Source organism: Leguminivora glycinivorella, chromosome 24 (genome assembly GCF_023078275.1).
Source record: "Leguminivora glycinivorella isolate SPB_JAAS2020 chromosome 24, LegGlyc_1.1, whole genome shotgun sequence".
NCBI lineage: Eukaryota > Metazoa > Arthropoda > Insecta > Lepidoptera > Tortricidae > Leguminivora > Leguminivora glycinivorella.
In genome coordinates this window covers 7,429,100-7,571,525 of record NC_062994.1, presented here as the reverse complement: position 1 = coordinate 7,571,525, position 142,426 = coordinate 7,429,100, and the positions used below count along the sequence as shown (strand labels likewise).

Here is a 142,426-nt window from a genome sequence, read left to right as displayed (position 1 = left end):
GATCACATCGATAATATAATAAATAAAGCATACAAAAATTTGGGTTTCATTAGAAGTCTGTAAGGCATTCAACGATCCTGATTGTATCAAATTAGTTTATTTTACCTACGTACGTAGTGTCCTTGAATACGCATCCAATATATGGTCTCCTAATTACATTACCTACAAGTCACGAATAGAAAGGCTACAACAGAGGTTCGTACGATATCTGAACTACCGTACTAAACAAACAACCATAAGCTATGATAATAGTTGTAAACGATTTAACATGATGAGTCTGGAGGACGGGAGAGTGTTACTAGATATGGAGTTTTATTGTTCGATATAGTCAAAAGGTGACCTAGATTGCCCCAATCTTATAGCTCCAAATCAAATACTTCACACCTAGGAAGTAAGCCACTAGAGCATCAACGCCTACTTAGTTTACCTAATTATCATACTAATTACGGCAGGAATTCTGTGTTATATAGAATTTCCAAAACTTACCTTCGATCAGTTCAGTGATATCGACCCATTCGTACATAATAACAAAAATCGTTTAAAACCGCCCAATAGCGAATAAAATTGTTTAGTGATTAATTGAAGGAGTAAACACACACACACACACACACACACACACACACACACACACACACACACGCACGCACACACACACACACACACACACACACACACACACACACACACACACACACACACACACACACACACACACACACACACACACACACACACGCACACACACACGCACATAAGTTTGTAATGCACATACTATATATAATATGTAGTTTTTAATTATCAAGCATCTAAGCCATCCGTATTCTTTCATTTGTAATATATTAGGAGACCTGTTATTGGCTTCATTTTTGTATCCTAGTCTTAAGCCTCATGTTCTTTTGTTAAAGCTGTTGGTCTTCTAATAAAATAAAATAAAATAAAATAAAATAAAATATTTTGCATTTTAATTTTTAAGTCCTTTAAAAAATAAATGATCATGATCATGAAATGAATATATTACTGATTCATATTCTATTGATATTTTATCTTGATAATGGCATCTAAATGTATATTTGCCAAACTTTCCTTCTTGCCTTTCTGAGTCAATGTCCAATTGACGTTGTGGAAGGAGGAAAGTAGATAAAAGTGGCAAGTTCGGTATAGAAATATTCTCACACGTGATACACAGCCTAAAACAAAAGGAGGTAAATTTTAAAGTGCTTATAGACGTACTAGATCATCATATTTTGACATTACTTAGGAGAATCATTAGATTAATTAGGTTTAACTCACTTTTGGGAACGGGCATTTTCTGAAAGCTTCATCTAGTCTTTCTCTTATGTATACGCCGAAGACCTCTCATTGTTATTATATAATTTGATATGTACGTCAGTTTTGTTCACTTGTGGTTGCGATAGTGCGCAACTTTAGTACCTATTTTATACAAATTGTCACTACCAGTGAGTTCCTGTAATTGGCTTCCTGTGTCTACTGTGTTTTATATACTTATGTCATAGCTGTTGGATCTCCAAATAAATAAATATAAATATAAATAATATAAATAACATATCACTTAAAGGTGATTCTGCGCCTGTACAAAACTGCGGCGATACTCGTTGCTAAGAAACTCATATATATACCAGTTTACCTGTAAAATACAAATATAATAATAGTAGACATTTAATTAAGATACGGTTCACTTCAATAGAATTCGCAGGAGATAGAATTTAGAAAATGACTGCCACAGAACGCAACTGCCAAATTTTCTATAGGTAAGTGATATTGAGGCCTTCTCTGTTTTGCTTCAGCGACATCATTTCTTGGCGTTAAAATCGCTAGGTGCAGTTCAGTTGGGTACCTGTTGCAGGTTGTGAACCTGCACAGTACCATTTCGAATTAAAAAAAACATTACAGGTGATTCAGAAGATACTTACGGTGACATTATTCCCAAAAGGGTATAAAGTTTCAAAATGTGCATTGATATAGTGGATAGGGTCGCGCCGTGCTGTATCGGCGCGAAACGAACTGACACGTTGGCGATGTACTTTGGAGTTCCAGTAAATTATCTCGACGTGTTCAAAATCGGAATAGTAAATCTGGAATAGTATTCTTAAATATATTGGAAGTCATAAACAGTGTCGAACTAATATTATTTTACCTTTTTTCAATGTATCCTAGTGTTGTGTTCCTGTCGGTCAGATAAGGTTGCCAGAGCTCAACAACGGAGCATTACGTTAGAAGTGACAACGATCATGTAGCACCTCTAGTATCACAGTCGTCCGTAAGCTACGGTGACTCACCATCAGGCGGGCTGTAGTAAAAATAAAAACATAATATTTAATAGGTGTAGGTATCAGGTGCGTAGCCGAATGGCACAAACGCTCACGAAACGAAACGCTCGTAGATATCTATCTCTATTGCTCTTGCGTATTGGCGCGACAGAGCCAGACTACCTTTCGCGGCGTTTCGTTTTCGTTTCGCGTCGGAGAAATATATGCCATTCGGCTACGGCACCAGGATACACTAATTAACGTCTAAAGCGCATATGCGCAAAAAAATCAAAGTTGACTGCCGGAAATGAGGAGTATTTCCGCTGAGATCAAATCTATACTGACTCACTGGTATAACACTTTTTTTCTAACATGAGAAATCCAAAAGATTTTACGCATTTTTGAGGCTCAATAAAGGAAAAATATTATGACTTTAGTGAAAACTGAAAACAAAAAAAAACTTGGTACCTACCTTGCTGTTGTGCGATGTAATTGTTGTTGCATTTAATCGTTGTTATAATAACATGGTAGAGTTAGCCAACGATACAATACAATACAATTCTTTATTGCACACCTCACATAGTTTACAAGAAATACACAAGAAACAAAACAAATTAAACAGAGGTAACAACAGGCGGTCTTATCGCTTAAGAGCGATCTCTTCCAGACAACCTTTGGGCACTGGAGTTAATATAATCAGAATATATGGTAGGTGGCTCTAAGAAATATGAGAAGTAGAATTTAAATACAACATACATGCTGAAATAAAAAGGACCGATCAAACTTTGAAAAGTGAATTTGAGGTCATAATAAACAACTTTTGTTATGGGACCAATGCTGAATACACAAAAAAAAAAATTTACTGTTTCATACAATTTCGACTGTCGGCATCATGACATTTCTATTTAGCAGCTAAATTTCTTTTCGCGATTTCAGCATGGGTTCCGTAATAAAAGTGTTCATTATGACCTCAAAAGTCACTATGCAAAGTTTTAACGGTCCTTTTTATTTTACCGTGTATTATCACCTCCCAATAGCATATTTGCTTTTTTAAAAACTAAAACAAAGTATCTGCATGCGATGCCAGACTTTCTGTTTCAAAATTATAACGTACTAGCTTTTGCCCGCGGCTTCGCTCGCGCTAGAAAGAGCCAAAAAGTAGCCTATGTTACTCTCCATCCTTTCAACTATCTCCACTTAAAAAATCACATCAATTCGTCGCTCCGTTTTGTCGTGAAAGACGGATAAACAAACAGACACACACACTTTCCTATTTATAATATTAGTATGGATAATTGTAACACTACATTTTTGAGTTGAAATTAAACAAAAAGCTTATTTTTTTTTCTTTTATTTAATTGAACTTAGTGTGACGTTAGTAAATTACTGGCATCCACATCCGCACTGTCCGCAGATGGACACGGATCCGCAGGCGGGCACGCATCCGCCGAAGTCGACGGCGCCGAGCACGGGCACGGATCCCTGCACGCAGGTGTTGCCGCACGCGTCGATGTTACCGGACACGCCCACCTGTCCGGTGCCGGTGCCGCCGTACGAACCGCAGCTCTGGGAGCTTATGCCGGACGGGTAGTACTGGTTACAGCCGCATTGCTGGCTCAGAACCATCTGTGAAAGAAATAAACGGAATGTTTATAAAACAAATGATACTTTCATCTTTTGAATGACAACAACGCGTTACTGTGCTAGTAGATGTCTACGAGCGTTTCGTTTCGTGAGCGTTTGTGCCATTCGGCTACTCACCCTGGGTACATATCTATCTCTATCGCTCTTGCGTATTTGCGCGACAGAGCCAGGCTTACCTTTCGCGGCATTGTGTTTTCGTTTCGCGCCGCAGAAATTCCATTCGGCTACGGCACCTGGCCTTAACATATTCAAAATAAAATGTAGTTACCTACTTAAATATTGACAGCGCAGATTAAAAATTAATGAAACAAACAAAATTGATTCATTTAAGTAACAACCACTAAAAGAAATACAACGTAGTGATATTTAAAACGATGATAATTGAAATAGATATTTATGTAGGTTATTATGTCATCATAATATAAATAAAAGAAGAAACTGACTGACTGACTGAACGACTGACTGACATCGCTCCTTGAAAAACATAGTGTCATTAAATGAAAAACGTCTTTTTTGGGTACAATGGTTTAAAGTTTTGAAATTTTGCAATTGTCAAAAATTGCCATTTTTACAACAAACTTGTAATTTTTGGCAGATCTTGTTAGTTTTGTGACTAAACCTGATAGATATAATAGTAAATTGTATTTTTTATTTTGTTTCTAAGATAATTAAGCTTAAACAAAATGGTAGTGACACTTTTCCATTTATTTTTGTTTAGGGACACATGACAATTTTATATTTTCGTTTTACTTTGTGGAAAAATGACACTATAGCCATTTTTTTATGAAATTTACCTTTTATTTCAATGAATAATTAGCAATCAAACCACCTTTTATGTATATACATTAAAATTTATTGAATTAAATGACATTCGGTCTCAAACCCTGTATCTATTTAGCATTACTGCCCTTAAAAACTAGTGTAAACACTCCTGGCTTGCCCTCTTAAACAATAATATATAACTAAAAATATATTAGAAACAAAAATCACAGTCTTGACATTTTCGTTAGTAATACAACATTTATTTTAATATCCATAAAATTCATGACATTTTATACAAAAAATTAAAATTGTCAGGAAAAAGTAACCAAAGTGCATTCAGGTTAAAATTAAAAAAAAATCAAACGCAATAAAATCAACAAATATCGAAAAAAATGACTTAAAATTAACCTTAAAACCCAGTGTTCCTCCCTCTGGCCCTTCCTGTAGCTTCCATGCGATCAGTTATGGACCTGGGTGGCTAGCCGAATGGCACAATCGCTCACGAAACGCTCACGAAACGAAGCGCTAGTAGATATCTATTTATCGCGCTTGCGTATTGGCGCGACAGAGCCAGCGGCGTATCGCTTTCGTTTGGCGTCGGAGAAATGCCATTCGGCTACGGGGCCTGATCAGTGTTACGATCAGTTTTTGAGGAATATTTTCCCATTCCTCAATAACTACGGCTTCCAACTCGTTGAGGGTGGCTAGAGCAGGATCCCGTGACCAAACAAGCCGTTTTAACTCATCCCAGAGATGTTCGATGGGGTTCAAGTCGGGGCTCGTTGCTGCCACTCCATTACGGTGCATTCCGACCTCATGCATCAGGGAGTCCCACACTATCAAGGCAGTATGGCAACGGGCGTAGACGTGCATGAATTGGAAATCAGGTCCAAAAACTCAGCGTACGAGACCATACGTTCTTCTAAGATCTCCATAATGTAACTGCCTGCAGTTAAGGATCCGTTTTGCCGTCGATGGAAATGCCGCTCCCGTAACTGACTGTTTCTTCGGTGAAGACTGGTGTAAACTGCTCTCCTTGACTCCTGTACACCCTTTTGCGTCTATAGTTGGTGTAAATGATCTCCTTCGTCTCGTTGGGGAACAAAACATTCCTCTATTGCTGCCACGTCCAATCCTTAAGCCTTATAGCAATTCGATTGGAGTATTGGCTCTGGCTTCAATTGGTAGCCTCTGTCAGCTCTTCGGGGTAACATTTTCTTCTCCCTCAATCTTCTTCTGATCATGGAGACACTCACTACAGTTCTTCGAGCTGTTCTAAGCAGTATCTGCAGTTCAGGAGCGATAAGAAAGCGGTTCCGCAAAGAGGCCGATACAATGTACCGGTCGTCTCTAGCGGTGGTGCAGCGTCTTCTCTCAGATCCTGGCCTCCTGATGTAGCTACTGGTCTCCAGAAACCGCAACAAGACTCGTCGCACCCGGAAACGGATTATGCTTAGGCGTTCAGCAACTTGCTACTGCCGTAGTCCGTTTAGGAGCAGTACCACCACTTGAGCTGCTTTTTCTGGTGTTTTACCCCTATTGCCTTCAAGGTTTTTTTTTCTGCAGGCGTTTATCCTCGGTGACTTTTGGAGTGCAAAAGATCCACATGACACCTTTACAGCTCCTTCTAAAACCGTCTGGGGTAGCACACCTAGAGTCCCATTAAAATCGCATCAATACCTTTTTTTTTAAACCACGGCAGATTGGTGATTATTGTTTTTAAGAAAGTTGTACACCTTTTTTTTTCTTAAAGGGCTTTAATTGTACTTTGAAATGATACAAATATTGATAGATTACAGTCAATAAGATTAGAGATATTTTTGCTTGAAACGATTTTGCGCGAGGTGCGATTTTTTTTTGACGACGTGGTATACCCTAACTTATGCGTAATAATTACTCAATGCTTATGCGAAGTTTAGTCGGCCGCTTGAAATGTGCATGCTCGTGGCGATGTAGCAAATAGGTGATCTGTAGATGCTGATGTGTTTATACTATTGATGATTGCTTTGAATTTTTGAGCCTTGAATATCGTTGAGCTATTTTTTACTGTAACAAATATACTTATTTATGGTTAATAATTTAGTTATATTAATGCACAAGAAATTTATCCACTAGCAATCATAGTTTTTATACTGTATCTTAAATTAGTAATTGTATCTTGTAGATCACAAAAATAGCAATTACTTCGTAAAAAATAATTATACAAAAAATAACCTTCATTTTTATTAGCGCTGTTTATAGGTATTTTACAAAAAAATAGAGTAAAAAGTCTTTTTCATAGAATTTCATCAAAATTGTGTAGGTTTATGTGCTAAACTTAAATGGAACAATGGTATTAAACGTAATATGTCTAGAAGGTAATTCATCATTAACTGTTTTGTAATTTTAATTACCGCAAAGCATGACATAAACTTAAAGTGACAATAATCAGTCAACTCGCTTAAAGCTACCATTACCAGTTAAAGTGGCTTTAAACTCATAACAGCGGTATTCCATTTCTTTGCAAGCGTAATTATGGTAATTCATACAATCAAAAATGACACTAAACAGATAATGACGATTCATTCATGCAAATTCTTTTTAGCGAGTTAAGACCATAACGTCATTTTAAGTAAAAGTACAGTACAACTTTATTTTTAACCTGCATTAAGCCTAATAGTTTAAAGCCAAACCGTCATTACGTGCACAGTGTCACTATACCTATCTCAAAATGTTTAGAATTGTTAAAGTACTAGTGTCATTATAGCAAAAATGACACTGTTACTTTAAAATGAAACTCAATATTGAATAGTTTTTACAAGTTCCAAGTGACACTTTAAGGATTGATACAATGTTCCATAAGAAAATTGTCATACTTACCATTCAATCTCGCGGAACACCGTCACTAAACACAAAATGACAACTTTGGTCTTAGAGTTCACTACATTTTGATCGGCGTCCAGGTCATTAATGCAAACATGACATTGTTCCCGTCCGCCACGCGTCTATTCCCACTATTCGCCATAGTGACATTAGCGCCCCCTGTCGCTTCTAAGCGAGCTAAATCGATAGGTGTCTTTGCATTGCGTTCGTTATGAACGCGCGACCTAGATGGCGTTGTTAACTAAAAACCTATGTTTTTTGGATAGTGTCACTATGTTTTTCAAGGAGCGACATATCAACGCACAGCCGAAACTACTGGTCTTAGAGATTACAAAGTCACGTAGATTCCTTATAAGGTGTAGAGGAGCACTTACAAAGCATTTTTCAAAATTCACCTCCTAGGGGTTGAAATAGCTAGGGGTTCAAAGTTTGAATTTTTTTTAGTACGCGGGCGAAGCCGGGGTAAAAAAGCTAGTTATGTCATTTGTTTATATGCCAGTTGGCAGTATGAGGCCAATAGTCCACTATAACGACCGGTCGATCGGTCTGGCCTAGCGCGTAGTGACCCTGCCTGCAACGCCGCGGTCCCGGGTTCGAATCCCGGTAAGGGCATTTATTTGTATGATGAGCACAGATATTTGTTCCTGAGTCATGGATGTTTTCTAGGTATATAAGTATTTGTATATTATATATATCGTTGTCTGAGTACCCACAACACAAGCCTTCTTGGGCTTACCGTGGGACTCAGTCAATCTGTGTAAGAATGTCCTATAATATTTATTTATTTATTTATTATTATTTATCATAGAAATAATCATGATCATAGGCAACATGCCATCCTTTTTCTTCACGTTGGAGAAAAAGGGAGGCATACAGACCTATGATCATATTTCTATGATAAACAGTGGACTATCTGGCTTGAAAGAAAATATTATACAAAGGTGCAAAAAATGATAGTAGCTATTTAAAATTCAAAATATTTGTTTACCTGGAGCAGGCAAGCCTGAATGAAGATGGCGAGGACTACGAAGCGAGACATGTTATAATACTAATATTCTTTAACCAAAGAACTTAGAATGATATACCTGTATTAAGAAGCCCCTATTTATACTGACATTCAATTAAGAATTAAGAAATTAGGTCCCAGATAACACCGGACTTGGTCTTACTAAATATACTTAATAGTTTTCAATGTCAAAATATTGTTACACAAATATTTGTGATAAAATCGAATTCAATCATGTTTAATTGTTTTCTGAGGCAAGAAGGATATAATTTAAGTATAAAATATGGAAGCTTTACCCTATATATTCATTCTTAGTTTGTTAACAGACTTAGAAAGAAGCTAAAATGGCCTTCAAAGTTGCCGTCATCTGCGCGTTTGCCTTATTGGTACAGGTATGTATATTTCGATTTCATTCTAATAAACAATAAAAATTATATTTAATAATATAAACTCCAGATTGTAAGGAAAGAACTTTGTTAAGTTTTCTTTTGAATAGCAATTTTTGTTGACCCCAGGGCTGGCGCGTACCTCTGCCAACGTATTTCTCTTACAAAGAGGTAACGCCGCCAGTGTCGTGGGGTCCATTCCGCAGGCCGAAGGACGGGGTTTTTTTTTCTTGTAACAGTTTTATTTTTATTTTATTTTATTTTTGTAGTATTGTATTTTTAGATACAATTTTAGTTTTAATGTTATAGTTTTAATTGTTTAGCAATATTATTAATGTAAATTTTTGTCAAGTTTGTGCCATAAGGATGAACAGGCATCTTCTGGTCGAGTTCACTCCATCGTAGGCCACATCTTTGCCTTGGCTAGTCTGTGGCCAAGAATAAGCTTATATTTAAAAAAATGTTCGTATCTGCCATAAAGGGTAAGACACTAGAAAAAAACTGGCTGACCTGAGCATCTCTTTAGCTTAGTAATATTTATTGTTTATGTTTGTTTCAGGGTATTGCGGGACAGTACTGTGGTTGCAGCTGTCAATCGATTAGCATCCCTAGCAGCGGCGGTGACCTGCTCATCACCGCGCTTGGCCCCGTCACCCCGTCCGGCATCGCCGTGGCCACGGACCTGAGTCTGTCCGGCGACCTGGATCTGTCCGGCGCGCTGCCGTACCTGAGCGCCGTGGCGTTCGAGGGCCAGTTCCCCACCAGCGGCTCCGCGCCGGTATGCTACGGCTGTGGGGACAATGTGGCCATCACTCAGCAAATCGGTGGCAGCTCCGGCTGCGGATGTGGATGCGGCAGACGCTAAGATCCATTTTTATACAGTATAAATTTGAAATACATTTCTCTTTGCTTAGAATTTGTTGTCTTTATTTAATTTTTTATTATAAATGGGCTTACTCTTCACAGACTAGCCAAAGGCAAAGACGTGGCCTACGATGGAGTGAGCTCGCCCAGGAGATGCCTGTTCACCCTTGATTTGAAGGTTGCCGGGTTATATATTATGAGCTCGGAAATATAGCCGCCGGCAAGGAATTCCACTCCTTGGCAGTGCGCATAAGTAAAGAAGAAGCAAAGCGCTTCGTGGTACTTAGTAGTTCGTAGTAAGGTCCGACCGAGATCTCGGTCTCGGTCTCGGTCTCGGCATTCTCGGCCGAAAATCGGGCCGAGAACTCGGTCTCGGCTCTCGGCCAAAATGGGCCGAGATTCTCGGTGAAACCGAGACTCAGATTTTGAATTTATTGCGCACTCGCGTCCAATCGGTTTTTAGCTACCCTTTGTTACATCGCCCGTTTGGTATCCCGATTTTAGTGATTTTGGTAGGTTGTTTATCGATATTTCTCTTTAAGCTATGGCGCCTGCTTACCATCAGGCGAGCCGTATACTTGTTTATCACTGATGTAGTCTATTTTGCTACGGTAGATGGGTAAGGGGTGCGGTAGGTTTGGGTAGTTACGGAACCAAACACTAAACACGGCCCGACATGCTCCTGGATTCCTGATTAATAGGCGAATTTCGGTTATGAAAACATTTTTTGCAAAAATTGTATGTTTTTCGCTGTTTTATAAATTCTCGGTCTCGGTCTCGGTCTCGGCCGAGAATCAAATTTAATCTCGGTCTCGGTCTCGTTCTCGGCCGAGACAAAAATATCGTTCTCGGTCGGACCTTAGTTCAGTAGTTTCCTTTTTTCTGTGTATCGAAATGATCACAAGAGCATGATTTTGCTAATAAAAGTTGAATTACCTGTCGTCAGACTGCAGTGATAAGCATTTCGTCACTACTTTTAAAAAAACTTGTATCTTCGTCTGTCAATGAAAAGAAAATTGTAGTAAGTATGTATGGAATGCATATAGACTTACTGCGTTTTAACTTTGTGGAACAGCGTGAGATACGAGGTTTTTTTAAAAGTAGTGACGATTTGTCAGACGGATAGCCAGACAGACACTCAAGAGTCACGTACTTATAGTAAATTTTGTCACGTACTACATACAATAAGATAAGTCCTTACGTATGTTCATTTCTAACACTCTGAAAGTTGTTCGCTGTCTATCAGTGAAGCAGGTGGAACGTGATAAAACATACAACAAACCAACCTTATAAATTGAAGCAATATCCGTTTAGGATTTTTCGAACTTATTTCATGTTAAAAACATTACATACTCCGAGGTATACTACGGAACTGCGAGGTACTAAAAAGTAATAGACAACGACACAAAATTGCAGTGTAGTATTTTGTTTTATTTTATTAAATAGCGTCTACTTATCATTACAATCATATTCATCATCAAAGTTTGCATCCACATCCGCACTGTCCCTGAATGGACACGGATCCGCACGCGGGCACGGAGCCACAGAACGTCACGGATCCGAGCACCGGCACGGATCCGGCGACGGCCGTCGTGCCGGACGCGCCGATGATGCCCTCAGCGTTCACCACTCCCGTACCCGCGCCGCCGTACGACGAACCGTAGGCACTGCTGATGCTAGATGAACCCACGCTGATGGGCGCGCTCACAGAGATGCTAGGGGCACTGTAGCTGACACTAGGGGCACTGTAGCTGATGCTAGGGGCATTGTAACTGACGCTAGGGGCACTGTATTCGTATGAATTGATGCTGCAGCTGGGAGCACTGACACTGTACTCCTCAACGATCTTCTCGACGCCAACGACTTCAGCGCAACCACAGGGCTCGTAAGAGATCTGATTGTACCCACATGGTAGTACACACAGAACAGTCTGTGAAAAAAATAACTTGATAATTATCAACAGGTTTACTCTTGTACAAGTCATATTTTTAGTAATGTGCCGTCCTCGGTAACTTACGGCAATTTACCCGAACTGTATGGGGAATATTTCCCGGGAAGTAACTTTTCCTAAACAAATCGGGTAAATTACCGAGAACGGCACATCGCTATATTTTACTCTGAGCTAAGCTTAAGGACAGATAGACAGACAGACGGTACTGACAAAACAAAACGGTCGTCTTAGTTATGGTTAAAGTAGTTATGGCTTTAGAACTGAAAGTTCTTTTTACACCACGTCGGTGACAAACAGGCATACGGTCCGCCTGATGGAAAGCGGTCACCGTAACCTATGGACGCCTGCAACTCAAAGGGCGTTGCCGACCCATTAAAAATTTGTTCACTCCTTTTTTGAAGAATCCCATACCGTAGTTATTGTATGCTGAAACTACGAAAAAGCAACGCTAAATCTAAGAAGTAAGTAACACTAAAAACGAAATTGTTACCTGGATCAGGCAAGCCTGGACACACGGCAAGGAAAGCAAAGTGAGACATGTTGGAATACCTTTCTTGCTGAAGAAATGATGACTTTACCAAATTTGATACTGCTTTTATACGAGCATTATCAAACTAAATTTGGAAATTAGGTCAAATGTAACACCTTTCGTAACTTTCTTTACCGAAGAAAGGTGATAAAACATGCGTGGCAAAAACGAATAAGTAATATCTGTCTATTTTTTTGAAATATTTATTTGACCTACATTCAGGGGCCTAAATTCATAACAGTGTTTAGGAAAATCAAGTGTTAGTTATTCAATAAATCATAATATGATTAATATTAATATTATTGACTTACTAATATTATTAATCCAGTAACTTTATACATCTGTAGTAGGTATGCGTCAAATCCGGTAGTTCTGATTTTTGCAGACTTGTTTATGATGTTGGCCTAACGAATAATACAAGTTTGTGACCTCGAGCGCCGAACGCAACTTTGTCAAAAATCGAAAAAACTGCGAAAAAATCGTTTCTTATTCAAATTTTGGCGATTATAACCCTTAGGACCAGTTTTTGAAAAACTTTTTTAGGACGTTTTTAAAGTATACTAAATTTTCTACAATACGATACTAAAATTGTCTCTGTACTAGACCTAACAGTTTACGAGATAAAGCCTTTCAAAGATTATAATTTTTTTCAAACTTCACAATTTTATTAAAAAGATAATGAGGAGTGTGAACGAGTTCAGTGTGTATTCACGAGATTTCAAGAAGGCCAAACGCTCCCCAGAAGATCCGAAACAGGCAGAATTCGCTGTACTTCAGAGAGAGATGACCGATTTAGCGTTTTTACCTTTCTAAGAAATCGTCGACAGAACGCTGTCCAGGTCCAGCAAAACCTTTGAGAGATCCGCGATGTTTGTGTCAGCCGATAGACTGTAAGAAGACGACTAAAAAAAAAGAAATGTACAGCCCACAGACCTCCAAATGGCCCAAAACTCACCACAGATCACCGAATTACACGACGTGTCTTCGCTAAGGAACGAATATTGGACCCTCGAGCAATGGACGCCGTACTTTGTGTTATAATGTCTGTTGTCGGTGATATATGTATATTATCCTTTGATATTCGTATCGTATATCACGCATTTACGAATTGATGTATTAAGTAGAATTAATATTGAAGTTGGAGAGGATACTTGCCTTGGAAAAACTTTAGGATCATACATTTCTGATTAGCTTGCCTTGTTTAGCTGTTCACTTACGGGTATCAGCGGTTCTCTTATTATCTGATCATTCCGTAATCCTAACTTATTTTGAGTTTATCTGTTACATTTATTTATCTATTCATTGAATTGGATCAAAATTTCTAATTTAGAGAAACGTGTCATAAGTTTTTGAATGAGATAAGGGATTTTCATTGAAAGCGGTAATTTTGACAGGAATACTCTTCTTATAAGCTCGGACCGGAACCGCTTACCATAACCGGGGTTTTTCATAGACTTATTTTAGAAGTTGTTTTAAAAACCCCAACCATAATGGTAACCTTTTGTAAGGGTGACTGTTTGATAGGGTAAGCCTATCTGATACAGTTAACTTAAATAACCTCTAACGAAAACCAAAATCAGTCTTAAAGGTTACCCTATCATTTTAGTTATTAAACCGTTTAAGCAACTTTAATCTCTGCGCACATTGAAATTCAACTTATTATTGAATAACCATAGCGAGTACAAGCTCATACGTATCGTCTCTAAACAAGTTTATGTCGATTCAAATAACGTAGTTTTATGTCGATTCAAACAATATTGGACTTTAAAACCTTACACTAAAATTTAAAACATAACTGACCTGAATTATCATAGTGTGTTTTGGCATTGAATGCATTCGTAGCGCGCGCCGGGTCGTTCTATTGTTTATCTATCTTACCTGTGCGTTTCCGAACAATTCTAGTTTTAGCTTTTTAAAGATCAACCTTTTGTTTGGCCGTCGGACCATCTCAGCAAAGACGCTCATACTCGAGAGCAAATTTTAGTAAAGAACTAACTAAAAAAAATATTGTGAAAGAACAAAGCAAATAATTATATCGATATCTTACGATTAGATAATTGAAAACATCTTCTCAATTGGGCTTTGTTAAAAATGTCAAAATAGCTATTTATGCAACAAGTGCGGAAAGTAGGTGATTTCTGATGAGTGTCATATAAGCCATACGAGTCGGAATTTCGGAAATCATCTTTGCGCACATGTTTCAAAGTTTTCAAACAATGCTTTACTTTGCATTGTGCGAGTAAATAAAAAAACATAATAAAACAAAATACTTTAGTAATTATTAAAATTAAAAGTTATGTTAGTACAATTTTCGAATTTGAAAGACATTGGTTTTATGGGACTTATAATAGTAAAGTTCAAAATAAAATAAAAAAATTGAAAATTAAAAAGCACTAGTGCGGAAAAGTATTACTTTCCACACGATTTTTATGGGACTGATAGTGAAGTTAAAGTTAAGTTTAACTTCACTATCAGTCCCAGTCATCAGTTAAGTTAAAGTTAAAAGCAAAATAAAAAAAAATGTTAAAAGCACCAGTGAATATTGTGGAAAAATACCTACTTCTTTCCGCACAATTTTGCTTCATAGAAAACGCACTTTTCGAGCACATACATTCTAATAGCTATTTTTATGGGACTAATAGTGAAGTTCAAAATTTAAAGAAAAATGAAAAGTAAAAAGCACTAGTGCGGAAAAGTACTTTCCGCACGATTTTGGTTCATAGAAAACGCACTTTTCGAGCACATACAGTGCTATTTTTATGGGACTGATAGAGAAGTAAAAAATTAAAAAAAAAGTAAAAAGCACTAGTACGGAAAAGTACTACTTTCCGCACGATTTTTCTGGGATAGACAGTGAAGTTCAAAATTTAAAAAAAAATTAAAAGTAAAAAGCACTAGTAACTAGTGCGGAAAAGTAGGTACTACTATCCACACAATTTTGCTTCATAGAATACGCACTTTTCGAGCACATATACATTGTAATAGCTATTTTTATGGGACTGATAGTGAAGTCCTAAATAAAATAAAAAAATAAAAGTAAAAAGTACCAGTGCCGGAAAATACTCTACTTTCCGCACGATCTTACTTTATAGAAAACGCACTTTTGTAATAGCTATTTTTATGGGACTGATAGTGAAGTTCAAAATTAAAAGTAAAAAACACTAGTGCGGAAAAGTACTACTTTCCGCACGATTTTCCGGGAACGGATAGTGAAGTTCAAAATGTAAAAAAAAAGAAAAGTAAAAAGCACTAGTGTGGAAAAGTATTACTTTCCGCACGATTTTGTTTCATAGGAAACGCACTTCTCGAGCACACATACATTATAATAGCTATTTTTATGAGACTCATAGCGAAGTTCATAAAAAAAAAAAAAGTAAAAAGCACTAGTTTGAAAAAGTACTACTTTCCACACGATTTTTCTGGGACGTATAGTGAAGTTCAAAATTTAAAAACATTTGAAAAGTAAAAAGCGCTAGTGCGGAAAAGTACTACTTTCCGCACAATGTTGCTACATAGAAATCGCATTTTCCGAGCACATACATTATAATAGCTATTTTTACGGGACTGATAGCGAAGTTCATAATTAAAAAAAAAAAGTAAAAAACCCTAGTGCGAAAATGTACAACTTTCCGAACGATTTTTCTGGGACGGATGGTGGCCTTCAAAATTTAAATAAAATTGGAATGTAAAAAACACTAGTGCGGAAAAATACTACTTTCCGCATGATTTTGTTTCATAGAAAACGCACTTTTCGAGCACATACATTGTTATAGCTATTTTTATGGGAGTGATAGTGAAGTTCAAAATTTAAAGTAAAAAGAACTAGTGTGGAAAAGTACTACTTTAAAAGTACCTACTACTTGCTGCACGATTTTGCTTCGTAAAAAACGTACTTTTCGAGCACATGCATTGTAAACGCACTTTTTGAGCACATGCATTGTTATAGTTATTTTTATGAGACTGATAGTGAAGTTCAAAATAAATAAAATTTAAAAGTAAAAAACCGGCCAAGAGCGAAGAACTACTGAACCTATCAAGTTCAAAACAATTTTCCTAGAAAGTCTTTATAAAGTTCTACATTTGTGATTTTTTTCATATTTTTTAAACATATGGTTCAAAAGTTAGAGGGGGGGACGCATTTTTTTTTCCTTTAGGAGCGATTATTTCCAAAAATATTAATATTATCAAAAAACGATCTTAGTAAACCCTTATTCATTTTTAAATACCTATCCAAAAATATATCATACGTTGGGGTTGGAATAAAAAAAAATTCAGCCCCCACTTTACATGTAGGGGGTACCCCCCCCAATAAAACATTTTTTTCCATTTTTTATTTTTGAACTTTGTTGGCGTGATTAATATACATATTGGTACCAAATTTCAGCTGTCTAGTGCTAACGGTTACTGAGATTATCCGTGGACGGACGGACGGACGGACGGACGGACGGACGGACGGACGGACGGACAGACAGACAGACATGGCGAAACTATAAGGGTTCCTAGTTGACTACGGAACCCTAAAAGTAGGTACAAAACCTTGCTTGTTGTAAAAACCTACTTCATTTTATTCCCTTATAATATACTGATGAGTACGAGTAGGTCAATAATTGTACTATCAAATACAGAAACTAAATGACGTACATGTCAAATGGTAATAACTACGCAAATTCGAGTGCATGCGTCTGAGACAAGCTCTATCTATAGCAAACCAGTTTAAATGTAGAAAGACAACAAGGAACGGATAAAGCTTACCATAACTCAATGAAAACAGGTTTTAAAAACCCTATCGCGATAGGGTTTCGGAGTTAACTTAGTTAGTAGTTATGGTAACCTCATAGTAACAGATTCAATAAGCTTACCGTTTTAAAAGGTTACCTTTAAAAAAGCTTACCGTTTTATTTAGTAAGAAAATTGATTGGGTAAGCAAATTGATGAAGTTAAGCCTAAAAAGGGGTTTTCCGGTCCCTGCTTATAAGCAATCTAGTTTATCAATAAATCAATGTGGTTATTTTTTATTCTTAGAAAAGATTAGAAAGGGTCCCGTTCCTCTGAATTCTATAGGTACCTAATTCATTTTTTCTTTTAATATAATTTAGAAAACGTGTGGCATTAAGTAGGTAACAAAAGGAATCATGGGTTTAAGTAAATCTAATAAAATGATTGTAAAAGATCTATTATTGTATTAAACGGTATTGAAATTTTTAACTCCGCAAACATCCACATGAAAACGTCGTGGTTTTACTAATAACTCTAGGCGAATTTTAATTTTGATCAGTAATTTACTAATTTTGTGAAAATGCATTGACCTTATAAAATAAGATTGTCTTCGGTTACCGCGATAGGTACTCATGAAATAAACATGGAAACGGGATTATATCACGTATAATGCTGTAAAGTGTTCGAAACGTCGGGATGAACTGTAAATTCATTATACGCGATTAACGCGATATAATCCGTTTCCATAGTTTTATTTCTTATAAAATAAGGTTTAGGCACAAAATATACAAAGTTTAGGTAGCAGTTGCAATAAATTTCGCCAAAGTTACGTAACAGTTACGTAATTAAACATGATTCACTCTATATATGCCTAAACAGATATAATAATCGATCAAATAACACGATATCATTAATGCTTATTCAACATTTATTTAAACACATTCAGTTTAGCTTTCAGTATTCACATCCTCCACATGGGTTCAGTTTTAACATCCACAACCACAACCAATGTAAGAAGAGCCATAAGAGCTGCCGCCGATATTTCTGGCGTAAGAACGACCTCCTCCGATGGAAGAAATGCCTCCGATCGAAGAAATACCTCCGCTTGAAGAAATGCCTCTGCTCGAAGAAATGCCTCCGATCTGTTCCGTGATGCCAACGGAGTCACCACAGCCGTAAGACACAGCCACAGAATCGCTGGTATCGAAGCTGCCCTGGAACTCTACGGCGCTCAGGTACGGCAGCTCGCCAGAGAGCTCCAGGTCTCCAGCCAGGTCCAGCTCGGTGGCCACGGTGATGCCGGACGGCGAGATGGGGCCGATGCTGGTGACAGCCAGAGACCCACCATAGCTAGGCACGTCGATGGACACGCAGTTGCTTGAGCTTATCGGACGAACACCAATGGATGGTCTGTAACTGATCTTCTCGATTTCTTCTTTCACGATCAGCTTGCCAGCGCTTTTCGGACGAATGTTAATGGATTTTCCACAGCCGCAGCATGCAGTCAATGACTGTAATAAAATAAAGTCAGATATGAGTCACGTGAGCCATAAGGAGTGGAAAAGGAACAGGTGTTCCGGACCTCGGAAAGAAGGACGTGAAGCTAAAGACAGAACTTAGTCTTCGCCCTATTTTTAACCCCCGACGCAAAAACGACGGGGTGTTATGAGTTTGACGTGTCTGTCTGTCTGTCTCTGTGTGTGTCTGTCTGTGGCATCGTAGCTCCCGAACGGGTGAACAGATTAAGATTTAGTTTCTTGGTCTGAAAGCAGTCGGGAGTGTTCTAAGCCATGTTTCATGAAAATCGGTCTACTACTCGTATGTCGCGGTCGGGGTTTTTTTCAAAAGTTTCATTTTGTGGTTAGGTTATGACGTTTAAATTAAGTATAATGCCATGCGCAATTGACAACGTTTCAAAATTTTCAATGTCCCTAAATCGAAAACCATTTCGAGATATACGCTTGTAGATCACATAAATCATTTTTTTAATTTTTTTTCCGCATTTTTAGTATAAAAAAATCTTAAAAATAGTTTAAAGGGGAAGTGACGTCAAATAGCTGATTTAGAGCTGCCACTATATCAAAAAATCTTCCAGTTGGGATGTCACTTGAGTTTGACAGTGAAACTTATCACAGTTCGTAGCAAAGATATTAAAAAAATCATGGCTTAGTCTATGATTCGTAGTCATTCACTAGTGGTTGACAGTGACACTTGACAGTCAGACTGTTTAAGCTGACTGTTAAAATTTTTTTTTTAGGAATGATTTTGTCGTTTTCTTAGGTGTATGAAACAACACATGTGACGTCACGAAGCTGTGTCTTGAAGTTTGTAACATACGCTCTTTCTGCTCGAAGCAGTAATAAAAAGGGAATTGCTCATTAAAATAGCAGTTTTATGGAAAAATAAAAAAATACGTGTATCTTTTAGTATTGAGTTCTTTCAAACCAAACAATAAAAAGTAGTACTCAAAAATATGAAATGTTGTCAATTGCGCATCTATGTCATGAGATGCCCACTTCAGCACTTGCTAGTGTGTAAGAGCTATTTAAGAGTTCATGAAATCAATATTCGTGTAAGTGATGGACGGAATGTTAAGTTGAAAACCTTTCTTTTCAGTACAAATAGTGATATATGCACTAGTGCGTAAAGTTGTACATTTCTTGTCATGTCGATACTTCAAAGGGCCATAATATCAAAACGTCATACAATATTTAAAAATATTTTAAGCGGGTTACTGACGTATTAAGTCGATATAGCGTTCGACATGTAAAGGCGGGGTCGCTACTCTTGAGAAAGGTCCTTGAAATTGGATCGAAACATGTCGAACGCTATATCGACTTAATACGCGAGTAACCCGCTTAAAATATTTTTAAATATGTATGAGTCTCACGGGAGTTTTATAGTTAATACGTCATACAATACACGTGCAAAGAGAAAATTTGTAACTCGTGTCGATTTAATTTATCACCACTCGTTTCGAACTTCTTATTTCATGTTTATAGTATCTAGTTACATTAAAGGGACCCCTTTAAAGGGAATGATAGTTTTTCAAGGAAAAGGGTTGGCCGGTTCCTTTATGGCACCCATGAGAAGACTCGCAAACAAGTACCATAAGGCAGAATTAATATTTGACTCTTATAAGCAAAGAATAAAGTAAAATATGGACTTAAGTTACCTGTACAGCTAAACACACAACCGCGATGAACAAGGCTGACTTAAGTGCCATTTTTATGCTTTCTAATACGACTGTACCTTTCGTTATGATTATTCTTCAGCAGACACCAGCTTTTATTAGAACTCTTATCAACACTCAAAATAAAGAACAAAGGATAGAGAAAAAACATTTTGTCACGCATATCCTATCACCTTTCTTCAACAAAGAAAGAAAATGGTACGTGGTGGCACAGGTGCCTTATCGCTTGCCTAATTTCCAAATTAGGATGATAAATTTAGTATAAAAGAAGTAGAAAGTTTGGTGAGGTCATCATTTTTTAAAGGAAGAAACAATCATACAAACATGTCTCGACTTGCTATCCTCGTGTTGTGCGCCCAGGCTTGCCTGATCCAGGTACGTTAGTTTTTTGTATATTAAAAATATATATATTTTTAAACTATTGTGTTTTCCTGTGGGTGTCGTAGAAGTGGACTATAGGATACAAGTTCAATTTTGGCGTGGGCGAGGGACTAGCAACTTGTCACTGCAACATCACCTAATTACTTTTTTAAAAATACTAAATGGCCTTGCTCTTGGCCACAGACTAGCCAAAGGCAAAGACGTGGCCTACGATGGAGTGAGCTCGCCCAGAAGATGCCTGATCACCCTAGATTTGAAGGTTTCCGGGTTATATAAGGGCCATTTGCATGTTCCAGGGTTAGCCAACTAACCCTGGGTTAAACGGTTAACCCTGTGTTGACAGTAGGTACGAATTAACTAACTCCAGGTTTATTGTTTAAGCCCGGGCTACCTCTGAAACGTGAAAGTGGCCCGAAGATGGGCATTGAAACTTTTTTCCAAAAAACCCTAAACAGTTTTCCAAAAAACCCTTTTCCAAAAAGCACAGGTTGTACCTACTGAAACTCACGCCTGAAAGTAGATTTTTTTAAATAAAAGTATTTTTTAATGGAAAATATCTTTTGTTTATGATCTGATTGTGTAAACTAATCTTGAAAATCTATAGGTTAGTTTTTGTTTTTGCGCATTGTAATTTTCCTCAGAACGCGAACGCTGTAAATAGTTCGAAACGTCGGGATTATAAATTCATTATACACTACATAATCTGTTCTCACAGTTTTATTTATGAGTAACTATCGAAACCAAAAAAATAGAAATAATAAATGATTCATTCACTATATTACAATAACTTTCTTTTACAGACTGTTCTGTGCAACCCGTGCGGTTGCGGTACCTCTTACGCGCCCGCGCAGCGCGTGGAAGTCATCGAGCAATACAGCGTCAGTGCTCCAAGCTGCGGATGTAAATCATACAACGCGCCCAGTGTGAGCTACAGTGCCCCTAGTGTGAGCTACAGTGCCCCTAGTATCAGCTACAGTGCCCCTAGCATCACCGTGGGTTCGTCTCGCAACAGCCTTTCATCTAGATCCGGTTTGTCTAGTGCCAGCGGTGTCGGTTCGTCGTACGGCGGCGCGGGTACGGGAGTAGTGAGCGCTGAGGGCATCATCGGCGCGTCCGGCACGACGGCCGTCGCCGGATCCGTGCCGGTGCTCGGATCCGTGACGTTCTGTGGCTCTGTGCCCGCGTGCGGATCCGTGTCCATCCAGGGACAGTGTGGATGCGGATGCAACTGATACAAGTCTTTACGGGTGGTGGAATCAACTGATTTTATTTTAAAAACGCGAGTCAGTGTCATTTGATTGATGAATTAATAAATTTAATTGCAAGCAGTATTTAATGTTTTGGATTTCTTTCAACCCCTTTTTGCCAAGAGCGGCACTGAAACTTAGTAGTTCATGTGCTCTGCCTACCCCTTTATGGGATACAGGCGTGATTATATGTAAGTATTTTATGTCCTTTTAGTTATTAGCCTGCAGACAAGATTAAATTGAGAAATATTTGCAAAAAGTTATGTATTTTTATTTCTCCAGTTATACTCGTATGATAAGCGTTACCTATCTTTACTTAGAAATTACTTGTTTAATTTTCAAATTTCATTTCTCTGATTCTTATTTCACTGAATTTGTCTTTTTCTCCTAAAAGCCCTAAAACCATTTAATCTTCAAAATTGGCACAATTAACCCAATCTAACCGAATAGTTTGTACAGGAACGCCTTTTAAAAAGGGTTCCAAATTTTGACGATTCGGCAAAATATTGGTCAAACATATCTCGGAATGCTGAGTTAAGATAGGTAAATTAAAATTCAGTTTTATTAAATTTTGCTGTTTTATTATAAAACATGTCAACACGAGTATAAATCCTTAGCGTCTGACGCATCCGCAACCGCCGGATCCGCCAATCTCCTGCGTGATGGCAACGTTGTCCCCACAGCCGTAGCACACCGGCGCGGAGCCGCTGGTGGGGAACTGGCCCTCGAACGCCACGGCGCTCAGGTACGGCAGCGCGCCGGACAGATCCAGTTCGCCGGACAGACCGAGCTCCGTGGCCACGGCGATGCCGGACGGCGCGATTGGCCCGGCGCTGGTCACTAACAGGGCGCCGCCATTGTTGGATATTTCGATGGACTGGCAGCTGCAGCCGCAGTTTCTTTGAGCGGCGATGCTCTGAAAAAATAAAGAAAATATATAGCTTATTATGTGACAATGGTGTCAGGTATCACGTTTAGTCGTACTACTATACTCTACAACTGTACAATAAAACATGTTCATAATTACCTGAACCAAGAAAGCTGCAGCACAGAAGATGACAGCTTTGAAAGACATTTTGTATGTTTCCTCTAAGTTTCTTGCAAACTAAGAATGAATATTTCGATGAAACACTCCAATTTTTATATTGTTCCAATATCTCTTGCTTAACATCGAAGGAAAACAATTAACATGTACATTATCGCGAATACTTTAGTAATAGTCTTGACACTAAAACCTATTAATTAAGTAAGTGTTTCAGTGTTATCTTCGGCATATTTCTCCATTGACAAATACAATGTCCGTATATATGTGGCTTCGAATTCTGGTTAAATCATTCATTCATTCAGTGAAGCACACAAGTCAAAAACATGTCTCGTCTGTCGATCCTCGTTCTGTGCGTCATGGCTTGTCTTGTACAGGTAAGATCGCTTAAAGTCAATTAACTAATTAAAAGCAAATATTATTTTTCAAGTAGGCATATAACAACTTATACACTGACTATCATATCGGGGTACGTAGCCGAATGGCACAAACGCTCACGAAACGAAACGCTCGTAGATATCTATCTCTATCGCTCTTGCGTATTGGCGCGACAAAGCCAGACTACCTTTCGCAGCGTTTCGTTTTCGTTTCGGGTCGCAGAAATGCCATTCGGCTACGGCATCGGGTGGGCATTCGCCGCAACTCATGGGAGCCTGGGGTCCGCTGTGACAACTAATCCCAAGATTTGACGTAGGTTGTTTTACGAAAGCGACTGCCATCTGACCTTCCAACCCAAAGGGTAACAAGGCCTTACTGGAATTAGTCAGGTTTCCTCACGATGTTTTCCTTCACCGAAAAGCTACTGGCAAATATCAAATGACATTTGGCATATACACATTCGAACTCGCGACCTCCGGATTGTAAGTCGCACACTCAATCTTACCGCCAGGCCAGCCGGCGTTTTAATGTATCGATATTCGATAATATCGATTTAATATTACTGCTATTTTGTATTAGCAAGCGACAATAATAGCGCTGTAATAGCGCTATATTAGCAAGCGACAATAGGCACCTCTTTGATCGAAAATTGCACAAATAAAGTTATACTTAATCTAATAGTGCCATCTAGTTCTTAAAGGTCTGATATTCGGCTCATTCACAAGCTTTTTGATGCAACGCTAAGGGTCACTTGCACCACCGAAAATGGTTGGTTAACCTCGGGGTCGGGTTAACCATTTTATGTGAAATTGACAGTTGACAGCCCGCTAACCTAATTGCAAGCAAGTGGCTCTAATTGTATTAAAGTTGTTTTTACAAAAAACTTATTTTACGTGTAATATTTACAGATGGCTTTAAGCCAGAACTGTGGCTGCAACCAAATCTACAGCAACCAATACGGCGGGTCCGGCACCGGACAGGTCGGCGTGTCCGGTAACATCGGCGCGTCCGGCAACACGTGCGTCGTCGGATCCGTGCCCGTGCTCGGCGCCGTCGACTTCGGCGGCAAGGTCGCCGCGGCCGGATCCGTGTCCATCTCCGGACAGTGCGGATGCGGATGCGGATGCAACTAGATTTTTATTTTATTCCATTCATAATAATTAACACAGCATGACAGCACTGTTAAAATATTTTGATAAGTATAACTTTTTTACGAATTATACAAGTATGTTTTTTATATTAAAACTGATGTTGTTTCATTTGGAAATTTAACACCCATACTAATATTATAAATGGGAAAGTGTGTGTGTCTGTTTGTTTGTCCGTCTTTCACGGCAAAACGGAGAGACAAATTGACGTGATTTTTTAGGTGGAGATAGCTGAAGGGATGGAGAGTGACATAGGCCACTTTTTGTATCTTTATAACGCGAGCGAAACCGCGGGCAAAAGCTAGTTAACGTGAAAAAACCTAAGTAAATACCTGTTTGAAATGAGACCCTATGATAAACGTTTCCGTCATCTAATCGTTCATCCTTTTAGATCCAACCCAATGTTAACTGAGTAGTTGCGGATCCGGAGCAACACAATATCTAACTAATCTTCTCCTTAGGTTAAGTACTAACAAAATGCTCAATCAACATGTTTGCTGAACGGAATGTGCATCTATTAGTTATACCTAACGTTCACATCTGTTGTACAGGACTGTAATAGGTAGACTGTTTTCTCAGTTTTCAGTAAGAAAAATTTCCTGAGTCCATGGCTAGGGAAAAAGGCCAGCAGAAGTCAGGCTAGCATAGGATCCGTTACATCCCTTAGCCTTGTAATCCCTTGGAATTTTTCATTGATTGTGGTCGTGTCGCCGTGGGTAGTACTTACGAGGGTATATGAAGATTTGCTTTATTTATCAGACTTCGGGGAAATGAGCTGTAAATTGTATGTTTTATAAATCAAATGGCGGTGGTTAAATGGCGCACTGACTGTCAATTCGCCGGATCGCCTGTCACTTTAAAATTACGTCTACAATAATTCGTACTGAGAGACCGTTGTCATTGTCTCATTTTATTGTTTTGTCGCAAAGCTGTAAGTTTGTGGTTGAAAAAAGAATTTATCAATTAATCATCTGGTGACTGGTAGTCAGTGGGCCCTTTTAGAGTTGGTGATAAGTCCTAATAGCCTTTCAAAGATAACCGGATGCTATAGCATCCTAGACGGGAACCGCAAATCCCAGTCGCCAGGTGGTCTAATGGTAAGAATGTCAGCCGGTTATGTAAGCTGAAGGGAGTTTGATTCCCGCCTTACCAACGATAGACTTGGACATTTTTTTTTAAATTATAATATGTCTATGAAATATATTAATTAATATAACTTCATCCTAAGTTCGAGAATTAATCAACCCGTCGGGTTAGAAGGTCAGATGGCAGTCGCTTTCGTAAAAACTAGTGCCTACGCCAAATCTTGGGATTAGTTGTCAAAGCGGACCCCAGGCTCCCATGAGCCGTGGCAAATGCCGGGATAACGCAAGGAGGATGATGATGATTCTAAGTTCGAGAATTTCGGTGTCATTTCATTTTTTTAGTCCGCCTAATTTTGACGACCCGTTTGGCCTCGTCAGTAGTGACCCTGCCTGGTACGCCGCGGTCCCGGGCTCGAATCCCGGTGAGGGCATGTTTGTGTGATGAGCACAGATATTTGTTCCTGAGTCATGGATGTTTACTAAGTAATTGTATATTATACATATCGTTGTCTGAGTACCCACAACACAAGCCTTCTTGAGCTTACCGTGGGACTCAGTCAATCTAAGAATGTCCTGTAATATTTATTTATTTATTTAATGGAAAGCGGTATTATAATTTCGCTTATGGAAATCTTCGCACATTTGTACCTAGTTATGTTTACCTACGTGTTTCTCAAGTTTAAAGACGATGACCTATAAACATGTAATACGTGACTTACTGTTAAATGCACAATATGCATATATAAGTACAATATATCGAAAACACTATGGCGTCATCATTACGCTAGACATGCAAGAGTTGATAAGAAATATTGTATAGAACTAACTGGTCAGGCTTAGTGGGTAGTGATACTGCCTGCAACGCAGTCGGTCCTAGGTTCGAATCCGAGTAAGGGCATTTATTTGAGTAATATCTGCTTCGAGGAGTAGCCGAGGTCAACAACCATGTAAATCCTAAGCTTTATTTACTGCCTCAGGTGGTTGGTATACTATATTTCTGTTTAACTATGGTTTAACGGAGCCGGGAAACGGTAACTTCGTTTAGCGCAATAGCCTGAAAGTTTACGGTTTCCGGCCGGAGGACAGAAAGTAAATTTATCGCAATAGGGAACTTGAATAATAGTACATTACGATACAAGTGCGTAAAAAAGGAAGTTCGAAACGAGTGGCGATAAATCGACACGAGTTACGAATTTCCTTTTCGCACGTGTATCGTACGACGTTTTTCAGTACAGATGAGCCTCCGAAGTTTCGACCTGGCATATAATGAACCACTTCTCGCACTAGTGCGTAAAAAAAACACCATCTGTACTGAAAAATATTAATGCCAGGTCGAAACTTCGGAGAGCCATCTGTACTGAAAAACGTCGTACGATACACGTGCGAAAAGGAAATTCGTAACTCGTGTCGATTTAAAACACTCCCTTCGGTCGTGTTTTAATTTATCGCCACTCGTTTCGAACTTCCTCTTTTACGCACTTGTATCGTAATGTACTATTATACCATGATGCGTGCATGCATGCATGAAATAAACCATCAGATAATTATTATAAAAACATAGACAAAGTTGTTTTAAATCGAATTTCTATTTAATAAGTCAGGTAGAAATATATAAAAGGTCTACTTATTTAGTTTTTTTTAATTAGTTTAATTAGTTAATTTATTTTAAGATAGTTCATAATAATCAATGTATTTTTTCCTGTGGTAATAAATTGATGATTATTTAAAAGGTCTACTGAATTGACCGTGATGTCACTCAATTCGATTTCATATTAATTCCATATTCAAATTTCAAATTCGTTTTGACAGTTCTTAAAAAGAAACTGATTTGACTAGGAGGAAAGTTGCCTTATTATTCCTCAGATAAGCAAATAACTTGTTTGGGTGTACAATATGAACAGTTTGTCGAAGAAATAAAACGTGTTGTTTAATTATAATAATTTACTTTTTCTTTTAATTAACTTAAAATTTAAGCCATCCACATTTTACATATTTGTTCTTGGGCTCTATAAGAGCTATACCAAATCCAGTGTTTACCACTACCAAAAGTGATAAAACCAGAATAAAGATGGTTAGTATTTACCACCACCGAACTTGTTCAAACCAGGGTTCCCTCTAATTTCCTCCGTGACAGCAACACAGTCGCCACAGCCGTACTCCACAGCCGCGGCGCCGTTGGCGTCAAACTGCCCCTCGAACGTCACGGCGCTCAGATACGGAACGACGCCGGAAACCTCCAACTCTCCGGCCAGGTTCACGTCCGTGGCGACACCGAGCCCGTACGGAGCGATGTTACTTACACTGTTCACTATAAACGCCCCCCCATTGTTAGGCACATCAACAGCTCGATTATAGATATCTTCGTCGTAAGAAATGATTGGAACAGGGGACTGATAGTCTCTCTCGGAAACACTGACGTAAGACGGCTTGGAATTTGATTTGCGACTTTCTTTTTCTGTGCTGCCATAAACAGATTTATAACTGGGTTGATATTCTTTTTCAACCCTGATGGAAGTAGGTTGATATTCTTTTTCAACTCTGATTGAACTAGGTTGATATTCTTTTTCAACTCTGATTGAACTAGGTTGATATTCTTTTTCAACCCTGACGGAAAGAGGTTTATATGTTTTTTGAATGTCTGTTTCAGTATTTTTTACTGATATTGGTTTGTAGCTCGATTGGAAGTCGATTTTGGAAACAGCGACGCCATCTTTATTGTACACTGGACGGCTGGAGCTGCAGCTGCTTTTTGATGCACCGGCAATTGACTGAAAACAAAAAAAAATGTTTTATTTATAGAAGATACGACAGATGTTACTAATAATTCATCATCATTCTCTTGCCCTTATCCCAGTCACTTGGGGTCGGCGCAGCATGTCTTTCTCTTCCATACATCTCTATCACTCGTCATCTCATCATTAACTTGTTTTAGTTCCATATTCCCACACAGTCCATCCACCACCACCATCCATCCACCTCTTCTTCGGTTTTCCTCTCCCGTTACTTCCACTACCTGTTACTAATAATTATTAGCACAAAATATTAAGAGATGAAAAGCCAATGCGGATGCCCATTTGATCAATCCACAGCAATCCATCAATTGTATGAACATGCCGATTCTCATTACAGGATATTAAATATCCTATAAAAGCTACAAATTTTATGCCTACAATACACGCAAAGCCCCTATTTATGATCAATTGATAATCAATTACAACGCACCTAAAAATTATGAGATAAATAACTCAGCTGCCGTGAACGACGTAATTGCCTACCGTACCATTAGGCCACAAGTCATCGAAGTTAGTCAAGAAAATAGTTAAGTACTCATACATTTATAAAGTGTAGGAAAAATTATGACACATATTTTTTATTTACCTGACTCAAAACAGCAAAAACACAAAGAACAATTTTAAACGCCATTTTTATCACTTTCCTGTCTAACAATTTTCTAAATAATGAGTAATATTTACTAAAAACATTGGTTTATATGATCCATATCTATCTATTGCAAAATTCAAGATATTTATCAAATTTTTAACAAAATTGTGAAAAGCTATTTTGCAATTTACTTTCGGTTACCCTTATCACCTTTCATCGAAAGAAATACATAAGGTTATCAATAACCTACCTACCCATTACTCCACATTACGTGAAATAATCAGTATAAAAAGGTGTTAAAATATAAAGTGAACATTACATTTCTTTTGACGAAGAAAATAATCATTATCATGTCTCGCTTTTAACTATAAAACTCCCGTGAGACTCATACATATTTAAAAATATTTTAAGCGGGTTACAGTTCTAGGCACTACGTCGGTCCCCAGTGTAAACGCACCCTTAACAAGTGACGTAATAAGTGTTGTGTGCAATCCTGCTTTTGACAAAAGTAACATAGTGGGTAGCTCCGATCTCGCCACGGTGACGTCGCCCGCGCCGCCGACCCCCCCTGCGCCTGTCCTCAGCAGCCGCGCGCACCGAGCAAGCGCCCGCAGTATGCGTCGCGCTCTCGACATGTAAAGGCGGGGTGTCGCTACTCTTGAGAAAGGCTCTCGAAATTGAGCCGAAACATGTCGAACGCTATATCGACTTAATACGTGAGTAACCCGCTTAAAATATTTTTAAATATGTCTCGCTTTGCTGTTCTGGTACTGTGCATTCAGGCTTGCCTGATTCAGGTAAACATAAAGATTTTTTTTTTTTTTTTTTTTATAACGGAGTGTTCATCCACCTAAGGTTTCGTCAAAATAAAACATTACCATAAGTAACATACGCTATCCGCAACACGATTTCTTTTTATTTTTATTTTAATGTAATACAAAAAGTAGCTCTAGATACTATACACGGTGTAACATTAGGAAACCGAATAACTTTAACAGCGTATTCCTCATCATATTAGAAGAGTCAAATGTCATATAAACCTTTCTGGATTTCGCCTACTATCAGAGTAAAAAATAACAATTACTTATTATTATTACTTATTATCGGACATAATCTAACATAATTTAGATTGTAAGCTAGCTAATAATGTATATATACATTTTAGTATATATACAGTGTACTGTAGTTGTAATTGCCATACGAAAAATAAATCTAACTATCCTCGTTGATAGATGTCAAAAAATAACTAGCACCTAACTCTAAGTGCCAGTTTTACGAATAACATTTACTTTTTATGTGAAAGTACATCGAAAAAAACTAAAAAAATACACAAAAAAATTTTTTTGGCGAAATTAGCTTGACGTGATTTATTTTGCCCTCAGAGTTCTCCCTCCTAATACCTAGGTGCCTAAATAAATTCACTTAATGAAATGTATCCTACATGTCTACATTATACACCGTAGTAAATTAATTTAAAAACACCAATCATGCAATAAAACAATTTTCTTTCCTCACAGAATGCACTTAGCAACCAACAATGCGGTTGCGATCAAATCTACGAATCCTCCGATATCAATGCCATAGAAAAATACAGCTCAGTCGCACCCAGTCTTAGCTTAAACGCGCCTTCGTTTAACCTTGGCGCGCCTTCATTTAACCTTGGCGCGCCTTCGCTTAATCTTGGCGCGACTTCGTTTAACCTAGGCGCGCCTGGCGTCGGTCTGAGCGCGCCCGGCTACGGTTACGGCGGGTCGGGCACCGGCGCGGTCGGCGTGACCGGCGAGATCGGCGCGAGCGGCCAGACCGTCGTCGTCGGATCCGTGCCCGTGCTCGGCACGGTCGAGTTCAAGGGCGTCGTGCCGGCCTCCGGATCTGTTTCTATTTCCGGACAATGTGGATGCGGATGCCAGTGATATTTTTAAATAAATAAGATTTTACGTACACTTAGTTGTTTTACTAAGACGCTGACAACACCCAATGAGCTAGCGTACACTGTATATTCGTATGGGAGTAAGTGAGAGCGCAATGTCACTAAAAGAGGGCGGCTAGGTACGAAAAGTACGAAAAAATATTAAAATAAAAAGAAAGGTGCAATATCTGTGCAATATGTTTCATAAGTGTTTTAGGGCCAGTTGCACCAAACCACCTGTAAATGTAGGCTCTGTTCGTAAAATTTTTCCGATTACGTGGGGGACTTAACGATTTGTTAATGAATTGCGTTGCACCAACCCAAAAATTACTGAACGTAACCGCTAACTGTGATGCCAGGTCGTGAATGAAATCCTACCAACATTTTATGGTAGAATAGATTTTTCATATAGCAACCCAATCATATAAATGTCAAAATCTTTATTTAAAAAAAAACTTAGGCGCAAACTAAACTTTCTTTGCAGCTCTTATCGAAATATTTAACAATTTACACCACTTATGTACACTTGTGTTCGTGGTTATCTTTAATGTATATTCATGACGCATGAAAAGGACGCATCTCTACGACTTTCAAGTGGCTATTTCCAACCTAAAAGCCTTTGTAACAAGGAATGAAGGAACCAATTACCAGGCAAGTTTTCTCATGAGTATTATAATAATTATAGGTAGCTTATTACAGACCTCTTACCCAAATGCATAGCCTTTATTCCGTGAACTAGCTATGAAACAAATTAGCATACTTTTGGTGCAGTACTAGGTAAGTTCAATGTCATACACAGCACACAGCCTATGGCAAAATTTCCAATAAGATTAATGACAAAACTGTTTGTAGTAGCAGACATTTAAGTTTATTTATGTACTTTTACTTAAATTTTGTTGTGTTTGATAAGGATTATTAAGTACTAAATATAATAATAAGTTACATGTTGCTTTCTTTTCAGAGTTGATTTACACCATTTGATGTGGACTACAAGATGACAGTTCTACAAGTGAATCTGTTCTAGAAATCAACAAATTATACTATGAAATTAACTGGAAGTCTGGAAGAAACTTGTAGAAAATAAAGTTTTACAAATTATTATCATCAGAATTTCAATTTTGTCAATAAAATATATTTTTGTTACTTTATGTGCCAAATGACTATACAGTCTCCACTAATAGACCCCAACCCATTAAAAATTGTGGTTATAAAATTGGAAATTGAATGCTTATTCTAAAGACCACATTTTCACTGCAATATGTTTGAGGCTGGCATCTATTGGGATCAATCCATTTATTCACATGTTAGAGAACAGCACCGATAGTTTAAATGTGGCCGGCAGACACATTTTTTCCAGAGTATGTAAGTTTTCTATGTAATCAAGTGTTTACATAATTATATTACTGTCTGAGTAACCCACAACACAAGCATTATTAAGCTATCATGGAACTCAGTCAATCTGTGTAAAAATAAAGTCCTACCTATAATATTTCTTTTTTTCTAACTTATATCTAGTGTCACAGTTTATGATAATTAGTACTTTATTCATGAACAATACAGGATTTTATCTACCTTCCTGTATAGTCATTGTTTCCCACTATACTCTTATTATAACTATCTGCTTATTCAAGTTATAATATCCTTTTTTTGAGGTGTAGATAAATTACCCATGGAATTATTTACTGTTGTTTTAATTTCACAGAGGTATATTTCTTCTTTCCAGAATAGTAAGTAAAGTTTCCAAATTAGCATGACACAACTAGAAATTATTTTGCCTATATAATTATACTGCTATTGAAAAGTCTGATAACGCTCTGACATGCCACAATATTCACAAGCCCACCCTCAACAGTATGCTGAAAAATAAGTACAGAACTATAAGTGCCTATGAAATCTTAGACTCTGATTTATTTTAGAAATGTACAGCTGCATCATTTATATCAAAGCAACACAAATTATGAAATACAATTTGAGGACTTTTAGTAGTAGGTAATAATACTTTAAAATGGTTAGAACATTTTGGTGTCAAGAATTTATCCCTGACCAACATGAAAAATTTAGGTATAAGTAAAGTGAATTTCAAGCAGATACTTACTATGTTTGCATTACTATTTAGGATATAAAATCTGTATTGCTTTCATGTTGGTTAGCTTTATGTATTTAATTAGCTGAAATACATGCTTGATTGTCAACTTTGCCTTTGCACTAGTCAAACTCAAGATTGCATCTCTCTGTCCGGAGTGTTTACGAATAGTATGAATTCACGTTCATCCCACTGTTTTACTAAAAGCCTACACTATTTATGCTGGTAGAAACAAATAAATTCTCATTCCTATGCCACTGGCATAAGTCAACTTCGCTGTGTCACCGACATAGGAGGAGGATTATTTTGGTCTCAAACTTTGCGACGCCAGCACTGAACATGTTAAATGTAAATAATTTAAGTTGACTACTGCAAAGTTTTTGCATTATAGGTTTATGAAAAAGTTATAAAAGGAGAAATAAAACACAGATAAGTAGGTATGAACAGAAGTATTATAATAACATTTTCTTTACATTTTTTCACTGATATCTTGCCTATGCTGTTGCCTAAAAGTTGTGTAGATTGTCCCAGCACATTTGCTTCACACTAAAATACTTCATTTCGTATGTCTCATAGACGTGTATAGTTTAAAACGAAAGTTGATTCCTGTCGCGAGATACGATTTTGAAGGTCGGATTTTATACAATGTTTGTCGTTATTCTCGCCCTGATTTCGGATGTCATAATGGATCCACAACTTTTTCCAGGATATTTATTATTTTATTCGTGATTCCAAATATACCAAGACCCTTTTAAAGACTGTATTGTCGACAAATAGTTTTCATTATTTGCTGTCGAATTTTGATCTCATAGGACGCACTTGTGAATTTCTTACAGCATCGATCGATGATATATTCAACTGAAGCTCATTCTGCACTCGATCTAAATATAAACACACACATTTATTAACAAAATAAATTAAATTAAAGGTGTTTACAAACACAAATCGTCGCGCAATTAAAATAACCTTAAAACCACTCTGGTGTGTCACTGTCACTTTTTTATGTTTAGTTACTTCCACATTTTTACTGTTTTAAACGTTTTATAAGTATTTTACATTGCTAATAGCTCAAATTATTTTAAAATAAATTAATAGTTTAAAAAACACTATAAAACACGCTTTTATAAATGCACGTAAAAGCCAAAAATAAATTATGGATCGTTCAAGTTGTCTCTATTTGTGAGCTGAAGTTTATAAACTATGTGCTTTTAATTATAATATTTGATTGTAAAAGCGTGGGGCGCTGGAACAGGAAAGACTTTTTGTATAACTTGCTGCTAAATCAAATTATGCTATGTTACGGGAAGGAGGTTACACAGATTGACGCGCTAACTGGAGTTGCAGCATGACTAGTAGGTTCTACATTATCACAGTCAAATCAATTAAAAGTCAGTGTTCAAAGTAGGTCGAACTCAGACAAAATATGCGCTAGTAGCGAGGAGAGTCGACAGTCACCGACACTTAGAACGCCGCTTTTTTCCGGTAATCAAAGTACAAAAGGGGAAAGTGTCTACAGTGACAGGATGCAGAGTTCTTGTTCGTGGACGAGATATCTTTGGTTCTCTTTGGTAACCCTTAGGCGGCATATGTAAACGTTATGTTCCTGCAACTTCATTCGCCAGGAAGTTCGGATAAGTATTTGTTTACAAGAAAGTCTTTCCTGTTCCAGCGCCCCACGCTTTTACAATCAAATATTATAATTAAAAGCACATAGTTTATAAACTTCAGCTCACAAATAGAGACAACTTGAACGATCCATAATTTATTTTTGGCTTTTACGTGCATTTATAAAAGCGTGTTTTATAGTGTTTTTTAAACTATTAATTTATTTTTTACTTTTTAGTCATTAATAATGAAATACTTTTAACATTTATACATAAATTTATTTCAAGTACGCGGATTTTACATGCCATTTGTGGCTTAACGTGTACTTATTGCTAATTGCTACTTAATAATAACTAGCGGCTACCTTCTTATTACGGTATTATCATAAAAATGTTTATACCTAGTAAGTTATTATTATTATTATTATTTATTAATCAGGCAGGCAGTTATAACAACTGATAGTTGCCTGTATCCAACAATTCTTTCTTAAGATGTGTTCTTTAAATTTGTTAAGTAGTTATCTAGTCGGTTCTTAAACTGGTTAACATTCAGTGCTGAGATCACGTCCTCTGGTAGTTTAGCTAAAGTTATCCGTAAAAGATAGACAATATAGACATGTGCCATCGCGGACTTTTTGAAGACATTAGAGAGACATACTTTCGCCATACATTGTTTTGAAGCTCTCAGCTAGTGGGATTTTGTTTGACTCGATTAGAAAATATTGTCACATTTCAACTAATTCAAACAAAATTTAAGTATTTCTTTTTTGCCGAGCCCTCCTTTATTTGCTCTTAAGGGTCACAGGAAAACCATTACCCAACTTATTTTAAATACAACGTTGATCTTTCTTTTATGCGGGGGGCTTCGCCCCTGAGCCCCCCTTTGTTTGCTCTTAAAGGTCACAAGAAAACGCTAACCCAACTTATTTTAAATACTACGTTGATCTTTCTTTTATGCGTGGGGGCTTCGCCCCCCGAGTCCCCTTTTTCGTTACTCTTAAGGGTAACAAGAAAACCCTAACCCAACTTATTTTAAATACAACGTTTATCTTTCTTTTATGCGGGGGGCTTCGCCCCCCGAGCCCCCCTTTGTTTGCTCTTAAAGGTCACAAGAAAACGCTAACCCAACTTATTTTAAATACTACGTTGATCTTTCTTTTATGCGTGGGGGCTTCGCCCCCCGAGCCCCCTTTCGTTACTCTTAAGGGTAACAAGAAATCCCTAACCCAACTTATTTTAAATACAACGTTTATCTTTCTTTTATGCGGGGGCTTCGCCCCCGAGCCCCCTTTGTTTGCTCTTAAAGGTCACAAGAAAACGCTAACCCAACTTATTTTAAATACTACGTTAATCTTTCTTTTATGCGGGGGGCTTCGCCCCCGAGCCCCCCTTTTTGTTACTCTTAAGGGTAACAAGAAAACCCTAACCCAACTTATTTTAAATACAACATTTATCTTTCTTTTATGCGGGGGGCTTCGCCCCCCGAGCCCCCCTTGGTTTCCTCTTAAAGGTCACAAGAAAACGCTAACCCAACTTATCTTAAATACTACGTTGATCTTTCTTTCATGCGGGGGCTTCGCCCCCCGAGCCCCCCTTTGTTTGCTCTTAAAGGTCACAAGAAAACGCTAACCCAACTTATTTTAAATACTACGTTGATCTTTCTTTTATGCGTGGGGGCTTCGCCCCCCAAGCCCCCCTTTTCGTTACTCTTAAGGGTCACAAGAAAACCCTAACCCAACTTATTTTAAATACTACGTTGATCTTTCTTTTATGCGGGGGGCTTCGCCCCCCGAGCCCCCCTTTTTTACTCTTAAGGGTAACAAGAAAACCCTAACCCAACTTATTTTAAATACAACATTTATCTTTCTTTTATGCGGGGGCTTCGCCCCCGAGCCCCCTTGGTTTCCTCTTAAAGGTCACAAGAAAACGCTAACCCAACTTATCTTAAATACTACGTTGATCTTTCTTTCATGCGGGGGCTTCGCCCCCGAGCCCCCTTTGTTTGCTCTTAAAGGTCACAAGAAAACGCTAACCCAACTTATTTTAAATACTACGTTGATCTTTCTTTTATGCGTGGGGGCTTCGCCCCCGAGCCCCCTTTTCGTTACTCTTAAGGGTCACAAGAAAACCCTAACCCAACTTATTTTAAATACTACGTTGATCTTTCTTTTATGCGGGGGCTTCGCCCCCCGAGCCCCCCTTTGTTTGCTCTTAAAGGTCACAAGAAAACGCTAACCCAACTTATTCTAAATACTACGTTGATCTTTCTTTCATGCGGGGGCTTCGCCCCCCGAGCCCCCCTTTTCTTTACTCTAAAGAATCACAAGAAAACCTTAACCCAACTTATTTTAAATACAACGTTGATCTTTCTTTTATGCGAGACCCCCTTTGTTTGCTCTGAAAGGACACAAGAAACGCTAACCCAACTTATTTTAAATACTACGTTAATCTTTTTTAACTATAAAACTCCCGTGAGACTCATACATATTTAAAAATATTTTAAGCGGGTTACTCACGTATTAAGTCGATATAGCGTTCGACATGTTTCAAAAAGGTTAATTATAATCCTACGGCGAGAGTGACGGCCAAAGTTAATAAGCTATTGCAGAATTTACCAGATAAATGTATGGCAACACGACTGCGTCCACATAACCCTACGTCGCCTAAAATTTATGGTTTGCCTAAAATTCATAAGCCTGATTGGCCACTAAGGCCGATAGTGAGTCAGATTGACTCGCCCACTTATAAGCTTGCCCGTCATATGTCGTCGATATTACAGGACTTCACGGGCAAGACCGCGAGTTACATACGAGATTCGAGGCACTTCATTAATTTGCTGAGGGATATTCAACTGTGTGAAGACGAACTTATGGTGAGCTTTGACGTAACATCATTGTTCACGAACGTACCAGTGGATGAGACTATTAAGATAATATCAGACCTTTTGGCTGCTACTGATTTACCTACTGTGTACTTGAACGCTATTGAGTTGTGTCTGAAATCTGGATATCTGATGTGGCATGGTGACTATTATCTTCAGGTTGATGGAGTGGCCATGGGTTCGCCGATAGCTCCCGTTGCTGCCAACATTTTTATGGAATGGCTAGAGGAAAAGTTATTAAATAGCTCGCCAATAGCACCAAAATGTTGGTGGCGGTATGTAGATGACGTGTTTGCGATTGTCTCAAGGGATTGCCTACATGAGTTCACAGCATACATCAACACCTTGCACGCTAAAGTCGAGTTCACGGTGGAGAGGGAGTTAGATGGGAAGTTGCCCTTTCTGGATGTATTGGTCATGCGAGATCCCAGGGGACGGTTACATACTACAGTGTATCGAAAACCAACTCACACTGACAGATACCTAAGGGCAGATTCACACCACCACCCGTCTCACTTGTCGTCTGTACCGAGAACATTGATCAACCGCGCCTTGAGTTTGTGTGATCCTCAGCACGTAAACCGGGAATTGAGTCATGTTAGGGGTGTTTTGGAAAGTAACGGTTACAACTGGAGGCATAGTAATCGAATTGCGAATGCATCCGCGCGACCACGACCACCGGCGGTGGAAAGGCTGCCCTTATACTTGCCGTACATCAAGGGAGTGACGGATAAGATCGGACACTTGTTACGCCGAAGATATAGCATCAAGACGATTTTCCGTCCTCACACGCAGCTCAGGAAATGGATGCGTTCGCCAAAAGACAAGGAGCCCTTAAATGTTCCCGGGGTGTACAGGATCCCGTGTTCCTGTGGGAAGTCATACATTGGAGAGACCGGCCGGAACATCTCGACAAGGCTTTCTGAACACATACGTAGTATGAAGGGCCGGGACACCCACAGCTCTGCGGTGACAGAACACGTATTGGATTCGGACACGACGCACTATGTAAGATTTGATAGGGTAACCGTACTGGCGCGAGAAAAGTTCTTCGTTCAGCGGAAAATACGGGAAGCTATAGAAATTAGTCGTCATCCTAATTTCAATCGTGACAGTGGTTGGTCGGTGCCACCGAGTTGGAAAACAGTTCTAGGCACTACGTCGGTCCCCAGTGTAAACGCACCCTTAACAAGTGACGTAATAAGTGTTGTGTGCAATCCTGCTTTTGACAAAAGTAACATAGTGGGTAGCTCCGATCTCGCCACGGTGACGTCGCCCGCGCCGCCGACCCCCCCTGCGCCTGTCCTCAGCAGCCGCGCGCACCGAGCAAGCGCCCGCAGTATGCGTCGCGCTCTCGACATGTAAAGGCGGGGTGTCGCTACTCTTGAGAAAGGCTCTCGAAATTGAGCCGAAACATGTCGAACGCTATATCGACTTAATACGTGAGTAACCCGCTTAAAATATTTTTAACTACGTTAATCTTCTTTTATGCGGGGGGCTTCGCCCCCCAAGTCCCCCTTTTCGTTACTCTTAAGGGTAACAAGAAAACCCTAACCCAACTTATTTTAAATACAACGTTTATCTTTCTTTTATGCGGGGGCTTCGCCCCCCGAGCCCCCCTTTGTTTGCTCTTAAAGGTCACAAGAAAACGCTAACCCAACTTATCTTAAATACTACGTTGATCTTTCTTTCATGCGGGGGGCTTCGCCCCCCGAGCCCCCCTTTTCGTTACTCTTAAGGGTAACAAGAAAACCCTAACCCAACTTATTTTAAATACTACGTTGATCCTTATTTTATGCGGGGGGCTTCGCCCCCCGAGCCCCCCTTTGTTTGCTCTGAAAGGTCACAAGAAAACGCTAACCCAACTTATTTTAAATACTACGTTAATCTTTCTTTTATGCGGGGGGCTTCGCCCCCCGAGCCCCCCTTTTCGTTACTCTTAAGGGTAACAAGAAAACCCTAACCCAACTTATTTTAAATACAACGTTTATCTTTCTTTCATGCGGGGGCTTCGCCCCCGAGCCCCCCCTTTGTTTGCTCTTAAAGGTCACAAGAAAACGCTAACCCAACTTATTCTAAATACCATGTTGATCTTTCTATCATGCGGGGGCTTCGCCCCCCGAGCCCCCCTTTTCGTTACTCTTAAGGGTAACAAGAAAACCCTAACCCAACTTATTTTAAATACTACGTTGATCTTTCTTTTATGCGGGGGCTTCGCCCCCCGAGCCCCCCTTTTCGTTACTCTTAAGGGTCACAAGAAAACCATAAACCAACTTATTTTAAATACAACGTTGATCTTTCTTTTATGCGGGGGCTTCGCCCCCGAGCCCCCCTTTGTTTGCTCTTAAAGGTCACAAGAAAACGCTAACCCAACTTATCTTAAATACTACGTTGATCTTTCTTTCATGCGGGGGCTTCGCCCCCCGAGCCCCCCTTTGTTTGCTCTTAAAGGTCACAAGAAAACGCTAACTCAACTTATTCTAAATACTACGTTGATCTTTCTTTCATGCGGGGGCTTCGCCCCCCGAGCCCCCTATTTCGTTACTCTTAAGGGTAACAAGAAAACCCTAACCCAACTTATTTTAAATACTACGTTGATCTTTCTTTTATGCGGGGGCTTCGCCCCCCGAGCCCCCCTTTTCGTTACTCTTAAGGGTCACAAGAAAGCCATAAACCAACTTATTTTAAATACAACGTTGATCTTTCTTTCATGCGGGGGCTCCGCCCCCCGAGCCCCCTTTGTTTGCTCTTAAAGGTCACAAGAAAACGCTAACCCAACTTATTTTAAATACAACGTTAATCTTTCTTTTATGCGGGAGGATTCGCCCCCCAAGCCCCCCTTTGTTTGCTCTTAAAGGTCACAAGAAAACGCTAACCCAACTTATTCTAAATACTACGTTCATCTTTCTTTCATGCGGGGGGCTTCGCCCCTCGAGCCCCCCTTTTCTTTACTCTTAAGGATCACAAGAAAACCTTAACCCAACTTATTTTAAATACAACGTTGATCTTTCTTTTATGCGGGGGCTTCGCCCCCGAGCCCCCTTTGTTTGCTCTGAAAGGTCACAAGAAAACGCTAACCCAACTTATTTTAAATACTACGTTAATTTTTCTTTTATGCGGGGGCTTCGCCCCCGAGCCCCCTTTTCGTTACTCTTAAGGGTAACAAGAAAACCCTAACCCAACTTATTTTAAATACAACGTTTATCTTTCTTTTATGCGGGGTGCTTCGCCCCCCGAGCCCCCCTTTGTTTGCTCTTAAAGTCACAAGAAAACGCTAACCCAACTTATTCTAAATACTACGTTGATCTTTCTTTCATGCGGGGGCTTCGCCCCCGAGCCCCCTTTTCTTTACTCTTAAGGATCACAAGAAAAGCTTAACCCAACTTATTTTAAATACAACGTTGATCTTTATTTTATGCGGGGGCTTCGCCCCCGAGCCCCCTTTGTTTGCTCTGAAAGGTCACAAGAAAACCCTAACCCAACTTATTTTAAATACTACGTTGATCTTTCGTTCATGCTTCCCCCTCGAGCCCCCCCCTTTTTCTGTTCTTATCTTCCGGCACCATCATCAGGCCTTGAAACCTAATCGTAGTCATAGTTCATTACAAGACTTTTCTAAGAAGCCCAAAAACAGCTATGATACGATGTTCCATCATGTAGTTCCAGTTCATATCTTCCGGCTCCATCATCAGACCTTGAAACCTAATCGTAGTCAAAGTTCATTACAAGACTTTTCTAAGAAGCCCAAAAACAGCTATGATACGATGTTCCATCATGTAGTTCCAGTTCATATCTTCCGGCTCCATCATCAGACCTTGAAACCTAATCGTAGTCAAAGTTCATTACAAGACTTTTCTAAGAAGCCCAAAAACAGCTATGATACGATGTTCCATCATGTAGTTCCAGCTCATATCTTCCGGCTCCATCATCAGACCTTGAAACCTAATCGTAGTCATAGTTCATTACAAGACTTTTCTAAGAAACCCAAAAACGGCTATGATACGATGTTCCATCATGTAGTTCCAGTTCATATCTTCCGACTCCATCATCAGATCAGCTCAACAGTACCATATTATTGTATTGTCATCGGAACTACATATAGCTGCCAATTTTCATTACGCTACGACTCCTGGAAGATGGTTAAATTAGCTTCCTTAGATTCCATTACATACATAGTTACATACACGACGACCTAATAAAAGCGTGTTAATAAGCATAAACTCGTGAAATACGGGACAAATTCAAAACATTGGCCGCCATTTTGGTTCCTAGATTTACCTAATACGAGCCGTTAACCGGTGCTCTGGCACCGGTTAAATGAATCGTAACCCTTTTACTGACGGATGGCATGGTGCAACGCAAATATGGACTTAACGGTCGTCGGAGCCATCTTTAACGATGAAGGGGGCGTCAAAGTGTGCTGGTGCAACCGGCCCTTAGATTGTAATTTTAATTAAAGACAACTAAGTGAATAATTGAACGACAGAACCGTTTAATGACGAACTCGAGACCAGTCTTTGCAATTTTTTTCGTATCGTATCGAGTTCGGCTATGTTCGTTGAAATATAATGAATAATAACATATAATTTACTTGCCTTACTAAAACTAATAGTTTGTCTTAAAAACATCAATTTTGCGCAATTGGGTGGTGTCATGTCAGCCCCTTAAGTCTCCTTACTTGTAAGGCTGAGGATCAGGCAGTCTAGAAGGCCTATCTGGGTTGTCCAACTGGACTTCTGCTGGCCATCCTAAATATCGTTGGGCAGATAGACTCAGCGTCAATGTTGTCGTCAGGGCTGGCGGAAGGTCGCTCTGGACCGCGTAAAGTGGCGTGCTCTTGTGTTGGAGGCCAAGACTCACTTTGGGTCGTCGCGCCAAATAAGTACTTATGTACTTAAGTATGTAGTAGAGTTTTATGCTTTTTAGGCTGATCCTTATTTTATTTAATTAAATATTCTATGTGGCAACCTCTAAAAATGTTCTCTGCGCATAAAAAAAAAACAGTTGTAATTTTTTTTTTTTTCAGAATTTTCCGTTACGTTTTAGGGGTCTCTACCACACATTGTAATTTTTTATCATTAGGTACTTATATTTACCTACACCCAACTAAATCCACTAACTCCAAGTAGTGTCCTTAGGCACTGGTCCCACCGCGAGCTAGTAAGCTATGAGCTATCGGCTATAAAAACGAACAGAAGATACGAACCCCCGTGCAAATAAAAGAGACACGGCGATTTTAATAGCTCACCGCTGGGCGAGTAACTATAAACATCGCCGTGTCTCTTTTATTTGCACGCGAGTGATTATCTTTTGTTCGTTTTTATAGCCGATAGCTCATAGCTTACTAGCTCGCGGTGGGACCAGTGCCTTAGTGGGTAGTTAAAGTACCTAGGTACCTATTATATGTATTAGATTATGGTATTATAGTAGATTATTAAGTTAACTAACACATGAAACCCCCCCCACTTCAGTCGAGGTATTTCTAAAGAACCCCATACTGGGCTCTCCAAAAAAGGAGTGTACCACTTGTACAAGTTTTTAATGGGTCGGCAACGCGCATGTAACACCATTTGAGTTGCAGGCGTCCATAGGTTACGGTGACAGCTTTCCATCAGGCGGACCGTATACCTGTTTGCCACCGACGTGGTATAAAAAAAGAGATAGTTTGTCACTTGAATGGGCTAATGGCGCTAGTAAATAGCAATCCGAGTTTGCCTTTCACTCGAATTAAATGGTACAGTCAACCAATTGGAACCCTAGGTCACTCTACAACCATGTCAAAATGACAAGCAGTTCAGATTTCTTACAATCTGATTTCTAATGTCACTGTGACATAGTTCTATAGTGGCCTAGGGTTCCAATTGGTTGACTGTACCTTCTATCTACTTTAAAACTTCGACATCTAGAATAGTAGGTACTTATAGGACATTTGCAGAGATATTGATCTTCCTAGTAGTGCTAGCTGGTGGCCTAGCGGTAAGAGCGTGCGACTTTCGATCCGAAGGTCGCGGGTTCGAACCCTGGCCGCCAATGAGTTTTTCGGAACTTATGTGCGAAATGTCATTTGACAATTGCCAGTCGCTTTTCGGTGAAGGAAAACATCAGTTGGAAACCGGCCAATAAGGCCTAGTTACCCATCGGGTTGGAAGGTCAGATGGCAGTCGCTTTCGTAAAACTACTGCCTACGCCAAATCTTGGGATTAGTTGTCAAAGCGGACCCCAGTCTCCCATGAGCCGTGGCTGATGCCGGGATAACGCAAGAGGATGATGATTGATCTTCCTAAATATTAGTTAAATACAAGCGATATGGACGGAACCATCAGCACGCGAGTTAAGGTTTTAAAAATTTTATGCAACTTGCACAATGCCTAATTAAAACAAGAAAATATTCCAAAACAAATATATTCATTAGATTCATAACGGTGAGTGGTATCTGGTTTAACAAAACGGACATGGAAAATTGTGTCCTAATTTTAATAAGTATTAATCTCAAGGGCATATTGATGTCAAGGGCATTAAGTATGTATAATTTTCTATCGTCATTTATTTTTACGGAAATAAATAAACTAGGAAGCAAAGTGGCATTATGCAAAACAAATCTAAGGTGAACAGGCATCTTCTGTATGACCTCACTCCATCGTAGGCCGTCTTTGCCTTTGGCTAGTCTGTGGCCAAGAGTAAGCCCATTTGTAATAAAAAAGCACATTTTAAATCCCGAAGAAAGTTCAGGATTCTATATTTGATTACTGGGAGTAGCGAGGGATACAAATTTAAAAACCCAAATACCGTTTCACATATCGTCACTACTTTGAAAAAAACTTGTATCTCCTTCTGTCAATGAAAAGAAAGATGTAATAAGTGTGTATGCAATGCATATAGACTTACTGCGTTTTAACTTTGTTTGTTATCCCTTAAAAAAAAAAAAAAACTTTGAGGAGCAGTGTGAGATACGAGATTTTTTCAAAGTAGTGACGATATAATGTCGCATCGCCTATTAATCAAGAACTTTATACATGTGTAGTATGCGTCAAATCCGCCAAAAAAAAAAGATAAACTTTGAAAGGCTAAGGACCGGTTGCATCAAACCGTCTGTCACCGTTAAAGCGTTCGTTAAATTTGATTTTTTTTTAAAGATAAAAATTTATTTATTCAAGTAGGATCAAATAGACCGCTTTTGCATCGTCAATATCTACATTATATCTCAAACATGCACAATTACAATACAGAATAATTATATTATAATATAAGGAAAGCTGTCAAACAGGAATTGAATTACTGAACAGGTACTAAACTAAAGCTAACTAAGAATTAAACCATGCGCGTAAAGTGCCTACCTATTGGTATTTATGTCATTTCATAATAATAATAAGTAGAAAAATAATTAGATTTCATGCAACATCAAAATATTTACAAATTATACAACAACAAAATAACATAACATACAATCACGCCTGTATCCCATGAAGGGGTAGGCAGAGCACATGAAACTACTCAAGTTTCAGTGCCACTCTTGGCAAATAAGGGGTCGATAGAAAACGAAAGTGTGACATTGCATTGCAGTGACAGGTTGCCAGCCTCTCGCCTACGCCACACTTTAACCCATATCCCACAGTCGCCTTCTACGACACCCACGGGAAGAAAGGGGGTGGTGAAATTCTTAACCCGTCACCACACGGGCAAATTATACATACCTAGAAAATCAGCAAATTTGCATCGTCAAACAAAATATATTGTATGGGATTGTATGGGAAGTTCCATAGACGCCTGCTGCGTGACGATGATGTCAAAGGCATATCCAAAGGCAGCTATTCTCGTTGAATTATGAAGAAACAGAGAACATTTTGAAATGATTTTTTTTTTACTGTAACTGAATAAATTTACACACATACGCGCACACACACACACACACACACACACACACACACACACACACATACAAACTTGCGCACACACACATACATACACATATCTATACTCATACATTTTAACTTGCCTACCTGCTTGTTACTCAAGCAACTTAGTACAGAATATCTACTTCTTACTTTTTAGTTATAATAAACATAATTATGTTAATACTTTAGTTATTCTAGCTATTAATATTAATAGTTACTCTCCTGAGGTTCAGGTTCCCACGATACAGGCTGTGCCTAGTGTGAGGGCCATCGAATATGTTTCTTCTTGATTTGTGTTTCTTTAAATAAATATATTGTTATTGTTATGTGTCTGTCAAATGTGGTTGATGCAACTGGCCCTTAATCTCATAGACTAATTGGGTCTACAGAGACAATTTGAGTATTATATTGTAGCAAATTTGGTCGATTTTAAAAACGTCCTAAGAAAACTTTTTCAACAACTAGTCCTTTAGGGTGATAATCGCCAACATTTGAAAAAGAAACGATTATTTCGCGGTTTTTTTTTATTTTTGACAAAAATAAAAAAAAACCGCGTAAATATGTTTATAATATATTATTTGTATGTATATTTGTATTTATATTTGTGTATAAGTATACGTGTAATGATATTCTGAACGTATTATTTATGTATTATATTGATTGTATGTAAATAATATTGCTATACTTGTCAATAGTTGTCATGTTTTCTAAATTTATTTTTCTTACTGCACCCACATTCGCGAATTTCTGTTTGGCCCTATAGTTGACTGGTAGAAAATGCCTCAAGGCATTAAGTTCGCCATTTGTACTTTTTATTTTTTCAATTGTGCAATAAAGTTTAAATAAATAAATAAATAAAATTGCGTTCGGCGCTCGAGGTCACAAACTTGGATTATTCATTAAGCCAACATCATAAGCAAGTCTGCAAAAAATCAGAACTACCGGATTTGACGCATACGGTCCCATACTTTCAGACGACTAAGTTACTGTACTTATATGAGGTAATTGCTATGTGTCGTAATTAGGGCCTTTTGGATTTGCGAGTTTTGCGAGAGAGAGATTTGCGAGCGAGTTGGTTGGTTTCCACTTTTTCTTAATTCACTTTAAAAAGGGTAACCCCTTAAGCACTTACCAAAATTAACTTTGAAAAGCCTTTATTTTTTTTTCGCGACTACAATTTTTTTTCACGTCAGAAATGTAGTCAACAACCTAACCTATCTGATATCATAGATTAAATATAAGAAGGTCATACAATCCCATACATTAAAATGCATACACTAAACCACACATAGATGACGCCACAAAAAATGACTTGTTGTCATCGATTATTTGTAGATTGGCGTTAAGTGTCACTTTCGAGCCATCTATGTCAAAAGTGACACTTAACACCATCTACACTACAAGTGAGGAGTGTCTATTCAAAAGGACTTATTTCTATTTTTTTTTTTTTTTTATAAATAGGCTTACTCTTGACCACAGACTAGCCAAAGGGTTATTTATCTAGGAAGACATAGATAAAAATAACCTCTGTTGACTTATAGAAATAAGTCATTTTGAAAAGACACTCCTCAAGTATAATCGAATGCTACAAGACATTTTTTGTGGCACCATCTATGTGTGGTGTAGTGTATGCGCGTTCTTAGGCGGTCGCTTTTTTAACCCCCGACGCAAAAACGACGGGGTGTTATAAGTTTGACGTGTCTGTCTGTGTGTGTCTGTCTGTCTCTCTGTCTGTCTGTCTGTTTGTCTGTTTGTCTGTGTGTGTGTCTGTCTGTGGCATCGTAGCTCCCGAAGGGATGAACCGATTTGGATTTAGTATTTTTGTCTGAAAGCGGAGTTAGTCGGGAGTGTTCTTAGCCATGTTTCATGAAAATCGGTCTACTATGTCGCAGTCGGGGGTTTTTTCAAAATATTAATTTTGTAATGTATGGGGTGGTACGATCTTGTCATATTTAATCTATGCTGATATTTAAGTTTGGCAAACGAGGCGCAGGACATCCTGTTTTCACGTTACGATTTTCATGTAGCGTTCAAAATACTTAGTGGCCCTTATTTTCTTTTGAGTTGGATACGGTAGCGAAAATGCTAAAATGGAAAGGAGCCCCCCTTTCAACTTGGGAATTTTAGTTAAATATACAAGTATTATTAACTAGATTTATCGAAAAAAAATTGTCCATTAAGAACAACTCATTCAAAAGATATTTCAAAAAAATCTTTAAAATCGAGGTTCCGCTCTTGACTCTTTCCTCCTTCAAAACTTAATCAATCGGAACGAAATTTGAGAATCTGAATAACAATGAAATAATCTATGTCGAACCGTTTAGCTTTTTTGGGCAATTGTTACCAATCTTGAGTATCACACCTTTTTTTGCGCCATAATGAAAAAGGCCGTTTTTGGAAATTTTTGATTGGCTCTAGAGTCTTTAAAAAGCAGAATATCAAAAAAATCAAAACGGTCCGACACAGATAAAAATAATAACAATCTGTGTTGAAACAATCATTGCTCTATCTTCAAAAACCAGGGAGGAAATAGTCGAGAGCGTTTGTATGGAGAATTGACCCCTACCGTATCGTCTTAATGAAGCTATGATCGAACTCGGTTTGTGAATTTTAACAAGGTCAGAGACTAATCCTTGTACAGTTAATTTTTACAACTTGTAAATTTAAACAATGAACTCTTATGTTGCCTAAACTATATAAGCTGCTCGTTTTATGTGCTTCACATCAGTTGATACTGAAGTGAGATCAGTGTAAATATATTTTAAAGTAACCGTATACTAAGGTATGTACCTAAGTGTATTTAAGTTATAAAACTACTTTATTTATTTTAATATCTAGTAATTTCTGCAAATTATTTAAGAAATCCTGTATATAAAGATTTTTTTATATTTTCCGATCCGATTTTTTGCCGTAATTAAATATATAACTTTTCCTCTCACTAGCTCGGAAACACGTGTTTTATCCTTTAATGCCAGCGGGTAAAAACGCATTTTATCCTCTGTGGGTAAAGTAATTTGACCTTGAATAAGTCAAATTAACTGCTTTAAAATTAATAAAAGTAGGTGAATCTAGTAATAAAGATGATTTACCTCCTGTGGAACTACTGGAAGCAGTGATAAACGCATTTTTTGCGTTGTAGTTTCCTCGCTATAGTGAAGGGAAAAGTTTTGTGTTACACACGGGTGCAAATGTATTTTACTTCTCGTGTATTGAAAAACTCGCTAAGTTCAGGATTCTATTCTCGAACCACTCGTTTCGCTCGTGGTTCAACTATAGAATCCTTTCACTTGCTCGTCTTTCAATTCCACACTCGGCGTTAAAATACAACTTTGCCCCCTTGTATAACAAATAACTATTGTTCCCTTGTTACACAATCTACTACAGGGTGCGTAGCCGAATGGCTCAAACGCTCACGAAACGAAACGCTCGTAGATATCTATCTCTATCGCCCTTGCGTATTAGGGCGACAGAGCCAACCTTTCGCGGCGTTTCGTTTTCGTTTCGCGTCGCAGAAATGCCATTCGACTACGGCACCTGATTCCCTTCATATTTCAGAAAAGATGCCCCCAAACGTATCCGAAGATTACCTCATAACTGAACGCAACAGAGAGCTCCCAAAGTTGGTAGCCCCCCAGGCCGACGACTGGAAGTTCCAGCTTTCATACTCGACAGTAGTTTTCTTCGGCTACTTTTATTTGGCGGCGTTATATGGGCTGTATCTATGCTTTACTTCGGCCCATTGGGCTACAATTATTTTTGGTAAGTATTTAAATGAAAATAATATTTTGTAAGTACGAAAAATAGATAGCAACGTGTGGCGATGAGTTACAAATTACCTATTCGCACGTGTGTCGTCCAACAATTTATTTTAACGCTATGAAATGTGCAATGTGGCACTTATCGTAGTAGGTACACATATGTGATAATGTAGTACCTATGTCTTTTCGTCACTTGGTGCAAAAATACCTTAAGTACCTACTTACCGCACTTGTAACGTACATATTTTCTTTAAAGTATAAACTTTTATAGTACTTACGGCACGATTAACATTAGTTAACTATTCGGGTTTTATATCTATCTTCGCACTCATGCGATCCCGATAAGATCCGAAGCCGAAGGGTAAAAGCCGAATCGTTAACTGATTTTAATCGCACTGTACTTACCTCGAGAAGACAAGCCATAACGCACATAAGAAAGATATAAAAATATAAACGACACATTTTGCCGACTTCAACAAAAGGATGGCCCAGAATGTGAGCCTATTTTTATACTAACATCGTAATGAGAATGAAGTAATATGTGGAAGATAAGACTGAAATACTCTTACTTCATTTAAAGGTTTTTGTGTCAAGGTCTTGTATATTACCACATCATAGCGATATTATAGCGATCAAATGTATGAAAGGGGCGCGTTCCTAGCACATAGTCTAAGCTCGTGTAGGTGAACGCGTATTATGCTTGTATGAGTGAGATATGACAGATTGACTGTCCGCGTTTTTGACTGGTGGTAACTGAGAGGTAACCGAGAGGGGGTGGGCGGCGCTTTCAGCGGGGAGCGGGAGTGGCCATACTGTAAGATAGTATTATACTGCGATATACTAAATCTTTATTGTTAAGAATATTAATTGCCCCGTGTGGTGACGGGTTAAGAATTTTACCACCCGCTTTCTTCCCGTGGGTGTCGTAGAAGTCGACTGTGGGATATGGGTTAAATTGTAGCGTAGGCGAGAGGCTCGCAACCTGTCACTGCAATGTCACAATTTGGATTTATTTTAACTTCTTTTTGCCAAGAGTGGCACTGAAACTCAGTAGTTCATGTGGTCTGCCTACACCTTTATGGGATACAGGCGTTATTATATGTATGTATGTATGTATGTCCTAATTACACTGTAACTAGTATATATTATCCCTGAACTACCTTTTGCCCTCGACTTCGTCTGCGTGGAATCAGCAATTTGTATAACGCCTGATAATAAATCAAAGGCAATAAAATTATTCTTCAATGTGAGCAAAATGCTTACATCAATTAACAGGCGCTGGTAGAAGATTATTTACTGATTTATTCACTTAAGGGCCACTTGCACAAACGAAAATGGAGGATTAACCCGAGGGTTATGTGGAATTTGATAGATTAGATTAGATTAGATTTCTTTATTTCATGATAAAAATTACACTTTAAATTTGCTACATGTCAAAATTATGTTTATCTTCTCATCGTGATCGTCAAAAATTACTAAATAAATTCCAAATAAAAATAATTGTGTCTCCCATAAGGATCGTCATTTACAAAGAAAGAAAATACATATGCCAAGCTAAATAAAATTAATAAATTAAGTTACAATATCATGAAATGCTTACATCAATTAACAATATCTGGGCATCCGAGCTTCGCTCGGTTCTGTTTCGTATCCTTGACATGTGTCGCCATCTAGTTCAAAAATGAATAGTACCTACATCGAGCGAAAGAATTCTCAGCCTTAACAACACAACTACTCCACACGAGATGGCGCGCATTTCGCCACAAAAACTCAAATAGTGTATTTTTCTATTCGTTTTAGCCTTGACCTGTGTCGCCATCTAGTGTTTGCAATAAATAGTACTTACATAAACCGAAAGAATTCTGTCTTAACAGTACAACTACTGCACACGAGATGGCGCGCGAAGAAAAACGCATGAAAACTCGAAAATTCGCGTTTTCCGGGACCTAAGTATAAGTTAGACCGATTTTTCACCCCCAAAAACCCCCACATAACAAATTTCTGCGAAATCGTTAGAGCGGTTTCCGAGATCGTCAGTGTAAATAAATAAATAAATAAATAAATATACAAGAATTGCTCGTTTAAAAGTATAAGATACATGACAGCCCACTATCCCTGAGTTAAGTGATTGGTGACAGTGGGCCTAATAATTATTTCTGGAAAATAATACCTATCCTAAGTCCTTCCCAAGGATTCCGACCATCTTGGTACTTTTTTTTCATAGTCATAGTCATAGTCGTTTATTCATGAACAATTTACATTGTGTGTGAAAAATCTTATATAAAAAGGTACTTAAAAATACTTAAGACTACAATAACAAAAACACAGAACATGCAATTAAAATTGAATACAAATACACAAAAAAAATGTCACAATTACCTACTCAATCTATATTAATACTTAAAAATTCTAACTCTTAAAGAAGATTTTTTTTTGAAAATTTTATATAATACCTCCGTTACTAGAACGCGCTGTTTTCTATTGCTACAGTATACACTGCTTCTGATAAAAATACATCTCATTCAAAGATACCCCAACGACCCTCGTATGATCTAAACCTATGTCTTTGATATTTTAGATAACATTTCTTGGTACCTACCATTTTCCTTGACATTCAGGCTCTGGCACGCTCTGATATTTAATCCCTCTTTCCAGCTGCGGTCCTTCTGGAAGTCGGTCAAATTGGGGTCTTAGCCGGCGCCCACCGTCTCTGGTCCCACAAGAGCTACGAAGCCAAGCTGCCCCTCCAGATCCTCCTGATCATCTTCCAGTCTGTCTCCAGCCAGTGGACAGCCTTCAATTGGGTCAAGGAACACCGGATCCATCATGAGTTCAGTGATACCGATGCTGATCCTTACAACTCCACAAGAGGACTCTTCTTCTCTCATGTTGGATGGATGTTGGTGAATAAGCATCCGGAACTCAAGAAACGGAGGGCGTGTATCGACATGTCGGACATGAGGAGGAATCCGGTCGTCTCTTTTCAATACAAGTAAGTAGACTAAGGGCCAGTTGCATCAACCACATTTGACAGACACATCATCGTCACGCAGCAGACGTCTGGAACTTCCCATACAATAAAATTTCACGAACGCTTTAACGGTGACAGACGGTTTGGTGCAAGCGATATCGGATCAGATGATGTGAAAACGGCCTAAGAATGAGTTTGGCAAAGTCGCCAAAATCTGCTGATGGAAAGCATCGTGAGCAAAACTGATTAGTAATTAATATTCCTTTTAAGTTCTAGTTTTTCATTTGAATTGAAAAGTAAATTTGACAGGGACAGCGCGATAGTATTGACATTCACACACAACACACAATTTATAACAGCCAGTGTGGCAGCTCCATAAAGTATTATTACCTCCTTATTCATAAACGCGCACTAAAGTTAATATGCCGATAATAATCTCCGTCCCTTTCTGACGTATAAGTATGATAGAAAGGGACAAACAGTTTTTATAGGCTTGTCAACTTTATTAAACGTTAGGAATAAGGGGGTTAGTGTTTATGTTTACGTCAATTCTTGGGATCACTAATTAGATCCTAAGCTTTTATGAGTTGTGGCAAAAATACCTGAGACCAAAAAGATCTTAATTTCAAAAATAAATCTCATATTTGTGTCTTCCTTGTTTCAGATACGGGTTTGCCTTTATAGCCACATTCGCATACATCATCCCCACTCTAATCCCGATGTACCTGTGGGGTGAGACCTTGATGAACGCCTACTTCGTCAATATCCTCCGTACCATCATCTGCCAGAACTGCACGTCTCTCGTCAACAGTTTCGCACATGCCTACGGGAACAAACCTTATGACAAGAATCTCACCGCTAGTGAGAACATGCTCGCACACTTCGGTACCCTTGGCGAAGGATTCCACAATTACCACCACGTCTTCCCTTGGGATTATAGGTCTTCTGAATTAGGTAGCAGCTTCAATCTCCCGGCTGCTTTTATAGAGTTTTTCGCGAAGATCGGATGGGCTTATAACTTAAAGACGGCAGAGTATAGCGCGGTAGCTAAGAGAGCAAAACGGTGTGGGGATGGTACTTTTAAAGAAGTAGACTTAAAAAATGAGGAGTGTAAGAGTGAATAAGTAATTAGGGTATTTGGGGTTACTTTTCAATGGTAGGTTGTAATGTGTACTATTTATAATTGTTACTTTTTAACCTCAATGTTTTAATGAGGGGGAACACTGCCAGTCGCCACGGTATGTACTTTTCTTTTTGAACCCCTGACGCAAAAACGACGGAGTGTTATAAGTTTGACGTGTCTGTCTGTCTGTCTTTTTATCCGTCTGTCTGTCTATGTGTGTGTCTGTCTGTGGCACCGTAGCTCCCGAACGGATGAACCGATTTAGATTAAGGTTTTTTGTTTGAAAGCTGAATTAGTCGGGAGTGTTCTTAGCCATGTTACATGAAAATCGGTCTACTATGTCGGGATTTTTTTCAAAATTTTAATTTTGTGGTTACGTCGGCGGCAAACAAGCATACGGTACGCCTGATGGAAAGCGGTCTCCGTAACCTATGGACGCCAGCAACTCAAGGAGAAGAAGAGAATGAGGTTTTTATGTAAAAGATTTCAAATACCATACGTTTTTGAGTCGATATTGTGCACAAAATCGATTTTTAAAAATGAATGCTATGCGCTAACTTGTCGAAACATACTGTAAGTATTACAAAGATGACATATAGAAGAGAAATTTCGACGGCTTCCGCTGTAACGGGGTGGCCTAGGGGTTCATGGCGTTAGCCCGGACTGCTAAAGACGTTGGTTCGAATGCGGCCTTCGCCACTAGTGGTGTCCGTCATTTTTTCTTTAATATATGACATCTTATTTCGATTTTTAATTTATATATAGTAGTGTGACTACTTAAAAAAAATCACAAATCAAAATATTTGTTTAAATAATTTGATTTGTTCCCATAGTTGCATACTGTAAGTACCTAGTTAATTCATTCAGACTAGAGATGGGTCGTGGGTAAATACCCAATCTACCCACCCAGGTATTTACCCGGTAAATACCTATCTACCCGGTATTTACCCGTATCTACCCAAATTGACGGGTAGATTCATTTCATGTTGCACATGCTGATTTGTGTTAAAATGGAGATAAATACTAAGTTAGTGGTTGTAATTATTATACACAATTTAAAACGAAACTGTTCAGTCAAATATACAATAAAGTTTACAGAAGTTTTAATGTATATTTTTAAAAATAATTAAAAAAATATGTTTTACGTGTGCTTTTTAGATTGCATTAAATAGTCGTATTTATACCATAAAGATAAACTTCCTAGTACTGGTTGGAGGGGGTTGTGGTGGGGTTAGGGGGGGTAAAATGTATTTTTTCATATTTCATGGAAACATCATGAATATCGAAAAGTTTTGTATGTACGAACTAAAGTAGACACTATTTCCTATAAAAAAGTTTATATACATTTTTGTCATAAAACATACTATGTATGAGTTATGAGCTTCAAAAAGAGATTTTTAAAATATTTTTATTGACATATTTTGATTTACAGTTTTAATTTATCAGACTTATAATTGATATTAAAAGCATTTTAAATTATTTCCGTGTGTCAGAGAATGATATTACACCATTTTTATAGTTGGAAAGATACACTAAAATCACATTTTATCTCATAGCAACCTATTCGTTCTCAATTTGAATAAACATTATGTGTACAATTACAAAGACTGACTTAAATTAATCTGTTTTAGCCCAAAACACCATTTAAAACGTCAAATTTGGAAGAAAAATGAAAATACCCGCGTATTTACCCGCGGGTAGGTAAATATCGGGTATTTACCCGGTAAATACCCACCGTCGGGTATTTACCTGGGTAGTTACCCATCTCTAATTCAGACTAATGCTTTGAATTAATAAACATAAGGTTGATCATGAAAACTGCATTTTAGATAGGTAATTATTTTAGAAGGAATAATTATAAAGGTGAGCAAAGAATATTAGTAAAAATTCGGATGCAGTGGCGACATCTACATTAATTTGTAAATCTGCCTCCTCGTTTAAAACCTTAATTCTTATTAACTTTTTTGGTTTTTCCTTATCTTTCGTGAATTGTAAATATTAAAAAAATCCAAGAGATTTAAGTTAAACTTGTAACAATTTTTGTAATTTCACACACAATTTACCTTCCGAATGGGTTGTATTTTTACAATTTGGGAATTTTAGTACCTATTTGTTTAGAAATATCTATTTATTATAAGGACGGGAATATGGATCACAGTTCTGTCTACGGATATTATATGTATTTTCTCTTGTAATAAATAAATAATAAATAAATAAAATAAAAATGCCTTTTATTTCTTGCATTCTTACAACGGTAAAAATCTCTTAATGATTATTATATTCATTTCATTTCATTTAAATTCCGTCTATTATGATTAAATTAAATTTCTAATCTATTACATATTTATAATTCAGGTTATGTAGGTATAATTAATGGGTCCATATTGGCTCATATAAAATTATTTGTTATAAAATTATTGTTTATACCGATTTGTGCTCCGAATGATCATTTCTCATAATTTTACTTATCATAATTTTGTTTCATTATTATCAATAGTACTACTATCACTGTTCATAATAATCATTTAGTCTTTTTAATTATAAATTCTATACAAATATTTAATAACATTCATAATTTTGTATTTAAGAAAATCATTCATCATAAAATTATTTAAAAAGTTTTGGGGAAGTTCTATGAAAAACTTGTGCCATTTATAGAAGCGCGCTTGAAGGTTTTACAGTGACATATACAATTTACATTAAAAATTCGTTTCTGGTTCGCTCACGGTCAACCTAACACGCTCCTCCTCGCTACGCTCGTCGTCGCACCTAACTGGACTGTCACATGTGATGTCTGTTCTGTTAACAATAATATAACGATAAATTATATTACTCGCAATCGTTATGATCAATAAGTATATAAACATAAACATTAGTATAAAACGTATTTATGATGAATGACATTATGAACATAAGTCATTCGAAGTAACGATAGTTATTAACATAAAATTGTTATAAATAATGATCGTTATAATGTAAAATTGTATGAGAAACATTTTCGGACTACCAATAATCTATATAACAATTTTATATGAACTTTGGCGCACCCATAATTAATTATGTCAAATAATAGTATCATATTATGTCTTTTGTTAGCAAGTACCCCTTCTCGGGTGAAGGCCTCCTCCAGTGTAAGCCAGTTGGATCCGTCCTTTTTTTTGTATCCAGTTTTTTCCTGCCACCTTTCGTCCGATCATCGTGTGTATGGTTTGCCGCTAGCACGTTTTCCTGGAAACACAAATATGAACAAATAAAAATACATACCTAAATACTTATTTCTTTAATTTATCCCACAGATAAAATACATTAATGATGGATGTTTGGACCATTTCTACATTTTGAATTGATGTGTCACTTATGATAATTAGATATGATATGACACGATTTTATAATTAAATTTTGTGCAACAGGTTCTCAAAATTCAAGCCGGTCTGATATAAATAATTATAAGATACCTACTAAACGAATTTGTGTTTTATAAAGACAATCTCGTAAAACATGACACCTTGATGATGTATTCCTGTTATCCCTCACTAGGGACTGAGGGACATAGAGGGCTCTCAGAAGAATCTTCCACTTTTCACGATCCTGGGCGACTGCTTCCAAATCCTTCCAGCCTAGGCCACTTGCGCCAGCCTCCTTTTCCACTGACCGCCTCCACGTGGTACAAGGCCGTCCCGACCGTCTACTGCCAGGTGATTGCCAGCAGAGACCCTGCTTGGACAGGTGGTTATCTGCTCTGCGTAGCACGTGCCCTATCCATCGCCACTTCCGTGCGCGTATTTCCTGGCCCACGGGCTTTTGTCCCGTCAGCTGCCACAATCTAGCGTTTGAAATAGTTGTCGGCCAGTAAATACCCAAGATGCGCCGGTGCGTAAAACATGACACCTTATGTACCTAATACCTACTGTAGCACGATAGTAGGTACATTATCGATATGTAAGTAGGTAATTTGCAACGAGTGACGAAAAATAAAAAAACAACACCCAATACCCATATACTCGTATGTTTAACATCGACACAAGTATCAAGTTACACGTACTTATACATATAATATTTGCATTTATCATCGTCCTTGCGTTATTCCGGCATTTGCCACGGCTCATTGGAGCCTGGGGTCTGCTTTGACAACTGGGTGAATCAACTTTTCTTTGCCAGCAAAATTACGCATACTTCGACTACATGTGGTCAGAAAATTTAATTTTGATTTAGTGTAATTAGTTTATACTTATTATATTAAAAACCGATATACAAGCTATGCAATATGCAATGCATCATGTTTTTATAGGATTTGCTATTTTATTACTTTATTTCGAGCAGTGACCCAGTGGACATAGCTGTCCCTTACTTTTGTATATGAAAAAAGTGTCTCTTCCACTGGGTCACATATAGATTTAATTGTAAATGTTTTCTTTTTTTAATTATTCCCTAATGTAAAATAAAAAAAGGATCTTTATTCACGATGGCCAGGTTAAAACTCACAAAAGTAGAGCTAATAATAAGTATGGGCAATTCTTGCAAAAAGCAAGAAAAAGTTGATTCACCCAACTAATCCCAAGATTTGGCGTAGGCACTGGTTTTGCGAAAGCGACTGCCATCTGACCTTCCAACACGAAGGGTAACTAGACCTTATTGGAATTAGTCCGGTTTCCTCACGATGTTTTCCTTCACCGAAAAGCGACTGGCATCAAATTACATTTCGCACATAAGTGAAAAACCCATTGGTGCGAGCCGGGGTTCGAACCCGCGACCTCCAGAACGAAAGTCGCACGCACTTACCGCACAATATTTGCACGTTTATGACACATATTACAGAAATTATATAATTACAGCCATTTGTTTATTTAAAAAGTTGTACAAATTCCTATTCATAATTTTATTATAGACACGTGAAGTAGAACTTTGCGCACTAGGTAAAGATACTATATGTAGGTACTTATCGTAATATTATAAATGGGAAAGTGTGTGTGTCTGTTTATCCGTCTTTCAGGGCAAAACGGAGCGACGAAATGACGTGATTTTTTAACAGTTTCGCTACCAAGAACCCGACTGTCGGGCACACCGCTCGTAGAAGCGTAGCCGATTACATGGGGAAACCCGTATGTAGCGAAAATGTCGTAGCGCCGCGTAGAGCCCGGTTTCGAAAGTGTTAAGTGGAGATAGTTGAAGGAGAGTGACATAGGCTACGTTTTGTCTCTTTCTAACGCGAGCGAAGCCGCGGGCAAAAGCTAGAGTCTGGCTAATGAAAGCTGGCAAAAAAAACCGGCCAAGAGCGTGTCGGGCCACGCTCAGTGTAGGGTTCCGTAGTTTTCCGTATTTTTCTCAAAAACTACTGAACCTATCAAGTTCAAAACAATTTTCCTAGAAAGTTTTTATAATGTTCTACTTTTGTGATTTTTTTCATATTTTTTAAACTTATGGTTCAAAAGTTAGAGGGGGGGGACGCACTTTTTTTTCTTTAGGAGCGATTATTTCCGAAAATATTAATATTATCAAAAAACAATCATAGTAAACCCTTATTCATTTTTAAATACCTATCCAACAATATATCACTCGTTGGGGTTGGAATGAAAAAAAAATATCAGCCCCCACTTTACATGTAGGGGGGGTACCCTAATAAAACATTTTTTTCCATTTTTTATTTTTGCACTTTGTTGGCGTGATTGATATACATATTGGTACCAAATTTCAGTATTCTAGTGCTAACGGTTACTGAGATTATCCGCGGACGGACGGACGGACGGACGGACGGACGGACGGACGGACGGACGGACAGACAGACATGGCGAAACTATAAGGGTTCCTAGTTGACTATGGAACCCTAAAAATTGGAGCTGGCAACACATTGTTACCATGATTTCTTTTTTATTATTTCTAATTTTTTTTTTTTTATACTACGTCGGTGGCAAACAAGTATACGGTCCGCCTGATGTAAAGCGCTCACCGTAACCTATGGACGCCTGCAACTCAAACAGTGTCACATGCGCGTTGCCACCCCATTAGAAACTTGTACACTCCCTTTTGCTGTGTTAAGTACACAGCAAAAAGGAGTGTACAAGTTCCAAGGAGGGTTCGGGTTGCCGACGACTCAAAGGACAATAGACGGAACAAGTTAGTTCCGTAAGTCCTCCCGTCATCAGCACACCGCACCCTCGTTGAGCTCTGGCAGCCTTACTCACCGGCAGGAACACAACACTATGAGTAGGGTCTAGTGCTATTTGGCTGCGGTCTTCTGTAAGGCGGAGGTACTTCCCCAGTTGGGCTCTGCTCTAGATTCGAGCGAGACGATATCCGCTGTGCTGTGCCCTACCACACAAAGCGGAATATCATTCGCTATGCCCTACCTCCTATTTACATCACTTACTTTACTAATTATTATGGTGTTATTAATTATTATTTATAGATTTCGCTGTTAACTTTTACCGAAATTCGTTAAAGTGACAGTCACACAGACAGATGACAATGGATGATATGACATCCAGAGTTGCTGTTTCAAAAAAATACTGGGTTCAACTTTCATTAGCCAGACTCTACACTGAGAGAAAATACAACCAGTTTTCATGTTCGTTTAACAAGTTTTTTGGTTAAAATAACGCCTACGTGCTCTTTGGTTCAAACAACAAGCTACTTGTCATTTGAATCGGCAATATTACAACAAGTCGATTTTATAAAAACAACCTGACACATATTGTTTTACTACTGTCTGAACTTACTACGAGCGTGACGTCGTTATCGTCGGGATCGAATCAGCTCGTGATTCTGAGAAGAATGAGTCCAAAGACGTCCAGATCTGGTGAAATTCAATATTCGGGATTTAGGTACTTAATTTGGAAAACGCCCAGTTGTCTATATATCTTGCGTAGTGACGCGACAGAGCTAGACTACATTTCTGTCGCAGAAATGCCATTTGGCTACGGGGCCTGAGCGTAGGTATATTATGATTTTCTTTGATTGTTGTGTGTTTAGTTAAGTAGCTATTTTACAAATATTAATGAATTTTGATTATGTTTTACAGTCTGACGATCTTTTTGTGAATTCATGTTATTTTGAGACATCTTTAATTGTTAAATACCATGTTATTTTCAAGGATAAATAAATAAATCTATCTATCTATCTATAAAATGTTAACTCCTAAGTTCGATTTCATATTATCCGATCCTTTAAGTATATCGGATGTCGTAAGGATTTCAATGGAAAAAATCCAAGATGGCGCCTTTAATGTATGGGATTTCGGTCCGGTGAAAACGCATTAAGGTGGACACTATTTTTAACATACCAAATGATAAAGGCTATTTTGATTCTTCGAAAACTATGAAATAATCTGTGCTCAATTTTGAATATCTTATCTTTTTTTGCGGCATTAATCAATTAGACCGTTTTTGGAATTTTTTGATGTGGTTTTCGCTAGAGTGCCTTTAAAAATTAAAAATAACAAAAAAAGAAAAACAGTCCGATGAAGATAAAAATAACAATAATCTGTGTTGAAAAAATCTTTGCTCTAATTTCAAAAACCAGAGAGGAAATAGTCGAGATCTTTTGTATCTATATTAAATAAATAAATAAATATTACAGGACATTCTTACACAGATTGACTGAGGCCCACGGTAAGCTCAAGAAGGCTTGTGTTGTGGGTACTCAGACAACGATATATATAATATATAAATACTTATATACATTTTACATGATAAATATATATATTATACAATTTTTTTTAAATGCATTTTGTATTTTATTCAAAGCCAATTCATTAATACAATTTATAATACTAACTCATTCTAAATATACAAAATTACACAATAATACTAAATACAATTAACAATAATTAATACTTAAAAGCTAAGAAACACAATATCCAAAAACTAAACCATATACATCTCCCTATTATTCAGTCGTCGAACAGCCCCCCACGAGTCATTCCCGGCGCAAAAGTACCCAGCACACTCGCAGCGTTCCCCCGTTGAACTGCGATGGATAATCTTTGCACCAGAAATGACCCGGAGCGTGGATCAAGTCCCTTTGCACGCAACCGACTACCGAGCTCCCTTAAGAAGGACCGCGCCTCTGAGCACCAACACTCAGTGGTCTCCACCGCGAGAGGCACAAACAAATACCCGCTCAAGCACGCATACTTCTCTCGCTTTTTAAGGGCGGCTGATTCAGCTGCTGACCCCGCTAACCCCGCTGTGCGACCTAAGTGGGAAGCAGCAAAAGTGCTGACGCAAGTAGCATCCCACAGCAAGCACTTCCCTTTCTGTATGTCTGTCCTTACCGGGATTTGAACCCGGGACCGCGGCGCAACAGGCATGGTCACTTCCGACTGAGCCAGACCGGTCGTCAAAAATGTCGTCGTCGTCGTCGTTAAATGGCCTCAGTCCATTGCTATTTTGCCGGTATCAAGGTGATATAAGCTAATTGTTATTGATTTTGGTACGGTATATAAGTACGACAGTGTTCGGTAGTTGGCACTTCTAAATTGGTAGCTAGATTTTACAAGAGCACGTGGACTACCGGCCGTTGACGAAAAAAAAGTGGCTAAACGCGTTTCGAGATTATTAATTCTTCATCAGCTTCTCACTACAACATTAGTTTACTGCATAATAAGCTATCGCTATAACACTTTAAACAACATTAATGAGCAAAAGAAAGAGAAATTATACACGACACGATACCGCTAAGATGGCGTTCGAACCGGAAGTCCCTTAATTGTAGTATTAATTGTCCCATCTGTATAAATTCATGGGACAAAATGCCCATTCTCCTTTACGTCCGTGCTTCAAATACTTTTTGTTAAGACTAAGGTCAAAAACCTGCGACCACGCTTGCCAACCATAATTTACAAATCAACAGTAAGTGACATTTTAAAATTATTCAAACTTTGTACCTTATTACTGGAAAATAAAACAAAATATGAAATATCTACCAACTTACCTACGTAATTAATGGGTGTACGTTGCGATGACGGAAGCAGTAATCATTTGTTTTTAGTAAAATTACAATGTTCCCACATTGTTTTTCACTAAGCATATTTGGGTAATTATGACATGTTCGTAATTTGTTAAAAAATGACGACATGAATTTGCAAGTTTTAATTTTTTTGCTGTTTTTTTATTAACATTATTTAGGTATTTTGGAGTTGCGCAGAATTCTTTTTTAACCCCCGACGCAAACGATTTTGACGTGTCTATCTGTATGTCTGTGTGTGTGTGTGTGTGTCTGTATGTGGCATCGTAGCTCCGGAACGGATAAACCGATTTAGATTTAGTTTTTTTTTTGTTTGAAAGCAGAGTTAGCCCATGTTTCATGAAAATCGGTCCACTATGTCGCGGTCGGGGTTTTTCTCAAAATTTTAATTTTGTTGTTAGGTTATTTGTGTTTTTTTCATAACAGTTGGAGCTTTTTTTAGCATTTTCATTTCTTGTTAGGCCGAAGCTTTGGAGAGCCATCTCTGTACTTAAAAACGTCGTTCGATAGACGCGCGAAAAGAAAATTCGTAAGCCGTGCCGATTTAAAGCACTCCCTCAATCGTTTCGTGTGGATTGTTTTAATTTATCGCCACTCGTTTCGAACTTCCTTTTTTCCGCACTTGTATCGTAATGTACTGTTGCGTGTGAGTTTTTCACACTAGTGCGATAAAGTAGCAACTAGAACGTTTCTTTTTTTTTGATACTAGCTTTTGCCCGCGGCTTCGCTCGCGTTAGAAAGAGACAAAAAGTAGCCTATGTCACTCTCCATCCCTTCAACTATCGCTACTTAAAAAATCACGTCATTTCGTCGCTTCGTTTTGCCGTAAAAGACGGACAAGTAAACAGACTCACACACACACTTTACGTCGCGTCGGTGGCAAATAAGCATACGGTCCGCCTGATGGAAAGCGGTCACCGTAACCTATGAACGCATGCAACAGTGTCACATGCGCGTTACCACCCCATTAGAAACTTGTACATTCCCTTTTGCTGTGTTAAGTACACAGCAAAAAGGAGTGTACAAGTTCCAAGGAGGGTTCGGGTTGCCGACGACTCTAAAGGACAATATACGGAACAAGTTAGTTCCGTAAGTCCTCCCGTCATCAGCACCGCGCCCTCGTTGAGCTCTGGCAGCCTTACTCACCGGCATGAACACAACACTATGAGTAGGGTCTAGTGCTATTTGGCTGCGGTCTTCTGTAAGGCGGAGGTAGTTGCTGGGCTCTGCTCTAGATTCGAGCGAGACGATATCCGCTGTGCTGTGCCCTACCACACAAAGCGGAATATCATTCGCTATGCCCTACCTCCTACAGAATTAGTTTGGATTATAATAATTGAAATAACAAACAGAACCCTGCTTTCTTTCAATATTGCAAAGTTCAAAGATCAGGCCTTGACATTTTATGAAACCATACCCCCCCCCCCCCCAACAATATCGTGTCGTACCTTTTTATAAAACTTCCCTTAATAAAAGTTCATTTCTCAGTTCATATCAGTTCATTGTTCAGAAATCGTTTTTTCACGCGATTTAGACCTTCCTATTTGGTTTTTACACTTTTTAAATTTTGAGACGTGAAGCTATCAAATATTTCAAGTAAAATATAGGTAAGTATTTTTTTAATAAGCGTCAGAAGGCAAAATAAAAAAATAGTGCGCGGAAAAAGTCACACTTCGTAGCATAATTGTGATAGCTGAGGGCAACCAGAAGAAAAATTATAAAAATACAAAAAGATTTGCATTTGCTGTGGATCGAACCACATTTGACCCACTTCCCGGTTTCCGATTAAGCTGAAATTTTGCACACGTAACAGCGCAAATAAATCACGTGACAACGCAATATTATGGTAAAACGAAGCTGATCTGATGATGTAGCAGAAACGTAGCCATAGAAACTCTGTAATGATAATTATGTCGTATCCCCATTTTTAACCCCCGACGCAAAAACGACGGGGTGTTATAAGTTTGACGTGTCTGTCTGTCTGTCTGTCTGTCTGTTTGTCGGTCTGTCTGTGTGTGTGTGTCTGTCTGTGGCATCGTAGCTCCCGAACGGATGAACCGATTTAGATTTAGTTTTGTTTTTGTCTGAAAGCTGAGTTAGTCGGGAGTGTTCTTCGGAAAATCGGTCTACTATGTCGCGGTCGGGGGTTTTTTCAAAATTTTAATTTTGTGGTTAGGTTATTTAGAAACGTCTCGGAGAGCAGTAGATGAAAACAAGAAAAGTACAGTCAGCGATAAAAGCTTGTGTCAAAAATGATATTTTTGCGAAAAAAATGTTTTACCTCACAAGTTCGTTGAATTTCAATACAAAGCATACATTAATAAGCCGCGGTCGCGGGTTCGAATCCCGGTAACGGCATTTATTTGTGTGATGAGCACAGATATTTGTTCCTGAGTCGTGTATGATTTCTATGTATATAAAAAAAATATTTATCCATATAAGTATTAAGTAAGTATATCGTCACCTAGCACGCATAGTACAAGCTTTGCTTAGTTAGGGGCTAGGTTGATATGTGTAAGGTGTTCCCGAATATTTATTTATTAATGGACAAAATTATCTGTTACAGAAAAACCATGACTCCACACGCGACCTACGAATATACTTTACATAACCAAAATAGGGATCTCCCTAAATTAAAAGCCCCTCAGGCAGATGACTGGAAGTTCAAGATTTCGTACATAACAGTGGCCATTAATATATACCTGCATTTGTCAGCGCTGTACGGACTTTATTTGAGCTTCACATCAGCTTCTTGGGCCACTATAGTTTATGGTAAGTATAAATTGTTTGGTGACGGGTTAAGAATTTCACCACCCCCTTTCTTCCCGTGGGTGTCGTAGAAGGCGACTATGGGATATGGGTTAAATTGTGGCGTAGGCGAGAGGCTGGCAACCTGTCACTGCAATGTCACAGTTTCGTTTTATTTCAACCCCTTATTTGCCAAGAGTGGCACTGAAGCTTTAGTAGTTTCATGTGTTCTGCCTATCCCTTTATGGAATACAGGCGTGATTGTATGTATGTATGTATGTATGTATAAATTGTTTACAAGTAATTTGTACAAATGTACTTATAAATAAGCATTGTCCCAGTTGTCAAAAGGCCAATTACGGCTTTCTCTGAACCATGCTGAACCGAATTTGAAGATTGTTTAAATTAATCTTCATGTTCATACAATGTATTTCAGAAGTGGAATCACCTAGATTAGATACAGGTTTAACGCAATTTAACTTTTGTGTTTAAGTTTACAATTTAAGTCATATTTCATGTATATTTCAATTGAATCAAAGATCTCCTTTTCAAACCTTTAAGACATGATTTCTGGGATAAATAACTCTTTAACTATACCTTTCTTTTCCCGGGTGATAAATTAATATCGTAAAATAAATAATATCGTAAAATTCAAACTGTCTAATTGTCTATTAATTAAAATTCACCTAAATCGGTTCAGAATAGAATAGAATATTTTTTATTCGAAAGCACACAGGTAATAAATAAATTTACACTTACATAGAATACTAATAAAGTGCAACGAAGTGCCCTCACCTCAGCATATTGCTGGCGACTTTCAGCGGTCTCAACGTTATTCATGATTTTAAACATGTCTCTATCGAATTTTAAACTATACCAGATCTCATTCTCCTGGAAGTGGGTATGCTGGGCCTGATGGCAGGAACCCACCGTCTCTGGGCCCACAGGAGCTACAAGGCCACCTTCCCTCTGCAGACCTTACTCATGCTGTTCCAGTCATCAGCGGGCCAGTTCACCGCTTTTAACTGGGTCAGGTAAGATTCTATAAAAAAAAGACCAACATAAAAAAAAACCTAGTAATTTCTACATCACATCAATCCCACCACGTCATTTGTGGGGAAGGCGTGAAGTGACTTTTTTGACGCTTTAATGAAAATGTCAAGCGATGCACCGATTAACAATTTGATGGACGATATTGGTTTGTTAATTAACAGTAAAAAGTGCCAGGACATAACTAACATAATCGGTCGTAATTGTTTGTTGAACTGATGGGATTTTGAAGGGATCCTGCCTATGCCCACAGAACGCCCGCAGGTCGACCTCCACCAGGGTCAAAACACTATGACAGTTAAATGATAATGGCATTTAAAATAAGCTGCGTTACTGGGTAAAAGTGTTCGACTACAAGTAAATGCCGTGTAAACTAGACACGTTCAAAATACAACTGCATCCAAAAGTTCAATAGATATTTGTTATACAAGGGGGCAAAGTTGTATTTTAACGCCGAGTGTGGAATTGAAAAACGAGCAAGTGAATGGATTTTATAGTTGAACCACGAGCGAAGCGAGTGGGTCCAGAATAGAATCCTGAACTTGCGAGTTTTTTAACACACGAGAAGTAAAATACATTTGCACCCGAGTATAACACAAAACTTTTCCCCTCACTATAGCGAGGAAACTACAACGCAAAAAATGCGTTTACCACTGCTTCCAGTAGTTCCACAGGTGGTAAATCATCTTTATTACTAGATTCACCTACTTTTATCAACTTTAAAGCAGTTAATTTGACTTTATTCAAGGTCAAATTACTTTACCCACTAGTGGATGAAATGCGTTTTTACCCGCTGGTATTAAAGGACAAAGCACGTGTTTCCGAGCTAGTAAGGGGAAAAGAATATTTTCTAACTTCAGGGATCACCGACTCCACCACAAACACAGCGACACTGATGGCGACCCTCACAACGCTGCAAGGGGCCTTTTCTTCTGCCACGTCGGCTGGCTCATGGTCCATAAGCATCCGGAGGTCAAAAGACGCGGGGCCAGTATAGATCTGTCGGATTTGTTGAGCAACCCTGTGCTGATGTTTCAGAGAAAGTAAGTTCCTTTCTTCTTCTATGAATCAATATATGATTTATTTCATATCCAAAACCATCATTCAAATCCACAGCGCAGGCTTCGTCAAACGCGTAGGTACAAAATAGCATCCGCAACAAATTTCGTCCAAACTACATCACTAATAATCCATCACATGCTTCGTCAAAACAAAAGTACATGTACATGATAAAATCTGCAACAAGCTTTGTCCAAACCCCTAGCAATACCTACACCCTCCCATTAATCCCCAAGACGACATGTGCCCGGTGCAAAAGTCCCAAAAATACTGGCTGCATAAGCACGCTGCACTGCCAACGATATTTGCTGGACCAGGGGGGTTACCATGACGTACTAAAGACGTTCCGTTTAGGTTGAGAGAAAGGGACACAGCTATAACAGTTACATAGCTCCGTCCCTCTCTCTCGACCTAAACTGAACGGCTTTAGCACGTCATGGTAACCCCCCAGGTATGAGCCAGACCGTGGACCCCCACCATGCTCTCTTAACCGCAGTCCCAGACTTTTAATAAAAGTTTTCGCCTCAGTACACCAGGGGCCACCGGTTTCTACCGCAACCGGGACAAAGTCATACACCGGCTCCAGCAGAAAATCACGAGCTGTATGAGCCTAAAATCTAAAACGCCTACGGAAAATAGCCTGCGTACTTAAAACTTAATGAATCAATTGTTTCATTCTAATTATGATTTTTGTAGGAGCATAACAAAGTAAACATAACAAGAACAAAAAGTTGATGCAACAATTAATAAGCAGTGACCTATTGTACGCGTTGCATTGTCATAAATATACCTACACTAGCTTTTGCCCGCGGCTTCGCTCGCGTTAGAAAGAGACAAAATATATCCTATGTCACTTTCTATCCCTTAACTATCTCCACTTAAAAAATCACGTCAATTCCTCGCTCCGTTTTACTGTGAAAGACGGACAAACAAACAGCCACACACTTTTTCCTTTTAATATTAGTATGGATATTTGCTGCGTCTTCGATATCTACATCAGCATATTATTATTATTCTGAACAGCGTTTTTGCTTATCCTTTTATATCTATTTCTAGTTCACAAATAATTATGTAATATGTAAATTAATTCTGCGTTAACACTTTTTTCTTACCAACTTCTCCATATTTGAACCAATCTTTTTTCAGGTACGGTTTCTACATCATCACATTCTTCACCTACGTGCTCCCGACGCTCATCCCGATCTACTTCTGGAGGGAAACCTTCATCACCGCCTACCACGTGAACATCCTCCGGACCGTCTTATGTCAAAACTACACCTCACTCATCAACAGCGCCTCTCACAGTATCGGGAGAAGACCTTACGACAAAGAAGTCCAAGCTACAGAGAACATTGCTGTGAACTTAGCTACGCTTGGCGAAGGGTTCCATAACTACCATCACGTTTTCCCGTGGGACTACAGGGCTGCAGAATTGTCTAGTAAATTTAACTGGACTGCAGCTTTTATAGAATTCTTTGCGTGGATCGGATGGGCGTATGATTTGAAGACGGTGGAAAATGGTGTGGTGATAAAAAGAGCTAAGAGGTGCGGGGATGGGACTTATAAACGGTTTGCAAATTGAGACGGGTTTTAAGAATGAATAAAATATTAATTATATGATTCCTGGTATTTTATTACACTGAGCCTGTGTGGTGACGGGTTAAGAATTTCACTACCCCCTTTCTTTCCGTGGGTGTCGTAGAAGGCGAATGTGGGATATGGGTTAAATTGTGGCTTAGGCGAGAGGCTGGCAACCTGTCACTGCAATGTCACAGTTTCGTTTTCTTTCAACCCCTTATTTGCCAAGAGTGGCACTGAAGCTTTAGTAGTTTCATGTGTTCTGCCTACCCCTTTATGGGATACAGGCGTGATTGTATGTTGTTGTTATTACACTGATTGTTGGTTTCTATACATTGTGTTTGTCAAGATCGTTTCAAATTTTAATAACGCATTTTTGAGACCAAAAGTAAAATATTGAAAAACGCCAATAAAAAACAAAATACAAAAAATTGTTATTCAATTTAAAAGCATTATTTAAAAGTCAATTTTACAATTTTATCAGCCAGAGTAATTACCAGAGTGATGGACACCTTGTTTTTTTTTACCCCTTTGCACCAGGGGTTGTGCGGGATGGTTTCTTTCAATAGGTATTTTATTTTATTGGTATTCAGGATAACAACAGCCATAAATATAACTAAGACATACTACTGCTTACATGTAAGAAGGCCAATAACAGAAGGCCAATAACGCATATCTCGAAAAACGGCCTGCGCTTTTTTGACGTGAAACTTAAGCTAACACGATTTGCACTCATAATTTTAGAACAAAACGGGACTTAATCGCGTAAACACTTACATTTATATTTGGCCCGACGTTTCGAACATCACATTATGTTCGTGGTCACGGGTAGACTGGCGAGGAATTGCATGAACGTCGGGCCAAATATAAATGTAAGTGTTTACGCGATTAAGTCCCGTTTTGTTCTAAAATTGTGAAACTTAAGGCTGAGTTTAGACCAGCAAGTTATTGCTGCAAGTTTTGAGACGTAACTATAGGTAAGAGAGAGAGGCAAATATCTGCATCTCTTTCTTGCGTATACTTCTGTCTCAAAACTTGCAGCAATAACTTGCACGTCTAAACTCAGCTTAAGGTAACGTCTTTGAAAACGTACCTCAAAAAGGAAAAACGGAACCCTTGTTCACTCGTACGTCTGTCACATCACAGCCAATTTTCTTCGAAACTACTCAACCGATTAATTTGAAATTTGGTACACATATGTAAACCTGTAACCCAAAGACAGACACGTAAAATGAAAAAGTGGAAAGTGTACAAGTTCTAAGGAGCGTTTAGGTTGCGACGACTCAAAGGACAATAGACGGAACAAATTATTTTCGTAGGTCTCTTGAAAATAACCGTCTATTCTTCTTTGCATCCTGTTACCCTCTGCTGGGGTGTAGGGCTCGAATCATATTTCTCCATTTACTCCTGTCTTGGGCAGTTTGGGTAACCTCCTCCCACCCCATGCCTAGCACCCTGAGCTCCTGCTGAACAGAACGACGCCAGGTCGATTTAGGGCGGCATGGTTTGCGCTTTCCAGGTACATTCCAGGTAGGGTTTCTGATTTCTCGACCTATTAGAAGTCTCGAGTTTCGAGAAATCTCGAGCCCAAAGTCTCGAGTCGTCTCGAGTCTCGAGTCTTTTTTTATAAATGGTAAACTTTTGATAAAACAATAAACAACAATATGATTAGTAGTTTTTATTGCACCACACTATAATAAAAAATGCGTAAGAGCAATAAAAATCTTATTTGAAATAAACATAAATCAAATTTTTACAAGAAAACTACAATTATAGTCTTGAAAATAATACCTAATCCGTTAACTTCCCCGCCAGTGCACGGGTTAAGTAAATTAAAATGTCATGTATTAAATCATAATGTCATTGAAATTAAACGTTTAAAATAACTTCTTCTTCTTCCTCGTTTCCTCATTGCCGAGGTTCGCGACCACAAGTAGCGTGTCTCCATTGAACGCGGTCATAAGCCATGTGGACTGCACAGTATACGCTGTCGCCACACGATTTCTTCACACAGTCAGACCATCTCTTACGAGCCCCACCCCAAGAATGTTTACCATTAATTCGCCATATTATGCATTGGTGCTCTCATAATGTGTCCGAAAAATCTGAGGGTCGCTCTTGGCATATTTTAGAGAGCCGTGTGGTGATATTCAGTTCTTGCAAAATAGAGATGTTTGTTAGTTCTTCTAGCTTTTCAAGTTATACTCGTAGCAGTCTTCGCCAGCACCACATCTCAATAGCGTCAATCTTAGCCACATCAAAACTTTTCGGGGTCCAAGTCCATAAGTACATAAATATCGAGATTATTGAAATAATCGCACTTTATTTTGACGTCGGATTCCTCTGTTCTTCTAAATCTTGTCGAAGTTAGCCATAGCACTCTTCGCAGGTTATCAATGACCCAAGATACATAAACGCGCTGACTTTTTTGTAATGACGAATTGCTTTTAAATAACATGAGGCTTTCAAAACTAGCCAAAGTCGCTGCCAGCTTACGTTGGAATGAGAGGTTAGATCGCTTTATCTCGTTATAATTTATGACCGCCGTTCGACACCGTCCCCACCGCCTCGCGATGAGACCGGGCAGAAGGTAAAAAGTTGCATTTCACTTCAGGTCGTACTTTACATTCGGGCCTCGAGACGTCTCGAGTACCTGTCATTTTTTTCTCGTCTCGAATGAAGCCGAAAGTCTCGAGAAGTCTCGAGTTCGAGACTCTCGAGCAGAAACCCTAATTCCAGGTGAGGGCCATGTTGGATAGGTGGGTATAAGGTTTTTTGAGGATGTGTCCAATCCAATGCCATTTCCGCGTCTGTATTTCTTCTTGAAAATAACCGTAAATGATTCAAATCTCTTATAAAAATAATGTGTTATCTAAACTCATTGAGCATTCTATTCTATTCTATTCTATTCTATTCTATTCTATTCTATAGACCAAGACCACCAAGGCCATGGCAGCCCTAAGTTCGTTTTCACATTATCCGATCCGATATCGGATGTCGGAAGGATTTCAAAGGCAAAAATCAAAGATGGCGTCTTCAAAGTATGGGATATCGGTCCTACATCCGATATCGGATCGGATCATGTGAAAACGCACTAAGGGAACACATCTTGTGCTTTTTAGGCTGTTTTTTTTTTAGTTTCAGTTTTCATGAATATGTTCCCTTTTGTAGATTAAATTAATTCGTGCTTTGAACATACTTAATACATGTAGTGTGATGTAGTATAAATACACTTAGCCGCAACGAAAGATATTTGATAAGATATTTTGGAATATTGATCCGCAGTATCTACACCTAAAATAAAGACAAGTCAAATGGGGTTTACGTCGTTACTGTATTGTTAACATGATTTTCATAAATAGACCCCTAACTGAACTCTGCTTATTACCTAACTAGCTTTTGCCCGCGGCTTCGCTCGGGTTAGAAAGAGACAAAAAATAGCCTATGTCACTCTTCATCCCTTCAACTATCTCCACTTTAAAAATCACGTCAATTGGTCGCTCCGTTTTGCAGTGAAAGACGGACAAACAAACAGACACACACACACTTTCCCATTTATAATATTAGTATGGATTGTAGGGTCATAGATCTATCATTGTAACCTTTATTTTTAGGACTTGTTTTGTTAACGAATAAATGAATAAATAATGACCAAACTATATTAAAAGACGTTTATTTTATATGCTTCTTATCAGTTGATACTGCAGTCTGTTCAGCATCGGAAATATATTTTCCCCTCACTAGCTCGGAAACACGTGTTTTGTCCTTTAATACCAGCGGGTAAAAACGCATTTTATCCACTAGTGGATAAAGTAATTTGACCTTGAATATAGCCAAATGTTCTGCTTTAAAATTGATAAAAGTGGATTAATCTAGTGATAAAGATGTTTTACCACCTGTGGAACTACTGGAAGCAGTGATAAACGCATTTTTTGCGTTGTAGTTTCCTCGCTATAGTCGGGAAAAGTTTTGTGTTACACACGGGTGCAAATGTATTTTACTTCTCGTGTGTTAAAAACTCACAAGTTCAGGATTCTATTCTCGAACCACTCGCTTCGCTCGTGGTTCAACTATAGAATCCTTTCACTTGCTCGTTTTTCAATTCCACACTCGGCGTTAAAATACAACTTTGCCCCCTTGTATAACAAATAACTATTTCACCACCCCAACTGGTAAAGGCTCTCTTTGCTATTCGAAAACAGATAGCACAATTGCATTTATCCACAAGAGTGCAAAGTAATTTCATACAAATTTTAACTTAATGTCTTAAACGGGCTGGTAGATTTTACTTATAAATTATGATTTTGAATCATAAATATTGAATAAATTGATGGATTTCATTTAGTTTGATGTTTTATAGTCAGTATTTTGTTCGTGTTGGTGTTTTGAAAAATGTTGTGTTTCACTCGATGGCAAAGTTTGTTTAACCTTCGTGCCCTGAAACCCTCGCAACGCTGAAGATGCCACTTTTTGAACCACTCGCTACGGTCACGGGTCAATACCTATTGGAATATTTCGCTTCCTCGGTAAAACAAATAACTATCAACCGTCTGTCTTTACCATTTCTACGGCAATTTGCAGAAAAAGCCATGGCTCCCTACGCAACAGACGAACAGACTTTACATAACCAAAATAAGGATCTGCCTAAATTAAAAGCCCCACAGGCAGATGACTGGAAGTTCAAGGTTTCATACACAACGGTGTTCGTTATGTTATACCTGCATTTGTCAGCGCTGTACGGGCTTTACTTAAGCTTCACGTCGGCATCTTGGGCCACTATAGTTTATGGTAAGTATTATTTTAAGTTGTTTGAAAGTGAATTATTTAAATCCATACTTTACTAACGCCGTGGCTTGCGTGGGCGACGGTCGCGCGATGGTCGCGCGACGGCGATGCGACGCATACGAAATCAAACCTTATCGATATGGAAGTATGAGACGCGACGGCGACGGTCGCGCGACCGTCGCCCACGCAAGACACGGCGTAACTCTGTCGCGCCAATACGCAGAGCGATAGAGATAGATTGATAGGCGTTTGGCGTCGCAGAAATGCCATTCGGCTACGGGGCCTGGCCCCGAATGGCATTTCTCCGACGCCAAACGAAAGCGATACGCCGCTGGCTCTGTCGCGCCAATACGCAAGCGCGATAGAGATAGATATCTACTAGCGCTTCGTTTCGTGAGCGTTTCGTGAGCGTTTGTGCCATTCGGCTAGCCACCCTGGTATACTAGGCGCGCACACGAAAAGGAGGCCCGATACTCTGAGTACGCCACTGAAAAGTCGGCCCAGTACCAGGCCTACATCACTCGATAGCGATGGCGCGTTAAGTACCTACACGCTAGCTGTTCATTCGAATGAACAAGTGCCCAAGGGGCGCCACGCGCCCGCCTGTGTAATACGTACCTATTATTCTTCTGGGTTTTACGCAGTAACTTATTAGTATTAGTTAAACAAAGCGTCCCGTCTGAAAGACCACAGATGGACAGCCATAGTCACAAACTGGAAAGGCCCAGCTGGTAAACGCCGGAGGGGCAAACCAAACGGGTGTGTAATGATTGGTATAACTTTTTTTGGTATAGTAACATTTGATATTACAACATTGGTATATATTTAAAGGATATAATCACTCATTTGACATAATTAACATTTGGTATAACCACAAAATATCTACTTTTATTTTGTATAATCTTTATTTCGTATAACACTTATTTATAATAACCGTTATATGGTATAACTATCTAATGATATACGACTAGTATAATATAACTAGCAAACAGTATAAAACATAATGAATTAATTTTATTCTTTTTTGAAGGGATCACAGTTCTAACCTAACCTAACCTACTTTTCTGATAGCAGTACATATGTTTAAGGGTCACGGTTTTAACCTAACCTAACCTATTTTTCTGGTAGCAGCGCGTTGTGTGTAGGGATCACAGTTCTAACCTAATTTACTTTTCTGGTAAATGATGGATTTAATTTATTGTACAATTTTTTTTGTTCTAACTGTGTTTAGAAAGAATTTGTGTTATAAAATTTATTTATTATAGGAAATAACCATTATACTCAAAGTATGTTATGATAAATGTTATTCGAAAAAATGATCATTATATTAAATAAGAATTATACAATTTGTTAGTATATTATTTGTTGTTATATGTTTTAATAATTATATCAAATGGTCGTTATAACGACTAAAAATATATCAAAAAAAGTTATATCGATCGATACGCACCCAAACCAAACATGCGCTGGGAGGATGACATTGAAAAGATGGCTGGTCCAAATTGGAAGAAAATGGCACAAGATCGTGAAAAATGGACATCTTTGGAAGAGGCCTTCACCTAAGGTTCCTACAAATTAGAATTAATAAAATTAAATTAACAAAAGTTATTGTATTTGAAAGGAAATAAAAGGCTTTTTATTTTTATTTATTTATTTACAAACAATGCGTAGGTATTTGTCGTTTTGCGGGCAAATGAAGGATCAGTTACGTTTGTAACTTATTAATAATCTGTGACAGTATAAGTACTGGGAAGTAGTATGTACTAAGGTACATATGTCTATGCCGTTAAATTGTGGAATGAGATACCGGTGTCCGTGAGGCAATCCCAATCTGTAGCAGCACTCAAGAATAACCTTAAAAAACTATGGCTTTCCGACACTTAATTTTTTTTTCTCTCTTTTTCTTTTTCTTTCATTTTTATCTATTTTTTTTTAAATTGTCGTCTTGCTTTGTGGTTCGAATTAAAATAATATCTATATACTTTTTGGTCTAAGTACCTATATAAATATATATTTTATGAGTATTTGTTTATTTATTATTATATATGTATATATTGGTGTATTAATGTAATTGTATATGTTTATATTTGTTACCATGTGTATACAAAATTTGCATTTAATTCTTTTAGTGGTTGTACATTTTTGAATTGGTCACTCATCGTTCAATCAATCAATCAATCAATCAAGATATTTATTGTTGAACATGAGTTACAGAGATGTTAATCTAATGTACAATGGTCTTCATGTCCTGCCTCAGGGAGGCGTACAATATGTATACTTAATTCTCGATGCGATCACTTAATTCGCTTCTACTCATTTCCTCAAAGGTTGACTGGAAGAGATCCCATTAAGGGATAAGTCCGCCTACATTGTATATTACTGACTCTGTAACTGTGTCTCTTTTGTTTCCTTTATGTACAATAAAGCTTATACATACATACATACTCCACTTTCACCGATCTTGTACCGATGTCTTCCATTGTGATGGTTCAATGACACATTTTTGCATCTACATGTTTGGATATCATTAAACTTTAGACTAAATATTTTCCAGGCATCATCCTTCTGGAAGTGGGTATACTCGGCTTGATGGCAGGGGCCCATCGACTCTGGTGCCACAGGAGCTACAAGGCCACCTTCCCTCTGCAGACTTTGCTTATGCTGTTCCAATCGACAGCTGGGGAGTACACCGCGTTCAACTGGGTTCGGTAAGGTTGTCTGGCCCCGTAGCCGAATGGCATTTCTCCGACGCCAAACGAAAGCGATACGCCGCTGGCTCTGTCGCGCCAATACGCAAGCGCGATAGAGATAGATATCTACTAGCGCTTCGTTTCGTGAGCGTTTCGTGAGCGATTGTGCCATTCGGCTAGCCACCCTGGAGACACTAGTGCTGTGTTCTAGACGTAGGTTTCTAATGAAAACTCCTGATTTATAGAACACTGATGTGCTACGTTTAATGCTCGGACACAGACTGACATGGGTTACAACTACCCTCTATATGAAAACATAACAACTTAGGAATCAGCAATTCCCGTCAACTTTGTACAATGCCACGTCAGCAAATTTTAATTGATCCTATTTTGTTACCAACATTTAGTAATATAATTCGACTTTCGTAAGATATATACAGGATAATTGTTATAATTAAGAAAATATAGATACTAGAGAACCTTAATGACAAAATAAAATCTCAATTCATCAACAAAATCTTGGTAACAAAATAGGAATTAATAAAAACAAATTTAACTTTTCCCTTAATTTTTGTACAAAGTTGACGGGAATTGCTGGAATATGGCTTTATAGCAAAGAGGATCGAGTATTATAGAGAGTTACTGTCGAAGTAAAATGTGTAATCACAGTGCATAGACTGCCATCTCTTGACACAAGCCTAAATCTTTTGAAGCTCAGGGTGGCTAGCCGAATGGCACAATCGCTCACGAAACGCTCACGAAACGAAGCGTTAGTAGATATCTACCTCTATCGCGCTTGCGTATTGGCGCGACAGAGCCAGCGGCGTATCGCTTTCGTTTGGCGTCGGAGAAATGCCATTCGGCTACGGGGCCAGTTTTAACAATTTGGCCCATATTATTATCTGGATATGTGTTAAAATGTCAAATATTAATATTAGCGACATCTGGCCGAGCGTCCCCCAAAGGTGTAACGCCATCTAGGACACCGTACCTTTTTCTGTATGGTACTGGGGTACGTTTTTTTCTTAGACTTTATCTGTCTAGATGGAGTTATATATATCTTTGCTTTATAGTGATATCTCTAAGCTTAAGTGGGACTAGTGCCGTAGCCTAATGGCATTTCTGTGACGCGAAATTAAAACGAAACGCCGCATAAGGTAGTCTGGCTCTGTCGCGCCAATACGCAAGAGCGATAGAGATAGATATCTACGAGCGTTTCGTTTCGTGAGCGTTTGTGCTATTCGACTACGTACCCTGGACTGCACACATCTGCCACATGTATCCTGAAAGGTGGGCTAAAATGCCCCGGACTCCCATTGTTGGCGTAGGTTGGGGTTCAGGCAGACGGTGCGACGACTTGGAATAATGTTATCCAAAGTGATATGAAAATGCAAGTGATAGGGTCGATTGGAGGAAGAGAGGGGAGGCAAAGTACATATTTAATGACAATGAGATTTATTATCTTTTTTTTCTGTGACAATTTGATATGTTTTCTCTTAGAAGAACGACGTATTATTAAGCCATAAATATAATTGATTGAAATTAATTTTCATAGAGTACCTACCTAGTCTGTTAACATTTTTTTGATGAATACTTTTGCATGTTAAATTGTATCTTGTTATTTAATGCATGTTAATTATAAGATGTAATGTTTTGAAAAGAAGTGGCCCGCCGAGTTTCTTGCCGGTCCCATAGTGGATACCCTCTCCCAACTGAGGGGGGACTGAAATCTTCTCGAGGCTGAGGCGTAGGGTTAGAGAGCCGTTGCAGCTTTATTTGACGTTCATATGCGCATTGTAATATGCCTACTTGAAAAATAAATATTTCATTTTAATTTTTTTCATTTTCATTTTATACACCGTGTTTTTATTGAATTCCGTTAATTTCGGCATATAGTTAGGTCCATTATAGGAAACAGAATAGCATACTTCGTATTTTTTTCTGAAAAATCCCATATACCTGCGATAGATGTTACATCAATTGCTGTTAAGAAACGGGCTTTGTGTATTCGATATGCGATTGACATGTCATAGTTTTGACACTTACTTAGTGTGAGTTCATTGTAAAGCCCGTTTCTCAACAGCAATTGAAGCTAAAATCTATCGCAGGTGTATGTTTCTTTTAGAAAAAAATTCAAATTTAAGAAAACTAACTATGCCATTCTGCTTCCTATAATGGACCTATACATGCCGAAGTTAACAGAATTCTATAAAAACACGGTGTATATGTTAAGTATTGGAGCCATCCCAGTCCATTGTTTTAGGGTGCCGTACCTCAAAAAGGAAAAACGGAACCCTTATAGGATCACTAGTGTGTCTGTCTGTCAATTGTTTTTTTCTGTAATGACCTTAACATTTTAGAGACCACCGACTCCACCACAGCTACAGCGACACCGATGGTGACCCAAGCAACTCAACAAGAGGTCTTTTTTTCTCTCACCTGGGCTGGACGGTTGTCCATAAGCATCCGGAGGTCAAACGACGTGGAGCAAGTCTAGACATGTCGGATTTGCTGAGCAATCCTGTGCTTATGTTTCAGAAGAAGTAAGTTCATACCTTTTTAACCCCCGACGCAAAAACGACGGGGTATTAGTGCGTTTTCACATTATCCGATCCGATATCGGATGTCGGCCCAATATCCCATACATTACAGGCGCCATCTTGGATTTATTTTATTGAAATCCTTCCGACATCCGATATCGGATCGGATAATGTGAAAACGGACTTATACCTACCTAAGTCGTTGTACCTACCTAACGGTGATTCTGTGACAGTATTTCCTTTTTGTTAGCGTGTCATAATTCTAATGAATGAAATGAAAAAATATAATTATGCTATACGATTATTATGGTACATAAAATTATGCTTTATCAAATTCGAACAAAGTACATAATGTTCTGCAAACCAATATTCCACCAAATGTGTCGTATGCGTGTTAGTAATAATGCCAACTAAGTTTTCTGCAAAATTACTATTCGACCGAAAGTGATTCCGCGACAAATGCGAAGTGTGTTTCTGACTAAAATTATTCTGCTAGATAAGGGTAACCCTATTTACCTTATCAACAAGTATTCCACATTTCAACCAATTTATTTCATTCCAGATACGGTTTCTACATCATCACCTTCTTCACCTATGTTCTCCCGACCATCATCCCAATGTACTTCTGGGGAGAAACCTTCAACACCGCTTACCACGTGAACATTCTCCGGACCATCTTAAGCTTAAACTTCACCGCTCTCATCAACAGCGCCTCTCACAGTATCGGGAGAAGACCTTACGACAAAGAAGTCCAAGCTACAGAGAACATTGCTGTGAACTTAGCTACGCTTGGCGAAGGGTTCCATAACTACCATCACGTTTTCCCGTGGGACTACAGGGCTGCAGAATTGTCTAGTAAACTTAACTGGACTGCAGCGTTCATAGATTTTTTTGCGTGGATCGGATGGGCGTATGATTTGAAGACGGTGGAAAATGGTATAGTGGTGAAGAGGGCAATGAGGTGTGGGGATGGGACTTATGAAGGGGGGTTGAGATGTGAGACAGTTTTTAAGAATGAATAAAGTTTTGATGGAAGAATTTTGTATTTTATTCATTATATATGTGGCAATCTATCCCTCGGAAGTCCTCGCGTTTCGATCATTTGCAAAAAGCACCTTTTTATTAACCCTCGACGCAAAAACGACGGGGTGTTATAAGTTTGACGTGTCTGTCTGTGGTATCGTAGCTCCCGAACGGATAAATCGATTTAGATTTAGTTTTTTTTGTTTGAAAGCTGAGTTAGTCGGGAGTGTTCTTAGCCATGTTTCAAAAACCGTTCCACTATGTCGAGGTTGGAGTTTTTTTCAAAATTTTAATTTTGTGGTTAAGTTATTATAATTCCTGTTATAATTTTAGATGAACAGGACCTTACTGTACTTGAAGAATAAGGACCCTTAAGCTTCTGGCTTCGGGGCAGCGAGAGCCCGCCATCATCATTTGCTGTCTGATTTTTCTTACATTTAAGAAAACATTAAGAAAAACATTTATTGACGACCGGTCTGGCTCAGTCGGCTCGGCAGTCGGCTGATCCTGCCTGCTAATCCGCGGTCCTGGGTTCGAATCCCGTTAAGGACAAGCTTTGATTAATTTGGGGCTAAGTTGATCTGTGTAAGGTGTCCCCAATATTTAAGTATTTATTTATTGACACACAAATAAAAATTGAACATTTACACAAATATATAAAAAAATAAGATAAACAATTAGCACGCATGTCAAAAGGAACGGGATCAGCATGTTATGCCGCGCAGCGATTTCATTACAAATTGACTGCGCAGCGCTGATAATCCATGTATCTGTAGTATGCGTCAACGTTCGAAATGCGTTCAAAAAAATGATACACTTTGAAAGGCTCTATCTTGTATTATAGTTCTACTTTTGTGATTTTTTTCATATTTTTTAAACATATGGTTCAAAAGTTAGAGGGGGGGACGCACTTTTTTTCCTTTAGGAGCGATTATTTCCGAAAATATTAATATTATCAAAAAATAATCTTAGTAAACCCTTATTCATTTTTAAATACCTATCCAACAATATATCACACGTTGGGGTTGGAGTGAAAAAAAATATCAGCCCCCACTTTACATGTAGGGGGGGGGGGTACCCTAATAAAACATTTTATTCCATTTTTTATTTTTGCACTTTGTTGGCGTGATTGATATATATATTGGTACCAAATTTCAGATTTCTAGTGCTAACGGTTACTGAGATTATCCGCGGACGGACGGACGGACGGACGGACGGACAGACAGACATGGCGAAACTATAAAGGTTCCTAGTTGACTACGGAACCCTAAAAATCAGAACTACCGGATTTGACGCATACTGCCCCATACATTTCAAGCGACAAAGTTACTGTACTATGATTTTCAGTCCACCCTTTCTTTAAATCAGTAAATAAAAAAGTCAAATAAAAGTAATACTTATAGTTTTTATTTTTCTATAAATAAGTAATAATCTACAATACTATAGTTTAATTCCTTCGACAAGCACACGCCCTAACATACGGCTCGCCGTTGATATTGGCGTTGTTCCCGTTCGGGTTGCCGCGCTCCTGCGTGATGGCCACTGTGTCCCCGCAGCCGTACGCCACCGACGCCGACCCGCTAGTCGGGTACGTTCCTTCGAACGCTACAGCGCTCAGAAACGGTAGGACAAGAGGAAAATACTAAACTGTAGAATGACAAAAAAAACTAAATTTGTAGTTCAAAATGCATTAGTTTAAAGTATATTCTACCATCTAGAGTAATAAGCAATTTTATTTGCATAAAAAAACTGTGCACACATGTCGTAAAAAAAGAACTTTACTCGTCCATTTCTTAAGTATCTAAGAGGGTATTTAGCAGTTGCTGTGGTGCAAATATTATATCTAAGTATTAAATATTTAAGTAAGTAGTTAAATATCACCAAAAAAATGTTTCAATGCAGTATAGATAGTACTACTATAGTAGTACTACTATACTATAGTAGTAGCTCAAGAAGTGAACAACAAACGGCCTCATCTCTTAAAAGCGGTCTTTTTCCAGACTACCGGGCGATTCTCAGAGATGACGTTCGGTGCCTGATTTCGGTGCTGATTTTTATTTACTACTTTTTTGATATATCAGTCTATTTACTAAAATCTAGCCTAAATATAAAAAATATTGGTGGTGGAGGCCTCCATTAGAATTTAGAACCTTATAGTTTGTAAGAAATCAGACATTTTAAATCCACCGAAATTATGTATGGGCACTGTAATCAATTTGCACCACCGAATTCAATTTTTTACACATTATTCCATATTTCAACTTTATATATAATTTATTATTCAATTTATTGATATTTTTCATTTTAATTTGATGACAGGTCATGTAAAAAGGCTCATAATCGCGCAATTTTACTAAATTTAACATGGTAATATACTAGTCATTATCGAGTAGTGAATTTTGTACCCATACTATGGCTTAATTGGCTTACAAACATAGTTTTATGTTTTTACAAAGTATATCCTACTATTAAAGTATGAAATGCTAGAAAATAATAAACAAAACCCAATTTACAACGCGGCAATTGAAGTCGGTGGTCACTTTTTTTGATATCGGTGGTCAAAAAATCCACCGAAGCCACGGAAATCAACACCACTGATATCAAATTTTATCACTTTTTAACACGCTTTTATTAGGTCGTCGTGTATGTAACTATGTATGTAATGGAATCTAAGGAAGCTAATTTAACCATCTTCCAGGAGTCGTAGCGTAATGAAAATTGGCAGCTATATGTAGTTCCGATGACAATACAATAATATGGTACTGTTGAGCTGATCTGATGATGGAGTCGGAAGATATGAACTGGAACTACATGATGAAACATCGTATCATAGTCGTTTTTGGGTTTCTTAGAAAAGTCTTGTAATGAACTTTGACTACAATTAGGTTTCAAGGTCTGATGATGGAGCCGGAAGATATGAACTGGAACTACATGATGGAACATCGTATCATAGCTGTTTTTAGGTTTCTTAGGAAAGTCTTGTAATGAACTTTGACTACAATTAGGTTTCAAGGTCTGATGATGGAGCCGGAAGATATGAGCTGGAACTACATGATGGAACATCGTATCATAGCTGTTTTTGGGCTTCTTAGAAAAGTCTTGTAATGAACTTTGACTACGATTAGGTTTCAAGGTCTGATGATGGAGCCGGAAGATATGAACTGGAACTACATGATGGAACATCGTATCATAGCTGTTTTTGGGCTTCTTAGAAAAGTCTTGTAATGAACTTTGACTACGATTAGGTTTCAAGGTCTGATGATGAAGCCGGAAGATATGAACTGCAACTACATGATGGAACATCGTATCATAGCTGTTTTTGGGCTTCTTAGAAAAGTCTTGTAATGAACTATGACTACGATTAGGTTTCAAGGCCTGATGATGGTGCCGGAAGATAAGAACAGAAAAAGGGGGGGGGGGGCTCGAGGGGGGAGCATGAACGAAAGATCAACGTAGTATTTAAAATAAGTTGGGTTAGGGTTTTCTTGTGACCTTTCAGAGCAAACAAAGGGGGCTCGGGGGCGAAGCCCCCGCATAAAAGAAAGATCAACGTTGTATTTAAAATAAGTTGGGTTAAGGTTTTCTTGTGATCCTTAAGAGTAAAGAAAAGGGGGGCTCGGGGGCGAAGCCCCCGCATGAAAGAAAGATCAACGTAGTATTTAGAATAAGTTGGGTTAGCGTTTTCTTGTGACTTTAAGAGCAAACAAAGGGGGGCTCGGGGGGCGAAGCACCCCGCATAAAAGAAAGATAAACGTTGTATTTAAAATAAGTTGGGTTAGGGTTTTCTTGTTACCCTTAAGAGTAACGAAAAGGGGGGCTCGGGGGGCGAAGCCCCCCCGCATAAAAGAAAAATTAACGTAGTATTTAAAATAAGTTGGGTTAGCGTTTTCTTGTGACCTTTCAGAGCAAACAAAGGGGGGCTCGGGGGGCGAAGCCCCCCGCATAAAAGAAAGATCAACGTTGTATTTAAAATAAGTTGGGTTAAGGTTTTCTTGTGATCCTTAAGAGTAAAGAAAAGGGGGACTTGGGGGCGAAGCCCCCCGCATGAAAGAAAGATGAACGTAGTATTTAGAATAAGTTGGGTTAGCGTTTTCTTGTGACCTTTAAGAGCAAACAAAGGGGGGCTTGGGGCTTGGGGGGCGAAGCCTCCCGCATAAAAGAAAGATTAACGTTGTATTTAAAATAAGTTGGGTTAGCGTTTTCTTGTGACCTTTAAGAGCAAACAAAGGGGGGCTCGGGGGGCTAAGCCCCCCGCATAAAAGAAAGATCAACGTTGTATTTAAAATAAGTTGGTTTATGGCTTTCTTGTGACCCTTAAGAGTAACGAAAAGGGGGGCTCGCATAAAAGAAAGATCAACGTAGTATTTAAAATAAGTTGGGTTAGGGTTTTCTTGTTACCCTTAAGAGTAACGAAAAGGGGGGCTCGGGGGGCGAAGCCCCCCGCATGAAAGAAAGATCAACGTAGTATTTAAGATAAGTTGGGTTAGCGTTTTCTTGTGACCTTTAAGAGCAAACAAAGGGGGGCTCGGGGGGCTAAGCCCCCCGCATAAAAGAAAGATCAACGTTGTATTTAAAATAAGTTGGTTTATGGCTTTCTTGTGACCCTTAAGAGTAACGAAAAGGGGCTCGGCCCGCATAAAAGAAAGATCAACGTAGTATTTAAAATAAGTTGGGTTAGGGTTTTCTTGTTACCCTTAAGAGTAACGAAAAGGGGGGCTCGGGGGGCGAAGCCCCCCGCATGATAGAAAGATCAACATGGTATTTAGAATAAGTTGGGTTAGCGTTTTCTTGTGACCTTTAAGAGCAAACAAAGGGGGGCTCGGGGGGCGAAGCCCCCCGCATGAAAGAAAGATAAACGTTGTATTTAAAATAAGTTGGGTTAGGGTTTTCTTGTTACCCTTAAGAGTAACGAAAAGGGGGGCTCGGGGGGCGAAGCCCCCGCATAAAAGAAAGATTAACGTAGTATTTAAAATAAGTTGGGTTAGCGTTTTCTTGTGACCTTTCAGAGCAAACAAAGGGCATAAAATAAGGATCAACGTAGTATTTAAAATAAGTTGGGTTAGGGTTTTCTTGTTACCCTTAAGAGTAACGAAAAGGGAGGCTCGGGGGGCGAAGCCCCCCGCATGAAAGAAAGATCAACGTAGTATTTAAGATAAGTTGGGTTAGCGTTTTCTTGTGACCTTTAAGAGCAAACAAAGGGGGGAAGCCCCCCGCATAAAAGAAAGATAAACGTTGTATTTAAAATAAGTTGGGTTAGGGTTTTCTTGTTACCCTTAAGAGTAACGAAAAGGGGGACTTGGGGGCGAAGCCCCCCGCATAAAAGAAAGATTAACGTAGTATTTAAAATAAGTTGGGTTAGCGTTTCTTGTGTCCTTTCAGAGCAAACAAAGGGGGTCTCGCATAAAAGAAAGATCAACGTTGTATTTAAAATAAGTTGGGTTAAGGTTTTCTTGTGATCCTTTAGAGTAAAGAAAAGGGGGGCTCGGGGGGCGAAGCCCCCCGTATGAAAGAAAGATCAACGTAGTATTTAGAATAAGTTGGGTTAGCGTTTTCTTGTGACCTTTAAGAGCAAACAAAGGGGGGCTCGGGGGGCGAAGCCCCCGCATGAAAGAAAGATCAACGTTGTATTTAAAATAAGTTGGTTTAGGGTTTTCTTGTGACCCTTAAGAGTAACGAAAAGGGGGGCTCGGGGGGCGAAGCCCCCACGCATAAAAGAAAGATCAACGTAGTATTTAAAATAAATTGGGTTAGCGTTTTCTTGTGACCTTTAAGAGCAAACAAAGGGTGGCTCAGGGGGCAAAGCCCCCCGCATGAAAGAAAGATCAACGTAGTATTTAAGATAAGTTGAGTTAGCGTTTTCTTGTGACCTTTAAGAGCAAACAAAGGGGGGCTCGGGGGGCGAAGCCCCCCGCATAAAAGAAAGATCAACGTTGTATTTAAAATAAGTTGGGTTAGGGTTTTCTTGTGACCCTTAAGAGTAACGAAAAGGGGGGCTCGGGGGGCGAAGCCCCCACGCATAAAAGAAAGATCAACGTAGTATTTAAAATAAGTTGGGTTAGCGTTTTCTTGTGACCTTTAAGAGCAAACAAAGGGGGGCTCGGGGGGCGAAGCCCCCGCATGAAAGAAAGATCAACGTAGTATTTAAGATAAGTTGGGTTAGCGTTTTCTTGTGACCTTTAAGAGGAAACCAAGGGGGGCTCGGGGGGCGAAGCCCCCCGCATAAAAGAAAGATAAATGTTGTATTTAAAATAAGTTGGGTTAGGGTTTTCTTGTTACCCTTAAGAGTAACAAAAAGGGGGGCTCGGGGGGCGAAGCCCCCCGCATAAAAGAAAGATTAACGTAGTATTTAAAATAAGTTGGGTTAGCGTTTTCTTGTGACCTTTAAGAGCAAACAAAGGAGGGCTCGGGGGGCGAAGCCCCCCGCATAAAAGAAAGATAAACGTTGTATTTAAAATAAGTTGGGTTAGGGATTTCTTGTTACCCTTAAGAGTAACGAAAAGGGGGGCTCGGGGTGCGAAGCCCCCACGCATAAAAGAAAGATCAACGTAGTATTTAAAATAAGTTGGGTTAGCGTTTTCTTGTGACCTTTAAGAGCAAACAAAGGGGGGCTCGGGGGGCGAAGCCCCCGCATAAAAGAAAGATAAACGTTGTATTTAAAATAAGTTGGGTTAGGGTTTTCTTGTTACCCTTAAGAGTAACGAAAAGGGGGACTCGGGGGGCGAAGCCCCCACGCATAAAAGAAAGATCAACGTAGTATTTAAAATAAGTTGGGTTAGCGTTTTCTTGTGACCTTTAAGAGCAAACAAAGGGGGGCTCAGGGGCGAAGCCCCCCGCATAAAAGAAAGATCAACGTTGTATTTAAAATAAGTTGGGTAATGGTTTTCCTGTGACCCTTAAGAGCAAATAAAGGGGGGCTCGGCAAAAAAGAAATACTTAAATTTTGTTTGAATTAGTTGAAATGTGACAATATTTTCTAATCGAGTCAAACAAAATCCCACTAGCTGAGAGCTTCAAAACAATGTATGGCGAAAGTATGTCTCTCTAATGTCTTCAAAAAGTCCGCGATGGCACATGTCTATATTGTCTATCTTTTACGGATAACTTTAGCTAAACTACCAGAGGACGTGATCTCAGCACTGAATGTTAACCAGTTTAAGAACCGACTAGATAACTACTTAACAAATTTAAAGAACACATCTTAAGAAAGAATTGTTGGATACAGGCAACTATCAGTTGTTATAACTGCCTGCCTGATTAATAAATAATAATAATAATAACCCCCCCAGGGCAGCTTGTGGCGAGCTGAATGGGAAGTGGCGTCCCTTGGGTCCCATGCCCCCGAGAGTCGGTCAGGCCCCTCCCTCCGGCTTGCCTTCACTGGCCGGCCGGAGTGAACACTGAGCAGGGGCCGCAGGATTCTCACCTCTGGCTTGCCTTAACCGGCCGTCCAGAGTGGGGTGCCAGAGCTATATGCTCGCAGGGTGGAAGTGAAATATGCATAAGACGCGAGTTGGCACAGTGGCTGTTTCGTACAGACTGGGTAGAAAGCGGCGCACACCTCTCCACACCCTGAGCCGCTCACGCTATGTTGTCCCCTTGTCGCTCCGTGCGAGCGGCCGTTTTCGGGGACCCATATAGTGAGTTGGCGAGTCACCGCCTGCCTATTTTTTCGTGTTTTTAAAACATATGATCAAGGCAGGTGCCATAGACCTTTCCATAGACCGGTCACTAGCACACAAACATTTCAACCCAATAGCCCAGTATAATTTGTTTCTTTTCATTGCAATAGTTTTACACTAACCGGGGCTTGTCCTTGGGTGCATTCTATAGTGCGGACAGGGACAATCGCCGGCTAGTGTCACATTACTTTAAATTAAACTGTCTTAAAGGGCCTCTGCGCTGTTGGCTTCGGCCCCACGCACGCCTCCCAAAAGTCCGGGACCCCATGGTCCCGAGAACTGGAAAAGACAAACAAATAATAATAATAACTTACTAGGTATAAACATTTTTATGATAATACCGTAATAAGAAGGTAGCCGCTAGTTATTATTAAGTAGCAATTAGCAATAAGTACACGTTAAGCCACAAATGGCATGTAAAATCCGCGTACTTGAAATAAATTTATGTATAAATGTTAAAAGTATTTCATTATTAATGACTAAAAAGTAAAAAATAAATTAATAGTTTAAAAAACACTATAAAACACGCTTTTATAAATGCACGTAAAAGCCAAAAATAAATTATGGATCGTTCAAGTTGTCTCTATTTGTGAGCTGAAGTTTAAAAACTATGTGCTTTTAATTATAATATTTGATTGTAAAAGCGTGGGGCGCTGGAACAGGAAAGACTTTCTTGTAAACAAATACTAATCCGAACTTCCTGGCGAATGAAGTTGCAGGAACATAACGTTTACATATGCCGCCTAAGGGTTACCAAAGAGAACCAAAGATATCTCGTCCACGAACAAGAACTCTGCATCCTGTCACTGTAGACACTTTCCCCTTTTGTACTTTGATTACCGGAAAAAAGCGGCGTTCTAAGTGTCGGTGACTGTCGACTCTCCTCGCTACTAGCGCATATTTTGTCTGAGTTCGACAAACTGGTACCTACTTTGAACACTGACTTTTAATTGATTTGACTGTTTAATGTAGAACCTACTAGTCATGCTGCAACTCCAGTTAGCGCGTCAATCTGTGTAACCTCCTTCCCGTAACATAGCATAATTTGATGTATCAGCAAGTTATACAAAAAGTCTTTCCTGTTCCAGCGCCCCACGCTTTTACAATCAAATATTATAATTAAAAGCACATAGTTTTTAAACTTCAGCTCACAAATAGAGACAACTTGAACGATCCATAATTTATTTTTGGCTTTTACGTGCATTTATAAAAGCGTGTTTTATAGTGTTTTTTAAACTATTAATTTATTTGGAGATAACTGAAATAGCATGCATGATACAGAGGAGATGTCATAATGATGAAATAACATCCTTTCAAGTATTTATTAGTACCTTACATAACGACAAATGCACTAAAACTGTGAGAGTAAATTGAACCACCGAATCTTAAAAAACATGGGACCAAACCCACCGAATGACTTAGAAACCTTTAAAAAGTCCCCTTTATGAAACGCTACTGCATCTCCTCTACACTCAATGGTTAAAACATACCTAAAACATACTATATTTGAGCCACTATGTCCCTGATCTACTAATTTGTAAGAATACTGTCATGTTTAACAAATTACACCGAAATCAGTCACTAGCCCGGGACACATCGTAAATTTGTCTTTACTCGATGAGTTTAGCTAACATATTATTTTTATATAGAAAATATTATAGGTTAACTAATACCTTATACGTGAATATCTACATCAACTGCGATTAACAACTCCATCTTGAGTTATGATTTTTTGTTTTGCAAATTCTGGGTGCGGGACACGCCCACCGAAGGTCATTTTTCGCGTTTAATATTTTATTAGTTATACTATACAAATAATAAAGAAATAATTTTATAGTGTACCAAGTAGAATAGAGGCTAAAGATTATACCTGAATTAATTCAGATTTTTAGAACAGTCCGTTCTGACGTTTTTTGCCCCGGACACGTAAAAACGCGCCTCCTGAGAAATGCCCTACCTTTAGAAAACAGGGTAATAGGAAAATAAAAAATGAGTATCACATAATTAGAATTTTTATTATAATCTTTTTTATAAATATCTATTCTATTAAACTACAACTTAATTCCTTCGACAAGCACACGCCCTAACATACGGCTCGCCGTTGATGTTGGCGTTGTTCCCGCTCGGGTTGCCGCGCTCCTGCGTGATGGCCACTGTGTCCCCGCAGCCGTACGCCACCGACGCCGACCCGCTAGTCGGGTACGTTCCTTCGAACGCCACGGCGCTCAGGAACGGCAGGGCACCAGAGAGGCCTAGTTCACCAATTAGTTTGAGTTCTGAACCGAGCGAGAGACCGGAAGGCGCGATGGGACCGACGCTGTTCACGCTTAGAATGCCGCCGTTGTTGGAAGATGTGATGCAGCCGCAATTTTGGGCGGAGATGCACTGAAATAGAAATCATATTTAAGTACAAAAGTCAAATACATACATACAACATACATACAATCACGCCTGTATCCCATAAAGGGGTAGGCAGAACACATGAAACTACTAAAGCTTCAGTGCCACTCTTGGCAAATAAGGGGTTGAAAGAAAACGAAACTGTGACATTGCAGTGACAGGTTGCCAGCCTCTCGCCTACGCCACAATTTAACCCATATCCCATAGTCGCCAAAAGTCAAATCTTTTATATTTAGTTCCATAACAATAACAATGGCCTCGAAAAGGAAAGTTTTAAATTAAACACCCAGTTTAATCAATGAATAATAAACAGAAGTATATTTAATCTGCTTAATAACTCCACTGAGCATAAAATAATTCAAAACTCACATAAAACTACAATACAAAACACAATACATGTCGAGTAAAGGTAAACGTTAACGAGCTGCCAAGTAAACGTTTTATAAAGTTTTTGTTGGTTAGGTATTTAACTTAATACTTTTGCAAATATATGGTACCTTTATTAACTAGTACCCTTGCAACGAATTTGTTTTTGAAGTCAAATAATGACACAAAAAAGTTATGTAAAATAAGTCTCTTAATATGCCGGTGGCCCATTTTAGTGTAAGTATGTACATCTATAACCGCTTTCTTACCTGTATTAGGAAAGTAGAAACGCATAGAGTTATGACTGTGTAACTCATTTTGAATTTAAAGAATATTTTTGAACTAAATAATAAACCTATTATTGTTTTAAAATCAACAGCGAATGACCTACATTATCATTTCATTTAGCATTTATATATATTTATTTCCAATAAATTTATGTAAGGCTTTGATATCAGTAACTAAATAATCGATAAATTTGCAAATTTTAAACATTCCGCCCACCAAAGTTTTTAGATACTGAACCTAATTTACTTAGACATAGAATTTATAATAAAAGTATTAGCTATGCAAAAAGTATAAATAGGTACTTTGATAGGTTGATAATTAAAAATAGTTATTGTTAAATAACAATTGGGTAAATAATCGATGTTATTTGAGTTTTGTGACATTAAATTTTGTAAATATTTACTATCACAATGATAAGCACAATTTCATATTTATAAACGTTTGATAAACCAATTAAATAATTAAATAAATTGCACACCGCTTACGTAACGCTGACCTGCTTGTAATTGCTGAGTAAGTATAAAATGGTTGACATAGATATTTAGAATCATTATATTCTGTTTTGAATAAAACAAGTCTATTAGCAGCATAAAAAATGTCTCCCTTCATCGTTTTTGCTCTATTCGTTCAGGCTTGCTTGATCCAGGTACTTAAATAAAATATATTTCTAACGTTATCCTTTTTTTAATTTTAAATCGGGACTTAATTGCCTATCCTATCATTTTTCTGGAATAAAATATATTATGCATCATTTGTCAACAAATACACACTTTCATAATATGGTATTTACATACAGAACATTTAGCTAACCTATTTCTATCCTGTGGCTAAATTAATTTTTTTTTCACAGTCCGCGCTCAGTCAAAACTGCGGTTTCCCTCAACTTCCCTATTCCGGGATCGGCGGGCTGAACAGCGCGAGTGCGAGCGCGCCGGCGCCGCCCGCGCCGCTCGCGCCGAGCGCGCAGTACGGCGGCGCGGGCACCGGGCAGGTCGGCGTGTCTGGCGACATCGACGCGAGCGGCCAGACCGTCGTCGTCGGCTCCGTGCCCGTGCTCGGCACGGTCGACTTCAGCGGCACCGTGCCCGCAACAGGATCCGTGTCCATCTCCGGACAATGCGGATGCGGATGCAGTCAATAATCCCAGTATTTTAGTTTAATAATAAACTTTTTATAAATAGCAGTGATGTCTTTACTTCTAAATACCTCCTAGCATAAGTACAATAGGCTACTTGCATCCTACTCAAATCAGATTCTTTTTAAAAACTGTCAAAACGAATTTGAACGACTTGCTAATATGGAATTTATATGAAATCGAATTGAGTGACGTCACGGTCAACTCAGTTACTTTATATATTTCTACCTGACTTATTAAATAGAAATGTTTTTTTTTTGTGTATTGGATTCAAAAACAATTTCTGTCCATGTTTTTCGTATAATTAATTAGCTGGTGCTTTATTTCGTGCATGGTATAAAATATTTTATTTTAACTACAGTCAAGTTCCCTATGGTGGTAACAAAATGCAACCCAAATTTGTTTTCCACAACAACTTCAAAATTAAGGTATACAAAGTGAGGGCTGAATGGGACATTCAGTAGGTACACTTGACCCTATAGGATCAGGCAAAACCCGACATTCAAGCGCGCGCATAGCGCTCCTACAAGCAGCCCACTTGACTTTGTACCTATTCGTAACTAAGATTTTCCTAATTGACTACGAAATACATTTTTTTTTACTGTTTTATAATTAATTATGAAAGAAGAATTTATTTGCTGATTTCGTGACGTTTTTTATTCTTTTTTCGTTGTTAATTACGAAACTCATAATTTTTCCTTTTTCCGCAATTAGTTATTAAAGAATAATTTATTATTTACAAGCATTATCAATATCACCTTTTTTAACGTTAGCCTTTCCCGCTGTCTCTGATGCAGCCTGCCCTAATTACACCGTCTCTGGATAGACTTACGACTGCAAAATGCAATGCCATTAATTGACCCCGTGTTATGACTAGAGATGGGCAAAAAATAATCGATAACGAATAAGAATAATCTAATAATTCACGAATATTTTTAGAATTGTACGCATTAATGTATATTAATAATTCGCAACGAAAAAGATATCCACAAATAAATTATTTGGGAATAACATTTTTGAATAATATTTAACATTCAACATAATATATGTCGCAAAATTTTAAACTAAGCAATATTGATATTGAAGCTGAAACTTTTTTGCTTGATTTCACCGTAGTATCGTCCCGTTTTTGACTTAACGATGATGCCACTTTTTTAACGACGTACGATAAAAACGAATGGTGGCGGCAGCGGGTAGCAGGTTTACAATTTCACTACTCGTTCCCTTCTGTGGGTGTCGTAGATGTCGACTGTGAGATGTAGGTCAGCTTCTGGTGTGGGCGATGAGCTACTTGAGCAGTTTCATGTGCTCTATCTACACCATTTGGAAATTATGTATGTACTGTTGTTGCCTGTTGTTTACCTTCGTTTGTATTGCTTCTTTATTTTGTATTGTTGTATTTTATGGATGTGCAATAAAGAGTATTTTTAAAATAAAGCAATTGCAATAAAGGGTGCTATAAGTTTGACGTGTCTGTCTGTTTGTCTGTCTGTATGTCTGTGTGTGTGTCTGTCTGTGGCATCGTAGCTCCCGAACGGATGAACTGATCAAGATTTAGTTTGTTTTTTTTTGTCTGAAAGGTTAGTTAGTCGGGAGTGTTCTTAGCCATGTTTCATGAAAATCGGTCTACTATGTCGCGGTCGGGGGTTTTTCAAATTTTTAATTTTGTGGTTAGGTTAGGTTAGGTTATTATTATGTTGTATTGTACTGTTTTGTATTTGAAAAATCTAAACTTATTCACCAATAATGAAACAAAACTTATTATTAACTTGAATAATTTGTTTGAAAAATTATTCAAACAACATGACCATGTCGCGCTGTAATTGTGTAAAATTAACCTACCTTTATATAATGGCAGGTACCTAAGCCTTATTAAATATATCTAGAAGACATGGACATTAGTTGTATATAGTTCAGTCTAGATGGTATTTATAACGTAGTTAGTTTTGTTCTGGACCTTTTAGTTTTTGCCTGTAAGGTTATTGAGAGTTGAAGTGAAATTTTAATCGTAAGTATTTTTATAGAGGTATAAATACTCTAATAATAAACCGTGTGTCCCTTCATACATTAACAAAAATATGTTCTTAAAACAATTTCATCAGGCTTTCTCAGTAAGTGGGTAATTATACAAAAAGCGTTTACGCCTCACCAACTGGTAAAGGCTTTCTTTGCTATTCGAAAATAGATAACAAAATTACATTTTATTCACAAGAGTGCAAAGTAATGTTATAGAAATTTTAACTTGATGTCTTAATCTGGCTGGTAGAGTTTATTTACCTATATAAATGTTTTTGAATTATAAATATTGAATAAATTGATAGATTTGATTAGTTTGATGTTTTATAGACAGTATTTGGTTCGTATCGGTGTGGTGACAAATTTTGTATTTCACTCGGTGGCAAAGTTTGTTTAACCTTCGTGCCTTGAAACCCTCGAATCGTTCAAGATTCCACTTTTTGAACCACTCGCTACGCTCGCGGTTTATTATTGGAATATTTCGCTTGCTTGGGTATCAATATTGGCACGTGCGATTAAACAACAACTTTGCCCCCTTGTAAAACAAATAACTAATAGAGAGATTTTTTTTCTTTTCAACCCTATCGTTGTTAGATAGGTATTTAAAATGAATAGGGATTTACTAGAATCATTTTTTGATATTGTTAATATTTTCGGAATAATCGCACCAAAAGTAAAAAAAAATGTGTCCCCCCTTCCTCTAACTTTTGAACCATAAGTTTAAAAAATATGAAAAAAATGTCAGAAGTAGAACTTTATAAACCCTTTCTAAGAAAATTATTTGAACTTAATAATTGGTTGAACAGTTTTTGAAAAAAAAAATATAACTATTGCGGAAGTAAGTTTGTAATTTCACCGTATAAGCAGGTGTTTATTGTATCTAAACTACGGAACCCTACACAGAGCGTGGCCCGACACGCTCTTGGCCGGTTTTTATTTTAATGTTCAATCTTCGCCTTGCTAATTAATAAACCTTAATGACTTCATTGTCTTTCATTTTCATGGATACAAATCTCTTGGTATAAAATGGTAATAAAATGATTCAATGTATTTACCATTGTCCATTACATTATAATGTATGCTACAGAGGAAAAACTGGGTAATTAAAAATGTTCTGTTTTATAGGTCTAGACTATAATAGGCAGCGTGGACTATACTGAGATTATATCACGACAGAGGGAGCCACAGAACCGACGGGTGTCAGTGTCACCACGGACAGTTGGGCCATTTTTTTTTTCAAAGTTGTCCACCCCACTTTTTTTTCGATTTGGAAATTTTCATGTGATTTCCACTCAGAATTTTTTAGATTTTTTTGAACCTTCCATTCCGTTACCGCCATATAAAATTTATGAAAAAATGGTAACGGAATGGAAAAAAACCTTGGGACACTTTTTTCTCCTATTAGAATTGAAGGAGCTCGCGATTCTGAGCGGAAACCACATAAAAATTTCCAAATCCAAAAAAAGTGGGGTGGACAACTTTGAAAAAAAAATGGCCCAGCCACACCACACTAAACTCTGTACCAACACTTTACTTACAGAATCCGAAATGAGACCAAAAGCAGAGGACGAGAGTAGTCTAAATAACGTGGCCTGCGAACGGCTGGTCGCGCCTCAGGCCTCGCCGATAACATTCGAGTTATCATACATCAATATCGCCATGTTCGCGTATTTTCACACGGCTGGGGCTTACGGAATATATCTGGCGTTCACTGAAACTAAATGGGCAACAATTTTATGGGGTAAGTGTACTTTGAAACTAAGTAGTACCTCCGCCTTACAGAAGACTGCAGCCAAATAGCACTAGACCCTACTCATAGTGTTGTGTTCCTGCCGGTGAGTAAGGCTGCCAGAGCTCAGCGAGGGTGCGGTGTGCTGATGACGGGAGGACTTGTCCTTTGAGTCGTCGGCAACCCGAACCCTCCTAGGAGCTTGTACACTCCTTTTTGCTGGAGTGTACAAGTTTCTAATGGGGTGGCAACGCGCATGTGACACTGTTTGAGTTGCAGGCGTCCATAGGTTACGGTGACCGCTTTACATCAGGCGGGCCGTATGCTTGTTTGCCACCGACGTAGTATATCCAAAAAAAAAAAAAAAAAGTAAATGTATCGAGAGACACCCGCATTTGACCATAGATTGATAAGAAGATCATACCATCCCATACATTAAGACGCTACAAGAGTGAAAATGCTAAAATGAAAAGAAGCCCCCCTTTCAATTTGGGAATTTTATTTAAATATACTAGTGTTATTAACTAGATTTATCGAAAAAAATTGTCCATTAAGAACAACTCAGCTAAAAGATATTGCGAAAAAATCTTTAAAATCGAGGTTCCGCTCTCGACTGTTTCCTCCTTCAAAACTTAATCAATCTTAACGGAATTTAAGAGTCTGAACAACTATTAAATAATCTGTGTCGGACCGTTTAATTTTTTTGGCTAATTGTTACCAATCTTGAGTATCACACCTTTTTTGCGCCATAATGAAAAAGGCCGTTTTTGGAAATTTTTGATTGGCTCTAGCGTCTTTAAAAAGAAACATATCAAAAAAATCAAAACGGTCCGACACAGATAAAAATAATAATAATCTGTGTTGAAAAAATCACTGCTCTATCTTCAAAAACCAGGGAGGAAATAGTCGAGAGCGTTTGTATGGAGAATTGACCCCTCCTGTATCGCCTGTATGGGATGGTATGATATTCTTATATTTAATGTATTTTTCCCCTCACTAGCTCGGAAACACGTGTTTTGTCCTTTAATACCAGCGGGTAAAAACGCATTTTATCCACTAGTGGGTAAAGTAATTTGACCTTGAATCAAGTCAAATTAACTGCTTTAAAATTGATAAAAGTAGGTGAATCTAGTAATAAAGATGATTTACCACCTGTGGAACTACTGGAAGCAGTGATAAACACATTTTTTGCGTTGTAGTTTCCTCGCTATAGTGAGGGGAAAAGTTTTGTGTTACACTCGGGTGCAAATGTATTTTACTTCTCGTGTGTTAAAAAACTCGCAAGTTCAGGATTCTATTCTCGAACCACTCGCTTCGCTCGTGGTTCAATCCTTTCACACACTCGGCGTTAAAATACAACTTTGCCCCCTTGTATAACAAATAACTATTACGCAGCGACGATTAACGCAGCGAGCGCAGCCCATTACCTACTTAATTGGATTAAAAAAAGCATAATTACTCTATTCGAGAATACATGGAAGATACTCACTCACAATAATTATATGTATTAAAGATATATATTTTATTATATATTTCATTTAGACTAAGCCTGACAAAAATATGTTTGTTTAAACAGTATAAGAAAAATTGCCATTCCCTACCAGGATGCCATATATGTGATCCCGTGTACCATACCTATGTAAACAACTCTTTGTATACCATGGTTTGCAATAAATGATTATGATTATAGGAATGTAAATTTAGATTATGAACTAGTTATAGTGTATATACAGTGTATTGTAGTCTTAATGGCATACGATAAATAAATAAATAATTTAATCTATGATTTGACATGGCGCAAGGAATGACCCCAAGAGATATCTTGCAAGAGGTATCTGCGTTTCTTGCAGGGTGAAACGTGGAATCAGTCAAACAGTGTCACGCCGTGGCTTGCGTGGGCGACGGTCGCGCGATGGTCGCGCGACGGCGATGCGACGCATACGAAATCAAACCTTATCGATATGGAAGTATGAGACGCGACGGCGACGGTCGCGCGACCGTCGCCCACGCAAGACACGGCGACAGTATTCAATTCACTCACTACATACAAAAGCCAATCTGTAAAGATGACATAGACATCAAAGACAATCATCAAAGACACATTTTCGTGCATGGACGAATTATTTTGATTGGGGTTTAATTTTAATTTGCAATACCCATACATATTGCAAGTGCTATAAGCTTGATAATCCTTTTCAGCGATCATTCTCCACGAAGCAGGCATATTAGGGACCACAGCAGGATCCCATCGTCTCTGGGCCCACAGAACCTACAAGGCCAAACTCCCCCTGCAAATCATCCTGATGCTGCTCCAATGCTTTGCCTGCCAGTACTCAGCATTCCACTGGGCCAGAGATCATAGACTACATCACAAGTTCAGTGACACGGATGGGGACCCCCATAATGCTACTAGAGGATTCTTCTTCTCCCATATTGGGTGGTTGCTAGTCAAGAAGCATCCAGAAGCTAAGAAGAGGATGAGGATAATTGATATGTCGGATCTTAAGAAGAATAAGGTGCTGATGTTTCAGAAAAAGTAAGTAGTTCATGTAGAAATGTCTGCAATCGAATCTAGAATTAACTAAGAGGGGAATTATTTACCTACTGTTTTAAATGGGATTCTGATTGCCGTATTAAAAAGTAAAGTAGATTTTGCTAGCAATAGCAGAATAGCTTTGGACTAGTGATCCAAGGGTCGTTGAATACAATGTTATGTCTACAATAGGCTAGTCTCCTATACTTCAAATAAAAAAAATATTTTACGCAGTACACGAAATAAAGCACCACATAATTAGAAGAAAAATATAGACAGTGATTATATTTAAACATAATTTATATTCAATAAGTCAAAGAGAAAGATATAAAGTCAATGAATTGACCGTGACTTCACTCCTCAGTATTTCATAGTAATTCCATATTAGCAAATCGCTTTGACAGTTCTTAAAAAGAAGGGGCCCTATTCGAACCGTTATCTAACTGTCAAGTGGTATCATTTCAAAATCAACTGTGGATAATGGTCGCATGTGAGATCGGATCGCAAGTTGGTTTTGAGCCAACCAAAACGTATTAATTGAAAAAAAATATGAATCTAAAATCAACTTTATCTTAGTACAATAGGGCTTATAGTTTTTTACATTAAGCAAAACGGTACATGATTCATGTGTCCTTTTTACCGTTGACAGCTTTTGGTACATGTGGATTTGGTCGCTAGACTTTTTTGTCTATGGAAACGCTGTGCACGATGCGGTGGCGAGTAGCGGAACTAAACATGTCATTTACCGGCTATCAAAAAGAGGTTACACTGGTGATGGTCGATAAAGACTATTATTAAACGAATTTTAGCAGCAATGAAGCTTTATTGACAAGCGTTATTTTTGTGAAACCGACATCTACACGTCACATAATGCTAGCTCCACACATTATGAAATAAACGCCACAAATTATAGGAGGTATATACACGTCACCCAATCTCAAGTTGCTTCTAAACCACGCTTACGGATCAAGTCGTAAGTACATTCACACATTTTACAAAATACTTAAATTGAATTTTTTTTTCTCCTACAGAGCCGCCATTCATAGAGTCTGACCGGAAAGTGAAGAGTCGTGAAATGTATGGGGTCTAATACATTCCACGACTCACGACTCCTCACTTTCTGTACAGACACTAGTATCTAGTGGTTTGCATTGAAATTCAATGAGGAGGCACACTCGAAGCTTGTGACAGATGGCGCCACCTTATAAGTCCATTGCACAGACAAAGAATTTAATACGTGAGAGTGAGAAGAAGATATATTTTTCTCTCTCTCACACATATGAACGACAATGACATGCCCATTATTACACTTACGTACAGGCGCCGCCTAAAATGTCAGTGCCCGGCGGGATAACATGTCAGTGTGTCTCCTCATTCACATTGACAAAATAGCTTGAACATGTTAAATCCATTAAACTGCAATTGAAATTCCTTTTTGTGCCAATGTTTTCATTTCAATGACATACAAACACAACTATTAAATATGTGTTTGTATTGTTTATATTTATCAAGAATAAATGATTTGTATTATGATAATAATAATGATTTGTATAAGGCGGAAATTAGTTTTTTACCTCACCCACACAAAAAGGGACTTTGTTTTTTTTCTACGAGGGAGCAAACTGACAATTTTCTGTTCGATAACTTTGTTGTCAGTACAGAATATTAACGCAACGAGTTTGCATACCTTTAAATGTCTGTCACATAATTAATAATTTACATCTTGGGCGTTAACATTTCAATACCTACTATTATCGAAATCCCTCGCTACGCTTAAAATTCAATGTGATTACCATGCCCACAATATTGCTGCCGATATACAAATACAGTTGTATTTTTATAGCACCCTAAAGAAAAGGATGCATATAGTTTTCTTTGTTCTTGTTTACTGACACACTTGTTTGACAAAGTATAGTACGCACTTACCTACAAAAATATTGACAAAAATGTGCAAACTCTTTGTTGCGTTAGTATTTTACACTGGCAAATTAATTCTACAACACAAAATATTGTACCTATGGTAACACCACATTTGGAGATACTTTTGCATTCGATCGTAAATATAATAGAATATGCCCAATAAAACAACTGAACAAGCTTCGTTAAACTTTATTTGATGTCTTAAATGTTTGTGTCACAGAACACATTTGTACATTTATTTAGTCGCATACATCTGTATACTCCACAACTATTGTTACTATTGCTATTTACAACAGGGGAAGACAATTATATAACTCCGTATAGACAGATAGGAAGAAAACGGCCAAACTCAGAACTATAAAGAAAAAGGTACGGTGGCTTAGATGGCTTTACACCTTTGGGGGTGCTCGGCTAGATGGCGCCAATATTAGTATTTTACACTTTAACTCATATCAAGCTAAGAATATGGGTCAAATTTTCAAAACTGTGGTTCAAAAGTTTTAAGCCTGTGTCGAGAGATAGCAGTATAGGCACTGTGATTACACATTTTACTTTGACAGTAACTCTTCTTCAGCTAGTAGATATTCCGTGCCACGACCGCATTATTTACCGCATGTATGATTTGAAGAACCACTGCAATTATTACAAAGGGGGAACCTAAGGGCACAGTACAAGAAAGAGCTCTATCTACAGTATGGCCACACCCAGCAATAAACTCTGAACTAATGTAGATACTTACTACAATTTAAATACACGTGACTATCAAATTAAACAAATATCGTGACTATTATTTTGAAAAATCTTATCTCACACTGATACTTAATATTGAAACGCAGTGCCTCTACATGGACTTCATACATAGTTACTATATTCTTCTTTTCATTGACAGAAAAACAAAGTGATGCTCTCCAGCAATGTATTTAAATACAAAATGCAAATACTTTGGTTTTTTACCTATTTCAAATAAAAATACAAAATAGTTTTAGAAAAAGGTATTTGAAATACAAAATGCAAAATAGGTATCTTCAAAATACCTTTATTCAAATAAAATACTTTTTTGACATAAGGTAAAGCTTTTATTCTAAAGATGTGTTTAAAACACAGAATCACCAGAGAGCCCAGAAACCTGGCTCAATAGAATTAGCACGTTAAAAAGTGAAGCCAAAAATTGGCTGTCTCCATGTCTTTTACCTAATATTATAAAAATCTAATGAAAGAGTTATTAGGGGAAGGTTGCTATCATTGGACCACTTCGCTGCTCTATATCTATAGTCGGTGGCAAAGTTCCTTTTACCTTCGTGCCTCGATACCCTCGCAACGCTCAAGATTCCACTTTTTGAACCACTCGCTACGCTCGCGGTTCAATATTGAAATCTTTCCCTTGCTCAGGTATCAATATTGGCACGTCCAGATAAACAACTACTTTGCCCCCTTGTAAAACAAATAACTATTATTTTTTCAAACTCGGTAAACGTAACGTAACAGTCAAGACGCTAGCTTTTTTGAGAAATTAATCATATTTAATCTAAAGAACCTTCCCTTAAAGTTAACGGAATTCAAAAAAGTAAGTAAGTAAACACTTTATTGTACAAGAAAAGAATACAACACATATAATTTAAAATAGAAACAGGGTGTATAGTTTGCTAACTGGACATCACCCGACTAGTCGGGGCAGAGGTAGACCAAAAAAAACGAGGCGAGATGACCTCGACGTATTTTGCTGCGGCTAGCCGAAGCAGGCGGCAAAACGTGATGGGTGGCGGAAGAAAAGAGAGGCCTTTGCAGTGGGTCACAAATATAGGCTAGGAAAAAAAATTGTTTGCTCTTGCCTGGGGGTTTTTATCTAGCACGAAGTCGAAACTCCAAAACCATGCAGAGTGCGTTTTTTAAAAATGTAAAAAAAGTACCTACAATTTTTTTTTCATGAATATGTACACTACTGTACTGTAAACACCACAATCAGAAAAGGTATCCGGGGTGGCACATGAGGAGCCCACGACGGTCCTGGTCAGTTCCATGTCGCTAACAGGTCCGGGTTCTCCATTTTAGTAGTAGCAAGGTGCTCCGCATTCCTGTAATAATGGTGATATAGTCAATGAACATTAATTAACAGTTATTTGTTATGCTAGGGGGCAAAGTTGTATTTTAACGCCGAGTGTGGAATTGAAAAATGAGCAAGTGAAAGGATTCTATAGTTGAACCACGAGCGAAGTGAGTGGTTCGAGAATAGAACTCTAAACTTGCGTGTTTTAAAACACGAGAAGTAAAATACATTTGCACCCGAGTGTAACACAAAACTTTTCCCCTCACTATAGCGAGGAAACTACAACGCAAAAAATGCGTTTATCACTGCTTCCAGTAGTTCCACAGGTGGTAAATCATCTTTATTACTAGATTCACCTACATTTATCAATTTTAAAGCAGTTAATTTGACTTTATTCAAGGTCAAATTACTTTACCCACTAGTGGATAAAATGCGTTTTTACCCGCTGGTATTAAAGGACAAAACACGTGTTTCCGAGCTAGTGAGGGGAAAATGTTTTTTCATCGCACTCTATTGCTATTTTGCACTTAATACATGCCAAGTTGCGCTTTCGCTTTCTCCCAGACCGGACTGTAGCTCCGGTTAAAAAGCCGTAATATAAGTAGTTCTCGAGATATTAAGTTATGTGACAGACGGACGGACACACAAGACGGACGGAACGGCACCATAAAGGTTCCTTTTGTACCTTTTTGGTACGGAACCCTAAAAAACCGCCGCTTTTGGAGTTCTGGTGAAAGGTACTTACGAATGTTGAATAGGCTACTTGCCTCCTAGTCAAATCAGCTTCCCTTTAAGAACTGTCAAAACGAATTTTAACGTTTTGCTAATATGAAATCGAATTGAGTGACGTCACGTTCAACTCATTTACTTTATATATTTCTACCTGACGAATTAAATAGAATTTGTATTTAAAAATAACTTCTATCCATGTTTTCCTTATATTTATCTGATGCTTTATTTCGTGCATGGTATTAAATAATTTATTTTAAGTACAGTCAAGTTCCATGTTGTGTAGAAATGTGTATTTTTTAAAACTGCTTTCAATGTCTGGTTATTTGATGGAAATACAAATGAATACATCAATAACGTATACCTACCGTTAAGGTTTAAGGAGTTCCCTCAATTCGTCATGAATCCAATATCCGACTACCTATAAGAAATCGAGTTTGACAAAATTTGAGTTAAAAACTCAATATGCTTAGCAAACAAAGATCCTTTTGTGTCGTCTTTGAGAAGTTTCGTTCTGATCATCATAAGCAGTTCCACTGCACCAACCCCAAACTCAAGTAATTTTGGAGAAAATAGGCTGTGACAGACGGACAGACAGGCGCACGAGTGATCCTATGAGGGTTCCGTTTTTCCTTTTTGAGGTACGGAATCCTAAAACCAAAGTCATAATAAGTGTCTCGTTCAAATTTGAGTAGTTCCGTTCTGATCATCATCAGCAGTTCCACTGCACTAAATGTCACTGTTCGGTACGGTCGACTACAAAGAGATGTATCCATTTCTCACCTTATTACGATGCAAGAAGCTGAAAAAGTGTATACATCTCTTTGTAGTCGACCGTACGTAAACGCATGCTGTTCTTATAATAACACAAAAACCAATATATGTATACCTGAATACATTAAAGTTATGGTCTTTGGGAGCCTGGGGTCTGCTTTGACAATCAATCCCAAGATTTGGCGTAGGCACTAGTTTAACGAAAGCGACTTCCATCTGACCTTCCAACCCGATGGGTAATTAGGGCTTTATTAGGATTACCCGGTTTCCTCACGATGCTGTCCTTCAGCGAAAAGCTACTGGCAAATATCAAATGACATTTCGCACATAAATTCCAAAAACCTCATTAGTGCGATCCGGGGTTCGAACCCGCGAGCTCTAACGCGACCACTGTTCTGAACGTAAATGCATACTGTTCTTATAATAATACTAAATTAAGTCACTATAAGTGTGTCGTCCAGATTTGAGGAGTTCCTTTATGACCATCATCAGCAGTTCCACTGCACCAAATGTCACTGTTATGAATGTACTTAAATTAAAGCTATTCTCATATAAATACCAAATTCATTGTAAGTGTGCCGTGCAGATTTGAGGAGTTTCATTCTGATCCATTTCCATCATCATCAGTTCCATTGCACTGAGTTCCACTGTTCTGAACATAAATGCATGCTGTTCTTATAAAAATACCAAAGTCACTATGAGTGTGCCTTTCAGACTTGAGGAGTTCCGTTCTGACCATCATCAGCAGTTCCACTGCACCAAATGTCACTGTTCCGTACGTATATGCATGCTGTTCTTATAAAAACACAAAAATCACCACATGTATGCCTTCAAGATTCGAGGAGTTGCCTTGATTTCTCCAGGATCCCATCATCAGAACTGGGTTTTGATAAAAATAGGACTAATCTCAAATCTGTATACATATATACATTCAATCAAAAAAAAATGAAATCGGTCCTGTAACAACGGAGAAATCGACAACATAAAGAAACCGGTCAAGTGCGAGTCGGACTGGCCCACTGAGTAGTATCCGTACAAACTTACAAAAGTTAAAATAATCTCATGTATCTCATATATGTACCTATAACTTTAAAGATTTGACTATAATTACCTATAGGTATCGGTGAATTCGCTAACTAATTTGCGCGACCTGTTTAGTATGTTAGTTTTTCAGGGATAATTATTTCTTAATGTTAACTCATTTGCATAGTTTAATCTTAATTTAGAAGAGATTTTTTTTACATATAATCTCGTATTCATTTGTAGTTCGATCTGTTCGATAAAATCCGCAAGGGTGGTTAAATTCAATTCAATTCAATTCAATTCAAAATATCTTTATTCATGTAGGCCTAGTTACAAGCTCTTATGAATAGTTCATTACATATATATTATGATCTTAATCTAACCTAATTATCAGAGCAATTTATTGTTGTAAATTATTGTTCATAATAATATTGAGTCTATAATATACAATTTCATATAAAAATAATCGTTAAACAAAAAATATATAATTAGGTATATGTATATATAAAAATACATGTCTAGAATATTTCTAGGAAAAATCCAATGTCCAAAAAAATACAATATTAATTTCATCAACAATAATAATAATAAAAAACGTAAAAATAAGAAACCATTTCGAATAACAATTAATCCCACGTTGTTTTATCATTCATGTAGTCTTGTGTTGTATAATAAGCTTTGGAAATGAGTACACGCTTTACATGATTCTTAAATTTATTAATTGACAAGTCAGTAATATGATTCGGAAGTTTATTATAAAATCGAACACAATTACCCATGAATGATTTTTTAATTTTACAGAGCCGTGTGAAGGGCACCGCGAGTTTATGTTTATTTCTAGTATTTATATTATGTACATCACAGTTTTTCTTAAAATTACAAATGTTTTTATGTACATACATAATATTCTCATAAATATATTGACAATGCACTGTCATTATATTAATGTCCTTAAATTTATCTCTAAGTGAGTCTCTATGGTTCATTTTATATATTGCTCGAATAGCCCTCTTCTGCAGAATAAATATGGTATTTATCTCTGAAGCACTGCCCCAAAGTAAAATACCATATGACATAATGCTGTGAAAGTAACTAAAATAAACTAATCGAGCTGTTTTCACGTCTGTTAACTGACGGATCTTGCTCACTGCAAAAGCTGCAGAACTAAGTCTATTCGAGAGGTTAACAATATGGGGACCCCACTGAAGTTTAGAATCTAAAGTTATACCAAGAAAAACTGTACTATCTACCAGTTCTAATTCCTCATCCTTCACAACGACACTTGTTTGCTCATTCCTTACGTTACTATTAGTGACAAACTTAATACATTTAGTCTTTTTTTCATTTAATAATAAATTATTAGCATTGAACCAGTTCACTACTTTAGAGATATAGCATTGTTTACATCACTGTGAGCTTGTTGCTGTCGTTTGAGTTTGAAAATAAGTGAGGTGTCGTCTGCAAACAATACTATATCATGGTGGGTCTTTACAAGGAATGGCAAGTCATTTATGTAGATAAGGAACAGGAAAGGCCCCAATATTGATCCCTGTGGTACACCTATAGAGACCAATGAATTTTTTATTGAATTTTAGAAAATTGAATTTTAAATCTGATTAGTTTTTAAAACCGAAATAAATTACACATATGAAAGAAAAAGTGACCAAGGCCTCCAGTGCCTGAGGCTGGAATCGAACCAACGTACCCTGCAATCGCGGCAGATGCCTATTTCCGCTCGGCCACCCAGGTCACAGATGCTGAGGTCGAAATTATCTCTCATATGAGTAATCTATACAAGGACTCGCAGCGCCCTCTGACCATCCCTAGAACCTTCCTTCCTTGACAGATTTGAGGCGGCGGTTAAAAATAGTTTTGATATGTACAATTTGAGCTTTTTCATACGATACCCCACTTGACGTAGTAGCTTGACATGATTTACAGTTTGCCATTAGAAGTTAAAAATGTTCATACCTGTTCCAAATTTCAAATCGATAGCAAAATTACCTAGTTCTCGAGATATTTAGAAATATGACAGACAGACAGACATACGGACAGAGTGGGACCATAAAGGTTCCTTTTGTACCTTTTTGGTACGGAACCCTAAAACCAAAAAAAATACAGACGAATTGAGAACCCCCTTCCTTGAGATTTGGAACAGCGGTAAAGTTAAAGAAAAACATGAACCCTAATAATTATATAACCTCCTTTATTTTCGATAAAAAAAGTCTGTTAAAAAAGGGACATAACTCTTTTCAACTAATCAGTTCAGTATTTTTTTATGAATTCAAGCTTTTATTTTTATAAATTTAACCCTTAAATGCATGACCTTGACAAAGATTAATTCAAATTTGTATTTTGACATGCTGTCATTACAGTCAAAAATAGATGATGCATATATACATCGCTGTGCATTAAAGGGTTAAGTCGTTTTTCCTCTATTGTTGGCATTGTAGATACACAGATATTTTCAATTTTGTTAAACTTATTACCTGGCTCTCAGATTCTCCGCTCATTGTAGCTGCTTCTGTGAACGTCGGCGATTCTTGACGTTTGGGTTCCGACGCGCCTTCATCATTAAATCTGCAATAATAATGATCACGAATAAATCAGAAGTTTCCAACCATTGGCGTGTGCAAAGGGCTTGGCACTTGGCAGTAATAGTTATTTGTTATACAAGGGGGCAAAGTTGTATTTGAACGTCGAATGTGGAATTGAAAAACTAGCAATTGAAAGGATACCTGCGTTTCACGATAAAATATCAAGAGCCAACACCATGACAGCTCCTCGAAACAATCACTAGTCCTTGTTCCAGGAAGCCCAGGAGATCCGAAAATTGGTCCTGGACAAATCGGCCTTGGTCCGATGAAGAATCACTGTAACATAAAAAATAAATTTACAAGTTAATTAGTGTTAATTTACAAGAGAAAATGCTTGAGTTGCTAAAAAATCCTCAACTCTTCATGGATTCCAACATCAGAACAGCGCAGGTTTCGACATGTCACAAAAGAACGCCACCTCAATAAGTCAATACGTAGGCAACAGAACCCTAGGCGTTACGGGGCCCGAATAGAAGGGGCAAACTAAGAAAGAGGTAGCGCAATATCATTTTTAGGGTTCCGTACCAAAAAGGTACAACAGGAACCCTTATGGTGCGACTCTGTCCGTCTGTCTGTCCGTCTGTCACATTCCTAAATATCTCGAGAACTACTAATGCTATCAACTTGAAATTTGGAATAGTTGTGAACATTGTGAACCTCTACAAATAGAACATATAATTTTTTTAAATTTATTAATTTTAATTGTAGAACATGGCCAAAATGAAAGGGGGGCAAACTGTAAATTTCAAGTTACTAGGTCAAGTGGGGTATCGTTAGAAAGAGCTCAAATTGAACGTAAATAAACTATTTTAAAAAAAATTTTGTTGTGGAAAAAAAAAGAATTTTGAAGGAAAATGTAAAAAAAATACCGTTCCCCCCCCCTTATCTCCGAAGTTTACCAACGAAAAATTATGAAAATTTTAGGAAACATTTGTTTTATGCTAAATATTACAGGAAAAATATAATCGTGTTTGTATCTTGAAAACCTTTTTTTTAATTCACAAAAAACTTTTCAGATTTTTACTTTTAATTTACCCACCTTTGCGGATGTATATAGTACTTGAAATTAATACGAGATGTTACGTAAATCAAATTCTTTCCAATAAAGTAAAAATTGTTTAAATCGGTTAACATTATAAAGAATAATCCCTGAAAAACCAACATACTAATATGGTCGCGCAAATTAGTTAGCGAATTCACCGAGAGATGGCGCTATACACAATAATGCTCATTAGTACCTATACTTTTGTCTTCTAGTCAAGTCGTTAGAGGTATGTGAAAACGTGAGATTATTTTAACTGGGGAGTTTGAAAGTTTGTACGGAACCCTCGGTGGGCGATTCCGACTCGCACTTGACCGGTTTTTTTAAATTTGTTTTAGAATAACGTCACTTTTATTCGAAAACTTTTTTACAAACCTATTTAAGTGTAGAGAAAAAAGTTTTGTACCGAACCGAACTTATCCAACGACTATAAGGTAACGGGCCCAATCATGGACAGTTTAAGATGAAATTTTGCCTATTTTCGATATTTCACTGAAACATGTAAAAATTCTACCGCTAAACGTGTTAAAACTTGAATGTCTTATCTTTCTTTTACATTTCCAGCGCATTGCAGAATAGATACTCCTATTGGTTTCTTCATAATTAACAAATTAAAGCAAGGTGCTTTTTCTCCAATCATGGACGGCAGTTCTCCAGTAATGGATCCCCCATTATGAACGGTGAAATAAGTTTAAAAATTTACATTTAAAGCAAACTAATACTCAATGAGACAATTTTATATACCCCAAATAAAATTAGTTTGGGTTATTTTAACATAGGATTGTTTCTTGTAAATTTTGGTTTTTGTAAATTGTTCCTTGTCCACGGAACGGAGGTACGCAGTTTTCCGGGTCCAGTTATGGACACTCGCAAAATAACACAATTTCTTTATATCTTTGGAGTAACAAACTAGTATGTTTTATACCTTATCTCATGGTTAATACAGTAAGTAAAACTCATTCGAGTTTACACCGAGTATTTTTTTTTTATTAATTTATACACGAACTCTACTCTCTTAGCAACCTTATTTAATGAGAATTTTTACTAATATTTTTTTCAGTAAACTGATGACTTTTATCTAGCCGCCAAATCCTTCAGAAATAACCGAATTAAATGAAACGTCAAAATTAAGCAGCTCTATTACTCTTGTTTATGGTACAATGCCGTCAATTTTTAGGAACTAATTTCAAATTATTATTTTTAAGGATTTGTCCATAATGGTATCACCGTCCATTATGGGGTATTTTACATTATACCAAGAACCATTTAATACAGGACCAGCAGAGTCCATACTAAATAACGTACCCCAGCTGGCAGCCGTCAATCTATGTCGCTAGATGTCACTAAGAGTGTCATTTGAATAAAAATGTCGTTATTTAACACGTTCACTGCGGAGCCGGATTTTGTGAACTCGCTCTCAGTGCGTTACAACCCATGAGAGTCCTGTATTGAGCTTTCTCTCTGTGCGGTACAAGTCAATTACAGCTTGTAAGGAGGGTTTCATATTTTACCTAAAATACCTTTACCAGATACACATTTATTAAATTTTATTGAAACAATATTTATTCTAATAACTAATCTACACAATACTGTCTTCGCCGAAGTTGATGACTGTTCGTTTAGATTTTATAGACGAATTAATTAACAGGTCAAAATTGACTTGTGCCGCACAGCCAGAACGGGCACAGGTAAAAATGTCGATGATTTAGTAGTGATGAGGAAAATAAACGAACTAATATATCGATCCAATTCTTACTTTCTTTACCTTTAATGTAACCAGATTTTTATATACAACCAAAACTTTTAACTTTGCTCTTAACATTATTTAAAAAACGATTTTTAGAAATTTTAGTAAATATTTTGCATCAAGCAATTTGAACTTTTTACAATATATTTTTACGTAATAATATTTAGCAAAATTGTAAGCGTTTTGCGTATAAAAGCGTTATATTGTATTTAACGAATTTCATTTAAAACAATCGAAACACATTTTTTCACCACAAAATAACGCGTGGATTGATAATATGGTAACAACACTAATGCATTTTGCACTTTGCTCCAGTGCTATACAAGGTCGTGCGTAACAGGTCATTAAAGGCCCTGTTCCGCACTGAATAACAAAAGTCTAAGACTGGTGCGAACAGGACATATGTGACCTGTTTATTAATTTATATGCTGTCAAATAGAGTGTAAAATGATAAATATAAACGTATACTTGACTATATAAAAATAATAAAATATAACAATGATATGGGCTTCGCACCAGGGTAAAGTTGCGCATTTCTGTCGCCGCACCAGGGGGAAGTCCAGAACAGGGTCAGAATGACCTGTTTCACAGTGAACGTGTTAAAAAAAACCGGCCAAGAGCGTGTCGGGCCACGCTCAGTGTAGGGTTCCGTAGTTTTCTGTATTTTTCTCAAAAACTACTGAACCTATCAAGTTCAAAACAATTTTCCTAGAAAGTATTTATAAAGTTCTACTTTTGTCATTTTTTTCATATTTTTTTAAAAATATGGTTCAAAAGTTAGAGGGGGGGGGGACGCACATTTTTTTCCTTTAGGAGCGATTATTTACGAAAATATTAATATTATCAAAAAGCGATCTTAGTAAACCCTTATTCATTTTTTAATACCTATCCAACAATATATCACACGTTGGGGTTGGAATGAAAAAAAATATCAGCCCCCACTTTACATGTAGGGGGGGGTACCCTAATAAAACATTTTTTTCCATTTTTTATTTTTGCACTTTATTGGCGTGATTGATATACATATTGGTACCAAATTTCAGCTTTCTAGTGCTAACGGTTACTGAGATTATCCGCGGACGGACGGACGGACGGACGGACGGACGGACAGACAGACATGGCATGGTACGTAACTCCTACTCTATCCGTCTAGTAACAGATATTGATGGCATCACGGAGGACATGGAATTGTTAGTATGTATTATCACCCAGAAAAATATAAAATTTATGTGTTGCGTGGTATATCTACCACCTAACTACAAAGACGATCAATACCTTAGAGTCTTAACATGTCTAGAGAATGTACTTTGCAACTACTCTGAATTAACCATTTGCATTATTGGTGATTTTAATTTAAATTCCTGTTCGAATAATGTAAAAGCGCAATTTGAATTATTTCTAGAGTTTGGTAGACTACGTCAATGCAATGATATTATTAACCAGCATGGCGGCCTCCTTGATTTTGTATTGTTCGACCGTGACTCTGATAACATTAGTGTATCTGATGAAGTGGAGCCTCTGGTTCCGATGGACGCCTATCACCCGCCGCTTGAGGTTAATTTGGCGTTGATGCACGCACATCGTATATATGGGCACTCGTTGCCCTCTGAAAGTGAGAAACAGTCTATAGGAAAATTTCCTTCGACTGCAATGCCTGCATGGGATTTCCGCAAGGCAGATCTTAGTGCGCTATATGCTGCATTGGCTAATATAGACTGGGCTGAGGTAAATAACTGCCAGGAAGTTGAGCAGGCCACAGAGGTTTTATATTCTAAGTTGACCGAGTGTATGTTAAAATTCGTTCCATATAAAAAACAACAAAAATCCCGTGTAGGTAAATATACGTACCCGGATTGGTACACTCCAGAAATTGTCCGAAACATACAGCTTAAGTATTACCACCTAAAAAAATTTAAAAAGTCTGGTGCTGTATACAATAAGGAGTTATACAGGTACTACAGAGGGCATGTTAAAACTTTGGTCGACCACACGTATCGACTATACCTAAAAAATATAGAAGATGATATCATAAACCACCCAACCAAATTCTGGCAATTTGTGAAAAAAAAAGCGCAAGGCGAAGATACCTTACAAGGAATTCTTCTCTAAAGATAACCTCGTAAGGGGCCAAGATGCGGCTGAAGCCTTTGCCGAATACTTCAGCTCTGTGTTCCATACTGAGGTGCCGCGGCTAGACGCTGAAGATGCTGTACAGAGTGCGAGAGGTCTGGGTGGAGTTGGAAGGGTCGCTGTAGATAGAGTGGAGGAATGGGAATTGCTTCGTGCAACTAAAAGACTCAAGCCTCGGTCTGCAGCCGGCCCTGATGCCATTCCCCCATTTTTGGCGATTGACTGCATATCTGTCCTAAAAGCACCTCTTCTACACATATATAACTTGTCTTTGAAGCAAGCCTCCTTTCCTAAACGTTGGAAAGTATCAAGAGTCACACCTATTCCCAAGGGAGGTTCAACGTCTGCGTCCCTTTCGGGCTCAGATGTAACTAATTTCAGGCCGATTGCTGTTCTGCCCGTTTTTGGTAAGTTGTTTGAGTCGATACTCGATTACCAAATAAGACGACAAATAACTGGTCTGCTGGACGACTCCCAGCATGGCTTCCGTACAGGCAGATCTACCACGACTAATCACGTTGCCTTTGTTGAATATGTCCTCGCGGCTATGGATGCGCGCAGACAGGTCGACGCAGCATATTTCGACTTCAAAAAGGCTTTTGATTTAGTCGATAATGACATCTTGTTACAAAAGCTCGCCCAATTGGGATTTGTGCCACAACTCCTGCGTTTTTTTGCCAGTTACCTTGGAGGTCGAACACAGTTTGTAGTACTTCCAGGCCACGAATCCCAGCCATTCTATACACGCTCTGGAGTGAGCCAAGGGAGCACTCTTGGTCCAACATTGTTTCTCATAATGATAAACGATTTGCCGAAGGTTACAAAGTATGCAAGATGTCTCATGTTTGCTGACGACCTTAAAATATTTATGCAGGTCCATAACGTTCGTGCGGCCAAAAGAGCTCACTTGTGGCGATCTACTGAAAAACGGCCGGTCGGAAGGCCCAGGTACCGATGGATCGACGAGGTCCAGAAAGACCTGCGTGACCTTCAAGTGACTGAGTGGCATCAGATTGCACAGGATAGGAGCGAATGGCGGAATCTAGTGTCGGAGGCCAAGATCCACTTCGGGTCGCTGAGCCATCGCAGTAAGTAAGTAAGTAAGTAGGTCCATAACGTTGGCGACTGCGGCAAATTACAGCTAGATATAAACGCTGTTGCTGAATGGAGTAGAGCTAACCGTCTGCTCTTTAATGAGAGTAAATGTAAGGTTATTACATTTACAAGAGCCAAAACACCGATTAGTTCTTCTTACCATTTAAGTGGCGCGGACATAGCAAGAGAGCAGGAAATACGTGATCTAGGCATAAATATGGACAGGGAACTTAACTTCCGTTCGCACATAACTGCCATATGCAAGCGTGCAACCAAAACTTTGGGTTTCATAATGAGAGTCAGCTCACAGTTTAAAAACAGATTAGTACCCAAGGTTTTATACAATGCATACGTACGCAGCATATTGGAATACGGGTCCACGGTGTGGGATCCGGATGAAGAAAAGTACACCATAATGTTGGAAAAGATCCAAAGAAAATTTGCAAGATTTCTTTATAAAAGACAGTATGGGTACTATCCGTTTCTCTTTCCCTCTCTGTTTGTGACTGGTATGGTGGGCTTAAATACTCTCCAGTTAAGGCGCAAGATACTACTAGCGGTGCACTTCTACCAATTGCTCAATAATAAGGTTGACAATCCAACTGTCCTTGGACGTATTGGTCTGTTTGTGCCCCAGGCGCGTCTATGTGCGGAAGACGCCAGGGAGGGCGGGGTGCGTAGACGTAGACCTTTGTTCGCGCGCGGTGTGGTTCGTACCCGTCGGGCACAGAACGCTCCCACTTCTAGAGCTCTCGCACTGTTTAATGAGTTTTTAAATTTTAATCATGATGCTGATATATACTACGACAGAATCGGAGTCTTCGTTGGAAAATTCCTAAACTTTATAAATGTTTTTTTTTTTGAAAAATTAGAAAATAGTTGATATTAATCGGTATGACATCCACTTAGGTTTAAGTTTGACATCTTCAATTATTTCATTTGTTTGTAATGACCTCTGATATTTTTCTGATGTTTGGTTTGAACCTTAATTGTAATGTACTAGTTATGAGTGTATAAAATGATATTTTGTATCTACCGCATAAGCGCCTTGGCACCCTAGCTGTAAGTTTATGCATGAGTAAATAAATAATTGAGAAATTAATGGCGAAACTATAAGGGTTCCTAGTTGACTACGGAACCCTAAAAATACGCACGCGGTAGTTCAACGGCATTACAAATGATACAGTAAAAAGTATATAGATGACGCTAGGGGCCCGTGTCATGTTTCAGTCCCTGTTTACAACGCAAGCCATCGGCATCGTTCTTATTTTGAATTATGACAGTCATCCAAAAGAGTACCATACTGTCAAATTTTCTATCGCTTTCATTTTGAGCGTGACGTCAATGATTAGTAATATTACTTTCAATATATTTCAAATTTATATTTTAAATGAGGCCATTTCGAATAGTGTTTATGATTATGATAGATATCATGTTGACAATCAATCTCCGTCTCGCTCGCACCAATCCTATATTTGTACGAGTGCGACCGAAACGAGTTGAGTATTATTTAAAGATTTTTGAATGTGCAAAATCCATGAAGAATAGAAATAAAGGAGCAACCTCTTTAAGTATCAGAAGTGCACATATAAAAGAAAAGATAGGTGGCGCTGCAATCGCAGGTGCATAAGGGTTTGACAATCTCTTTGCCTTCTCGGTAGTGAGTGACCCCGCCTACGGAGCAAGGGGTCCCGGGTTCAAATCCTGGTGAGACCTTTATTATTTTTTTCTACTAATATTTTTCTTGAATTATTTTATTTTTTTAATGTCCAAAAATATTTTTTTGTTTTGTTACAACTTTTTTAAATTTCATTTGCAAGACTTACAACATTACTGAAGAATCCTAAGATGGGGCAAACAATGTAAAAGGGCTTAAGTTAACATTTGTATGAATAAAACAATAAATAAACACAAATAAAATACACAAAAAGAAAATAAATGTATAAAAAAAAAACAGAAAGATCGCTGTCAGAATTGAACCCGAGAACATCTGCGTACGAAGCCAGCGCACTACCACGGGACTACGTCTTGACTTGCTCAGTCTGACGAAATTAGCCTAGAGAAAAGAACGTCTAATGTCATCTCACATCGCTGATCATTGAGCGAGACATGCGCTCCAAGCGGAGATATTTGTAACTGCAATTATAAAGGCTCAGCCGGTCATTTTTGCGACTGTTCTACTTCGACAGACTTTCCTCCTTATCTCTAGTCTCCCTGGCAAAATCTTATTGGTAGTTGTCACAAAAACCTACTTTTTCCATAAAGCCTGGCTTCCACATATGCGGAATCGATCGGCGTCGAGTCGAGTTTTCATCTTATACATTTGAATGCTATTCGACGCATCATGAGAAATGCAAAATACGAAAGTATAGCTATTAGTAAACTACGTAATAATTTATGGCAGAAGGTCCTTTAAGTATTAGGGACTGAATAAATTAACCGACTTGGTATTACAGGGATCTCAACTCTTTTTTACGCCAGAAGAACTGTGTTGAAGGACCAGCGATTACGTAGTTCCTGACGAACTATTGTAATATAAAATAAAATAAAACGGAAAAATAAAATTATGGTAATTGATGCGTGCCGAACTTACTGCTGTTGTTTTCTCGACAGTTCAGCGGGCGGCCACCCTTTCGAATATTTACTTGGTTCACTCTTTCTTGTGTACACTCGCGAATCGTTATTTATTTAATTAATAATTATAACTTTATTCGTCGTTGCGGATATTTTTTCACATTGACATCGAATGTCTTTTAGTTTAGCAGATTGACGTATTTTCTTATATTTTTTAAGAAGGTCGGCAAAAAGGCAGGTGACACGACAAATAAAAATGAGGTTGAACCTATCATAAGGAAGAGCGAACGGGATGGACGATATGAATGATAATGAATGAAAAGGGCGCGAACAAACTGAGTTGCGAAGACTTGGTGTTTTTACAAGTTTTGTTTTTGATGGGATACAGTATCTATTGTCTTAGTCCGTTTTTATCCGATCCGATATCGGATGTCGGAAGGATTTAAATGGAAAAACCGGCCAAGAGCGTGTCGGGCCACGCTCAGTGTAGGGTTCCGTAGTTTTCCGTATTTTTCTCAAAAACTACTGAACCTATCAAGTTCAAAATAATTTTCCTAGAAAGTCCTTATAAAGTTCTACTTTTGTGATTTTTTTCATATTTTTTAAACTTATGGTTCAAAAGTTAGAGGGGACGCACATTTTTTTCCTTTAGGAGCGATTATTTCCGAAAATATTAACATTATCAAAAAATGATCTTAGTAAACCCTTATTCATTTTTAAATACCTGCCCAACAATATATCACACGTTAGGGTTGGAATGAAAAAAATATCAAACCCCACTTTACATGTAGGGGGGCAAACTAATAAAATATTTTTTTCCAATTTTTATTTTTGCACTTTGCTGGCGTGATTGATATACATATTGGTACCAAATTTCAGCTTTCTAGTGCTAACGGTTACTAAGATTATCCGCGGACGGACGGACGGACGGACAGAAAGACATGGCGAAACTATAAGGGTTCCTAGTTGACTACGGAACCCTAAAAACAAGTAAAAATATAGGTGAAATTATGTTTTTTTCAACTCCCGGGTTGCAAAACAATGCCATCTAGTTTTGAACCAAAAATTGAGCTTTTTTTTAGGGGTACGCTTTTTTGTATGGGCTATGTCAGTCCAGTATTAAATGGTTCTTGATTATACTAATATAATATAGCAATACCCATGACGAATTTGTGTCAAATGTCAGATTCCAAATTGAACATTAATTTTGAAATCAGCAGCCCCGAAACCTAATTTACGACACTCCCATGACGACACAAAAGTTAGGAAAAAATGGGTTCTGTAATGAAATTAATGATAATTATACTAATGGTTAAGATGTGAACTTAAAATATAGCTTTTTTGGCTCACCTTAACTATAAACTGAAATAGACCTACCATAACTACTTACATAATTTGCTAACTGCCGGACAAGCGCTTGACGAGCAGCGCGACCCAGCTGCAGCTCTTTGTTTAGCCAACACCTGTCAGGAGCCATTGCCAAATAAATATCAGCATTCTGCTGACGGGCGTCAAACTCCGCCGCTAATCTCTGCTCCTGCTGCTGCTCCTGTTCTTCGTGTCGGTTCAGCGGAGGCAGTTCACAATTCGCTTTGTTAGCTATATTGTCAAGCACACAACACGTTTTAACGATCTTAGCTGCCGCTGCTGGCTTGTAGTGCAGTTTCTCCATTGACGACAAACATTGCCAACTGATTTTTAGTCGCCCAAAACACCGCTCTATACAGTTGCGGGCTCGAACTTGTAAAGCGGTATAACGAGCTTCTGGAGATCCTACAGGTGCATCCAAAAGTCAGTGCATCCATCAGTAGTGTTTGCCTCTGTGGGTAAGCTGAATCACCTGAAAGAATATAAAAATGTATGGCTGTGATATATTGAAATATACAATTATGCTACGAGATAAAGTGTTTTGTCTAACAGTTCTTACTTAGAGTGATATTTAAATTGACTAAACAATAAATCACACGTGCACGGAAGAAGATATTACACAGAAGATACTACATTTCTTTTAGACATTTGTCAAATTTATGTCACGTTAGCTTTTTTTTAAATATAAAATTATCATATCTACGTTTTCATGATGGGTCTACACCGACGCAAATGCACGTCATTCTTGTTTATTTTAATAATGCCAACGCCATCTTGCGACGAGTAGAGGAACCAAGTTGTGCCGAAAAAAACTTGCAATTTACTCTTTGGTACGACAAAATCCCCGTCTAAGTGTCATAAACCAAACATGGCGGCCATACCCATCGACAAAAAAGTCTATATACTGTGCCATTCAGGAGAACGCATGCCTTGGTTCGTATTGTCAGGCCATGAGAGATTAAATTCGTGTAAAATTACGCAATTCATATCTTTGTAATGATATGATGATTCGAATTGCAATCTCATTCTGTCACTTTGACACAAGAGTAAAATCAAAGTAGAATCAATACTAGAGTCGTGACACGTTAGCAAAATGCAGACCAAAAGTGTGTACCAAAAGTATTGCCAGTATTACAAGTTTGACCCAAAAAAGGGAATTTAATCGTTTGCCGTGCTTAGGATTTCTACAAATAGGTGTTATTTGTGAATATTTTATCTTTTTGTTAGAAAGGCTCGGACGTATCGCGAAGTTTTGAGTCAAAGAGATTAATCATCTAACATATTTTTAAGCAATATTTTTTTTTAAATATTTTTTGGTGTAGCTGGCACGACGACGACCGTCTATTAGCAAAAAAACATTTTACTTCAAGTAACAGTGAAAATGGAGATACGAGGTGATAAAAATGTCATATGTTATTTATTTCAAAGATAGAAGTCCGTTCTTTTAAAATACTCAAAACTTAAAAAATACTCCATCAAAAATAAATGTTACAAAAATTTTATCCGGTACATTGCCTGAGCTCTAGTCCCAACCTAGTACCAATCCAGATGACAGCTGCACGTATTCGACAACCCGTGATCCAATCCACTATCATTTGAGAGTCAACGTGGAACGTCAAATTCGCCATGCCGAATTGAGCCCCTGATTTGACTGGAAACTTGTCTATTATGATTTCCACGTTATCTTCCAGATATTCAACCCCGTTCATCGGAACCATCTGCTTCGTCTTGCCAACCCTCGTTCCCATGTACTTCTGGAGTGAAACCTTCGCCTCAGCCTGGCATCTCAACATCCTGCGCGTCATTACCTCCCTCCACTTCACCTTCCTAGTCAACAGCGCCGCGCACGCCTTCGGCAACAAACCTTATGACAAAAACATCACTCCTTCACAGGTCATATCTGTATCTTTAGCAACTTTAGGAGAAGGATACCATAACTTTCATCACGTCTTCCCTTGGGACTACAGAGCGGCAGAACTAGGGAACAATGCTATAAACTTCACTACGCTTTTCATAGATTTTTTCGCCTGGCTTGGGTGGGCGTATGAATTGAAAAGTGTTGGAAATGATGTGATAGCCAGGAGGGTGGAGAGGACTGGAGATGGGACTAATCTTTGGGGGTGGGGGGACAAGAATATGCCAAAAGAACATGAAGAGATCGCTAAAGTGTCAAGTAAAGGTCGATGATGTTTGGAGTTGTTGGATAAGGTTAAGAAAAGCTGAAGAGGATAAAAAACTTACTTATCTCAATATAAATTCGTCCGCTTTTTATAAGCCATTTGACAATCAATAATCATTAAGGGAAGGAATAAAACAATTGGTACACATCTGGTAAGTCTCTGTGGCTCCGTAACTCCGGTGTCGAAGTCTGGTTCAAGTTCTGCCAGGGGTGTTTTTTTTTCAGTTATTAAGTATGTCTCTAATTATAAAATCATTAACATACAATACAGCAACATCAATATATTTGATTGTTGATGAAATATTTGGCTACATCACTTTAGTATAAGTGTATTATATTTTGAATGTGTCCATCGTGTATTTTATCATTTTTTCTACTCCCGAATTATTCGTCATTTACAATGTCGTGCATAGATCTACATAAAAGTCTATTCCCCAAAGCCAGCGTCGGCTTTCCGCGCATGCGCGCAGTAACGAAAAAATTGAAAACGCATTGTTTGGCTCTGTAACCATGGCAACCCACTGTAATAACGATACTGGGCGCGTGCGCGGGATGGCTTTAGGCAGCTGCGCTGACAGTGCAAACCTTTGCGTCAAAATACAGGAAGCAGTGTGAATTTCACGAAAGTTATTCAAGAGAACTATTAAAAACTATGTGCATGGTCGTAGAAAAAGTATTGATGCCGTGTTTAACTGAGTCAAAAAATACTCGTGGCGTCTTTATTAACAATTTTCGGCTTCGCCTCAAATAAAATTGTTACCCACGCCACTCGTCTTTTTTGACCTCCTTTAAACGACTGTTGCATAAAATACTATAAATTGGGTTACATTATAAAATTACTTGAGTATAAAATAATCGGTTTTTTGACCTTTGACACTAGTCTTTTATTGTAAATATTGTAATTTATTTATTTATATAAAGTAAATAAATATTATTTGTTTTTCAAGGGGGCAAGGTTGTTATATACATATTCAGTGGATACAATTACAACTCAACATCATTAGTGTAAAAATGGAAAAAAAAAAAATTAGTTATAATTGCCCCCCAGTCGAGATTTGACCCGCTGTGCCTTATGCAAAGTTACTGGTAGCTGTACTGATTCTAGGTACTTCTAATTTTAGCTTATAATGTTATTACTTAGCTGTATTAACCTGCGACCGTCTGACCTCTGGCAGAGGGCAGACATCTGACATCTGGGTGCGTACTGCGTAGCTGAATGGCACAAACGCTCACGATACGAAACGCTAGTAGATATCTATCTCCATCGCTCTTACGAGTCTTACGTATTGGCGCGACGAGCCAGACTACCTTTCGCGGCGTTTCGTTTTCGTTTCGCGTCGGAGAAATGCCATTCGGTTCGGCTACGGGGTCTGAGATCGTATTTCACGTGGAATTGAAGCATATTTATAATATTTATTATAAGACAAATTGAAAGAATGGAGAAATCTTTCCATCAATAGTTAGGTATTTGTTTTACAACGAGGCAAAGTTGTTGTTTAACCGCACGTGTCAATATTGATACCCGAGCAAGCGAAAGATTCCAATATTGAAGCGCGAGCGTAGCGAGTGGTTCAAAAAGTGGAATGTTGAGCGTTGCGAGGGTTTCAAGGCACGAAGGTTAAACAAACTTTGCCTCCGAGTGAAACAAAATTTTTCACCACACCAACACGAACAAAATACTGACTATAAAACATGAAACCAAATCAAATCCCGTCAATTCATCCAATAATTCATGATTCAAAATTATCAATTATAGGAAAATTCTACCAGTCAGCTTAAGACATCAAGTTAAAATTTGTATAAAATTACTTTGCACTCTTGTCGATAAAATGCAATTTTGCTATCTGTTTTCGAATAGCAAAGTAAGCGTTAAACAGTTGGTGTGGTGAAAAAGTATAATTATACCTACTTTTAACCGACTTTTTTACAACCGAGATTTGAAAAGAATCGAAGTGTTCTTATTGCGATTAAAAATAGTACATTACAATACAAGTGCTTAAAAAAGGAAGTTCGAAACGAGTGGCGATAAATTAAAACACGACCGAAGGGAGTGTTTTAAATCGACACGAGTTCCAAATTTCCTTTTCGCACGTGTATCGTACTACGATGTATTTCAGTACAGATGAGCCTCCGAAGTTTCGACCTGGCATATAATGAACCACTTCTCGCACTAGTGCGTAAAAAAAACAACATCTGTACTGAAGAAATCTCTTTTATTGTACCTAATCTGTAAGAGCTCAACGAGGGTGCGGAATGTTAGTGCGCTTTCATATTATCCGATCCGACATCGGATGTAGAACCAATATTATATATATTAAAAAGTTGCCAACTTTGACAGTTTCCTTTGTCATCCTTCCTACATCAGATATAAATAAAATAAATAAATAAATAATTATTATAGGACATTCTTACACAGATTGACTGAGGCCCACGGTAACCTCAAGAAGGCTTGTGTTGTGGGTACTTAGGCAACGATATATATAATATATAAATACTTATACATAGAAAATATCCATGACTCTGGAACAAATATCTGTGCTCATCACACAAATAAATGCCCTTACCGGGATTCGAACCCGGGACCGCGGCGTAGCAGGCAGGGTCACTATCGACTGCGCCAGACCGGTCGTCAAATCCGACCGGTCGTGATGTTTTGTGTCGGCGACGCGTATGTAATTATGTACATTGTACACCTCTGGCATTGCAGGCGTCCACAGTCTGCGGAGACTGCTTGCCACCAGGCGAGCCGTATGCTTGTTTGCTGCCGAATTTTATAAAAATTACACATACAAATGTATACGAATTTTGATGAAATTTCTATTTTGCACAATGATACGGCAGCCTAGATGTCTGGTTGAAAAAATATATCAATTACTTATATTACCTATATTACGTTGCATATGCTTGTCATGATAAACTTTATTATGTTACATTATAATAATCAATGCTTAAATCGATAAAAATTGTAAATATACATAGTTGCCGATAAAAATCTATGTTAAAATTTGATTACATTTTCATTTAAATGTTTTATCTTTTTATTTTATCTATTTGGCAAGAAACAGTATAAATCAGCTACTAATATATTTAATCATATTAGTAGTAGTTAATACTTTAGTAGGTATTTATTTTAATAATTATAATGTATACTCGTGTCACAACAATTGTCTGTGCCTTTGCAGTTTTAACCGTAAGTAACCGTAATTTTATAAACCTATTTATTTATTAGTTAATTGTCGTCACAAAACTGACATCGAGTTACTTTTTGTTAACAACTTTACGCCAATTGTGGGGTCCCAAATTCTGAAAATGGCCAAGAACAGAATCAAAACTACCTACAGTAAAAATGACCACAATAATTTTAACTATCTTATTAATGAAATAAAACTATGGAAACGGATTAAATCGCGTATAATGAATTTAAAATACATCCCGACGTTTCGAACTCTTTACAGCGTTCGTGGTCAACGGGTGACTGAGGAAAAAATAAAATGTGCAAAAGCTACCCACATACAAGAAATGTATTTTAAATTCATTATACGCGATTCGGGATGTATTTTAAATTCATTATACGCGATTTAATCCGTTTCCATAGTTTTATTTCATGAGTAACTATCGCGGTAACCGAAGACAATATTATCTTATTAAGTTTTTATTTTATTTGAATACCTATAATGAGTATTAACAAAGACATATGTAACTCCGTATAGACAGCTACAGTGTAAGAAAAAAAACGTACCTCAGAACCATATAGAAATAGGTACGGTGGCCTAGATGGCGTTACTTACACCTTTGGGGGACGCTCGACTAGATGGCGCTAATATTAATATTTGACATTTTAACACATATCAAGCTAAGAATATGTGCCAAATTGTCAAAACTGAGGTTTAAAAGTTTTAAGCTTGTGTCAAGAGATGACAGGCTATGCTCTCTATAACACTTGATCCTCTTTTGTATTAAGTACATAAGCCTCACTTTCGTGATCAGCGTATTTTAAACAAAGTTACTAAAATGTGCCGATTTAGCAACACAACCTAACCCTACCAATTTAATTTCCAGCCAATCACCGCCCAGTATTATGACTACTCCGAACCCCCCATCGTGGCCTTCACAAAAACGCTAGTCAACCCAGAAGGTTGCCCCATATCCATCACTTGCACCTGCCCCATCGCACCATCCGGACTTTCCCTGACATCTGACTTAGGTATGCAGGGCGAGTTAGACGTTACCGGCTCCATGCCGTTCCTAACCGCCGTGCAGATGCAAGGGACCCTACCATCGACAGGGCGAGCTACTGTTGAGTATGGGTGTGGGAATACAGTATCTATAACACAGGAGACGGGTAACCCTTGCGGGCCAAATGCGAAGTTCGCGGGCGGGTTGACTAATGCTGATCTTGCTTTAGTCAGATGCTAAATATTTTTTTAATTTAAAAAATGACTAGTATTTAGTCATGTATTAAGTAATTTTATTTATTCATACAATAAGTTACAAATTAAGTCTATTATATAAAGTTAAGTGATATTAAAATAACTATTTAAAACATTAAAAACTGTGTTTTATCATTGTTTCGGTCTCTCTCAACTCCTTTATTGTCTAGAGCGCCACTGGAACAAACCATTTCATGTGCTCTGCCTACCTCATTTGGGAATACAGGTGTGAGTTTAGCTATGGCTGTGTAGGTATGTAGTAGTAGTAGTAATACACTTTATTGTACAAAAATAAGAACACATATACATTGAAACCTTTGGAACCTCTAGGACCAGCGGTTTCGGCTGTGCGTTGATGTGCCTGTCAGTGAGTCAGTCAGTCAGTTTCTTCTTTTACATAGGTATTTAGAAGTAGTAAGTAAAAAACGCAATAGCTAAGCAATGTAAGCATGTACTAAGTAGTTCAATGCCCGAAGAAATCCATCAGTCAATCAGAAGTCATGATTAAATATTGTAATGTTCAAAATTAGTGGAACAATGAAACTATTTAGGTAATTAATTCAAGATCATCATCATCCTCCTTGCGTTATCCCGGCATTTGCCACGGCTCTTGGGAGCCTGGGGTCCGCTTTGACAACTAATCCCAATATAATTCAAGATCATCTATGTATAATACGATAGTTGCCTAGCCTACGAGTACCTAGGTTCTACATAAACATGACCCAGTTCACATTTTAAAATAGGTCAAATATTAACTCTAAATACGATATGCACCGGATAATGCCATTGGCAAAAATAACAATTTTTTTTGGAGAAATATCACTGTTGAAACTGACAACTGACCATAGAGAAATAAGTAAGGGAAGAGTTGTAACTCCATACATCAGTAAATGCGGGTTATGTGTATAGGCATAGTTAAGTGACATCTAGCGAAAAACACGCGTCAACTAGCGTAAATTATCTTTTCTTAAACATGCAATATTGTCTTTACGTTCCTTAAAATGGGCTGGGAAGTATCGCTTTTTGGGCGCAACAACTCGAGAGGACTGCCTAGGCCTGCAAAGTAACTTTTTTTTTAATTTCGACAACATTTTTTATTTCATTGTATGTTTGAGAAAAACACTATACATGCCTCGGCGTAAAAACGGATTCCCGGCCTCGTATCCCTATCCGGCTTCGCTCGCACGCTCGCTCGGCCGTATATCTATATACCCACTTGGCCGGAAATCCTCATTTTCCCGGCCTCTGATGTAATGTACTATTACTGCTACTTGTCAATAGATGTCGCGACGAACGAAAAGTCTAATGTTCACCAATTTTTAGCTAATATTACAATAGTATTAATCAGTATTCTGTTTTCAATTCCTTCTGCTTGATACAAGTTGTAAACAGGCCCCGTAGCCGAATGGCATTTCTCCGACGCCAAACGAAAACGAAACGTAGCCTGGCTCTGTCGCGCCAATACGCAAGAGCGATAGGGATAGATGTCTACTAGCGTTTCGTTTCGTGAGCGTTTCGTGAGCGTTTGTACCATTCGGCTACGCACCCTGGTCTAATATTATTTTTTTTGCAGACGAGACACTGTGACACCTAGTATCTAGTAGTGGTACTAATCATTCACGCTATTTGACGCGTGATTGACGCGTGATTGTCGCTAGATGTCACTTAACTATGCCTATACAAATAACTCGCATTTACTGATGTATGGGTGTACCTGTCACTGCAAAGTCACAATTTCGTTTTCTGTCAACCCCTTATTTGCCAAGAGTGGCACTGACACTTGAGTAGTTTCATGTGCTCTGCCTACCCTTTCATGGGATACAGGCGTGATTGTATGTATGTATGTATGTACTGATGTATGGAGTTACAACTCCTCCCATACTTATTCCTCTATTAGTACGTGATCTAAAGCAATGTCATTGCCATTTTCGTTATCGTTCTAAATACCGAACCGATAACCTAATATAATCGGCGCAACATCACGTCCGATTATCAATGTTATGACACTGATTGCTGATATTAAAATTAAAACAAGTGCATTGTGACATTTTGATAAGAAAGAATGCTGATTTTATGGCTCGGGTATTACTGCATGACACACAAATCACACAATTTTAGTCTTGAATGACATAACCTAACCACAAAATTAAAATTTTGAAAAAACCCCCGACCGCGACCTAGTGGACCGATTTTCATGAAACATGGCTAAGAACACTCCCGACTAACTCAGCTTTCAGACAAAAAAAAACTAAATCAAAATCGGTTCATCCGTTCGAGAGCTACGATGCCACAGACAGACACACACACAGACAGACAGACAGACAGACAGACAGACAGACAGACAGACAGACAGACAGACAGACAGACAGACAGACAGACAGACAGACAGACAGACATACACACAGACAGACACGTCAAACTTATAACACCCCTCGTTCGTTTTTGCGTCGGGGGTTAAAAAGGCAATATCGTAGTTGTCCCGTCTACCCTCTACCCACTGACCCGTCAGAGTCTTACCCACTGACCCGTCTGAGTCTACCCACTGACCCGTCTGAGTCTACCCACTGACCCGTCAGAGTCTTACCCACTGACCCGTCTGAGTCTACCCACTGACCCGTCTGAGTCTACCCACTGACCCGTCTGAGTCTACCCACTGACCCGTCTGAGTCTATTACCCATTGACCCGTCTGAGTCTACCCACTGACCCGTCTGAGTCTACCCACTGACCCGTCTGAGTCTACCCACTGACCCGTCTGAGTCTACCCATTGACCCGTCTGAGTCTACCCACTGACCCGTCTGAGTCTACCCACTGACCCGTCTGAGTCTACCCACTGACCCGTCTGAGTCTACCCGTGACCACGGACGTAATGTCATGTCCGAAACGTCGGGTTAAATATAAACGTAAGTTTTACGCGATTAAGTCCCGTTTTACTTTAATAATATTCATGTGAGTTTTTAAATTTTTTGCCCATTTTAGCTATTATTTAGAGGCACCAAAAAAATTTCAATGCAGAGGGTGTTTTTTTGCGCACTATTGCGAGAAGTGGATTCATTATATGTCAGGTCGAAATTTCTGAGGGCCATCTGTACTGAAAAACGTCGTACGATACACGTGCGAAAAGGAAAATGCGTATCTTCCTTTTTTTCGGACTTGTATCGTAATGTACTATTTTTCGACAATGATTTTTTTTCTGTCTGTTACTCATATAACTATCTAGTTATCTTTTACTTAAGTGAATAGACTTTTTTACTTTCTTTTCTAGTAATACCTAACAGTTTAAATAAATGGAGGGGGCCGTATTTAATGAAAAAACTAGACCATTTAATTGCCCTAGAGTTGTGTTAATAATTATATTTGTTTGTGATAAATATCACAATCATGAGTGAAAACCACATGACAAATTTAATGGTTGCCCATTATGTTGGCTATTATCATGCAAATAAACTTGATTGTCTAGTGTGGACTAATCTAGAAAATTGCCTGATATATGTATAACCTGGACTGAGTAAGTGCGTTTTCACATTATCCGATCCGATATCGGATGTCGGACCGATATCCCATACATTACAGGTGCCATCTTGGATTTTCTCCATTGAAATCCTTCCGACATCCGATATCGGATCGGATAATGTGAAAACGGCCTTACCTGTCATTTAAACCAATTAGAATGTCTAGAACATAAATTGCTTTGCTTGGTCATGTAGGTCACTATATGTATAATTAGGGTAATTACATAAGACCCTAGATTTTTATACAAAACATTAACTGCAGTTTTCAAATAATACTTCTATTTAAGACGTGCAAAAGATGTTACTGCGATGTGTTAAGAAATGTCAAAATAATGTGTCTTAGAAGAAAAATATCATTTTTGACAGTGTCATAACATCTGATTAACATCATAACTATCTGATTAACATCGTATCTAGGTGTAATATTTAACGAATACTATAGTTCGAATCGTGCCGTAGGTAAGGCATAGTTATTATGTTAAAAAAAATGTTAGTAAAAAAATATCGACAACTTCAGAATAATACTTGTCTCCACACATTTCAAAAGTTTTATTAAAAAGGTTTATAAATTACAAAAATAAATTACAACAACCAATCATTTATTAAACTTATGAGCATCCGCAACCGCACGAATGGTTGACGTAGCCGGTTCCTGCCGAGGGGACCGCTCCGTCAACGGCAACCACTCCGTAGACGGGGAAGCAACCGGTGACCCGGATGGTTCCCCCGATGGGCAGGTCACCGGTTACGGAGACGTCACCGCATTGGAGCGAGGGGACTACTTCGGTGACCACGTTGTTGCAAGGCTCGATTATGACGTTGTTGGAGAGGCATGGTTGGTTGCCGAGGTTGTTGCCGCCCAGTTGAAAGACGGGGACCGCGCGGGCTTGCTGAAATATAAATATCAATTAATCATTTATATAATATTGTCTTCGGTTACCGCGATAGTTACTCATGAAATAAAACTATGGAAACGGATTAAATCGCGTATAATGAATTTAAAATACCCGTTGTAGTAATAGTCACCCGTTGACCACGAACGCTGTATAGAGTTCGAAACGTCGGGATGTATTTTAAATTCGTTATACGTGATTTAATCCGTTTCCATAGTTTTATTTTAATCATTTATATTTAACTACCGATTTGGACTAACGCGTAGTGACCCTGCCTGCTACGCCGTGGTCCCTGGTTCGAAACCCGTTAAGGGCATTTATTTGTGTGATGAACACATATATTTGTTCCTGAGCCATGGACATTTTCTATGTATATATTTGTATATTATATATATCGTTGTCTGAGTAACCACTACACACGCCATCTTGAGCTTACCGTGGGACACAGTCAATCTGTGTAAGAATGTCTTAATAATATTTATTTATTTATTGAATACAGTTTGGTAACCATCCAATCGATTCAGTGTAAATGATCAAAGGTTGACAACTACAAATGTGATAATAGAAAGCATATTTTTATAATTCATGAGAAAAACGTAAAAAAGTAAATAATGGGTTGGTGAATATTTAATATGTTTTATGAGATATTATTATAGGAGTAATTATTTATAATTAACTTAATTATTTGTAATAAATAGGTAGGGAATTTGTAAAATGGGTAAGTATTATTTTCAATTGTTAAGCTACGTTATGCAAAATTATCATAGAATAAACAAAATAGTTGTCGACTACCTAACTAGCTATGCAAAATCTTGAAATATGATGAACATTGCAAAAGTTTGTAGGTATATCTTTCGGTATAAAACAATTAAAAATTAGATGAAATTTTACTTTCTTACTTACATTGAATAAAAATGCTTGGCAGCACAAAAACAACACAGTCAGTCGACACATTTTCAAGTTTGATGAATAACATTGAAACATTAACTTTTATAATTCATGTGTTATCATTGTTTTAGTACTCTGTGAAATTACTTGCGTAATTTTGAGCAAATGGTGGAAATATTTATCAATTTTTGTTATGAAACGGAATTATACTAATTAAAAGTGTAGGCGAGACGACTAAAAAAAAACTAATTATTCCGTCAGTTAGATTATCAAAGAATTTTAGTCACGTATTTTTTTCTTTTTTCTCGTAGACAAAAAATGACGACGGTACAGTGCGTTGAAGTTTCGCGTGACGTCCCGCCTAGGTACAATTTTTACTTAGAAGTGACGTCACAATCACAAGCCCCCACTCCGGAACTTTGATGCTCTATATCTTTGTATTTTTTCATTACTTAATTATAAAAAGCGAAAAATTTGCGTTCAGTATTTTTGGGCGATCTAACTGACGGACTAAACAGTGTCATTTTTTTTTATGTAGTCGTCATCCCTTTATAGAATTATATTGGTTGTAAATTAGAACAAAAGATGTGAGGCTTCGGTGTGGTCGGTGTGTAGTAGGTATGCTATAATGATGGGCGGGGGCGGTTTGATGATTCTAATTATTTAAACCTATTTGGTACAGTTTACATAGAGTTAGAGTAAACATGAAGTAAGGTAGTACTATTGTACTACCTCACCTGTTCTGTGTAATCACAAGTAGATGAGACAAAAAAATCAACCCAAGGTTCACCCACCATTGTATATGGAATTTGACGGTTGACAGCCCACTGACCGCATACCACTTGGGTGCGGGGGCGGACGCAAGTTGGTTATATGTGGGACTCCTTGTTAAGGGCTAATGAGGCCCCAAGTCTACTTACTAGACGACCCCCCCCCCCATCTCCCGTCTGCTGTAGCGGTGGGCTTCAGGAACACTTGCGCTTTTCGTCTCCAGTACCACCAGCACCAGTCCGCAGTGCAGAGCACCACCTCCGGAGACCCTTCATGACCTCGTAACAGTCCACTAAGTGCCACTAACCTTGAGTTAAGCTTGTGGTAAAAGTGGATCTTAAAGGCATAAAGTAGAAATATAAATATTGGGTAAGGTACATCGGGCCAAATCTCGACTTGGGGCAAATGTAACTGTCCATTTCTGCCATGTTTTACAATGTTTGCATTATTGAATAGAATGTCAACCGGTTATATATGGTGGGCGTGTTCAGTGGATACATGTAGAACTCAACATCATCGTGTAATAATGGAAAAAATGGATTAGTTACAATTACACTGAAAATTAAACAATTACAACGAAACTGTGACATTGCAGTGACAGGTTGCCAGCCTCTCGCCTACGCCACAATTTAAACCCATATCCCATAGTCGCCTTCTACGACACCCACGGGAAGAAAGGGGGTGGTGAAATTCACACATAGATGCCCCACAAAAAAATGCCTTGTTGCCATCGATTATTTGTAGATTGACGTTAAGTGTCACTTTCGAGTCATCTATGTCAAAAGTGACACGTAACGCCATCTACAAGTATAATCGAAAGCTACAAGACATTTTTTTGTGGCACCATCTATGTGTGGTGTAGTGTATGCACGTTCTTATGTGGTCGCATTTTAATGTACGGGATGGTATGATCTTATATTTAATCTATGGGTAGACGTAGGATCATCATATCAGCCTTTTATCGCCCACTGCTGAGCATAAGCCTCAATACTCAATACTCAATACTCAAATCTTTATTGCAAATAAGGACAAATCCATGCAGTAGTGGATACACAGTATCAATAGAATCTTAAGCTAAATTAAACCAAATAGGTATGTAGGAATATTCATCTCAAAAAGGTATTAATAAAATTCACATTATAACATTAAACAATTCATAGTGTAAAATTTAAAACGATGCGATAAAATGATGAATAAGAATAAAAATTAGAACATAGATATGATAAAATTACAATACAAAAATTGATACAATTTGTCACATTAATTCAATTCAATAGTTTAAAACAATAAAAATTAAAATAAAATTATCTATGTCAATCAAATATTTTGCCAAAGTATTCGTCCAAGTTATAGTAAGGTCTATCCATTAAATATGTCTTCAAATTGTTACTGAACTCTTTAACATTAGTGGAATCTTTAATTTTCATGTCAAGATAATTATATATTTTAATTGCGATATTTGGCCTCTCTTCTAGTACGCCACTTCTCCCGGTCCTGGGCTAATCTCATCCAGTTGTGACCCGCAGTTTTTCAGATGTCGTCGTCCCAACGAGCCAACGGATGCCAGGCACTTCTTACATTTGTTAGCGGCCACCATTCCGTTAACATTTTGGTCCACCTGCCATCACTCTGCCTAGCAACATGTCCCGCCCAACTCCATTTTAGTTTAGTAATAACGAAACCTACGTCTTGCACCTTAGTGCGACGACGGATCTCGGTATTCCTTACTCGATCTTGCATCTTAATACCGAGCATGGCGCGCTCCATGGCTCTCTGTATATAGGATATAATCTCTGTACGTAGGATATAATCCGTAAACTATTCCATGGAAAATTTAATATAAAGTTAAACCCTCATGGGACAATGGCTAATAAATGCTACAAGGCATGTTTACAATTATGTACAAATTAGGCAAAGACTTTAGCCCTCTCCAACTGGGTTTTGGATCCAATAGCGGTTGCGAAGCCGCCGTTCATGCCGTGCGAACCTACGTGGAGCGTCGGGCGGGCGAGGTGCTGTTGAAGGTGGACGTAACAAATGCTTTCAATTCTGTGGACCGAGGCGCCCTGCTGACCCAAATCAAAGAAAAAATTCCCGAAACATACAATTTTCTTTGGCAGTGCTATAGTTCACCTTCTAAACTTGTTTATAAATCCAATCTTTTGGCTTCATCTGTTGGTTGTCAGCAGGGCGATCCCTTGGGCCCAGCTATTTTCAGCCTTGCTATCCACCCTATCATCAAAAAACTAAATTCTAAATTAAACATCTGGTATCTCGACGATGGGACCCTTGGAGGCGATGCCAGCACAGTTTTAGCCGATTTACAGGCACTAACTAACGACCTAAAGACTATCGGCTTAACTCTAAATTTCTCGAAATGTGAACTGTTCATCTCAAACCATGCTACTGGCTGTCAAAGAATAGCGGACGACTTTGCTTTGACTGCCCCGGGAATAAAAATCATCCGCGAAACTGAACTTCAACTCCTTGGCTGCCCAATTTTAGACCAATCTTTCGACGAATACGTTAATGACAAAATTCTAAATTTCAGATCTATTTCGGACCGTCTTTTAAACATTAACATGCACACTACCTACTCCATTATACGACACTGCCTATTTGTGCCCAAATTTACGTACGTTCTCCGCTGCAGTCACCTTTGGAAGCATCCTAATCTACTTCTCAAATTAGACTCGCTAATTGAGGGCACTCTGTCATCTGTTTTTAATATTCGTTTCGAAGATAGGTCTTGGACCCAGGCTACTCTGCCAGTTCGGCACGGTGGTCTGGGCATCCGCAAAATTTCTAGTGTTTCGCTCCCAGCTTTCTTATCCTCGGTGCACAGTGCTCAAACCTTGATTGAGAGCATATTAACTCCTTCTCTCGGCACCATAGAGGCAGCCCATTGCACCGAGGCCAAGAACGTATGGCTACTAACCTGTGGCAACGCAGATCCGCCTGACAATCTCTGCTCGCAGAGGCAGTGGGACGAGCCGCTCTGCCGTCTAGTACGGAATAGTCTTGTTGATACGTCAACTAGCTCGGCAGAGCGAGCTCGTCTTCTTGCCACTGCGGAATGGGAGTCGGGCCTGTGGTTGCAAGCAGTACCCTCACCATCCATAGGCACCTTACTTGACAACTCCACCTTCCGACTGGCGACATGTTTGCGTCTAGGGATTACAACTAACGTCCCCCATCGCTGCCGCTGTGGTACCATGGTGGATAGCCATGGGCATCATGGGCTCTCCTGTGGCAGAAGCGCCGGCCGCATACCCCGACATGCCGGCATCAACGATATCATCCGAAGGGCCTTTGTCAGTGTCAAAGTCCCAGCCATCCTTGAGCCAGTCGGCCTGGCAAGGGACGATGGCAAGAGGCCCGACGGTATGACTCTGGTGCCTTGGAAGTTGGGTCGGCCTCTGGTGTGGGATGCCACGTGTGTTGACACACTTGCGCCGTCCCATCTTCAGGGCACCAGCGGTGGTGCTGGTCATGCGGCGTCTGTGGCCGAAGACCTCAAGCGCCGCAAATATGCTACCCTTGGCAGCAGTTACATTTTTGCGGCGTTTGGTGTGGAAACACTGGGGCCATGGGGGCCAAGCGCGCGTCAGATGTACAAAGAACTAGCGGCGCGCCTTATTGACGTCACAGGTGACCAGAGGGCTGGCCAATATTTTGCTCAACGCATTAGCATTGCCATCCAACGTGGCAATGCGGCCAGCCTTCTGGGCACACTGCCCGGTGGCAGCGACTTGGGCGAGGTTTTTTATTTATAAGTTATTTTAATTTAATCTAATTTATTTTATTTATTATTATTTCTAAGCTTATTTATAGTTGTTATGTTGTTTGTTTCTCAATAAAAATAAAAAGTAATGTTGAAAAAAAAAAAAAAAAAAAAAATTATGTACGCTATTTACAATTTTACTGCAATAATCTCAAAGTGCATAGTTTTACTATTGTTCTTTGAAAGGACCTAGACAAATAGGTTAAAAGCATTATTTCCTAACAACTCTAGTGTTAAGAAACAGCGTTTTATAATTATTAGGTCAATGGGGCATGCACGTGACTATAAATAGGTCATTTTGGTCACGTTTCAAGGTTTTATTGCTAACTGGATACACGATTATATGAGTAGAAATAATTTATATACAATTTACATACATACATACATACAATCACGCCTGTATCCCATAAAGGGGTAGGCAGAACACATGAAACTACTAAGCTTCAGTGCCACTCTTGGCAAATAAGGGGTTGAAAGAAAACGAAACTGTGACATTGCAGTGACAGGTTGCCAGCCTCTCGCCTACGCCACAATTTAGCTACAAGAAAAAGTCGTACTCTTGTCTTAAGGCTGCTTTCAAAAAAAACGTCAAAAGAATGTAAAATTGATAGTTTTAGTCGGTGAAATACTACACTTTCCGTTATCCAATAGATTTATTTAATTCAAGTTCCAGTTAGAGCATCTTATTATCTTGATTTTTATAAGACTGGATTTTTGAAAACTAACTCACTAAATTAATTATGAATTTTTCTCTAATGCACGTTTAGAAAAACGCACGTATAGAGCTGAATCAGTCGATCTTATTTGTAAAATTTGGACAATTTTGAATATTAAAACGGGTAAATTTATAATTCGTATATCCTGTACCACAATCATTTCAGACTAGATTTTTATTTTAAGTTTTTGAAAAAGAGTAAACTAGCCTAAGGCGAATTCAATTTTTTCAGAAATTACCTAAAATTAAGTGACAATTTCTTTGAAAATCTACATCACATCGAAGTAAGTTTTGTACTAAATTAATCTGCAACGTTTACTTAAATTGCTGTTATGCCTTAGTGATTATAAATTGCTATTATTGATTTTTGCCAATTTTTTGAAAACGAGCCTTCACCGGTACAATTATTACCACTTTTGGACATTTTCTCATATTTTGTTAGATCAAGTAGAAAAAGTCCTATAATGTGATATATATTTATAAACTACTCGCAAAGCCCTTTAATTTGATACCAAATACGGTATGATCAAGCGCTCGGTTGCGATTTCACTATTTTTAACACGAAAGCCCTCTTAAAAACAGGCAATGCACCTACAGCTGGAAGTACTTGTGCCAACGAGAACCATCCGACCCGAAATCATCATTAATAGTTATTTGTTTTACAAGGGGGCAAATTGATACCCGAGCAAGCGAAAGATTCCAATATTGAACCACTCGCTATCTTGAGCGTTGCGAGAGTTTCAAGGCAAAACTTTGCCACCGAGTGAAACACATTTTCCCCACACCAAAACGAACAAAATATTGACTATAAAACATTGAACTAAATCAAATTTTTTCAATTTATTCAATATTTTTGATTCAAAATCATCATTTGTAGGTAAATTTTACCAGCCAGCTTAAGACATCAAGTTATAATTTGTATGAAATTACTTTGCAATCTTGTCGATAAAATGCAATTTTGCTATCTGTTTTCGAATAGAAAAGTAAGCCGTTACCGGTTGGTGTGGTGAAAAATGATTTATTGGCAATATTGACATACCTAGGATAACTCAGCCGGCGTATCATGCTTCCAATTTTATCACTTATCCACGTGGATAAGACATCTGTCACTCTCACACTGACATACATGCCAATTGCCAAAGCGTGACACATAGATAAGTGACAAAATTGGAACCATAATACGGCGGCAGGGTAAGTTCTAGGAATTTGATATCGATAAAAACCCGGCCAAGAGCGTGTCGGGCCACGCTCAGTGTAGGGTTCCGTAGTTTTACGTATTTTTCTCAAAAACTACTGAACCTATCAAGTTCAAAACAATTTTCCTAGAAAGTCTTTATAAAGTTCTACTTTTGTGATTTTTTTCATATTTTTTAAACATACATACATACATACATACAATCACGCCTGTATCCCATAAAGGGGTAGGCAGAACACATGAAACTACGAAAGCTTCAGTGCCACTCTTGGCAAATAAGGGGTTGAAAGAAAACGAAACTGTGACATTGCAGTGACAGGTTGCCAGCCTCTCGCCTACGCCACAATTTAACCCATATCCCATAGTCGCCTTCTACGACACCCACGGGAAGAAAGGTTTTTTAAACATATGGTTCAAAGGTATGGTAAAAAAGATGTCGATATAAATAATAGTTATTTAATTATGATGCTATTGAAAATTCTCAATTACTATAGAAGGGTTACAGATATCTTATGATAAAAAATAATAATAATAATTAAAATTGTCGTAAAAGTAACGTGAGTCACGACTTCATTAAGTGTTTATTTGAACTACAGCTGCAAATGAAAGTATCTATGCATATATCGGGAAAAGCTAGGAACACACTACGCGGACGTCCGTCGTAAATCGACCGCGGACGGGAATCTGGACAATGGCAATACACATAACCGTGCAAACTATCGGTCGACGGACGCGGACGTGGCCTTGAGCGCACGGACGTCCGATCGAAATCTGGCTCTCTGGATGTTTTGTTCCGTGCACACTGATAGGTCGCGGTCGCGGTCGTTTTACGACGGACGTCCGCGTAGTATGTTCCTAGCTAAAGTAACACTTATTTAGAGATAGATTATCACTTGAACATGCGTCGTGAATAAATGGAACATGCCATAAAATCGTGACTCATGTTACTCTTGGGCGGATTGACCCTGTTGGTCTAACATAGGTATACTTAGTGCCTAACAGCCGAAAATTTGCTTGTGTAATGCTTGTTTTAATTTTAAACCAAAACGGAAAATGAATACGAATATTTATTTATTTTCTAGAATATTTTTATATGTTGACAGTAATATCGATAAGATATTAAATTTTCGATAAAATATTTACCTACATCACTTTAGTATTAAGTGCCCCGAGTTATATCAGGTATCTTCATTGGGTACCACATCACGTTTAAAAAACTATAAACATTGATTTTCAAAATGTTTGAACTTGGGCTGGTTCTTGTTTTGCAAAAGTTTTTCCAACTATTCTGGTGTTGCGGATGCCTTACTGCCCTTGGTCGGTGGTAATTGCTTTACCATCAGACCGATGATCAGTCCCTATGAATGCTTCCAGTTTTATCATTTATCCATATAGATAAAGCATCCGTCGCATTCTGGCAAGTATGTCAGAGTGACAGATTTCTTATCCATGTTGATAAGTGATTCAATTGCAGGCAAAATAGCCGTGCTTGGGTGACAAATGTCTACCCAGCCGGCGTATCATGCTTCCAATTTTATCACTTGTCCACGTGGATAAGACAACTGTCACTCTCACACTGACATACTTGCCAAAGCGTGACGGATGCTTTATCCACGTGGATAAATGATAAAATTGGAATCATAATACGCCGGCTGTATAGGTGAAAAACTTAAGAAAGTCACCTGCACGGGAAGCATGGTCGCGCGATAGACGATAAAATATCAGGCCGTCCCTATCGCACTTACAAATAGTGCGATAGGGAATTTTATCATTTATCGCGCGACCATAATTGCCTGCCTGTTGTATGTGTGAGTGACGTGTTCGAATAGGCGTTTGTTTTGTTTGTGTTACTAATTTTAAATATGTGTTCTCTATTAGAACACGTCACTCACACATACAACAGGTGACTTTCTTAAGTTTTTCACCTATACAAAGTTTCTCGAACAAAGAATGAGTCACCTCTGGTGTTTCGGGTGTCCATGGGCGGCGGTGATCGCTTACCATCAGGCGACCTGTCTGCTCGTTTGCCTCCTATCCCATAAAAAAAATCTTAAGCTAGGCCGGGTCGGAGCCGGATCTTCCGGAGATTCATTTTTAATGACATGACATGTGCTGGCAAAATTTTGGTACTCTTTGTCATACCATACCTCGATAAAAACGAGAAAGTAGCAACACCAACAAAAGTAAACAACAGGCTAAGTATAAGTATATGTAATTGCTAGAGAGCGATCTCTTCCTGACAATAGCCTAATAGTTAGCTAAATAAATGCTTTCCATAGAAAACTATGCTACTTTTTTTTAAATGTAGTATTGTTACCATTGTCCAATTTTCCCGTAGTTTATTGGTTGGTCGTAGTTGGCTAAGCCGCGGTCCCGGGTTCGAATCCCGGTAAGGGCATTTATTTTTGTGATGAGCACAGATATTTGTTCCTGAGTCATGGATGTTTTCTGTGTATATGTGTATTCGTATATTATATATGTTTTGACGACCGGTCTGGCGCAATCGGTAGTGAAGTGACCCTGCCTGCTATGCCGCGGTCCCGGGTTCGAATCCCGGTAAGGGCATTTATTTTTGTGATGAGCCTGTAGATATTTGTTCCTGAGTCATGGATGTTTTTTAACCGACTTCAAAAAAGGAGGAGGTTCTCAATTCGACTGAATGTTTTTTTTTTATTATTTTTTTGTATGTATGTTACTCGATATCTCCGAGAATCGTGGACCGATTTTCAAAATTTTTTTTTTGATCGAACCGGTATAACCCCGAGATGGTCCCATTGGCACCAAGTCAGGGTCTGATGATGGAATCCTGGAGAAATCGAGGGAACTCTTCAAATGTTATAGGCACATGTAATGTTTTTAGTCTATTTTTCAAAGGTACACCAGTATTTACGTCTGATGGTAATAATTTTATGTGGCTGAGCTGATGATGGAAGGTCAACTCCTCAATGGTTAGGAGTTTAAGGATAATTCTTTCACTACTGTATATGTATTCGGACTGATACATATAATATCACTAGGAACCACTAAAAATCAACTGAGCTGATGATGGAAGGTCAACTCCTCAATGGTTAGGAGTTAAAGGATAATTCTTTCACTACTGTACATGTATTCGGACTGATACATATAATAACACTAGGAACCACTAAAAATCGCTGATGATGGAAGGTCAACTCCTCAATGGTTAGGAGTTTAAGGATAATTCTTTCACTACTGTACATGTATTCGGACTGATACATATAATATCACTAGGAACCACTAAAAATCAACTGAGCTGATGATGGAAGGTCAACTCCTCAATGGTTAGGAGTTAAAGGATAATTCTTTCACTACTGTACATGTATTCGGACTGATACATATAATATCACTAGGAACCACTAAAAATCAACAAATAAATAAACTTTTTAACAAAAAATAAAACCGCCTTCAAAAATAAGCGCGTTACAAAACACGGAGAAACTAAAAAGCCAAAAATAATAAACCTTTCAATTCAGATTTCTTATCGTATTGCAATAAGCTAAACATCCAAATTATAAACAAATCAATTATTTTTGTAGTCGGTACCAGACCTATTCGTCGCCTTGCTATTTTCTGTTTGCCCCACCCAACCATACACAGGCTGGTACCGACTCCAAAAATAATTGATTTGTTTATAATTTGGATGTTTAGATTATTGCAATACGATAAGAAATCTGAATTGAAAGGTTTATTATTTTTGGCTTTTTAGTTTCTCCGTGTTTTGTAACGCGCTTATTTTTGAAGGCGGTTTTATTTTTTTTATGTATTATTTGTATATTATATATATCGGTGTCTGAGTACCCACAAGCCTTCTTGAGCTTACCGTGGGGCTTAGTCAATCTGTGTAAAAAATGTCCTATAATATGTATTTATTTATTATTTATTTATTGGTTGAAGTTTAGTAGAATATCCCACTTTGTTGATTGCCATAAGAACGCTTTAACAGATTATTCGTCTCGTATTTTAAGCAAAAAGAGGATACGGTAGCGAAAATGCTAAAATGGAAAGGAGCCCCCCTTTCAACCAGGGAATTTTAGTTAAATATATAAGTGTTATTAACTAGATTTATCGAAAAAAAATTGTTCATTAAGATCAACTCAGTCAAAAGATATTTCAAAAAAATCTTTAAAATCGAGGTTCCGCTCTCGACTCTTTCCTCCTTCAAAACTGAATCAATCGGAACGAAATTTAAGAACCTAAATAACAATGAAATAATCTATGTCGGACCGTTTAGCTTTTTTGGTTAATTGTTACCAATCTTGAGTATCACACCTTTTTTTGCGCCACAATGAAAAAGACCGTTTTTGGAAATTTTTGATTGGCTCTAAAATCTTTTAAAAGCAGAATATCAAAAAAATCAAAACGGTCCGACACAGATAAAAATAATAACAATCAGTGTTGAAAAAATCATTGCTCTATCTTCAAAAACCAGGGGGGAAATAGTCGAGAGCGTTTGTATGGAGAATTGACCCCTACCGTATCGTCTTTTCTATTACATTTATGGTGTATTGTCTGTCAGAGAATCTTTTGAATATTGTGACACTCCGAGCTATACCTACTATCAAACTGCAATTCGGTTGTCGACAAAAAGAGGCGGGGAGGATAAGGGTGGTAAAAGGTGAGAATAAGATGAATCTTATTTTATTTATTTAGGGCACCAACAATAGGCGGGACGACTAAAAAGAACTAATTAGTCCGTCAGTTAGATTATCAAAAAATTCTTATATATATTTATATAATATTTTTTTATTTTTTGTCTTAAACGAAAAATGACGACGGTACAGTGCGTTGAAGTTTCGCGTGACGTCACGCCTAGGTATAATTTTTACTTAGAAGTAACGTGACGTCACAAGCCCCCACTCCAGAACTTTGATGCTGTATATCTTTGTATTTTTTCATTAATTAGAAAAAGCGAAACATATGTGTTCAGTATTTTTAGACGATCTAACTGACGGACTAAACAGAATGCCATTTTTTAACCGCCTTTCAAATCTCAAGGGAAGGGGTTCTCAATTCGTCTGTATGTTTTTTTTATTTTATAATGCTTGTTCCTCGATATCTCCGTCGTTACTGGACCGATTTTAAAAAAAATTTTTTGATTGAATGTATATGCATACAGATTGGTCCCATTTTTCTCAGAACCCAGCTCTGATGATGGGATCCTGGAGAAATCGAGGGAACTCCTCAAATCTGAAAGACATACATTTAGTGATTTTTGTGTTTTTAAAGGAACAGCATGCATTTTCGTATGGGACAGTGACATTTGGTGCAGTGGAACTCCTGATGATGTTCAGAATGGAACTCCTCAAATCTGAACAGCACACTTATAGTGACTTTGGTATTTTTATAAGAACAGCATGCACTTACGTCCAGAACAGTGACATTTGGTGCAGTGGAACTGCTGATGATGGTCAGAGCGGAACTCCTCAAATGCACACTGTTTGCGTTGCATGCGTTCATAGGTTACGGTGACCGCTTTCCATCAGGCGGACCGTATGCTTGTTTGCCACCGACGTAGTATAAAAAAAAAAAATCTGAACGGCACACTTTTTTAACGATAATGAATAAACAAAGTAAAAAAAAAAAAATATTGAAAGCCTATACCCCTACTTACTATAATTACTATGAAGTACCTAGTCATAGCCGACCCAGTTTCATTTGTTTACCCTTATTTGTTGGCGCACCGTCATGACGTGAAAAAGATTGTACCTAACAAATTGTATAAGCGAAATACCTCCTACCTACCTACATTAATTATTGCTGCGCCCCGCAGGGCTTCATGTGTCATTTGTGTACCTACCTATACTTTTAAGTACTTGTAAAACCTGTAATGTACATGTGAATTGCAATAAATAAATACAATACAATACAATACACTTATAGTGACTTTGGTATTTTTATAAGAACAGCATGCACTTACGTCCAGAACAGTGACATTTGATGCAGTGGATCTGCTGATGAAGAGTGAGCCGCTCCTGGTTAGAGTTCCGTTCTGATAATCATTCTCATCTGTAAGTACTTCAGAATCATCCAAATTTCAAAATTGGTTCAGAAATGACGGAGATATCGAATAACAAACATTAAAAAATATACAGACGAATTGAAAACATAATCCAACATTTGAAAGTATTTATCACCAGAAGCCCAAAGGAAGGCGGTTTTTTTTTTCTTAAAAATTATTTATGTAATCGTTATCCCTATTCAACAACAGTACAATGTAAAAAGTACAACAAGTAGGTATCTAATAATAATTATATCCCTTACGTAGCCAATAATACAGCTGTCCACATAAATACAACTGACACAGCATTTTTATTTAAACAATAAATTAAGCGGGTTATTCAAAGTGTCGTTTATAGTAATGTTATAATTATGTTTTTTTATTACATTTTAAGTGGTTACCGAGTGAAATAAAATATCAACAGTTTAAAAATATGTAAGTATATTTCATAAACACTGCAATACCATTTTTATACAATATATTATTACAATAATAAATAAATGTAAACAATAATTAAATACACGTACGTAAATAAATAACATAGTGTCATAGCTGCCGGAGTATAATATATCTCTACAATAATTAAAAATCTTCAATCTGAAAACTTGTTGACTTTAAAAATAAATGGGGTATATTTTTTGAAAATTACATACCTAAACTAATAAATTAATTTTTCAAAAATGTTTATTTTTATACAGCACAGATATATTTTTGATAGTACACTAAACTTAATAAATAACAATATAAATATATATATATATACAGTTTTCACACATAGTTAAATAAATATCACTGACATAAATAAGTACCTAACTTCAGTCAACTCAAGACCTGTATAAATACGAGTAAATACACAAATACGAAACATACTCGTATTTATGCCTTTCCAAGACGCCCTGAATAAATACATAAATACAATACATATTCACTGTTTAAAAGACTGAATACATGGACAACTTCGATACGTATTCACTGTTTACACTTTACAGGATTATAGGCCCGCAACCGCATCCGCAACCGCACCCGCAACCGCAGCCGTATCCGATGCCCACGGGCAGGACGGGCGCGATCAGGTTCGGGCACGCGTACTTCTGCTCCAGCGCCTTAACCACCGGCAGCATCTGCAGCACTTCGCACAGCTGGTTCGCCACGCTCTCTGATTGGACGACGGTGGTGCTGGAGAAAACGGGGGCAGGGAGGATGGGGGTCACACACGGGGAGATGATGGGGGATGGCACGAGAATGGGGGCGCCGATGCATGCCGCTGAAGTGCCCTGGAATAATAATGGATAGCTATTGATACAAAAGTAGGAAATGACTTTCCAGAAGAGCCCTTCAAACATGGACATAAGGACATT

General features: G+C 38.2%; 17 protein-coding genes across 22 annotated transcripts in view; 10 read left to right on the top strand and 7 right to left on the bottom strand.

The window, feature by feature from the left end:
• Positions 1-3,602: 3,602 nt before the first annotated feature.
• On the bottom strand, positions 3,603-8,580 carry LOC125238854 (chorion class CA protein ERA.1-like). Of its 2 annotated transcripts, none has more exons than XM_048146316.1 (2): positions 8,524-8,580; positions 3,603-3,893 (listed from the first exon to the last, which is right to left on the bottom strand). In XM_048146316.1, the coding sequence occupies exons 1-2, from the start codon at positions 8,572-8,574 to the stop codon at positions 3,651-3,653; spliced, it is 294 nt and encodes a 97-aa protein (XP_048002273.1). In that variant the 5' UTR covers positions 8,575-8,580; the 3' UTR covers positions 3,603-3,650. The 2 variants fall into 2 exon arrangements, with proteins under 2 accessions (XP_048002273.1, XP_048002274.1); XM_048146317.1 differs by lacking the exon at positions 8,524-8,580 and adding an exon at positions 4,088-4,373.
• Positions 8,581-8,885: 305 nt separating this feature from the next.
• LOC125238981 (chorion class high-cysteine HCB protein 12-like) lies at positions 8,886-9,806 on the top strand. The gene is made up of 2 exons (XM_048146481.1): positions 8,886-8,933; positions 9,487-9,806. Exons 1-2 carry the CDS (start codon positions 8,886-8,888, stop codon positions 9,790-9,792), a joined length of 354 nt encoding a protein of 117 aa, XP_048002438.1. The 3' UTR covers positions 9,793-9,806.
• An 8,081-nt stretch (positions 9,807-17,887) lies between these two features.
• Positions 17,888-20,221, bottom strand: LOC125238849 (chorion class B protein PC10-like). Its single transcript, XM_048146310.1, has 2 exons — positions 20,163-20,221; positions 17,888-18,498 (listed from the first exon to the last, which is right to left on the bottom strand). The coding sequence occupies exons 1-2, from the start codon at positions 20,211-20,213 to the stop codon at positions 17,974-17,976; spliced, it is 576 nt and encodes a 191-aa protein (XP_048002267.1). The 5' UTR covers positions 20,214-20,221; the 3' UTR covers positions 17,888-17,973.
• Positions 20,222-20,491: 270 nt separating this feature from the next.
• LOC125238850 (chorion class A protein Ld5-like) lies at positions 20,492-21,892 on the top strand. Its single transcript, XM_048146312.1, has 2 exons — positions 20,492-20,555; positions 21,362-21,892. The coding sequence occupies exons 1-2, from the start codon at positions 20,505-20,507 to the stop codon at positions 21,791-21,793; spliced, it is 483 nt and encodes a 160-aa protein (XP_048002269.1). The 5' UTR covers positions 20,492-20,504; the 3' UTR covers positions 21,794-21,892.
• Positions 21,893-22,372: 480 nt separating this feature from the next.
• On the bottom strand, positions 22,373-22,924 carry LOC125238853 (chorion class B protein PC10-like). The gene is made up of 2 exons (XM_048146315.1): positions 22,836-22,924; positions 22,373-22,724 (listed from the first exon to the last, which is right to left on the bottom strand). The coding sequence occupies exons 1-2, from the start codon at positions 22,881-22,883 to the stop codon at positions 22,422-22,424; spliced, it is 351 nt and encodes a 116-aa protein (XP_048002272.1). The 5' UTR covers positions 22,884-22,924; the 3' UTR covers positions 22,373-22,421.
• A 239-nt stretch (positions 22,925-23,163) lies between these two features.
• On the top strand, positions 23,164-24,473 carry LOC125238855 (chorion class CA protein ERA.1-like). The gene is made up of 2 exons (XM_048146318.1): positions 23,164-23,227; positions 24,137-24,473. Exons 1-2 carry the CDS (start codon positions 23,177-23,179, stop codon positions 24,359-24,361), a joined length of 276 nt encoding a protein of 91 aa, XP_048002275.1. The 5' UTR covers positions 23,164-23,176; the 3' UTR covers positions 24,362-24,473.
• Positions 24,474-27,393: 2,920 nt separating this feature from the next.
• Positions 27,394-49,772, bottom strand: LOC125238706. 4 transcript variants are annotated; one of them, XM_048146110.1, is made up of 2 exons: positions 49,375-49,772; positions 27,394-28,229 (listed from the first exon to the last, which is right to left on the bottom strand). In XM_048146110.1, exons 1-2 carry the CDS (start codon positions 49,429-49,431, stop codon positions 27,534-27,536), a joined length of 753 nt encoding a protein of 250 aa, XP_048002067.1. In that variant the 5' UTR covers positions 49,432-49,772; the 3' UTR covers positions 27,394-27,533. The 4 variants fall into 4 exon arrangements, 3 of the variants coding, with proteins under 3 accessions (XP_048002067.1, XP_048002066.1, XP_048002068.1); XM_048146109.1 differs by lacking the exon at positions 49,375-49,772 and adding an exon at positions 41,915-42,325; XM_048146111.1 differs by lacking the exon at positions 49,375-49,772 and adding an exon at positions 28,840-29,118.
• LOC125238708 (chorion class CA protein ERA.1-like) lies at positions 29,589-30,785 on the top strand. The gene is made up of 2 exons (XM_048146112.1): positions 29,589-29,639; positions 30,360-30,785. Exons 1-2 carry the CDS (start codon positions 29,589-29,591, stop codon positions 30,753-30,755), a joined length of 447 nt encoding a protein of 148 aa, XP_048002069.1. The 3' UTR covers positions 30,756-30,785.
• LOC125238705 (acyl-CoA Delta(11) desaturase-like) lies at positions 47,908-53,320 on the top strand. The gene is made up of 4 exons (XM_048146108.1): positions 47,908-47,993; positions 48,767-48,970; positions 51,625-51,961; positions 52,605-53,320. The coding sequence occupies exons 2-4, from the start codon at positions 48,772-48,774 to the stop codon at positions 53,062-53,064; spliced, it is 996 nt and encodes a 331-aa protein (XP_048002065.1). The 5' UTR covers positions 47,908-47,993; positions 48,767-48,771; the 3' UTR covers positions 53,065-53,320.
• An 11,277-nt stretch (positions 53,321-64,597) lies between these two features.
• On the top strand, positions 64,598-68,463 carry LOC125238980 (acyl-CoA Delta(11) desaturase-like). The gene is made up of 4 exons (XM_048146480.1): positions 64,598-64,796; positions 65,653-65,806; positions 66,683-66,865; positions 68,028-68,463. The coding sequence occupies exons 1-4, from the start codon at positions 64,598-64,600 to the stop codon at positions 68,461-68,463; spliced, it is 972 nt and encodes a 323-aa protein (XP_048002437.1).
• A 4,157-nt stretch (positions 68,464-72,620) lies between these two features.
• On the top strand, positions 72,621-79,512 carry LOC125238662 (acyl-CoA Delta(11) desaturase-like). Its single transcript, XM_048146054.1, has 5 exons — positions 72,621-72,631; positions 73,041-73,247; positions 75,799-75,952; positions 78,295-78,477; positions 79,037-79,512. Exons 2-5 carry the CDS (start codon positions 73,049-73,051, stop codon positions 79,494-79,496), a joined length of 996 nt encoding a protein of 331 aa, XP_048002011.1. The 5' UTR covers positions 72,621-72,631; positions 73,041-73,048; the 3' UTR covers positions 79,497-79,512.
• A 9,660-nt stretch (positions 79,513-89,172) lies between these two features.
• Positions 89,173-90,356, bottom strand: LOC125238912 (chorion class B protein PC401-like). Its single transcript, XM_048146404.1, has 2 exons — positions 90,212-90,356; positions 89,173-89,561 (listed from the first exon to the last, which is right to left on the bottom strand). Exons 1-2 carry the CDS (start codon positions 90,257-90,259, stop codon positions 89,235-89,237), a joined length of 375 nt encoding a protein of 124 aa, XP_048002361.1. The 5' UTR covers positions 90,260-90,356; the 3' UTR covers positions 89,173-89,234.
• A 443-nt stretch (positions 90,357-90,799) lies between these two features.
• LOC125238549 (chorion class CA protein ERA.1-like) lies at positions 90,800-91,413 on the top strand. Its single transcript, XM_048145886.1, has 2 exons — positions 90,800-90,876; positions 91,081-91,413. The coding sequence occupies exons 1-2, from the start codon at positions 90,826-90,828 to the stop codon at positions 91,369-91,371; spliced, it is 342 nt and encodes a 113-aa protein (XP_048001843.1). The 5' UTR covers positions 90,800-90,825; the 3' UTR covers positions 91,372-91,413.
• A 1,866-nt stretch (positions 91,414-93,279) lies between these two features.
• On the top strand, positions 93,280-118,873 carry LOC125238633 (acyl-CoA Delta(11) desaturase-like). The gene is made up of 4 exons (XM_048145997.1): positions 93,280-93,373; positions 94,922-95,122; positions 97,310-97,646; positions 118,378-118,873. Exons 2-4 carry the CDS (start codon positions 94,930-94,932, stop codon positions 118,871-118,873), a joined length of 1,026 nt encoding a protein of 341 aa, XP_048001954.1. The 5' UTR covers positions 93,280-93,373; positions 94,922-94,929.
• On the bottom strand, positions 101,537-116,995 carry LOC125238634. 2 transcript variants are annotated; one of them, XR_007178456.1, is made up of 4 exons: positions 116,709-116,995; positions 106,872-107,006; positions 106,623-106,713; positions 101,537-101,635 (listed from the first exon to the last, which is right to left on the bottom strand). XR_007178456.1 is itself a non-coding variant. In XM_048145999.1 (2 exons), the coding sequence occupies exons 1-2, from the start codon at positions 116,988-116,990 to the stop codon at positions 101,609-101,611; spliced, it is 309 nt and encodes a 102-aa protein (XP_048001956.1). In that variant the 5' UTR covers positions 116,991-116,995; the 3' UTR covers positions 101,544-101,608. The 2 variants fall into 2 exon arrangements, 1 of the variants encoding a protein (XP_048001956.1); XM_048145999.1 differs by lacking the exons at positions 106,623-106,713; positions 106,872-107,006 and having other exon boundaries at positions 101,544-101,635.
• A 3,058-nt stretch (positions 118,874-121,931) lies between the features above and the next one.
• Positions 121,932-123,410, top strand: LOC125238551 (chorion class B protein M2410-like). The gene is made up of 2 exons (XM_048145889.1): positions 121,932-122,055; positions 122,925-123,410. Exons 1-2 carry the CDS (start codon positions 122,008-122,010, stop codon positions 123,279-123,281), a joined length of 405 nt encoding a protein of 134 aa, XP_048001846.1. The 5' UTR covers positions 121,932-122,007; the 3' UTR covers positions 123,282-123,410.
• An 18,219-nt stretch (positions 123,411-141,629) lies between these two features.
• Positions 141,630-142,426, bottom strand: part of LOC125238887 — a 1,522-nt gene continuing 725 nt past the window's right edge. The window contains exon 2 of the mRNA XM_048146374.1: positions 141,630-142,342. Coding sequence (XP_048002331.1) covers positions 142,052-142,342 — 291 coding nt within the window. The 3' untranslated portion in view covers positions 141,630-142,051. The remainder of the gene's footprint in view (positions 142,343-142,426) is intronic.

Coding starts and splice junctions, on each gene's coding strand:
- LOC125238981 (XM_048146481.1), top strand. CDS start 8,886: ATGGCCTTCAAAGTTGCCGTCATCTGCGCGTTTGCCTTATTGGTACAG. Junction 8,934..9,486: donor CGTTTGCCTTATTGGTACAG/GTATGTATATTT, acceptor TGTTTGTTTCAG/GGTATTGCGGGACAGTACTG.
- LOC125238549 (XM_048145886.1), top strand. CDS start 90,826: ATGTCTCCCTTCATCGTTTTTGCTCTATTCGTTCAGGCTTGCTTGATC. Junction 90,877..91,080: donor TTCAGGCTTGCTTGATCCAG/GTACTTAAATAA, acceptor TTTTTTTCACAG/TCCGCGCTCAGTCAAAACTG.
- LOC125238849 (XM_048146310.1), bottom strand. CDS start 20,213: ATGGCACTTAAGTCAGCCTTGTTCATCGCGGTTGTGTGTTTAGCTGTA. Junction 18,499..20,162: donor TTGTGTGTTTAGCTGTACAG/GTAACTTAAGTC, acceptor ATTTTATTACAG/TCATTGACTGCATGCTGCGG.
- LOC125238855 (XM_048146318.1), top strand. CDS start 23,177: ATGTCTCGTCTGTCGATCCTCGTTCTGTGCGTCATGGCTTGTCTTGTA. Junction 23,228..24,136: donor TCATGGCTTGTCTTGTACAG/GTAAGATCGCTT, acceptor TAATATTTACAG/ATGGCTTTAAGCCAGAACTG.
- LOC125238854 (XM_048146316.1), bottom strand. CDS start 8,574: ATGTCTCGCTTCGTAGTCCTCGCCATCTTCATTCAGGCTTGCCTGCTC. Junction 3,894..8,523: donor TTCAGGCTTGCCTGCTCCAG/GTAAACAAATAT, acceptor TTTCTTTCACAG/ATGGTTCTGAGCCAGCAATG.
- LOC125238633 (XM_048145997.1), top strand. CDS start 94,930: ATGAGACCAAAAGCAGAGGACGAGAGTAGTCTAAATAACGTGGCCTGC. Junction 95,123..97,309: donor ATGGGCAACAATTTTATGGG/GTAAGTGTACTT, acceptor AATCCTTTTCAG/CGATCATTCTCCACGAAGCA. Junction 97,647..118,377: donor GTGCTGATGTTTCAGAAAAA/GTAAGTAGTTCA, acceptor GTTATCTTCCAG/ATATTCAACCCCGTTCATCG.
- LOC125238662 (XM_048146054.1), top strand. CDS start 73,049: ATGGCTCCCTACGCAACAGACGAACAGACTTTACATAACCAAAATAAG. Junction 75,953..78,294: donor ACCGCGTTCAACTGGGTTCG/GTAAGGTTGTCT, acceptor TTAACATTTTAG/AGACCACCGACTCCACCACA. Junction 78,478..79,036: donor GTGCTTATGTTTCAGAAGAA/GTAAGTTCATAC, acceptor ATTTCATTCCAG/ATACGGTTTCTACATCATCA.
- LOC125238708 (XM_048146112.1), top strand. CDS start 29,589: ATGTCTCGCTTTGCTGTTCTGGTACTGTGCATTCAGGCTTGCCTGATT. Junction 29,640..30,359: donor TTCAGGCTTGCCTGATTCAG/GTAAACATAAAG, acceptor CTTTCCTCACAG/AATGCACTTAGCAACCAACA.
- LOC125238706 (XM_048146109.1), bottom strand. CDS start 41,974: ATGACACCACCCAATTGCGCAAAATTGATGTTTTTAAGACAAACTATT. Junction 28,230..41,914: donor AAACTATTAGTTTTAGTAAG/GCAAGTAAATTA, acceptor TTTTGTTTTCAG/TCAATTGCCGGTGCATCAAA.
- LOC125238850 (XM_048146312.1), top strand. CDS start 20,505: ATGTCTCGACTTGCTATCCTCGTGTTGTGCGCCCAGGCTTGCCTGATC. Junction 20,556..21,361: donor CCCAGGCTTGCCTGATCCAG/GTACGTTAGTTT, acceptor TTTCTTTTACAG/ACTGTTCTGTGCAACCCGTG.
- LOC125238980 (XM_048146480.1), top strand. CDS start 64,598: ATGACTCCACACGCGACCTACGAATATACTTTACATAACCAAAATAGG. Junction 64,797..65,652: donor TTGGGCCACTATAGTTTATG/GTAAGTATAAAT, acceptor AAACTATACCAG/ATCTCATTCTCCTGGAAGTG. Junction 66,866..68,027: donor GTGCTGATGTTTCAGAGAAA/GTAAGTTCCTTT, acceptor ATCTTTTTTCAG/GTACGGTTTCTACATCATCA.
- LOC125238853 (XM_048146315.1), bottom strand. CDS start 22,883: ATGTCTTTCAAAGCTGTCATCTTCTGTGCTGCAGCTTTCTTGGTTCAG. Junction 22,725..22,835: donor CTGCAGCTTTCTTGGTTCAG/GTAATTATGAAC, acceptor TTATTTTTTCAG/AGCATCGCCGCTCAAAGAAA.
- LOC125238912 (XM_048146404.1), bottom strand. CDS start 90,259: ATGAGTTACACAGTCATAACTCTATGCGTTTCTACTTTCCTAATACAG. Junction 89,562..90,211: donor TTTCTACTTTCCTAATACAG/GTAAGAAAGCGG, acceptor TTTCTATTTCAG/TGCATCTCCGCCCAAAATTG.
- LOC125238705 (XM_048146108.1), top strand. CDS start 48,772: ATGCCCCCAAACGTATCCGAAGATTACCTCATAACTGAACGCAACAGA. Junction 48,971..51,624: donor TTGGGCTACAATTATTTTTG/GTAAGTATTTAA, acceptor CCCTCTTTCCAG/CTGCGGTCCTTCTGGAAGTC. Junction 51,962..52,604: donor GTCGTCTCTTTTCAATACAA/GTAAGTAGACTA, acceptor TCCTTGTTTCAG/ATACGGGTTTGCCTTTATAG.
- LOC125238551 (XM_048145889.1), top strand. CDS start 122,008: ATGTATACTCGTGTCACAACAATTGTCTGTGCCTTTGCAGTTTTAACC. Junction 122,056..122,924: donor GTGCCTTTGCAGTTTTAACC/GTAAGTAACCGT, acceptor TTTAATTTCCAG/CCAATCACCGCCCAGTATTA.
- LOC125238634 (XM_048145999.1), bottom strand. CDS start 116,990: ATGGAGAAACTGCACTACAAGCCAGCAGCGGCAGCTAAGATCGTTAAA. Junction 101,636..116,708: donor TCCGGCAGTTAGCAAATTAT/GTAAGTAGTTAT, acceptor CCATTATTACAG/GAATGCGGAGCACCTTGCTA.